This window comes from Phascolarctos cinereus, unplaced genomic scaffold (assembly GCF_003287225.1).
Source record: "Phascolarctos cinereus isolate Bilbo 61053 unplaced genomic scaffold, phaCin_HiC Scaffold_5;HRSCAF=322, whole genome shotgun sequence".
Classification (NCBI taxonomy): domain Eukaryota; kingdom Metazoa; phylum Chordata; class Mammalia; order Diprotodontia; family Phascolarctidae; genus Phascolarctos; species Phascolarctos cinereus.
In genome coordinates this window covers 376,895,393-377,027,032 of record NW_027555958.1, presented here as the reverse complement: position 1 = coordinate 377,027,032, position 131,640 = coordinate 376,895,393, and the positions used below count along the sequence as shown (strand labels likewise).

The following is a 131,640-nucleotide window of genomic DNA, read 5'->3' as shown; positions in this document are numbered from 1 at the left end:
TTTTTAAAATCTCTTTGGGCTACAGACCTAAGAATCAGTTGGATGGGAAATGAGGAAACCAAGGGAAGAGTAGGGAAGGGATGGGGGTGGAGGGAGATAGTTTATTCTTGAAGGCCCAGAAGTGTGCTAAAATCTTTCTTCCCCATCCCTGGGAATTCAGAGAAGGAGAATCTGTTAATGCCAAAATTGGTAGAAATCAGGGGTAGGGTAAAAATCTCCTTCACAATCCCTGGAAGTCAATTGACTCTACTTCAACTCCATAGAGCTACTCTAAGGTGGCCAGGTTAGTGCTGTCTTTCTGAACTATCTCTTGGGTTTGAGGTTTCATCTAGTATAGATCCTAGAGTCCACTTTCTGTGAATTCCCAAGGATGAACTGGGCCCTAGATGGACTTAATTATGCTTCAAACTCTGGACAAGATAAGCCAAGGTACCTATGTCCAGGCTGAGGTAACATCCCCTGAACAGGTAGGGCAAACATTTTAAGCCTACCAGTTTGAGTTTCCTAAGGCTCTGGCCCTTACTATCACCTTAAGGAGAAACTAATTCAAAAAGGACAGATTCTTCCTGAGAATCTGCGTACATGTCCCACTGCCCTCCGGAGGAACAATTCTTCAACTTCCTTGTTGAATTAGAATCCATATTGGGGTTCTAGAAAGCTGGGAAGCATCAGATGAGACTTTCTAAACAAACACCTCTTCCCCTTCGCCACCCTAGTTCTGAGTTTTCCCAGGACAAAGGGGCAGGTTACCAATCTAACTCCCCACAAAGACACCTGGCTTAGTCTGACCCAGAAAGCTAACAGAGTCACTGAATTCTTTAGGGAAAGGGAAGGCCAAGAGACTCCATCAAGGGGTATAAAGGCAGGCAAAGAGAGACTCAGAAAAAGGAAAAGATGGAAGGCAGAGACCAAGGGATTCTGTCCAGCTCAGGCTACTCTAGTCCTGCACTTGTTTGTTATTTCTCTCTTAACCTGTTTGTCTAGAATGGTAGTGGGAGTGATTCTGTCAGTGGTTTCTTGCCTCCCTCCAGAATTCTTCCCAAGACAGTTCTATTACCCAGAAATTCCAAGCTATTGCCCCCCAAAATGGTATTTGACTTTTGCATATCTTTATCATTCATTTGGGTAAAAGTAATTAAAATACTCACAATTTCTGCTCTTTCATCTCTGCACCCCTCTCCTCAGATTCTCCCCTTCTTTCCCAGCTTCTTTTCCTTTTTTCCTAATGCCCCCACATCCAGACACATTAAGATGCCACCTCCTCCCCCCCAAAATCAAATAGTTGGATTGTTGAATGGTTCTCATCCTCACTTGAATACCTGGAAGTCTTCCCATAGGGTTCTTTTGAAGAGTGGGTGATAAATAGAGGTAGGTTACGGAAGAGTCATTAAAAAGAAAACTGTCTTGGGAAAAGGAAAAAGGTAAAGGTGGGTTGGGGAAGCTGGGAAGAGATCTCCTAAGGATCTTTGCTGTCTCCCACTTGTTGTCATCATTCTGCCTTATCTGGAATTGACCACCTTTCCCCTGGGAGTATGACTTCTTCCTTTTTGGGATTGCTGACTGGAGGACCTTCTCCAGAAAAAAGGGGACCCAGAGTTGACTTCCCAAGAAACTTGAAGTTCTAAGCTCTAAGGAACAAGCTCTAGGTGGCTTCATGCTTCAGAGAATTCATTCATTCTAAGAGAATATGGCCTGATGGATAAAAGGCCATAGAATAGGAAAACAGGTTCAAAGATTCAAGTCCAGCCTCAGGACCACATTCTGATTGTATGACCCTGGGCAAGTCACTGAATGTCTCAATGGTACCACACAACTCTCTAAGACTGTAATATATAGATGACTTGATGAACTGCATCTATGAGAGGCACTTCCATGCTGGGTGCTCCCCCACACTAATGAAATCTCAGTTCTGGGTGGATTGATAGGAAGTTAGAATTGACCTAAGGAACTATTCTAAGGAGACAGAGTGGCCCTGCCCCCTATGATTGGGGATTTTGTCTTTCCTCCCCCTCTCCCAGGATGAGCTAGAGAGATGGGGCCAGGGTTTCTACACTTTAGTGCCCTCTGCCCTTGCTTTTTGTGATGCATGACCCATAGGAATGAGTCAGAGACAGAGAGAGCAGGAAGGATTCATATTAGATATAAGAAAGAACTTCCTGATGGGGGGAGGGGCAGGCAGAGGAGTCAGAAAATAAGAGTGGATGAACAAGGACTACGGAAGCTTTTTCTCTGGAGAGTTTACCATCTCTCCTCCAAATCTGAATTAGTCTTTCCTGGGTGAGGAAGATGATGGTCACACCCTCAGAGAAACTGCAAAGAACAAAGCCCCTTCTTTTAGTTCCCAGCTTCTGAGGGGCCCAGAGCAAAAAAATCAATAGCAAAACAGAAATCCAGGTCTAGGAGGGGAGTAAAATTTTCTTCCTTCTGGGCTCCAGAGCACCTCCTTCAGGTAATCTTGCTAAAAGCGAAGAGCTGATGACCCGCCAGTTTTTGCCTAACAGTGCTTATCACTAGGTATTGAACTCTCATTCTCTGGAAGGGGGTTAGGCCCTCCCCATCTCACATTTCCCTTCCTAAATCCCAGACTTTCACATACAAGTATTCTTGCTTCTTTTTCTTTTGGGGAAGTCCCCAAACTCCAGTCTCTAAAACCTTCCTTTAGGAATACTGAAATGGGGAGTACCCTGAAATGTCAGGGATCTACTGAAGCATGTGGGGGTGGGATGTGGAGCTAGAGAAGTGGCCTGGGGTGCTCATAGCCAGGCTAAGATCATTAGGATAAGGCAACAAGAGGAACATTTGTGGCAGCCCTTTCTCCTCCCCCGATGACATTGCTGCCTGCTATGTAGCCCTCATTAATTTTGTAACTGGGAATAGATATAAAATTGTTTTCTCTCAATATCCCTGGAGACCACCTGACTGACTGTCCCTAGGGGACATCTCTACTTTTTCCTTTCCTGACACAAGCATATATGCAAGTATGTCAAAAAGTCTTGCCCACAGCCCCATTACCACCTGACAGCAAGTCCATATACCTTGTCCAACACCAACACCACCCACCTCCCTAAGCAGCACAGGTAGAAAACAGCTGAGCACCGGCATCCTGAAACATGGCTACTTGCCTCACCAGGGGGGAGATTCAGTTACCCCTCTTTCACACTGCCCTCTGAATCCCACTAGCTAAGAAATCTTAAAGGGGAACAAAGACAACGTGAAAGGAGCAGGATTCCTGGCTCCCATTGGCAAACTGAAGAGAAATTCGGGCTAGCACTAGGGGCTAATCAACAGCCTCAGAGCATTTCATCCCCAATTCCCCCTTACCCTTCTCAAGACTCTCCCCCTTCCTCAGTCAAGCCCCAACGGCAAAGAGTCATTTCCAACCTCCCCCCACCCCCCACCCCGCCCCAATCCCAGCTGGTAAGTCCCTGACTGTCAGCACTTTCTGTTTGTTTTCTCTTGGTACTCACAGTTTCTGATGCTAAGTCGTCTCTCTTCTCTCTTGCACTCACTCCCTTTGTCTCTTCTCTTCTCCTCCTCTCTCTCTCTCTCTCTCTCTCTCTCTCTCTCTCTCTCTCTCTCTCTCTCTCTCTCTCTCTCTCTCTCTCTCTCTCTCTCTCCCTTTCCCTCTCCCTCCCTCTCTCTCTCCCTTGTCTGATTCTCTGTTGTAGCTTCCAGTCGAGAAAAATAATTATTCTTCTCAATGGGTTAGCACGGGGCACACACACACGCGAGCACACGCGCACACGCAGCAGTGGTACCCAATCAATGCACAAATCTTTGGGGTCCCTTTAACCTCTGCGGATGACTCCGGGAGTTAATTATGAAACCTATTTCAGCGCAAACATAAATATGTATTAAGGTATGAAATGACAACCAATGCGCTGAACTTCAGGGAATTGGCATTTAGACAGATTCAGTCTCTCTCCTTCCCCCATCCTTCTCGCCTCCCCCCACCCCTAACCACCCCAAGTTACCCTGCTGGTAAAAAGGACTCTACACCACATCCCCCTCCGATTTCCATCTCTGTATTTGATAATTACTGCTGGAAACCCTACACAACCTCTCTAGTTTCACACTATACAGCAGCTCCTGAGCTGGGGAGCAAGCTTCCCCCAGGTGTTTTCGATCCACACACCGCGCCCCCACCCCAGTCCCCACAAATCTCCCCCAATGCAAGACCCACCCTGCATCTTCTCCCAGAGCCAACTCATAACCCGATCCTCTCAGGACCCAGACAACAGTGGGATCGCAACCCGCCCGCAATTCCGAAGTCTCAATCAATTAGAGAAAGAACAAAAATCCAATTCAACTCGAATTCAGCCAAACCCACATCACCTCCTCATCATATACCACCTCCCTCCCTCATTATATACCACCCCTTCCTCCCCTCCTGAGCTCACTCCACACATTTTTTAAAAAGACTGGATTATAACAAAGGAAGAGGGGGAAAAAACTGCCTTACTTTTCTTCTTCTTCTTCTCTTTTTCATCCCCTCCCCCAGTGTATCACCTCTGTCACCCCGACCCTTCTAGCCCCTTTCTCATCCCTCGTCTCTCCCTTCCGCCCTCCCTCCCTCCCCTCTCTGGCTCCCGGCGGCCGTGTTAATTTCGAGACTTCAGCCAAGCCGGCATTCCTAAAGAGAGCTTCTCCAAAGCAACTTAACACAGCCCAGCCTTAGCCCTCGGACCAACCCAGGCAGCAGACAAAAGCTGCGCGGCTGAGGGCGGTGTTGGCTAGGTGTGCTCCCTAATTGTCAGGAAATGTGTGTGTGTTCATGTGTGTGTGTGCTTGTGTGTGTGTGTGTGTGTGTGTGTGTGTGTGTGTGTGTGTGTGTGCGTGCGCGCGCCTGCGAGAGAAGGGGCGGGGTATGGTGGGTGGGGGTGGGGAGTGGGAAAAACGAAGGGTGGACGGCCCTCAGGGTTGGAAAAGGGGTGGGGGCGGGGCAGATAGAGGACGAGAAGCCTCTCTCCCACATCGCCGGTGCTGTGGAGCCCGGAATCTGAATGCGGGATTAGAGAATAAATTATCTCCTCTCTCCTCATTGGGCTGTGGCCGAGGAAACCTTCAGCTGCGCTGGGGATGGAAAGCGCGAACCATCAACACACGTTGTTTGCATTCACTGCACAGCTCTGAGCTCTTGTCTCTTCCGTGGGACCCGGAGCCCTGGGCCTCTGTTCCAAACAGGATATACAATCTGGCTTCTAAATGATCTTCTCCCCTGTCCCTCGACCTCCACACGCATTCACTCCTATCCTCGTCTACCCCATCTCGCCCACTTTCTTCGCAGCCAGGCCCCCGACCTCCCTTCTCCCATTCTAACTGGTGTCCTTGGGATTAAGAAGAAAGGAAGAAGAGAGAGGTCTAGGGGCTCAGGATCTCATATTTCCCAATAAAGACGGAACGACCAGTCACTACGAACAGGGACTAGTCGCTTTGCACAGACCCAAGTTGGCAAAGCCTCGGCATTAATAGGCATCACTAGAAATCAGTCACAATCCCCCCACCCACTGACCATCCCTCCTCACTGTCTGCCTCCACCATTCAATATAGACAGCAAAACAAAGAGATGCACAACAAACAGATCCCCTCTCTCCAGGGCTCCAGCCCCATCTTCGCCAACCTTCTCATCTCCCGAGAAATCCGCAGTGACTCCAAACTAGGGGACACTCACTGGCTCTCATCACCCCTGGTCTTAGTTTGGGAACAGGCAGGAATTGACTGGAGATATACCTTCTCCTTCCCACTCCCTCCTTATTCAACTTGATCTCCCTCCAACCAAGGCTCTTTGTTGAAGAATCACACTATTCTTCATTTTTTTAAAGGTGCCCCAACTGTTCCAAAGGGAAGAGTAGTCATTTACATAGCCTTCCAAGAAAACCTTGTCTACCCCTCTCCCAGCACCCCTAATTAGCTCTGAGCCACTGTCAGGCGGAGGAAGATTGGCTGTCCAAGTTTAACGGTGGGGCAACCTCCAAATGAGGGAGATACAACTTCATGGACTGGGAAATCTCTGGTTCTACCTTTCCCTTTCTGCCTGCCACACACGATGATAAACCTAGTTAGTCTGCTCTATGGTCCTAAGTACTCCAATATATCACCTTACCGACATCTGTCTGATGTCATGTGCTTTTCAGATAACTCTTACAATTATTTTTGATTCTTCACATGGATGCAGAGCAGGTAGAGTTGGGCCGAACTCAGAAGATGGAGGTTTGCTTCCCCCCATCTCCACCCCGCACACAGCCCTCTACACAGACTAGCTAATCCAATCTTTTTACACTTTTCTTTCCTCTACACACTTTACAATTCATCCACACTAGCCTCCTTGCTGTTCCTAGCACATGACTTTCCATCTCCTGTCTGTGCCTTTGCCCTGGCTGTCTCCTATGCCTAAAATTCTCTCTCCCCTCACCTTCATCTCTCAGTTTCCCTTCCTTTCTTCAAGACTCAGTTCAAATCCCACCTTCTTCAGGAGACCTTTCCTGGTCTTCAGCTGCTAGTGCCTTCCCTCAGAGATTTACCTTCCATCCGGTCTGTATATGTCGTGCATGTATCTAGTTATGTACGTGATATCTACTGGAATGTTAGCTCCTGGAAGGCAGGGATCATTCTATTTTTTGCCTTTCTTTGTGTCCACAGGGCTTAGCATAGTGCCTGGAACTTAGCGCTTTCTGTTGTTCAGGTGTTTCAGTCACATCAGACTCTCTGTGACCCCATTTGGGGTTTTCTTGGCAGAGATACTGGAGTGGTTTTCCATTCCTTCTCCAGCTCATTTTACAGATGAGGAAACTGAGGCAAACAAGGTTAAGTGACTTGTCCAGGATCACTAGTGTCTGAGGCCACATTTGAACTCAGGAAGATGTCTTCCTGATTCCAAGCCAGCATGCTCTATTCACTGCGCCACCTAGCTGTAAGCACTTAATAAATGCTCATTGACTGGCTAAGAGCCTGCCTGCCAGAGCCTCGATTTCCTCATGGGCCAAATGGGGCTAATAATATTTGCATTGCCTACCTGAGGCGAATTATTGTTAGGAAAGCCTTTTGCAAATAGAAAAAGTATGTCAGTGTAGGAAATTCTTTTCCTCCAAATTGTCTGTGATTAGTGGATAAATCCTAGGGCATTGCCTGAGGCACATAGAAGTTGAGTAACTTCTGCAGGATAACATAGCCAGGAACTGTCAGAGATAGGATTTGAACCTCATTCCAAGCCCAGAACTCTGTCCATTTTGGCAGGCAGTCTCTATATACTAAAGCTTTAAGGCAACATAGATATGTGTGTATATATATATATATATATATATATATATATATATATATATATATGTATATATGTGTATTTGTACACACATCCATACATATGTATGCACCCAAATGGTCCTGTGATTGGCAAAGATGCTGATGGACACTCATTTGTGCCTGGCCATCCTGTTAGGCTCTTATTCTCATTCTCCAATCATTTCACCACAGTGGGGTGCTGGGGCCCTTTCTCCATTTCTCTTGACCTTGTGAAGATGCCAACATAACACAATGGTTAACCTTCATTTTTTTTTGCCATGATTTTAGTCAGTGTGATCACCCCATTATTTTGGTCACACACTTCTTTAATGTCTTCCTCAAACATGCAAACACACATACGGGCTATGGGATTCTACTAAACTCTTGATCCCCAGTGATCCACTGAGGCAATTCTCTCAAGAGACTTTAAGTGGTTGAGAAGGGGCTGACCTATATTGATTGTTGGAGTTTCCTATCGCAGGTCCAATACTTGTCTCTATGTTTAGGGTGGCATTCTTTACTCTTTTTCTCCTTAATTCCTTATTCATTCCTTGTTGCAGCTAGCTCACACCCATCACATGTCTCTCCATTGTCCTTTGGGTGATTTTTATTTCAGTCCTTCAAAGACTATAATTTTCTATGACCTATAGGTATACAGTAACACTAGGGGGATATTGATATTTTTAAGTGGGCCTTTGTTCTAGGAGAAGCTTGAGGTCATTAAAAAAAGTCATCCATTTCTCAAAGGCAGTTCAGGTATCTTTTCTCTTCCTGTTCAATTCTGGGCCCAGTTCATTGTCCATTTTCAGTATTTGTGTAAGACATATACACTGACTAAAGAGCTCGATCGCTCGTCCCTACAAACTGCATGTCTGGATAATATACATTCTTCATCCACTTGATTTTTCCTGTGTGAATAGTTAAGCAAAATTCTTTCAAGTGATTATTGATTTCATTCAGGGGGCTCTGCAATGTATGGGGACTTTATTCATTCAGAACAATGTCATCTGTAAACAGAAGCATGTGGAGTCCTCTACTATCTGGAATAAGGGTTTATAACTCTGTGTGTATGTGTTCACAGAATAATGTTAATTGCCTACATGCATAGTTGAAGGACATATTAAATTTCAATTAAAGATCAATGACAATAAAGATGTAATTTTTTCCCCCATCCAAGTTTATAAACCACTTGAAACTATCTGTGGACCCTGAAGACTTCAGGTTAAGAGCCTCTGATCTAGAGGGAATCTCTTTGGCTTGCACTGGCCATCTGCTGGGACAGTGGCAAACCATATTGTCAAGCATATCTTCCTGTTTTATGCATATATGTATAATATACAGAGCCACACATATATGCACACATACATATTATGTATGTATATTTATATGCTATTAATAATGCTAAAGGGCACAGTGGAAAGAGCTCTGGACCTGGAGTTAGTAAGATCTGAATTCAGATCCTGCCTCAGACATTTTGTGTGACTCTGAGCAAATCACTTAACCTCTCTCAATCTGCTTCCTTATCTATAAAATAGAGATAATAATAACATCTACCTCCCAGGGTTGTTGTGAGGACAAAATTAGAAAATACTTATAATATACTTTGCAAATCTTAAAACATCTGTTTTCTATTTATTATTTTTTATTATTGATTCCATAGGTTCACTGATAGATTTCAAGGGATTTATAAACTTGGATGGGAAAAATTAATCTTTATTGTCATTGACTTTTAACTGAAATTTATCATATCCTTCTTATAGCTCTATATGATTAGCCCCCATTTAACATATGTGGAAACTGAGGGTTGGAGAAACTAAGTAACTAGCCCAAAGGTCATAGATTTTAGTCAGTGGCAGAAACAGCTCCAGAACCTTGGCCTCCCAACTCCTAGTGAAGTTCCCCAACCTTGGCAAGAAGCCTCTGGGTATTTCAGCTATGATTTTTGACTCTTCTCATAGACTGTCACAGATCTCTGCACACAGTGAGGCACTCAGCAAACAGTGCTTACTGCCATGAGCACTGTAGCAAAAAAGGAATGAGGTCTGAAATGAAAAAAGAAAAGAAAAAAGGAAGGAAGGCCAGAAGAAAGAAAGAAAGAAAGAAAGAAAGAAAGAAAGAAAGAAAGAAAGAAAGAAAGAAAGAAAGAAGAAGAAAGAAGAAGAAGGAAGAAGAAGGAAGAAGGAAGAAGGAAGAAGGAAGGAAGGAAGGAAGGAAGGAAGGAGGAAGGAAGGAAGGAAGGAAGGAAGGAAGGAAGGGAAGAGAAAGGAAGGGAAGGGAAGGGAAGGGAAGGGAAGGGAAGGGAAGGGAAGGGAAGGGAAGGGAAGGGAAGGGAAGGGAAGGGAAGGGAAGGGAAGGAAGGAAGGAAGGAAGGAAGGAAGGAAGGAAGGAAGGAAGGAAGGAAGGAAGGAAGGAAGGAAGGAAGGAAGGAAGGAAAGAGGGAAGAGGGGAAAAAGCCCTCTGAGGCTGCCATGGTTTTGGGAGAGTGGAATGCCTTATTGAGGAAGATAGTGGTGCCTCCTTTGGAGATTTCTAAGAAAAAGGATTTGAACACCAGTTTTCCAATTTGCTTGTAGTCATGGATGGGGACCAGAGGGTGTCTGGAGGTATCTTTCAGCCACAAGATTCCAAGGTTATAACCCTTCATCACACATCAGGGAACCATATTTCTAGCTGAGATGGCAGGGAGAGGGTCATGGAAATGGGAACAAGGTCAAAGGATCTGGACTGGACCCCAAGTATTTTCTAACGAAACCAGAGGAGTGTTTTGAGAGCCAAGGACTCCCGGCTTTGCTTCCTTAGTATTCTTCTAGGGGCTAACTATGTCCCCAGACATCCAGAGGCCTCCAAGGAAAAATGAGAACAGATGGGGCCGAGCAGGTGCAGGCCTGCAGAGGGGAGCAGACTCTCTCTTGTTACTTTCCAGGTATTCAAGGCTCGGGTTGGGACAGTAAGACCATTCATCTTATAGCACAATGGGAGACTCTCTGAGCTGCACAAAGGCCAGGCTAGGCCTCTTTAGACACGCCCCATGGCCAGAGAGACAGCCCTGACAGTGGGTGGGAAATGTAAAAAAGGGTCAGGGATTTGGGTTCCCTTTCCCAGTGGGAGGCTGGAAAGGCACATCTTTTATGGGAGAAACTTGAGGGGCTTAGAGTTCAGAGGTGGATGGAGAGGTAAGCTCTAAGCCTGGTGCATGAAGAAGAGGGCAGTTGGGGTCAATCACATGCTGAGAGAGGAGCAAGAGGAGGCATAAAAACCCAGAAAGAATGTTCAGGTGGAGGAGTTGGGGGAGGAAGGAGGCAAAGAGGGACCAGAAATCAGCTATGAAGAAAAGGTCAAGGGATGGGGATGATTGTTCCTGGGAAATAAAACGCCACAGGTGATAAGGACAAAAGAACCAGGGTCTGGGGCCAGAATGTCAATCATCTAAGAGTCTAAAAAGTTACTACTTGGAGATCACTGACCATCTGTTTTGCTTCACTCAGGATAAAAAAGAGGGACTGGGCTGGGCATGGATGGAGAAGACAAGGTGGGCCTGCTGACGTCTGACAGAGAGTGGGGAAGGGGGACTCCTCTACAGCTGTGTATGGCCCCTGGAGTATTCCCTCTCTCCTCCCCTAACTCCATCTCCCCTCACCCAAGTTCACACCACAGAACAATAATAAATCAATTAACAAACATTTATTAAGCATCTACCGTAGGCCGGGCACTGTGCTAGACAAAAGTGAAACAGTCCCTGCTCTCAAGAAGCCCCCACCCTATTGGGGGAGACATGTGCATGTTGTATTGTGTGTGAGAAGGCTGGTTTGTTTGGACTCTAAAGGGACAATGACATTTAAGGAGGCAGGCAGACTGGAGCCAAGTTGTGAAGGCTTTAAAGGCCACACAAAGGTACTTGTGCTTGATCCGCAAGGCAATAGGGAGTCAGCGGAAATGACTGAGCAGGGGAGTGACTTGGTCAGACTTCTACTTTAGGAACATCATTTTGGCAGCTGTGTAGAGAATGGACTGGGGAGGGGAGAGACTTGAGGCAGGGACAAGGAGGCAGTTAGGTAGCTCAGTGGGTAGAGCACTGGGTCTGGAGTCAGGAAGACCTGAGTTCAAATCTGTCTTCAGACACTTGGTAGCTGTGTGACCCTGGACAAGTCACTTCACCCTGTTTGCCTCAGTTTCCTCATCTGTAAAATGAGCTGAAGAAGGAAATGGCAAACCACTCTAGTATCTTCGCCAAGAAAACCCCACGTAGGATCGGGAAGAGTCGGACGTGACTGAAAACGTGGGACATCTGGTTCAGAATGTTCAGTAGTCAGTTGGCGATCTATGCCTAGAGCTCAGGGGAAGGACTAGGGGCGGATCTAGAGCATAGAGATGAAGCCGTGGAACCTGATGAGATCACCAACATGGAGAGAATAGAGAAAGAAGAGGAGAGCGTCCTGTTGTTTTCTATCAGAGAAGAAATAATTTGACTATGGAAAGCAGGGCTGGGATATAGAGGCCAAATCTAGTGGAAAGAGCCCTGACTTTGGGGTCTGAGGACCAAGATTTAAACCCCAGCTCTGCTATTACTTTTGTGATCTTGGGCAAATCATTCTGCAGCTCTGTGCCTCAGTTTCCTCATTTATAAAATTCAGGATTTGGACTTAGATGGTCTCTTTCAACTCCGAATTGTATGCATGACTCTATAAGAGAGATGCAAATTATTTACTGGTTAGACAACCATTGTTACATGAATATGTGACCTCTCTCAGCCTCAGGTTCTCATCTATAAAGTGTGGATAATAATTTTGTTGTTCAGTCATTCCATACTCTTCATGACCTCTTTGCCATATTCTTGGCAAAGATACTAGAGTGGTTTGCCATTTCCTTCTCTATCTTTCACAGATGAGGAAACTGAGGGGAATAGAGGTGAAGTGACTTGCCCAGGGTCACATAGCTAGTAAGTGTCTGAGGTAGGATTTGAACTCAGGTCTTCCTGACTTCAAGGCCACTGTGTCACCTAGCTGCCTCATTCAGAATAGGGAGCTGTATTCCCAGTGGGCAGTGGGGAGGGAGGGGACATGGAAAAGGAAGAAGGGCCACAGGCTCCTAGGAGGTCACCCCCATTGCTACTGGAGAACATAGACATCCTAGCTTTGCTTCTTGAGCTCTGTTCTTTTGGTATTGCCTCACTCCTGCATCTCGAGGGGCCCCCAAGGAAAACTGAGACTAGCGCATGCAAGGTAGACACAAGCCTTCAGAAGATGCTCTCTCCTGTTACCCTCTGGGCACTGAGGTTTCAGGATAGGACAGTAAGCCCATTCATCCTCCCTCTCAGCTAGAAAATTCTAGTACCTGTTACTCATTAGAATCTCTAATGGCCTGGGTCAGTCTTTTCCTGCCCCCTGCCAAGCAAAAAGAACTCTTTACACACACATACTGAATTTCTATCTCCCTCTTCTCCAGAGCTTCTCTGGAGGTCAGTGTGTTCCTTTACCCTGCTAGGAACACATGGTGACTGGAAGTGGCAAGTGAAAAGATTCCTGGACCCAGAGTCAAATGCAAATTTGGTTCCAATTCTGTCCAACCATGACAAGTCATTTAGCCTTTCTGAGCCTCAGTTTCCTTGTCTGTAAAATGGGGGCATTAATACCCCCAGCACCTACCTCACAGAGTTGTTCTGAGGAGCCAATGAAGCTACGTTTGTGAAGTGCTTTGTAAACCTTAAAGCATCATGTAAACATCAGCTATTATTGACAAAACCGGGAAGCTCCTCTGTTCCCCTTCAGGGAATAGCCAACTCTATTTATAGGCCTTCTTATTAGCACAGAAATAAATTAAGTGTGTTCCTATCATCTTGCCCCACTCAGAGTCTTAGGTGGGGAGGGGGTGGACCAGCCCATGCCCTTGTGAGCGCTTACCCTTACCTGGTCAGCAGATCCTCAAATGGCTTCTCCTTTCCTCATCTGCACAGCTCCCAGCCTTGCCCAAGGGAGGGCTTTGGATTTAAGTGGGAAGCAAAAAATGTCGTTTTCAGATTTGCTCTGATATTTTATTTCTCTTTTTTAAAAAAAATGCAATTGGCCCCAGGAGGTTTACAAGTGGGGCCGAGTGCAGGGAAATCAGTGTTGCTGCTCTCTTGCTGATCATTTCCCAGCTATGCCGACACCCTCGGGCCCTGAAAATCTGATGAGTTGGAAGTTGGGAGCCCGCTGGCTGAGCAGGGGAAACAGAAACCGGGTCTTATTTTTCACTAGGACTGAGAGAGAAGGTGGCAGCTTGAACACTGAAAAATACAGATCAACCTAGCTAAAAGAGAGGGCAGGACCTCAGTTTCCTCCTCTGTAAAATGACTTGATGAGCTCTAAGGGCCCTTTCAGCTGTAGTAGAGTAATAAGACAGACATATAAATAACTACAAGGCAAATTAGAATTTGATAAGTGCAGAGGATAAATCTAAAGTGTTGGGAGAGCTTGGAGGAGGAGGAGGAGGAGATGGAGGAGGAGAGGAGATGGAGAAGGAGAACGAGAGGAGGAGATAGAGGAAGAGGAGGAGATTGAAGAGGAGAGGAGGAGTTAGAGGAGGAGAGGAGGAGATGGAGGAGGAGGAGATGGAAGAGGAGAGGAGGAGATGGAGAAGGAGGAGGAGATGGAGCAGGAGGAAGGGATGGAGGAGAAAGAGATGGAGGAGGAGAGGAGGAAATGGGGGAGGAGAGGAGGAAATGGGGGAGGAGAGGAAGAGGAGATGGAAGAGGAGAGGAGGAGATGGAGGAGAAAGAGATGAAAGAGGAGAGGAGGAGTTGGAGCAGGAGAGGAGGAGATGGAGAAGGAAGAGGAGTTGGAGGAGGAGAGGAGAGATGGAGAAGGAGGAGGAGATGGAGAAGGAGGAGAAGATGGAGGAGGAGATGGAGGAGATGGAGAAGGAGGAGGAGATGGAGAAGGAGGAGAAGATGGAGGAGATGAAGGAGGAGGAGGAGACAGAGGAGGTAGAAGGGGAGAAGGAGGAAGAAGAGAAGGAATTTCAGTTGGGGAGAGTAGAGAGAAAGAGATTTATGAAAGAGGTGCCATTGGAATTTAAAAGGAGGAGAGCTGGATTTGAGATTAGGTCACAATCCCTGCTAGGTGTGAAAGAAGCCCAGAATCCTGGAAAGGCTGGAGATCAGGGAATAATAATAATGACTAGCATTCATATAGCCCCTTAAGCTTTGCAAAACACTCTACTGTTCAATCCTCACAACAGCCCTGAGAGGTAGGCATTGTTATTATCCCCATTTTACAGATAAGGAATCTGAGGCAGACAGAGTTAAGTGACTTGCCCAAAGTCCCACAGCTAGTAAGTGTCTGAGGCAGGACTTGAGCTCAACTCTTCCTGATTTCGTCTATCTACTGAACCTACCTGCTTCAGGAAAAGAAAACCATCTAGTTTGGTTATAGCATAGAGCTCATAGTGGGGAGGCAATGCTGGAAGGCAGGCTGGTACCTTAGAATAGCAGACCAAAGAAATTATCTCTATTTTGTAGGCAATGGTGAGCCACTAAATGAATGAATGAAAAAATATATTTATTATGAAGATGGTGATGAGTATGATTATGATGTGCAAAGTATTGAAGACCAAAGGAGAAGGGGCTAGCAAAGGATGAGATAGTGTCATGGAAGTGATGAGTGTGAGCTGGGACAGACTTCCAGAGTTAGTGGGCATAGAAGGGCCTGGCGTGCTGTGGTCCACGGGGACACAACTGAACAACAACTGTTGTTGAAGAACTGGGAATAAAAACAGAATAATAAGACAGTTCCTACTCTCAAGGAACTTACGTTCTAATGGGGACAGGCAATACAGATGGGATGCTTCAGTTGTAAGGCAGAAGGGCAGGTGACCATGGTCTTTAGACTGCAGCAGCAAAAGTAGATGATGATGTATCTTCTTAATGTCATTTCTGCCGGTAAAAATAATTTCAGTTTCTGATTTGACAATGCCAGTAGCTTTGGTGGAAAGAACTTTCTTTTTTTGTGGATCTTCAGAAACTGTTTTTGACTCTTTGTATCCCCAGCACTTGGCATTGTGCCTGGCACATAGTTGTTGCTGTTGTTGAATCGTTTTCAGTTGTGTCTGACTCTTCGTGACCCCATTTGGAGCTTTGTTGGCAGAGATACTGGAGTAGTTGGTCATTTCCTTCTCTGGCTTATTTTACAGATGAGGTAACTGAGGCAAACAGTGTTAAGTGATTTGTCCAGGGTCACATAGTTAGTAAGTGTCTGAGGCCAGATTTGAACTTAGGTCTTCCTGACTCCAAGCCCAGAGCTCTATCTGCTGTGCCATCTAGCTGCCCCACTGGCACATAGTAGGTGCTTACTAAATGTTTATTGACTGACAGTAGCAGCTTCAGGAGTGATTGTCAGGTTGCATCTCCCCTGGAATTGCTTCCCAGGATGATGGGTGAGGACACTGGGCTGGAAGCATTGCTATTCCCAAGATTTTGGTGTTGAGGTCCTGAGTTATCTTCACTGGATTCTGAGGGGAGATGGTTGACAGGGTGCTGGTGGTTTGACTTGGTTGGTTGATGCTGCTTCCTGCCTCTCTCCCAGAGGGTCTTGCAGCTTCAGCTAGGCTGGCTTGCCTGCCCTGTGGGTGACAGCTGGTGGAAATGGCTGGACCCTTCCCCACAGGAAGTTGGGCTGGAAACAGGAATGGCATCTATAGGGAGATGGCTACTGCCAAGGTCCTTGTGCTCATCTACCTGTTGAGGGCAATTGGTCCAAAGTTGTTGCTACCTTTTCTACCATGATTTCTCTCCCCTGGGGGTGGGGAGCTGGGTTGGAAGCATGTCTGGTGGTTTGTGGGAACCACTTTTCCTAAGGCCCTTGTGTTTATGGTCCTGAGCTGTCCCCATCAAGGTCTGGGGGAGATAGAAGCCAAGGTGATGGTGGTCATTTGACTTGGCTGGCACATTTTGCCTCCTGGCTCAGGGTGTTTTGCTGCTTCAGGTTCTTGTACTTCAGGGAAGTGCATGATAACCACAAAAAGAAAGCTACTACAACTACTACTAATATCAACAGAGAGGGATGATGCAGTGACATCAAACTTGAACAGAAAAATGGGGACCACTAATCCATACATAAGCATCCCTGTGGGCTGCACACCTACTGGGTTTTAAACTGTAATATTATCCATGTTTTATTGTATTTGTATTTTATTTTGTTAAGTATTTCCCAATCCCATTTTAATCTGGTTCAGGCTATACTTGGGATTGTTGTGGCCAAAATTCTGCCTGGATCTTGTTTTATGCACCTCTAATGTCATGGATAGAGAGCTGATCTCCAAGCCAGGAGCACCCAGGTTTCAGTTCTGTCTCCACATATACCGGCTGTGTGGCCCAGGACAAGTCACTTAACCCCTGAGTGCTATATTTGCAGAGAAGGTATCAACCTGCATTGGTAGGGGGAATTTCCTCATCTGGGAGTTTTTATACCAATGAACTCACAGGTCCCAATTCTATCTTAGAGGCAGCTGGGTGTCTCAGTGGATAGAATCCTGGGCTTGGAGTCAGGAAGTCCTGTGTTCAAATCCCGCCTCAGACATTTACCTGTGTGACCTGGACAAGTCACTTAACTTCTGCCTGCCTCAGTTTCCTGAACTATAAAATGAGGATAATCATAGCAGCTATCTCTTAGGGTTGTTGTGAAGCTCAAATGAGATAGTATTTGTAAAGTGCTTAGTACAGTACCTGACACATGATAAGCTGAGCATAAATGCTTCCTTCCCTTTCCTTCCCTTTCCTGTCCCTACTTATTGACTTTGGTGAAGTGAATCGAAAGCTACTCTCAGAGTCAGGAAATCCTAGTTACAAGTCCCATCTCTAATCAAGTCCTTTAACCCTTCAGTACCCCCAGGCACCTTTCTAAAATTAAAAGTGTCAATGCCCATGAAATCATAATTCTGACCCCCAATCCCAAATCAACATATATAGCATTTTAAGGTTTTCAGAGCTCTTTTCTCAAAACGAAACTGAGTATATCACCCCATTTTACAGATGAGGAAACTGAGACCCAGGGAGGTTAAATGACTTGCCCAAAGATACATAGATAGGAAGTGTCAGAGGTAAGATTTGATCCCAGGTCCCTGTGACTCTACAGTAACATGCAGTAGAGGGCACAGTGACATTTCAGAGGCTGGTAATGAGAAGTAATAATGGCCTACATTTTTATAGTGTGTATCAGTTCTAAAGTAATTTCACTTTTTTTTTTTTTGGTGGGAAGGAGACACTAAAAAATATGCTTGCTTTACAGAGAAGGAAATCGAAGTTTAGAAAGATTAAGTGAAGCCCAAAGACCTGGGTTTAAACTCTAGTTCCTTAAACTGCGTGGCCATGGGCAAGTCACTTCCCACCTTTGGGATTCAGTTTTCTAATTTGTAAAATGAATTAGTTGCATTAGATAGGTCTATAGGTTGGTCCCTTCCGATACTGACATCCTGTGACTTGATCAAGGATACATAACCTCAAGAAGTGACAAAGCTAGAATCCAAATTCAGCTTTTGGCACTCCATTTTGGTGCTCTTTGGATTAGCCCACGATGGCAGGAGAGGTTATGGGTCTGGACTGCCCTGCCTAGGACCTCCCAGCGTACAACATGGGGTGAAGGTAGAAGTTGGGGGCAGTGGTTCTGGAGCAGGGGATCTTGACCTGTCTTCGCTTGTTACTCCAGACATAAAAAGTACAAGAATCATAAGATGCCTGAGCTAAAAAGAGATCATCATCATTTTTTTGGGTGCAATGGCACTCCTTCTGGTGAAATCTATGGCCCCCTTCTCAGAATAATGCTTTTAATGCATAACATAAAATCCAAAGGAAACTATTACTTTGAAATACAATTGGCAAAAAATGTTGGGGGCTTAAACTTCTGATCTCCTCTAAGTTACTTTTATCACATTCTCACTAGCAGAGTATTTATGATGTACTTCTGAGGTTCCCATTGTAGACACTATGAGAAATACGGAAGTCAAGGACATGATTCTTGCCTTTCATAGACTTACAATATAGCTAGGATGTCAAAACTGATGAAATGGAGCAATCAGACAAAAATAGAAGAAACCATGTGGTACTTACTTTAAATACTAAAGGAATTCAGAGAAGAGGGAGCTCAGTGTGGGCTGGAGCAATTCTGGAATTCTTCATGAAGATGAGCCTTGAGTTGGACCCTGAAGGAACAATAGAATTCAATTAGATTCAGAATTATATAGGGGATGATGTATTGGACTTGGAGTCAGAAAGGCCTGGGTTCAAATCCTACCTCAGGCACTGCAGGCAATTGACTTAACCTCTCTGCTGATTTCCAGTCTCCCATCTTCAGTTGTCTATTGAATATTTTGAATTAGGTGGCCTAGAAACATCTTAAACTTAACATGTCAAAGCTGAACTCATTATCTTTCCCCTAAATCTATAGCCTCTTTCTAACTTCCCTGCTACTATTGAAGGTACCACCATCCTCCCAATCACTCAGTCCTGAAGTCTAGGTATCACCCATGACTTCTCACTGTCTCACCCCTCCCATTTCTAATTTATTGGCAAGTCCTATTGATTTACCTTTATGACATTTCTCTACATATGCCCTCTTCTCTCCTCTGACCATGTCACCTCCCTTACTCAAAACTCCAGTGGTTCCTTGTCACTTCCAGTATAAAATTAAAAAAAAATCCTCAGTTTGGGATCCAAAGTCCTTCATAACCTATCCCCTTTTCCCAGTCTTCTTATACTTTATACCCTGGCACGTAGTCGTAACCCAGTGACAACGTTGCTGCTTCTTTCACAAGACACTCACCTCTGAGCTCCAGGCATTTCCGCTGGCTATCCCCCTGCCCCAACCCTCCCTGGGCCTGGAATACTCTCCCTCCTCATCTCTGCAGCCTGCTTTCCCCGGCTTCCTTTAAGTCCCAGCTGAAATCCCACCTATTGCAGGAAGCCTTTCCTCATGTTAATTCTAGTGTCTTCCCTCTGTTGATTATCTCCAGTTTGTCCTGTTTATATCTTGTTTGTACGTAGTGGTTTGCCTACTGTCTCCTCCACTAGATTCTGAGCTGTCGAGGGCAAGGAATGTCTTTCACCTTTCCTTGGATCTCTAGAGCTTAGCAGAGCCTGGCACATAGTAGGTGCATGATAAATGTTTATTGCTGGAGCTCATTGCTCACTCTCTCCGCTCACACATTTCACATTTCAGCTACATTGGCCAAATTGCCCCTTCTCAGACTCTAATTCATCTCTGGCCTCTGTACCTTTGCTCTTCCCCATGCCTGAAATGTTCTTTCATCTCATTTCTGCCTCTTGGAAGCTCTGGTTCCTTTCAAGTGTCACCTTCTTCAAGAGGCCATTTCTAACTCCCTCAGTTGTGTGTACTCTCCTCCCTCCCTATCATTGTGCTTTTATTTTGTATGTGTCGTATATTTGCTTTTCTGTGAGCATGCTAGTCTGTTTTGAGGAAGGACTCCAGGCCAGCCATCCCTCCTACCTCTCCCAGCTATGTTTTGGGTTTTCTGGACATGATTGTACCTTTCCTCCCCCTCTCCCTTTTCAGTTCCATTTTATATATAGTCTTCCCACTCTTAGAGTGTAAGCTTCTTGAGGGCAGGGACTGTTTTTTGTTTCTATTTGTATCCCTAGTGCTTAGCACAGTGCCTTAGCATATATTAGGGGCTTAAATGCTTATTGACTTAAAAGCAGAGAATGTCTGCTTCTATCCCCAGCACCTAGCACAGTGGCTAATGCTGTCCTAGTGGATTCTTAATAAATACTTTGTTGATTGTTGAATGAAATGAATAATCATTTCCAACTTATTACTATGTTTCAGACACTGCCCTGGGCATTGAGAATACAAGAACAAAAATGAAACGATTCTTCCTTTCAAGGAGTTTACATTCAATTGTATCTGTCTTCTAAAGAAACTTTCCTTCTTGTCGTGGATGTACACTGGGGATTCCTTTCATTACTAGGGTGGATTAAATGGCCACTGACATCTCTTCCTATTCTCAAATGCTGTGATTCTGATTCTTACTTAAGGTTTCTAATTAACCAAGCTCATGAATTCTGCATGTTTAACTGATTTCATCCATTTCCCAGCCTTTCTCCAATGAAACTCTCCCCTCCTTTAGAGATAATTACAGTATCTGGTCCTTCAGCAGTGTTCTGTTTTGATGCACACACAAATATTCATTATTTGTATGTGGCTCCTCACCCTCACCCTCACCCCCAGTCGCTTTTCAGAACCAGATCAGTGCATGGGTCCAGGCTCTTGGCTTTCCAGTATTAGCTGTTTACTCAGTACTTCTTGACTGATTCATGGGAGCTGGCTGCTGTTCAGGCTTGTTCCAGGGCAGTCTCCCTCCCAGGCCTGTCTCCCCCACAGGCAAGGAAACCCCCCAGGGAAGAGCAGCATGCTGAACTGGGGAAATCACCATGCTAGGATAACAAAACAGAAAATAGAGGGAGAGAGGGTGTGAGGAAAACAAACAAGGGAAAAATAAGGAATCAAAAGCTTGGGGAGAGAAAGAGGGAGGAAGAGAAACAGACTAAGGTTGGGGTGGGCATGAGAGTGATAGAGAGAAGAAAAGGAGGGGGAGGAGAGGGGGTGAGGAGGGGCAAAGTGAGAAGCAATAGAAAGAGAAGGAGAAGTATAATGAGAGGTGGGAAAGAGAGGGGAGAAAGAGCTTAGCTCTTAGTCACAGAGCTAAGCACTGCCCGGGGAGAGGGTGAGGCTGCTGCTCCGCGGGGTGGTGCCTGGGTTATGAGTCTTCCTCCTCCTGCACGAAGATCAGAGCTGAGCATAGGATCATCTGTCTTCATTACAACATCCCCACAAGCTCTGTCACTTCTCAACAGAAGTCTCATCAATATCCCCCTGTGGCCTGGCAGGGCCCAGCCCATACCCTTTGGAGACCTGCTGCCCCAACCCCCATCCCTGTGCCCACACATGCTAGTCAGCATTCCTCCTGAAATCTTCCCCCAATCCAACGGCTCCCCGCTCTGCTCTTCCTCATTTTCTCCCTCTCCCTCCCATTTAAGGTGAATCTTTTGCTCCTACCCAGCACCTCTGAACTTGCCCCACTACCCACTCCAGTCTCCCCACCAGCTCTTGGCCTGTTCTGCTCCTGGGCCCTTGCTTGGGAAGTAACGGAAGATGATGGCTCTGGGGAATATTGATCTCTTACAAAGGGTTCAGATGCCCCACAGTCAGGGTCCTTCTCTTGGCCTGTTATGCTCATATGATACTGGATTTGGGACTTTTGCTGTCACTTGCAAAGCTAGTGGGATGCAATAGTGGAGACACAATTGTGAATCTAATCATGTCCACAGACATCAATGACACACACTCAATGGTAACTTCAAGCATAGCCACGCCCAAAGCTGCAGCTATCACTGCAACCACAGCTACCAACCATGGCCACATCCACAACCCCAGCCATAGCCACCATTACACTCACAAACATGACCATGGTCACAGCTGAGATCATAATAAAAAATACCCACAGTCACATGTACAGCCGGCTCAAGTGAACAAACGTTCAGTAAGTGCCTGCTTCATGTAAGGTACTGTCCCAGGTTCAGGGTATACAAAGTCAAAACCCAAACAACTATCCTTGCCCTCAAGGACATTACATCTTATGAGGGGTCACATCACATTCACAAATAACATGGGGAACTAAACTTTCTGGCCACCATTGACAAATCGTGCTGCCTGTACTCTGGCCATTGTCCTTGTCCCCCTCACTCCTGGGACCCTTGGACTCTGCCCCTGCAATCACCCTGGGCTCTCATAGGTCACTCCCATTTATCTTGCCCAGAACTATGCCCCAGGTAACTTCCTGGCCACCATTTCTAAACCATACTTCTATGCGTGCTCCCTACCTCCCAATTTCCAGCTCTTCTCTGTGTGCTGCCTTCTCCCCATTAGAATGCAAGGACTGTCTTCATTTCTTCTATTTGTATCCCTAGCATTTAACAGCTAGAGCCAACTAGGTGACTTAGTGGATAGAGCTCAGGCCTGGAGTCAGGAGGACCTGGGTTCAAATCCTGCCTTAGACACTTACTGGCTGTGTGACACTGAGCGAGTCACTCTGCCTATCTCGGTTTCATCATCTGTAAAATGGGGATAATAAACAACAGCTATTTCACATAGTTGTTGTGAGAATGAAATGATTATAAAAAGTGCTTAGTGAAGTCCCTGGCACATAGCAGGTGCTATATAAATACTCTTCCCATTTTCCCTTAACACAGTTCTTGGAACATAGCAAACACAATAAATGCTTGTTTATTCATTTGTTCAGATAAATAAATAAGGACCCTCTGATACTGAGGATCATAGGATCATATATTTATATCTAGAAGGGACCTTTAGAGACTATCTCGTATAACCTCCTCCCCCATTTTACTGATGAGGAAACTAAGGCCCATCAAGGTTGAATGACTTGCCTAAGGTTACTCAGTAAAGTACAAAGGCAAGATTTGAATCCATGTTCTCCTACTCTAAAGTCACTGATCCTTTGACCCTACCATGGAGGTGAAGACAACTAAAACCTGAGAAAAACACGGAAGGCGTGAAGAGGTGCCCCTGACCTCCAGCTTGAAGGAAGACAAAGATTCTGAAAAAGCGAAGATGAGGAGGGAGTGTATTTCAGGCCTGGGGGACAGTCATGTCAATATACAAGAGATGGGAGTTTGGGAAATACTTAGTGATCTAATTTGGCTAGAACATAGAGAGCTGAAAGGGGAGTAGCATGAAACACATCTGGGGAGGCAGTCTAGAGCCAGATGTGGAGGGTCTCGGGTGCCAGTCTAAAGGTTTTGTCCTATAGGCAAAAGGGGCAAACTAGTAAAGGTTTTTTGAATTGAGGAGTGACTTGGTAGGGCTATTGTGGCAGCCATGTGAAGGATGGCTTGGTGAGAAGAGCAACTGGAAGCAGGGAGACCAGATGAGAGACTTTTGAAATAGCCCAGGTGAGAGGTAATGAGAGCTTAAGCCAGGCAGAGAAAATTCGAATGGAAAGATGGTAAGTGAGGGAGTCAATAATCGGTTTTAATAAGTGCCTACTATATGCCAGGCACTGTGCTAAGCCCCAAGGATACAAAGAAAGGCAAAAAGATAGTCCCTGTTCTGAAGGAGCTCGCAATCTAATGGAGGAGACTAAATGCAAACTACGTATGAACAAGACACAGGCTTAATGGGAAATTATCAATAAAAGGAAGATCCCCAAATCAAGAGGGATCATGTAGGATTTTAACTGGGACTTGAAGCCAGGAGGTAGAAATGAGGAAGGATAACATCCCACACATGGGGGACAGGCAGTGAAAGTGCCCCAAATTGGGAGATGAGGGACAGCAAGGAGGCCAATGTCACTGGATCAAAGACTATGTGGAAGGGGGGTGGGGGGGTAGAGTTTAAGGTGGAAGAAGACTGGAAAGGCGTATGTGAGGGGGAAGGGTGGCACTAGGTTATGAAGGGCCCCAAACAGAAGATTTTGTATATAGACCTGGGGGTGATAGGAGCCACTGGAGTTTACTGAGGAGGGGGATGGATGACATGGTCAGGCCTGTGCTTTAGGAAAATCACTTTGGTGGCCGAGTAAGAGGATAGACTGGAGAGACACTTGTGGTAAGCAGACCAATCAGCAGGCTATTAAATAATCCAGGTGTGAGAAGATGAGGGCTTGTACCAAGAGAAGAGAGGTTATGCTACATGTGAGCGATGTTAAGAAGGTAGAAATGTGCAGAGATTCTATGAAGGTAAAGTCAACATGCCTTGACAATAGATTAGGGAGGTGGTGAGAGAGAGTGAGGAGGTGGGGATGACACTGAGGTCGTGAGCCCGAATGACTCAGAGAATAGTGTTGCTCTAGTTAGTAAGGGGAAGTCTGAAAGCAGGGAGGGTCTGGGGGGAAAGATGATGAGTTCGGTTTTGGACCTTCTGAGTTTAAGAGGTCTACAGGACCTGAAAGTCAGCAGAGAGGTTAGGGCTGAATAAGTAGGTTTGAGAATCTACTATATAGAAATGATCATTGAATCCATGAGTGATGATAAGATCATCAAGTGAAAGAGTATTTTATTTAAAAATTTTACATCAATATTAATTAGGGAAATTGGTCTATAGTTTTCTTTTTCTAGTTTAGGCATCAGCACCCTATATTTGTGTTGTAAAAGGAAATTTGGTAGAACCCATTCTTTGACTATTTCCCAAATAGTTCATATAGTATTGAAACTAATTTTTCTTTAAATGTTTGGTAGAATTCACTTGTGAATCCATCTGGCTCTGTGTATTTCTTCTTAGGAAGTTCACTGATGGCTTGTTCAATTTCTTTTTCTAAGACGGGGCTATTTAAGTATTCTATTTCCTCTTCTATCAATCTAGATAATTTATATTTTTGTAAATATTCACCCATTTCACTCAGATTGTCAGATTTATTGGCATTAATTGGGCAAAATAGCTCCTAATAATTGCTTTAATTTCCTCTTCATTGGTGGTGAATTCATCCTCTTCATTTTTGATACTATTAATGTTTTTCATCTTTCTTTTTTAAAAATCTAATTAACCAATGCTTTGTCTATTTTATTGTTGTTGTTGTTGTTCACAAAACTAGTGCCTACTTTTATTTAGTGGTTCTATAGTGTCCTTACTTTCAATTTTATTAATCTGTCCTTTGATTTTTCAGGCTTTACAAATGGTGCTTAATTGGGATTTTTAATTTGTTCTTTTTTTCTAGTTTTTTTTTAGTTGCATGCCCAATTCATTGATCTGTTCTTTCTCTAGTTTATTGATGTAGGCATTTAGAGATGTAAATTTCTCCCTAAATACTGCTTTGGCTGCATCCCATAAATTTCAGTATGTTGTCTCCTTGTCGTCATTCTCTTTAATGAAATTATTGATTGTTTCTGTGGTTTGTTCTTTGACCTACTCATTCTTTAAGATTAGATTATTTAGTTTCTAATCAATTTTTAATCTATCTTTCCATGGCTGTTTACTAAATATAATTTTTATTGCATTATGATTTGAAAAGGATGCATTTAATATTTCTTCTTTTCTGCAATTGATTGTGCGGTTTTTATGCCCTAATATATGGTTAATGTTTGTATAGGTGCCATATACTGCTGAGAAAAAGATATATTCCTTTCTGTTCTCTCTCAGTTTTCTCCAGAGGTCTACCATATCTAGCTTTTCTAAAATTCTACTCACCTCCTTAACTTTTTTCTCATTTGTTTTTTGGTTAGATTTATCTAGTTCTAAGAAGGGAATATTGAGGCCCCCAATAGTATAGTTTTACTCTCTATTTCCTCCTATAATTCATTTAATGTCTTTAAAATTTTGGATGTTATGCCATTTGGTGCATATATGTTTAGTATTGATATTACTTATGGTCTATGGTACCTTTTAGCAAGATGTAGTTTTCTTCCTTATCTCTTTTAGATTGATTTTTTGCTTTTGCTTTATCTGAGATCATGATTACTACTCCTGCTTTCTTTACTTCAGCTGAAGCATAATAGATTCTGCTCTAGCCCCTTACCTTTACCCATACCTTTGTGTATGGCTCTCTCCTTCAAATGTGTTTCTTCTGAACAATATATCATAGGATTCTGGTTTTTAATTCATTCTGCTGTTCATTTCTATTTTATGGGTAAATTCATCCCCTTCACATTCACAGTTATGATTACTGTGTATTTTCTTCCATTCTGTTCTTCACTTCATCTTCTCTCTTCTCTCTCTCTCTCTCTCTCTCTCTCTCTCTCTCTCTCTCTCCTCTCTCTCTCTCTTTCTCCCTTCACGCCCTCCTTGAAAGTGTTTTGCTTTTGACCACAGCCTTCTCCAATCCAACCGCTCTTCTATCAGTCCCCCCCTTCTTTTTTTCTCCTCCTTTCCTACTTTTCTATAGGGTAAGATAAGTTTCTATACCCAATTAAGTGTGTATGTTACTCCCTCTTTGAGCCAATTATGATGAGTAAGGTTCAAGTGGTCCCCCCCCCATCTTTCACTCCACTGTAATAGGTCTTTCACACCTCTTTGTGTGATGTAACCTCTCCCTTCCCTCTTCTCCCAGTGCATTCCTCTTTCTTACCCCTTAATTTGATTTTTTGGGATATAATTCTATCAAAGTCAACTTACACCTGAACTCTCTAGGTATGCTCCTTTTAACTGCCCTAACAGTGATAAAGTTCTTAAGAGTCACAAGTATCATCTTTCCATGTAGGAATGTTAACAGTTTAACCTTATTGAATCCCTTATGTTTTCTCTTTCCTGTTTACCTTTTTTATACTTCTCTTTGCATTTGAAAGTAAAATTTTCTATTCAGCTCTGGTCTTTTCCTCAGGAATGCTGAAAGCCCTCTATTTCATTGAATATCTACTTTTTCCCCTGAAGGATTATGCTTAGCTTTGCTGGATAGGTTATTCTTGGTTATAATTCTACCTCCTTTGGCTTCTGGAGTATCATATTCCAAACCCTCTCTGATCCTTTAATATTTAATGGTGCTAAAGCCTATATATTCTTGATTGTGGCTCCATGATATTTAAATTGTTTCTTTCTGGCTGCTTGCAATATTTTCTTCTTGATCTAGGAGCTCTAGAATTTGCCTATAATATTTCTGGAAGTTTTCATTTTGGGATCTCTTTCAGGAGGTAATTGGTAGATTATTTAGATTTCTATTTTACCCTCTAGTTCTAGGATATCAGGGCAGTTTTCCTTAATAATTTCTTAAAATATAATGTCCAGGATATTTTTTTTATCATGGCTTTCAGGTAGTCCAATAATTCTTAAATCATCTCTCCTTGATCTATTTTCTAGTTCAGGTGTTCTTCCGATGAGATATTTTACATTTTCTTCATTTTTTCATTTCAGTTTTGTTTTATTGTTTCTCAAAGTCTCATGGAGTTACATTACCTTCCACTTGCCCAATTCTAATTTTTAAAGAGTTTTTTTCTCCAGTGAATTTTTGTACATCTTTTTCCATTTTTTGTGCTTCCTTTACCAAGGTGTTGACTCTTTTTTTTACATGATTCTCTTGCATCACTCTCATTTCTTTTCCCAATTTTTCTTCTACCTCTTTTATTTGGTCTTTAAAATCCCTTTTTGAGCTCTTCCAGGAGTTCTTTTTGGGTCTGAGACCAATTCACATTTTTCTTTGAGGCTTTGCATGTAGTCATTTTGACATTGTTGTTCTCTTCTGAGTTTGTGTTTTGCTCTTTCCTGTCACTAAAGTAACCTTCTATGCTCAGGTTCTTTTTGTTGTTGTTGTTGTTGTTGTTGTTGTTGTTGTTTGCTCATTTTCCCAGCCTATTCGGTGAGTTAGGCTCTGCTCCAGCAGTGAAGGGAACACTATCCCAAGTTTCTTGTTCCTGGGGTGTGGGGCCTTGTTGCTGACCTGCCCTGGGGCTTAGAGCCTCACTGCCGGCTTACTGGGGTGCAGCCTACTGCTGGTTTGCCTGGACACCACCTGCAATGGACTGTACTATCCTTTTACCCCAGTGAGACAGACCTTTCCTGCTGACCTTCTAAGTTTTCTTAGACTGGGAAATTGTTTCCCTCCATCCCTTTATTGGCTCTGCTGCTCCAGAATTCATTTTAAGTCATGATTTTATAGTTGTTTGGAGATTAATTTTGGAGAATTCAGGTGAGTTCCTGCCTTACTCTACCATCTTGGTTCTGCCCTCCTCACCAAGTGAAATAGCGTAGAGGAAGAAGAGAAGAGGGCACAGGACAGAGTTCCATGGGACGCCTCCCTTAGCAGGTATGACCTGGATGAAGATCCACCAAAGATGAATAAGAAGGAGCAGTCAGGTGAAAGGAGAACCCTCAGGGGTGAGCAGGAAGTAGTAAAGGAGAAATAAGAATCGAGTATGATTCTGAGTTTACCCACCTGGGTGGTGCTCTCAAGGGAAAGAGGGTTGAGTTTGAAGGAGGGATGAATTTAGGGGAGGAGTTAATGAGTTCCATTTTGGATATGTTGAGTGGGAGAAGCCAATTGGACATCCAGGAAAAGATCACAAAATCACTCATCTAGAACTGGAAGAGACCTTAGATTGTGCATATGAGAAAACTTTGACCAAATGAGGGTAAATCATGTTCAAGGTCATACAGTTAGTAAGTAGCAGACCCAGAATTTGAGCTCAGGTCCTCAGACTCCAATGAACCACTTTGACTCCAAGAAGGTAGGCACAGGGAACAAACATTCATTAAGCCCCTACTATGTGCCAATCACTATTGATTAGTGCTTTATAAATACTACAGCATGTGATCCTCACAACAACCCTGGGAGGTAGGTGCTACTATGATCCCCATTTTACAGTTGAAGAAACTGAAGGAGAGACTAAGTGACTTGCCCAGGGTCACACAGCTAAGTATCTGAGGCTGGATTCTGAAATCAGGTCTTCCTGACTTTAAGAAGTTTACCCACTATACCACCTAGCTGCCAGGAAAGGAGACCGAGAAGGTCCCTTTGAGAAACAATTTAGGATCATATTTTCTTGGTGGATTTGTGATAGGTAGGAAGTGTGTGTGTGTGTGTAATATGATATTACAACCGTCAATAATCTGAGCTAATTCCTGGCAGCCCATAATGTGATGATATGAGTCTGAACAACAAATAACCTCCCTACATCATAGAACTATGCACCGTGGCCTCAGCCCTCCACTTCCTCAGAAATCCCTCCATGCACCTTCCCCAGCTCCTCCCTTACCTCCACCTTGGCACTCTCTGACTGGTACCACCATCTGGAGGTTTTCTACAGTTAGTTCCCAGGGTGGGTATTAAGGAGGGAGAAGGGGAGAGAGGAATGATTGGCCCTTGGCTGTGAGTGGGGGCCCAGAGACTGAGGACCCCAATAGGCTCTAGAAAGGGAAGTTGTGGGAAGAACATGGATTCATTATTTCCAACTCCTACATTCTCTCTCCAACTGGAGCAGTTCTCTGTATATTGCAGCCTGCTCCATTTGTAAATAATAATAAATAATAATAATAATTTACATTTATTTAACACTTTAAGGTTTACAAAGTAATTTCTCCACAACAATCTATGAAGTAGGAGGTATAAGTATTCTTAACCTTCTTTTGCAAATGAGAAAACTGAGGTTCAGTGGGCTTAAATAATTTGCTCACAGTCTTGGTAAGAGTCGGGATTTGAACTCAGATCTCCTGATTCCAAGTCCAGTGGAGGTTTCCCTAAACAAAATTCCCTTCCCAATTCAGCAAACAGTGACTGGCTACAAGATGGCTGATACCCAGCCTTTCCAGTGGGCCCTCATTCCATGGGGCCATGTGATCTCTCCAACAAGCTGTCCTGTGTCCAGGAGCCCAGTGGCAGAAGGCTAAATCCTCAGGGCTGGCTCCAGTCTCTCCCTGCGCATTTGCCTCAAAGCTCAAACCTCTCCTTTCCGGCTTAGGCAGATGGCAGAGACCCCTGTGGGAGCTGGGAGCAGGAAGGAATGTGGGCAGAGGGCCCTACCTGGTTTTCCCCTGGCCTCAGACCTCCTGAGGCACTGAGCACCTATCTTGAGTTCCCTTCTCCAGAGGGAACGCCCTCCTCTCACCTGTGTCCTGGCCCGCCTTTGACACAGGGATAAGTAGTTTGTCTTTAGCTTTGTCCAGTGCTTGCCAGTGATGTCTGCCTGTCTCTGTTTTGTGTCCTGGCATTTTCAGCTAATTTAGACAGACTCAGAGAATGTTAGAGCTGGGAGTGACCTTAGAGATCATTTATCTCATTTTTTTTAATAGCTGCAGAGCCAGAGGCCCGAAATGACGTACCAAATGTCATATCGCTGCTTAGTGGTTGAGCCTGTGTTAGACCCAAGGCCTTGAGACTCCTATGCCAGTGTTCCTGGTAAAACCAGATTAGGGGCAGGAAACCTAAGAGCATAGCATTTGGAGCCAAATGGAACCTTTAAAATAATCTAATCCAACCCCTTTATATTAAAGACTAGGGGGCTGAGCCCCGGAAATGGGAAATTACTCAGCCAAAGTCACACAGGGAATAAGTAGCAAAACTGAGACGTAGACCCCTGGCTTCTGAGGCCTAATCCTGTGTCGTTACACTATTACCAAGCTGCCTGGTGCCACAGAGAGGCACTGCAGCATGGTTGGGGACAGAATACCCCTCCATACCATAAGTATCTTTATCCTCCTTGTTCTTACTCTGAGAGGCAGCATGGATTTTGCAGCTGGAGGATCTGGGCTCAAACCCCAGTTCTGACACTTATTCCTTATGTGACCTTGGGCCTATGTGACACAGGCTTTCTGGGCCTCAGTTTCCTTAACTGTAAAATGAGTAGATAAGTGACCTTTCAGTTCACTGACAGCTCGGAATCAATGATTGTCTGAGCCTTCTCTTCTCTGCCTAGCTTCATGGTAGAGTAGAAAGACCACTAGCTTTGGAGCCAGAGATTCTATACCTACAACCTTACAAACTAACAACCTACATGACCTTGGACAAGTCACTTCAGGGATGACGATGCTATGACCCATGTTGGTGAAGCTTGGAATGGAAGGGGTGGTTGATTCTTGAGCCTCCGTCTCTTCCCCAGCTTTGAAGGTCCCAGAAGCCGTCAGCCTGACACAATTTCCATTAGCCTCCTTCACATTTTACAGTACTCTCCCCCACAGCCTCCTGCTACTCACTGCCCTTGGGTGTGGGACCTTGGGCAAGGGAACTCAGCCGCAGAGTCACAAATGTTGTCAAATGAGTCACAAAAATTGCATATTTCTGTGTTTCAAAAAATAGGAGCTTTCCTTGCAATAACCCTATAAGCTAGGCATTATTATTCCCATTTTACAGATGAGAAAGCTGTGGCTCACAGATTTTTGAACGACTTGCTCATGGTCATACAGTTAGTTAGTATCCAAGGCAGGACTTGAACCCATATTTAGAAATTATAGCATAGGGGCAGGTAGGTGGCACAGTGGATAGAGCTCCAGCCTTGGAAGTCAGGAGGACCTGACTTCAAATCGGCCTCAGACACTTAACACTTCCTAACTGTGTGACCCTGGGCAAGTCACTTAACCCCAATTGCCTCACCAAAAGCAAAAAAAATTAGAGCATTGTGCATCTCCAAGAGGCATTCATGTACTCTGCCACTGGGGCAAGTCCGGCACAGAACACACTTCCCTGCTCCCAATCTCCATCTACCTCTTCCTTCATAAACTATGTTTTACAAGGTATCTATTTAGTATCTGCTAGGCAGTGCAGTGGATACAGCCCTGCATCTGGAGTCAGGAAGACCTGAGTGCAAACCTGGCCTCGGCCACTTAGCAGCTGTGTGACCCTGAGCAGTCACTTAACCTCTGTGTGCTTCAGTTTCCTCATCTGTAAGTGGTGATCATAAGTAGCACTTGTCTCTCAGGGGTTCTTATGAGGATCAAATAAGATGATAGTTGTAAAAAGTACTTCGCACAGAGCCTGGCTCATAGGAGGCATGTACCAAATGCTTATTCCCTTCTCCTTCCCTATCAAAGAATTTAATTGTCTGCCTATGTATTTCCTTAGTGGCTTCCCATGTTTTTGCTCTTTTTTTCTCCCATCCGCTTCTTTTGCAGATTGTGCTGGCTTGGCCTGACATAACAACTGGTTGGGGTTGGCCTGAGTGCATGGAGCCCCAGACAGAGCCCTGCTGCCTGCCAGTCCTCTCTGCTCCTCCCTGGTCATGTATCCTCGGTTCCATCCTCCGATCTTAGCTCAGCTCTCTCCAAACCATGTGGGGACATCTTCCTTTTGCCTCCCACTCTGTCCAACTCAAAATAGCAGCTGACATCATCAGGAGCGGCTGCCACCAACAACCCGTCTGGGCAAGAAGGGGCTGAGGCTGGAGCTGGGGCTAAAGGGAACTAAGGCTTAGACATCGGCTGGGCAGGGAAGAGCAAGCCATCCAGAGGGAGAGGAGCAGGGCCCCTGGGGTTTTACAGATGGTCGTCAGCACAAACCTGTCTTGTTCCTGTTGGCATGTGTGTTTACACGTGTGGGACCTGTGAGCACACAGCATATGTTTCTGGGAGCGCTCGTGCCTACATGGGCGCTTCCATAGCTATGTATTAATAGGTTAATATGTGGGTATGGTTATGTCCGTATGAGCACACGAGTCATGAATCTGGGCTATGTTGTAGCAGGAAGCAATAGCTATGCTCTTTCCCAAACTTGCTTAGCAATGGAAGGTTAACTCCTGGAAAGGCAGCTGTGATACAGTGGAATAAGCCTTGTACAGGGAGCACAGACAGCGTGGGTTCGAGGTGCTGCCACCCAGCCACCCCTCCCCCATGACATCCCATCTCCCATCTCCTATCTTGGGCTTTTGCCCTGGCAGTCCTTCATGGACTCCCATCTCAGTTCCACCTCTCAGAATCCTTTGTTTTCTTCAGTACTCTGCTCCAGCAACATCTTCTACATTCCTGATTTCTCCCTGCCCCCAAGTGACAGTGTCGCTCCACCTTTAAACTTACCTTATACTAATTGTGTATATGGGCAGCTGAGTGTATATACTAATTTAAATTTATACTAATCGTGTACATGGGCAGCTGGGTGTATATACTAATTTAAATTTATACTAATCGTGTATATGGGCAGCTGGGTGTATATACTAATTTAAATTTATACTAATCGTGTATATGGGCAGCTGGGTGTATATACTAATTTAAATTTATACTAATCGTGTATATGGGCAGCTGAGTGTATATACTAATTTAAATTTATACTAATCGTATATATGGGCAGCTGTGTGTATATACTAATTTAAATTTATACTAATCGTGTATGTGGGCAGCTGGTTGGCTCAGTGGATAGAGCACAAGGCCTAGAGTCAAGAAGACATCTCCCTGAGTTCAAATCTCGCTTCAGATACTTACTAGCTATTCGACTCTTGGCAAGTCACTTCACCCTCTTTGCCTCAGTTTCCTCATCTGTAAAATTAGCAAAAATGAAAGAAATGGCAAACCAGTCCAGTATCTTTGCCAAGAAAACCCTAAAAGGGGTCATGAAGAGTTGGATGTGACTAAAAAAATAACTAAATGATTGTACATATATTTATATGTACTTATTTATGTATATTTTGTCTTCTCAAATAGACTATAAGTTCCTTGAGGTCAAGGGCTGTTTTCTTTTTGGTCTTTGGATCCCTAGTGCCCAACAGTGCCTAAAACATAGCAAGTATATAATCAATGCTTGTTGACTGACTGACTGATTGATTATATGACCTCATACAAGTCAAAGTCATTTCATCTCTTAGTGGCCTCAAATCAACAAACTCAGTTTCCCAATTTGTAAAAGTATAAGGTTGGATTAGATGATCTCTAAAGTGATCTCTTCCAGCTCTGGCACTATATGATTCTCTGAAGTTGTCAGCTGCCAGATCATTTGTCATAGAGTCACTTATCCTACTGGAAACGTGCAGGGTTGGGCATAGGAAACAACAATAACAATAATTATGGGGGGAGGAGTTAACCAACCAGCGGTCAGAAATGAGGAGTCTAATGTGCTCACCATCATTGATGTGGGGTTCTGCCTCAGTTTATCCCTGTGTTTGGTAGGAAGTCTACAAAGGTGCTGATTGATCATGAGAGGCCCATGGGGATCAACCCCACTGCTCTCTCCCACCTTTCTCTAGTCTGGCCACTTTGTACAACCCTCCCTCACTGAAATCCGATTCACTTGCAAATCATGGCATCACCTTCCTGCTGTCATGGTGCTTTTCAGGAAGGAAAGACAAACATCCCCTTTGGGCCACCAATTTCTTATAAACTTTCATCATCCAGTCCTGGATTTCTGAAGCCTGTGCATGCTTCTTTAGTCAGCTTCCAGGCCCTTTTGCCCCACTCACATGACCTTTGCTCCTCTCTCCCAGCAGCTGTTTCTTGTCCCTGTTGGTTCCCAGCTCCTGACAACCCCAACCATCCATTTCCTGTAAGCCTGAAAAGCCCCTCATTAGGAGGTGGATGTGGTGTTGGAAGGAGGCAGGGAGATGACCCTTTCTGTTTTGTAGTCTGCTATCACCTGCAGGGTGAGGATCTCCCTGTGCCCTGCCTCACCCTGTCCCTTATCCGTCCCTAGGAGAGGAGGCAGTTGGGGGAGGGAAGTGTTGGGAGGCTAACAAACAGATAAAAGACCTCTCGAAACCAATGCAAATGGTGGTGTAAACATCACCCCCATCCAGTTTCCTGGAGAGGGTCACACATTTCTTCCCCCAGGGGAAAGAAGGCTTGATTGTATGTGCTAAGGATGGGTAAGTGGTAACATTAAGCAACACTGGTAAGGAGCAGGGTGGTATAAAAAGAATATTGAGGTTGAGGGGCACAGAGAATCTGCTCTTGTCACTTAAATTTTTTTCTTAATATCTTTAGCTTTTACATCACCTTAATTTCTCCTGGTGCATCTTCCCTTTCCCCCTTTCATTGGGTCATCCCATAAAACAAAGAATATTTTGCTTCCTTACTTCATCTTCTCCCTGACTACTGTCTCCCCATACCAAGACTCAGAGGATTGTAGATTAGGTCTGTGAGGGGTTTGGCAGAGAAATCAAAAAGGTATTTAGCAGGAAGCAGGACAATAGAAAGGCTTAAGAACTGGGTGTTAATTCTGCTTGCTCTCCTGTTTTTGTGTTGGGACACTTCAGGGTTGGGTGTCTACATTTCTATAAGCCTCTTGCAACGATGACATTCCCAGCAGCTTCAGTCACTTTTACCCAGAGTGATAATCCTCTCCAGAAGACCTGGGTCCCTTGCAGAAGCTGGAGGACTATGGCTCAGGCAAGTGTCTCCTCTCCTCTGATGTTACTCACTCCTCTTTGGCACCCCTTACCTCTCTCTCCCCCACTTTAGATTCCTTAGTTGACAAAAAAAGCCAATCGACCATCTAGTAGCAAGAAGGATTAAGGCTAGACACCAAGAAGCACTTCACAATGCTGAAAAACACATGTTGGGATGAGTGACCAAGGGAGATTGTGGCATTTCTTTTCCCCAAAAAAGCTTTAAGATCAAGAAACTTCCTTGATGGGTGAGGGGGAAGGGGCAGAGCTTTGTCTGAAGGTTGAGAGATGTGGCCTCTAGAAAGCTCTGACCACTGGGAGTATATGGAACTTTGCAAACAACAACCACCTAGCTGTATGACTGGAGGAGAATCATTTAACCCCTCTGTCCTTCAGTTTCCTCAAGTGTCCAATGGATCATAGGACATTTTTAGAACTAGAAGAGATCTTAAAGGCCATTTAGATGACCAAAGACTTGATTTTACAGATAAAGAAACTGTAGCCTAGAGAGTGTACGTGACCTACCCACTGTCACACAGTTTATGAGTGGGGATCAAAACATCTGCCTTATTTCCTTGGAAGGCTATTGTGAGAAAAAATTTGCTTTAATCCTTTGACAACATTTGGCACAATTGACAAACTTTTCATTTTAAAAACTCTCTCCTCCCTTGGACCTATTGACATGATATGACCATTTCTGCTACGTCTTCTGTATGGTTCCTCCTTTTCTTCCCACCCCCAAGTGTGTGTTTCCCTAAAACTCTGTCCTCAGCTTTTCTCTTTCTCCTCACTCTCTTTCACAGCTTCAACTATCACTTCTATGATGATGGATACCAAGCCTATGCCAGCATCCCTGTCCTCTCTTCCTTGTTCCAGTCGTACATTTCCAATTGCCTTCTAGGCATTTTCACTTGGAGGTCTTGCTTAAATTCACCTTGTCTAAGACCCCATCCACCTACCATCTTTCCCCCTAAAGCCAGCTCCCTCTCCTGAATTTCCTATTCTTTCAGAGTAACTATCCTTCTCCCACTTTGGGCTCCTTCTTCACTCCCCACCCATCCTACTAATGAGTCAACACATTCTGACAAGTCTTCCTTCCAAATATGTCTCACCCAAGTCCACAAAACTGTTCACAAAAGTACTAATCTGTTATCTCCTCCTGGTGTAGAGGGAATCCTGGATTCTCAAAAGCTAGAATGGTAGAATACAAGCTCTACCATCATGGAAAGGCTGTGAATATGGCCCTAGCCTCATTCTAGGCCTGCTTTCTGAGAACTAACTTAAGAACATATTTAAAGGCTCATTGTTAGTAGGTTTGGCCACCAGGTGATGTTTTATTTGGCAGCCCAGGAAACAAACTACAGCGATAGTGGTAGGGATATAGAAAAATGGGCGGAGGATGCTAAGAATTACAGTTTGAGACCAGATGGTAGATGATGATGATGACGATGATGATGTTAACCATTAATTTATCTGTTGCTGTTCTAAATGTGAGGTTCTTATCCAAAGACAATGAGTTAACATAATATTGGAGGAACTGAATCATACCAATCCTAATGTAGCTAACAATAAATGATAGTAGAAAACAAAAAAGAAATTGAAGTTAAATGGAGAGATTGCTCATAGGTCCTCCCTAGAGAAGAAAATAAAGGCATTATCATTTTGATTTCACTGTGTGCCCAAAGGCAACAAAAAACATAATTTCATAGGATGTTTTGTAGGGCTCTTGACAAGTAAAAGCAAACAGACCTTTGAGAAGATAATTACAATGTATTGCCGAGATCTGTGGCACAGGATGAATGGGAAGGAGCAGGGGAATAAGCATTTATTAAGCACCTACAATGTGCTAAGCAGTGTTGCTAAGTGCTTTACAAATATTATATGATGAAGGGGTAAAGAAATACTATGAAGAAATTGACAAGATACACTAAACAAATAGATACATTGATTTTTGGTGACTTCAATGCAAGCATGAGCATAGGAGAGAATGGCAAAAACATAACTTGGAAAATATGGTCCAGCTGATCCAACCATTCTGGAGAGCAATTTGGAACTATGCCCAAAGGGCTATAAAACTATGCATACCCTTTGATCCAGCAATACCACTTCTAGGTCTATATCCCAAAGAGATCATAGGGGAAAGGGACCCACATGTACAAAAGTATTTATAGAAGCTCTTTTTGTGGTGGCAAAGAATTGGAAATTGAGGGGATGCCCATCAGTTTGGGGGGGTAGCTAAACAAGTTGTGGTATATGAATGAATTACTGTTGTTCCATAAGAAATGGTGAGCAAATGGATTTCAGAAAAACCTGGGAAGACTTGCATGAACTGATGCTGAGTGAAGTGAGCAGAACCAGGAGAATGTCGCACACAGTAATAGCAACATTGTGCGATGACTATCTTTGGTAGACTTAGCTCTTCTCAGCAATGCAATGATCTAAGACAATTCCAAAAGACTCATGATGGAAAATGCTATCCACATCCACAGAAAGAACTATGGAGTCTGAATGCAGATCGAAGGATATTATTTTCTCTCTTTTTTTGTTTTTTGTTCTGATTTTTCTTTTACAACATGACTAATGTAGAAATATGTTTAATATGATTATACATGTATAGACTATATCAGATTGCATGCTGTCTTAAGGAGGAGAAAGGGGAGGGGGAGAATTTAGAACCCAAAGTCTTGTAAAAGTGAATGTTGAAAACTAATAATAAATATATTTTAAAAATAAAGAAAAAGAAAATATGGTTCAGAATTAAGAAATAAAAAAGCCCAAGGTCTAATAGATTATTCAAAAGTCTTATGTGTGTAAATTGTGAGACACAGTATGATATAGTGCACTTGAGGTCAGGAGAGATCTGGGCTTAAATACCACCTTAAACACTTACTAGCCTCATGTACAAAAAATGGGGATAATGATACCTGAAATATTTCCCTCACAGGATTGTTGTGCAACTTAAAATGAAATAAAGGATATTAAAGCACTTTGAAAACTTTAAGGCACTAGAGTTAATTACCATCTCCATGCAGATGATTACCAAGTCTATATATATCCAACCCCAGTCTTTCTTATGAACTCCATTTTCAAATCACCAATGGCCTATTGGATATTTCAAACTGGACATTCCATAAGCATCTCAAATTTGATTTCTTCACATTAGAACTCACTATCATTCTGCCAAAACTCAACCCTCTCCCAAGCTCCCCTATTTCAGTTGAAGGCATCACCACCATAACCAACAAGGGTCACTTCTTGTCTTCACTATGTCCTCCCCCCAGGACTCCAGGCCTCTCAGACTCCATCCAGAACATCCTGATGGGAAGAGAGACATGGCTGCTCATACCACTTGGATGAGCTTCCTAGTGAGATAGAGGACAACCAAGCCTTACCATCTACCTTGCCACTTCATTATAAAATCTTCTGGGCTTTACTCTCAACTGTACAACTCTGCCCATTAAGCACTGTCATTTGACCTGATAGATTAAGACTCCTGGTCCTTGCCATCTGCCCCACCACTGAACCTTGACAACTTGTGGACCTTCCCATCCTTTCACAACTGGATTGTGATGTCTCCTCCAATTAGCATGTGAATTCCTTGAGTGTAGGAAATATGTATATGTGTGTATGTGTATGTATATATATGTGTGTGTGTATACATATATACATACATACATATATATTTCTATTTCTATTTGTATCCCCAGAGCTTAGCACATTCTGGCTTGGCATATAGTAGGTCCTTAATAAACACTTTTTAATTCATTGATTCATTCTTCCAGTCACCAAGGTACATAATCTTTGAGCCATTCTTAACTCCATAAAGATGTCTCTTCCTCACCCTACTTACTGATACTTACTGATAATGTGACCTTGGCCAAGTCACTAATCTGCCTGGGTCTAAGTTTCCTTATTTATTGAAAGGGGGTGGGGAGCTGGATAAGGTGGTCTCTAAGGTCCTTCCAATTATAGTTTTATGATCCCATGCTCCTAAAGTATGTCCAATCAATTGAGAAGCCTTATCTAATGTAATTTCACAGTGTCTCTCACATCCATCCCCTTTTCTCTGCTTACATGGCCACCACCCTAGTCCAAGTCCTCTTATGTTAAATTATCACAATAGCCTCCTAATTGGTCTCCCTGATTTAAGACTCTCCCCTCCTCAGTCTATCCTCCATATAGCTTTTTCCAAAGTGATTTTCCTAAAATCTTATCGTTGCTGTTTTCCAGTCCTGTCTGACCCCGTGACCCCATTGGGGATTTTCTTGGCAAAGATGCTGGAGTGGTTTGCCATTTCCTTCTCCAGTTCATCTTACAGATGAGGAAACTGAGGCCCACAAGGTTAAGTGACTTGTCCAGGATCACACAGTTAGTGTCTGAGGCCAGAAGATGAGTCTTCCTGACTCCAGGCCTGGCACTGTATCCACTATGCCACCTAGATGCCCAAGCCTAAAGCCTAGGTTTGACCATCACTTCCTTACTCAATAGACTCTTTTTAGCTCCTTATTATGACTAGAATCAAACACAAATTCTGTTTAGTACTTAAAGCCCATTGAAACCTGGTTCTTAACTTACCTTTCCCACTTCACTGCCCTTCACATATTCCATGATCCAGTCAAACTGGCCTTTTCACTGACTGGCCCCCATACCTGGAATGCTCTCTGTCCTTATCTCTGACTCTTAGAATCCTTGGTTTCCTTCAAAGCTTGGCTCAACCACTACCTTCTATGGGAAGCCTTTGCTGAACCCCCAAGATGAGAGTGCCTTAGTTCTTTGAATGTGTGTATATATATATATATATATATATATATATATATGTATATATATATATGTATATGTATATGTATATATGTATGTATATGTATATATGTATGTATATGTATATATGTATGTATATGTATATATGTAAGTGTGTATATACTGTATATTTATGGTGTATATATATACATACATACACTATATATCTATGGCATATATATACATACACACACTGTATATCTATGATATATATAGTCTATTTATGGTGTACATATATATATACACACACTATATTTATTATATATACTGCATATCTATGATATGTCTTTTTTTCAGCATTGTACATATATATAAAGCATGTTGTATATACTCTATATATTATAGTTAAGGGCAGCTAGGTGGTACAGTAGACAGAGCACAGGACCTGAGTTCAAATCCAGACTCAGATACTTATTACCTATATGACCTTAGGCAAGTCACTTAACCCTGATTGACTAAAAAAAAACCAAGGTAATTATATTTACTCATATATATTATATGGTGTATAACACACATCTGTTTATCTTGGAGACATTTACCTTTATTGCATAAGATTGTCTTTCCCTCTCACAACTGAAACGACTCAAACAACAACAGCATGTACCAGGCACTGTGCTAAGCCCTAGACAGAAATCCCACACAATGATAAATCATAGAGAGACTGAATGCATATCATGGAGGGGAATACCTACGTGAATAAGATAACAGATCAAGAAGATTATATTCAAGAAGCATTTAAGTAGGATGTTTCTCATCTTCATCTTTGCTTTTCCAGTGCCTCAGTTACTATCCTAATTCAAGTCCTCGTTACCTCGTTAGCCTCCAAAGAGGCTTCATCCCTGCCTCTAGTCCTCCTCCTGGCAGCCATCCTGCCCCCCCCTCCTCCAAATTAATCTTCTCAAAGGTCTTTAAGCCATAGTCAAAGATTGAGAGGTGGAGACGACCTTAGACATTATCTACTTCCTCACATGGGGCAGCTAGGTGGCACAGTGATGGGCTTGGAGTCAGGACAACTCATCCCTAAGTTCAAATCTGGCATCAGACATTCACTAGCTGTATGACCCTGGGCAAGTCCCTCAACCCTGTTCGCCTGATTCCTCATCTGTAAAATGAGCTGAAGAAGGAAACAGCAAACCACTTCAGTGTCTTTGCCAAGAAAACCCTAAATGGGGTCATGCAGAGTCAAACACGACTGAAACACCCAAACAACAACACTTCTTCATATGACTCCAATTTTGTCCATCAGAGTGACTTCTGCTGCCTAAAGGATACAGTTAAAACTCCTTTGCCTGATAATCAAGCCTCTTTGCAGTCTGGTCCCTTTTATTCAACAAATGTTTACCGAGCCCTTCCCCACGTGTAGGTCATCTCTACTCCTCAACATGAACTTCCTACAAGTACAGGTCAACTCCATTCAAACTAATTCAATTCAATTCAGCAGGTATTTATTAAGTGCCCACCATGTGCAAGGCACTGGGACGGTACCTAGCAGACATACAAATGAAATAGCCCCTCTAGGTCCTGTGCCTGTGAAATTTGCCCTGATGTTGCAGCTACTCTTTATCAGTTCTGGAAGGCTCTTCCCAATGCCATCTGTACAAATCCTATCCATCCTTCGAAACATAACTCAAGTATTCTCCTCTCTATAAAGCCTTCTCAGACCACTGCATCCCGTTAACTTCTTGTAGAACTCTTCCTATAGAATGAATAGTTTGTAATAGGGGCAGCTAAGTGGCACAGTAGAGAGAGCACTGGGCTTGGAGGCAGGAACACCTGAGCTTAAATCCAACTTCAGACATTTAGGGCAGCTAGGTAGTGTGGTGGATAGAGTACCCAGCCTGCAATTAGGAAGACTTTTATCTTCCTGAGTTCAAATCTGGCCTCAGACATGTACTAGCTATGTGACCCTGGGCAAGTCACTTAATCCTCTTGGCCTCAGTTTTCTCATCTGTAAAATGAGCTGAAGAAGGAAATGGCAAACCACTCCAGCATCTTTGCCAAGAAAGCCCCAAATGAGGTCAAGAAGAGTCAGACGTGACTGAACAATCAGACAAACTTAGTACCTGTGTGACCCTAAGCAAGTCACTTAATGTGTCTGCCACAGTTTCCTAATCTGTAAAATGGTGATTGTAATAGAACTTACTTCTCAGGGTTTTTGTAAGGATCAAATTAAAGTAATTTTTGTTTCCTTTTTCTATTTTTAACATGTGTTTTTAAAACTTTGGGTTACCAATTTTCCCCTTCTTCCCTCTCCACCCACCTCATTGAAAAGACAAGCATCTCAATACAAATTAAAGTACTTGCAAAGTGATTTGCAAACCTTGAAAAACTACATAAATGTTAGCTATTACTATTATTACTACTGCTCGCCTGGTACCTTGTATATACTGTCCTACATGCTTAATTAACTATATATGTATATAAAGTCTATATGTACATATAATATATGTGTATACCAGGTGACCCCAAAAGTCTTAGTATAGGTTTAAGTTTTTAAACATGGACAGTCAATCAATTAGCATTTATTTAGGGCCTCCTCTGTGCCAGGCACTGTGGTAAGCACTAGGGATACAAAGAAAGGCAAAAAAGCAGTCCCTTCTCTCAAGGAGCTCTCAGTGTAATGAGAGACAGAGAGAGGAGAGAGAGAGAGAAACAAGAGGGGGGAAGAGAGAGACAGAGAGACAGAAACAGAGAGAGAGAGAGAGAGAGAGAGAGAGAGAGAGAGAGAGAGAGAGAGAGAGAGAGAGAGAGAGAGAGAATATCTTCCCCATCTACAAAGGCAGCATGGGACAGCGGACAAACAGCTGGCCTCTGAAACAGGATGATTTGTTCAAGTCTTACTTCTGACACATACTGGCTTGGGCCAGTATGACCTTGGGCAAATTACAATCTCGCAGTGCTCTACGTAACTCTCTAAGATTACAACATGCTAGGTAGGTGCTGATCTACTTTATTAGAAGGAGTTTCCTCATTTGGGAATTCCTGCACCAATGGAATCACAGTCCAGTCCCTATCTCCCCAACTAGATGAGGGAGACAGCAAGAACTGGTGTCACAGGTCTTTTATTCAAATCCTGGCTTTGTTATCTACTACTTGTGTGACATGGGACAAATCTTTTCACCTTTCTGAACCTCAGTGCACTGTGCGGAACTAACTAGGGAAGAAAGGCACAGGTGTTGCCTCTTTTGCAGAAAGACTTTTTCTGCCACCATTACGTGGGAGCTGAAGTGATTGACATTCAGAGAGGGATTTTTAGGAGCTTCAGGAAATAGCCTGCAGGCTGGTGTTTGAAGTTTGGAGGTTGGCACCAGTGCCATAAAGAAGCATGGAAAGAGAGGCAGTGGATAAGATGAGAGTATGTTCACGTGAAAATAGAGGGCTCAAATGGGAAAAGCATGTGTTTCATGTAGTATGTAAATGCAACATGTATTTCAAGGGTGACCTAACAGAGGGATTGAATGTGGAGGCTGGAAGCGCTGAAAGCCTTGGGGCTTGGCATGGAGTCTCTTCCCTTGCTGGGACATCATGGTCTACGTATAGCAATAGATCATCAGGCTTGGTTGCCAGTAAAGCAATACCCCTTCCCCTATTTCCCACCCAGCCTATACCAATGTGGCATAAGCGATCATGAAAAAACCGAATGATCAGATTTTGTTTAATATAAATTTATTTATATTAGTGTAATTTATGACTCCAAATATTTTCACTATCTGTCCCCATTTCTGGATTTCTCTCCCTCCTCATCTCCTGGCTTCCATTAAGTCAGAAATAAAAGCCTATATTCTACAAGAAGCCTTTCCCAATCTCCCTAAATGCTAGTGATTATGAAATTACCTCAATTTATCTTGTATATATCATTTGTACATAGTTGTTTGCATGTTATCTCCTCCAACAGACTGTGAGCTCCTTCAGACACAGACTATTTTTTGCCTTTCTTTGTGTTCCCATGGCTTACCACAGTGCCTGGCACATAGCAGGCACTTAATAAAGGCTTGTTGATAACTTGATTATTTGAACCACAGCTGACCTTGCCCCTCCAGGTTTCTGTTAAAAAGATTGCCCTATCACTCAGTTTCTTCATCTATGAAAAACGAGAGCATTAACTCTAAATCACCCCAGAGATGATCCCAGGAGCTTTGTAAGCTCACTGTGGACAAGGACTGTTTCTCACACTGCCACGTATGAACCTCAAAAGCCCATAGCACACACTGCTGAGCCCAGAGTAGACACAATAAATATTCATTGAATGATAAAATTTGACAGCGTATGTGAAAGTCACCAGATCCTTCATCCATGACCTGAATAATCTTCCTAATGCATAACGCATTGCTTTGGTCAAGTTATTCTGCTCAGAAACTTCTAGTGATTCCCCACTGCCTACTGAAGGAAGCTTAAACTCTTGACCTCAGCATCCAGGTTTCTGGGCAGGCTCTGTCAGATTTGGGAAGGTTATGCAAGCCCCGTTGAGTGGTCGTAGCAGACAAAAGAGGGTAGGTGTATGATGGGAGATAAAAGACCCAAGCTGTGCATAGTCTAGGGTCAAGGAGGACACGTCCCTCCATCTGCTAAGGGAAAATCAGGATGCTGGATCCTCTGCCAGTGGGGCCCTCCTGCCCTCTAGTGGCCACATAGAGAGTACGCATCTGCACTCTGGCCAAGAGACTGCCAGGTGTGAGCAGGGAGGTCCTTGCCCAGCCCTTCCCTGTGCCCTTAGGTGGGTGGTCCACTCTAGGTCACTAGATATTTGGCAAAGAAATAGGTACCTCTAGTCTCAAGGGAGCGTCTCTTCTTTTAGACTGTAACTACCTGAATTCTACTGGTTTCCTCAGCATGTCTTCTCTCCAACCCCAGTGGGCAGCCTGATTCCTTCCTATGGCTTTCTCCTTATCTTAATTGGGCCTGAGTGTCCCTGGTTCAAATCTGGTCCCAAGCAGTTTCTAGCTGTGTGTTCCTGGGCAAGTCACTTAATCCCTGTTTGCCTCAGTTTCCTCAACTATGAAAGGGGGATAATAATAACACCTACCTCTTAAGATAGTTGCTAGGATCAAATGAGATAATATTTACAAAGCACTTAGTATGGTGTCTGGCACATAGCAGGAGTTTAATAAATGCTTGTTTCCTTTCCTTCTTATTTTTATAGGACACCCAAAATATTCATGCCTCAATAGTTATGCTTCAAGTGCTTGCTATGTGTTGGGGTAGCCTGAGAAGCATCTCAGGCTACCCCAACACATAGCAAGCACTTAAATGCTTTTTAATTCATCCTTCATTCATCCATCCCTTCTTTGCTCCTTTCCTGATTCTCCTCTGCTTTCTGAATGTAGAAATAACCATGTTTATAGTTTAGTCATTAGACCCTTGATCTTCTTTGGAGAACTTTCCCACACTCAACTATTATCTCTATGTGATTGAATCCCAATCTATCACCACTTCTGCCCTCTATCAATCAACATGTATTAAGCACCTACTACGTACCAGGCACTGTGCTAAGCCATGGGGATACAAAAAGAGGCAAAAACACAGTCCCTGCTTTCAAAGAGCTTACAATCTAATGGGAGAAATAACATGCAAACAAATATATACAAAGCCAGCTAGATGCAGTATAAACAGGAAATAATTAACAAAGGGAAGGCAGTGGAATTAAGAGCTACCTGCTCTAACTGCCAAATGATTGTTTTTTACTTGTATGTTCCAGCAGTTCCTCAAACTGAAGAAGGGAGAACTGAATTCCTTGGCTTTTCCCTAGACTGGGCTACCCTATCCCTTAGCTAAGCCCCACCCAACCTTCTGGCTCAAGCCTAGCCCATCTCCTCTGTGAAGCTTCCCTGACCTCTCTACCCTGAGCATCTCCCATTCCTCAGCTGCAGTATTTCCTCTCCGTTTTGTTCTTTGCCACATCACACGCTTCCTAGAATTGTCATCTAGCTTTATGTATGTAAGAGGCAGCTGGAGCTTTGTGGAAGAGCTGTATCAGAAACATTTTTTGTAATGCCACTTATTTCACAGATCTCAACTTTTTCAGATATAAAATGAAGAGTGTAAACGAAATGATCTCTGAGGCTCCTTTCAAGCTCTAAAATTCTGATTCTGTGAAATTCCTTCAATTATAAAATGGGTATGATATATATTTACCTCATAGTCTTGTGGTAAGGAAGGTGCTTTGTAGATTGGTAAAATGCCATACAGATTTTTAACTGTTTTAAAATTTTTCATAGTATTTTATTTCTTCCAATTACACGTAAAGACAAATGTTAACATTCATGTTTTAAAAAATTCTGAGTTCTGAATTTTCTCCCTCTCTCTCATCCCTTCAAAACAATAGCAATTTAATTTAGGCTATACATATGCAATATGTAAAACATATTTCCATATTAGTTATGTTGTGAAAGAAGAAGCAGGCCCAAAGTAAAAAACCACAAAAAAAATAAAGAAAGTGAAAATAGCATGCTTTGATCTGCATTCAGGCCCTAACAGTTCTTTCTCTGGATGTGAACAGCATAAAATGCCATAATGTTCGAAATCCTATTTCCCCAACTAGATCGTAAGGTCCTTGAGGCCAAGGCCTATTTGCATGTATGTGTGTATGCATATATATACATGTGTGCATATATGCACATATATGTTGCATATGTACACATCGATGTACACGTCTGAATCCCTAGAGCCTACTACTAGGCACATAGCAGATGCCCAATAAATATTTGCCAGTGATGTTTGCCAATGATGCCAATGACTTCTGTCCATGGGGTTTTCTTGGCAAAGATACTGGAGTGATTTGCCATTTCCTTCTCCAGTGGCAAACAGGGTTAAGTGACTTATCCAAGGTCACACAGCCAGGCCATTTCTGAGGCTGGATTTGAACTCAGGCCTTCCTGACTCCAAGCCCAATGGTCTATCCACTTCACCACCTAGCTGCCTACCACATTGTCTTGCACATAGCAGATGCTCAATAAATATTTATCAGTGATGAGGCTAGTCAAAAATAGTCTAATCAAAGGGCCAGTTCCAAGAGTCTTGACTCTCTATGGCCAGTAGGTGGCAGTATGTACACACCTGCCTGCAAATGGAAAAACAGAATGAGGCTGGTGGAGGAAGACCAGGGAATCCAGCCATGTTTTCTCAAGGTCACTCACCAAAGGAAGCAATTCTCAGATGGTTTGAGTGCTATCGCTAACTCCAGGCATGACTTGTGTCCAGAGTCTTAGAAAGGTTCACTAGAATGCTGGTAGATGGGCCGCTAGGGTCATGAATTCTTTGGCCATGTCAACTCTTAATGGAGGCAAACAGGGGGTGGGGGTGGGGGAGGATCTAAATACCTGAAAGAGCATTGAGGAGAGAAGAATTATCAGTGGAGGGAGGAAAGTACTCATACTCATGCATTGCCATGCCCATAAGTACTAAATCTGGAGTTAGAAGATTTGAGTTAAAATCTCACCTTAGCTATGTTCTAGATGTATGACCTTGGACATGTCACTTTGCCACTCGAGGCCTAAATTTCCTCATTTGTAAAACAGGGACAATAATCCTAGGACTACACACTTCCCAGTGCTCTTAGCATCAAATAACATATTAAAAGCGTTCCTTCAAGGCAGCTAGATGGTGCAGTGGTTAGAGTACTGGGCCTGAAATCAGGAAGACCTGAGTTCAAATCCAGTCTCAGATACTTACTTGCAGTGTGACCCCCAGTGAGGTACATAGTAAGTACTACGTAAATGTTAGGTATAATAATAATATATATTATACTACTAATAATATTAAGAATAATAATTCTCAAATGAGATATTTTTAAAGTACTTAGCATAGTGCCTAGCACAAAGTAGGCATTTAATAAATTTCATAGATGCTTGCTTCTCCACCCTCCCACCTTTGTAAATTATAAAGTGTTATAGAAATATAAACCATTAGTATTTTTATACTTCCTCCATTGATACAGTCCAGGAAATATGATCAAAGAATGTATGATTTTAATCAAGTAATCCACTTGTGCCAAGCACTGTGCTAAGTACTGGAGATAAGAAGATAATAATGAGACATTCTAGCCAAGGGAAACAACACCAACAGATATAGGTAAAGATGAAATAAATCCAAGACATTAGCAGCTGGGAGGACCACGGAGAAAGTGATGCTTGAACTGAACCTTGAAGGAAACTGGGTTAGTTCCAGAATGAGAGATAGGAACTGGAGAGGCTGAGTCACTGGTAATTTTATTGTTGTGGGAACTCCCCTCCTGTCTATGAGTTTGAATTTGTTTCAGTTGTGTCCCACTCTTCATGACTTTTTTTTTTTTTGGTAGAAGTGGTGGGGGTGAGGGGTTTCTTGGCAGAGATACTGCAGTGGTTTGCCATTTCCTTCTCCAGCTCATTTTACAGATGAGGAAACTGAGGCAAACAGGGTAAAGTGACTTACCTAGGGTCACACAACTAGTAAGTGTGTGAGGCCAGATTTGAACTCAGGAAGATGAAGCTTTCTGACTCTAGGTCTGGTGCCACCTAGCTGCCCATGACTTTGAATGCTAAGTTATATATATAGTTTAGACTTACAGTCTTAAGTTGCCCAAGGCTCAGAGGTTTACCTATGGTCAAACAACTCTTAAGTATGTTAGGCAGGATTTGAACCAAGATCTTCCAGACTCCAAAGCTAGCACACTGTCCACTGTCATGCTGTCTCTTGCGCTACTATCCATGGAAGGCAAAAAGACACAGCTCAGGGGTCCTTAACTTATTTTTTTTTAATGTCACAGACCACTTTGGCAGGCCAGTGTGTTTCATGTTTTTAATGCATAAAATACATGTAACTACAGAAGAAACCAATTTTGTTGAAATACAGTTATCAGAGTATAATTTAAAATATAATAAAGTAATAATAGCTACCATTTATATAGTGCCTTAAAGTTTATAAAATGCCTTACAAATATGATATCATTTTATGCTTACTACAACCCAAGGAGGTGGGTGATATTATTATCCCCATTTTACAGATGAAGAAACGGAGGTAGACAGAAATAGAAATGACTGGCCCAGGGTCACAGAGCTCATTAACATCTAAGGCTGGCTTTGAACTCAGGTGTTCTTGACTTCAGGTCCAGCACTCTATATACTGCACCAGAGAGCTGTTTTTTAATTTAAAAAAAAAAGTTCACAGACCCAGGTTAAGAATCTGACTTAAAGCAAGTCTTCTAATGTATTGGTAGAACCTCTATGAAGTGCTTATTTATAGGAGGACTTGGACTAGGTGTCACCAAATAAGCAGACGTAGACAGGTTGGGATCTACACCATTGGTAGCAGGACCCACATCAATAAAGTCCTTTGAAGTATACCACTGATACTTTTTTGTTTTTCAGTCATGTCGACTCTTCATGACCCCTTTTGGGATTTTCTTAGCAAAGATTACTGGAGTGGTCTGCCATTTCCTTCTCCAGATCATTTGATAGATAAAGGAAACTGAGGCCAACAGGGTTAAGTGACTTGCCCAGGGTCACAATACTAGTAAGTGTCTGAGGCTAGATTTGAACTCAGGAAGATGAGTCTTCCTGATTTCAGGGCCCGTCCTCTAAGCACTGCGCCATCTTGCTGCCCCTACATACTGATGGAGGATGTCCCTAAGTCTTAGTGCATTTCTAAGGGTATAAGTTAATTCAGATTTTTGGGACACCCTGTATGCCTATAAACCCCATCCTTCTCTGGAATTCATTCTAAAATATCTCACCCCACCCTGTACATTTATTGGCACACCTACCTAAATACAAACTAGCATCCTCACAGGCTCATTCACAGACACACTAGCCTTCATAGACAGGTGCATTCAGGCACATTTTGATGTGCACAGAATCTCCCATATGCACACAAAGTACGTCTCACGTTTGTCCCCGTGTTTGTGTTTCCATAGGATTGTTAGGTTCATCCTCCTCCATCTGCCTTCAGACACACAGAGAAGATCCCACAGCTCAGTTTAATCTTATTAATGAGAGGAGACAGGGCAAGTATCAGCTCTGTAGAATGGGAAAGGTTAGGCCAGAAGTCCCTTCAACATCCTAAGTATTCGTTACTTCATTTTACAAGGATACTCTTTCCCCTAGTAAAGGCAGCAAGCCCTCTGAGAGTTCTGTTGCAGATGTTTGAATGAGTTCCTGTTGTCTGGTAGTCAAACCACTGGTAATGAGCCTCTGGGAACTTGGGTGGGACAGTCCTGAATCTGCAGAAGCATAGACCAGAGCTGGGGACCCTTCGGCCTCGAGGCCACATGTGGCCCTCTAGGTCCTCGGGTGTGGCCTTTTGACTGAGTCCAAGTTTTACAGAACCAATCCTTTTATTAAGGGGATTTGTTCTGTGAAGTTTGGATTCAGTCAAAGGGCCGCACTTGAGGACCCAGAGGGCCACATGTGGCCTCGAGGCCAAAGGGTCCCCAGCTCTGGTATAGACCATGGCCTGGGCAGTCATCAAGACCTTTCAACCTTGGGGAAACCTCCCAGACCTTATGCTTCTGTGGAACGGTCTTCAAGAATATACCACAATGGAGAAGGGCAGTGCTTTAGAGGAGGCTCACTAGGTATTGGGTGCTTAATGATGTTTGTTAAATGAATAAATGAATGGGAGGAAGGAAACAAGTGCTTGATAAGCACCTATTATGTGTCAGGAACTTTACAAACACCACATTTGAATGAATGTATTATATATGACATCCTCTCCAAAAGATAAAGTCCCAGACCATGCTCCTTGACTGTCTTGCCACTCCCTGCCCCACATCCCTCCTCCTCCTCCTCCTCATCTAACCCCCTCCCCCATCCCCACCTCCAGTGTTCTGGTGAAGTGTCCCAGAGAATATAGAGGAATAAAAGGGAGGGGGGTTGGGTTGTTGTTGTTTGTTTGGGGCTGGGGTCAGGGGAATGGCAGAGGAGATCATTGAGAGTGGCAAGGTTTCCATTTTTATCCATGTTTTGTTTCACCTGCCTGCTGATTTCCATCAGCCTCTGGGGCTGGATCACTGTGTTTGGCTGGCTTAATAAACACAACGAATTATTGGAAGCCAGGGCCTTTGGGGACAGGGAATACAAAAACAGCTAATAAGTAGAGAATGTGGAGGTCAGCTCCTTTACATCAGTCCTAATGAGAGGGTGGGCAAGAGTTGTTCAGATTTCTTTTTCCATCTCCTGTCCTCAGTAACTACATTGACTAGTAGCCCCAGGAGGTCTTGGCAGCTTCTTTTAATTTTCTGACTCATTTGGAGCCCTTTCCCCATCCCCTCTATCTCATCTCACCCCACTTCTCCTAGGAAGGCAGCCAGCTATAGGTGGGGGTGGTGAAGCCTAGAGTCCTTGCCAGAGCAGGGCCATCTTGGCTAACAGAGGAGATGTCACTTGGAAAGCCTGAGAAAGTGAATCAGCCGAGGAAGGAGGGGGTACTGAGGGAAGAGGTTCAAAGGCTTCCAATTATGTGATGAATTTAATAACTTACTTTTGGCTGGTGGCATCAGGGAAACCAACTCCCCAGGGGTGTCACGAGGGCCAGAGAGGTCCAACGTTCTCCATGAGTTAGCCCCATGAGATGCTTTTCTCATCAGCTCAAAGAGGGGGAAGGACTCTTCCAACCCACCTCTACCTCTGGACACCCGTCAGGAAAGCTGAGATGTAAAGAAGAGACATGGCTATGACTGATGTCTTCCCTTTCCTGCCTCTGCTGCACCCCAAGCTACAGCTGGAGGAATAGGAGATAACCATTGAGAAGAACTTCCTGACCATGAGTCAGTAGGAGGATAGAGCATTTGATGGAGAGGTTGGTCTTCAAGTAAGGGATAAAATCCCATACATCTGGGATATAGTAATTCTTTCTGGAGAACTGGACTAGCTGCCCCTTTGGCCTGAGTAGCACTGTGTTTGGGAAGCCTATCAGGAATGAATGAATGAATGAATGAATGAATGAATGAATGAATGAATGAAAAAACATTTAAGTTCTTACTGTGGACAAAACCCTGGAATACAAATAGAGAGGCCAAGCAGTCCCTGTTCTCAAGGAGCTTACATTCTTATAGGAGGAGACAACACACACAAGAACAAGATAACACACACAGTCAAGTAAGATGGAAAGTTCTCATAGTCCTAAGGGTACATGTTATTTCCACTGATAAGATAGTATCCATTTTGATGCTGAGCCAATTGACAGTGCCAAGGACTTGGAAGGATAGAACTTCCTCTTTGGGTCTTCAATGGCCATGGCTGCTGAAGGGTCAGGGGCCAGAACCCATGCCTATTGGTGGCAGTTGGTTGGGAGCTACAAGTGGAGCTTCAGGGGATGGAAGAACGGTCATCCGGCTTGGGAGGCTGAGAGCTAGCCCCTGACCCCATCACTCTAGGCCATCTTGTAGAGAAGCAATCTGGCCCAGTGGATAAAATGTTGAACTTAGGATGAGAGGTTTGGAGATAAAAGAGAAATTAGAAGTCATCTAGCCCAACCCCTGATTTTACAAATGAGGAACTGAGGTCCAGAGAGGTGAAGGGATTTGCCCAAAATCACATAGGAAGTTGCAGAAACAAGATTTGAACCTAGATCTTCTGACTCCAAATTGATTATTCTTTCCACTATACCATTCTGTCTCCCTTAGGGAACATAGGATCATAGATAATAGGGCTGGAAAAGACCTCAGAAGTCATCTAGTAAAACTCCCTCATTTTACAGAAGAGGAAACAGAGGCCCAGGTTAAGTGACTTGCCCAAGGTCATATAAGTAGTAGAGGAAGGATTTGAACTCAGCTCCTCTGACTCCAGGGTCAATCTTTCCATGTTGCTTCCTTTGGAGTCAGGAACACCTGGGTTCAAATCTTACTTCAGACATTTACTGAGTGACCTTTGGAATCTCACTTACTCTCTCTGAGCCTCAGTCTCCTTACCTGTAAACTGGGATAATTAATAGCAAGTACTTCATAGGGTTCTTGTTAGGATGAAATGCAACTCTTTGTAACTCTTAAAAGTGCGACATGAATACAAATTATTATTATTGTTGTTATTAACTTGTTCCCATTCCTTTTGGTGAAAACCTGGAAGGAAGTCAAGGCTGTTCTTCATCCTGTTCCTTTCCATTAATGTGTCTTCCATATCTCTCCTTTCCTCTTGCCCACCAATGGCCCTCCCACAGGCTGGTGGAGATATATCAACAGAAAATATGTCAGCAGAAAAAAGAAGGTATTCTAGAATTCCCCTCCCCCATGACACCTGATTCCCTGAAGAAGATGGAGGAAAGGAGAGAGGTCTATCTGCCCCACCTAAAGGAGAAAGGAAGGAAACAAGCATTTATTAAGTGCCTGCTACATGCCAGACATTGTGTTAAGCCTTTACAAATATTATTTTATTTGATCCTCAAAATAACCCTCGGAGGTAGGTTTTATTATGAGATTATTATCTCATTTTACAGTTGAGGAAACTGAGGCAAATAGAGGTTAAATGACTTGCCCAGGGTCACAAAGCTAGTAAGTGCCTGAGGCTGGATTTGAACTCAGGTCTTTCTGGTTCATGGCCCAGAATTCTATCTACTATACCACCCAGATGTCTCTAGAGGGACACAGGGATGCTCACGCTAACACTGAGCCTGAGTGATAAAGGGCCCTTTGTTTCCCTTTCTGAAGTTAATATTAGAATCAGTTCCCTCACCAAATAGTGAGCTGCTCTAAGGCTTATAAAACTCAGGAAAGAGTCTAGTTAAGATGATTCCCAGCCTGAGGGCATCCACTAACAGATCCTTGCTCCCCCAGCCAAGAAAACAGGAATGTGTAAGGCGAAGCAACACCCTTCCATTCACCCATCTATAGCTTCAGGTAGTTGCCCCACCTTGGAAGAGGAGGCCTGTCACTTAGGAGTGACCAATACGTGACCAGCTCAGGTCTTTTTCTGTGGACATGGCTCCCATTGCTAAGCAGAGAGTCCTCATGTGGGTCAGCCTGGGGCATTCAGGTATTTCTCCTCATCGCACCACATCTCCTGGATACATCTGACCTCCACTTACCTACTCCTTCAGTTTGTCCTTTTTACCTCATTCTACCTGCTGTGCTTGGGTCTGTTTTCACTGGACCTGCCTGCTCATTCAGGTGGAGTCTTTCTGTATTGAGCTGCTCATTCAGGTGTGCTAGAGCCATGTAGAGCTGGTACCTGCCCTCCCACTGCCATCTTGAGCGCTTATCCTCAGGTCAGGATACCTAGTTCACTCCACCAGCTAAAGGGGAAATGAGAGGAAATGGAGATCCTCCTCCCTTGTCCTCCCCTCAATGCCCTTGGTGTCTCATCCACAGACTGAGCCCCAGGGAATGATGAAATGCCTGTGGCTTTGCTGTTGGTGGTCATTGTCTACATAAATTATTTGTGATACTGGAAAACAGTGAGGTACCTTTCTAGTAAAGGGGCCAAACACCAGGGTGGAGATAAGATACCAAAGAAAATAGGGAAGTGAGCAGAGTTTTGGGCCTAAATTGAATGGAATGAGCATGTGTCTATTATCTACATTCTGACAATATTGAGGAAAGAAGTATGAACTTTGATAGAAGGTGACAAAGGGGACGGAAGTTTGGATGCTAAAAAAGAAAAGTGGTGGTTTTGTGAATTGGGAAGAGAGAACTTTTAAATGGGTGCAGCCATTTAGAACTATGTGACCAGAACCAGAACTAGGGTGGGGCAACTAGAGCTTTGTCCCAAGGTACTTAAATTTATAAGATGTCAACAATACGTCCCAGAGCACACTGCTAAGGGTCATAGGCTGTTAGATCTAGGGCTGGAAGTGACCAACTAGTCCAAGGAGCTCTTACCTTTGAGTCTACGAACCTTTTAAAAATATAGTGATATATTTTTAAAATATTTTGATAACTTTCAATGTAATTGGCTTCCTTTGAAATCCAATGAATTTCATTTTATCCTAAAAAGGGGTCCATCAAAGCAGTCAATCACACAACAGAGTTAAGAAGCTCTGAGCTAGTCCAACCCCTTTGTTTTACAGATGAAGAAATTGAAGGGGGGAGGAGGGAGGGAGGGTTGGTTCAATGACTTGCCCAAGGTCACATGGATAGTGAATACCAGGATTAGAACACAGTTTCTCTGACACTAACCAGTGTGCTTCCCTCTGCCCTGCAGTTCTTCAAGTTGTTGTTTTATTTTAGTTATAAAATCATAGACTCTTGGAATTAGAAGATACTTCAGAGATAACCTAGTCCAACCTGAATCAAGAAAGCTCCCTACAACCTTTTAGACGAAGGTTCCGTTTCTCCTAAAATACCTCTATTGATGGGGGACTCACTGCCCCACAAAGCATCAGTAAATGAAGTTTTCTTTTTCCCTTTAAATTCCTTAGTTTTTAAAAAAAGTGCTTTTAAAGCCTGTCCTGTTGAATCAAGGTTTTATTAACACCCAACCCAGAGAGTAAGGGGAACGTGACAAATTCCCTTGGGGGTCTGGGGGTCTAGGGTAAAGGGTTCAGCTGTGGAAGGCATTTCCCTGCCCTAACGTCCTTCCTCCTACCTCCCCACCTTCCTCCCTCCAGCCCCAGCCCCTCTCTGTCCCAATCATGCCATCTTTCTCCCTCTCTTTCTCCCAGGTCTCAGGCCATTTCCTCAGGCTACACCTGGCTGGCCTCCAGGTCCCAGAGCAGGCCCAGCCCATTTCAAGCAACAGAAAAAAGGGAAGCTTGTCAGGGAGGGGCCCCTGGGGAAATTAACTGAGACTCCAGAGATCAGCTTGTCTCTAGAGGGATTGATTCACACGACGTGCAAAGGGCAAGGTCCCATAGGGCCACATTCCTGCGGAGTCCTCTGGGGAGGCTGGGACAGGCTCCACAGCTGGTTTTCACTCAGAGAAGGGAAGTGGTCTTAGGTCCTTCGCAGCCTGGATGGGCCCAGCTGTCTGTACCTACCCCAAGAAAAGAAGTCTCCTCTGGCCCCTGCTTTTCCCCCTTCCCCACAGTTAACCAGGCTTCTTTAAGGCAGAGATTTCCCTGATCAGATGCTCTAAGCGGGGGAGGGTCTCAACCTGGGGTCTGACAATTTGTGCATTATTTTGATAAGTGTACTTCAGTATAATTGGTTTCCTTTGCAATCTTCTGTGGTTCATCTTATGCATTTAAAGTTTCACATCTGATGCTGAGAAGTGGATCCATAGACGGCCCAAGTCTATAGGCTTCACACAGAAAAGGTTAAGAACCTTTGCTTTCAGGGAAGGGAGGATGCCTGCAGAGCTGAGATTGAGCCTGCAGGAGGGGGAGTATAAGGAGATCGGTCCAGCCCGAGCTAGCCTCATACTGAGTCACCACTAGAATGTCTCTCCTCCTCAAATCAAATGAGGCTGCGGTTGGGGACTCATGAAGAAGGAGGGAAAGGCTGGCACTGGAGAGGAGAATCAGGAGATGTGAGGGCACCCCTGGGGAGAGGAACCTGATTAACTGCAGGGGAGGAAGAAGAGCAGAAGCCAGAGGAGACTTCTTTTCCTGGCAGGTTGTCAGCATTGTTTATTGCAAACCCCCTGCGTACTGACCACTGAACTCCATGTGGCATTTTAACATGAAATATCATGTAAAATATATGCAAACAGCATGTAAATCTGTCTCCGTCCTGGCACCCAGAGTCCTGTCGGCTGGGCCATGCTTTCCTGGGCTGTTCTCTTGTTCATCTCTGCTCTGAAGTGCTTTTGCTTCTGGCTGTGTCCTTCCCCATAAGCTCAGGCTGTCAGAACTGCCAGGCAGCTCTCTGTCTCCCACCGCAGCCACAGATGCCCTGGGCGGGAGGGGGAAAGGAGCCCAGGAAATCTAGCTACCTTTCTCCAAATGGGGGGCCACTCTATGCAATGATACCACCATGTTCAGGATCCTTCCTGGCAGCTTCCAGATTGGCCCCAACAGAGAATGAAGATGGCCTTGGCCCCCCAATCAGAGATTGGCACTATGGCAACGATGCTTTGATGAGATATTTGTGTAGGTCACTGCCGACAGAAATCGGCATCCTTCAGCAGTCAGGGCTCACCGATGTTCACCATCCAAGCCAAATGGTACCTCCTTCCCCTGCATCTCGGGTTGGTGTGGAGAAGCAAGAGTTCCTCATTCTCTATACAGATATCTGTGCAAGATGGCACAACCTCTCCCCAACCCTTCTGGCTTCCTCCCCAGGGGCCAGCTCTTCCTGGTGTCCAAACTTCAGCCCTCCCTGAGGCAGCCTGAGCCAGTTTCCTCTTCTTTGGTGGAAAGGGAGATGACATAAGCCCCCTCTTCTCAATTCATGTTTTTCTACTTCCCCTCCCAGAGGTCCTCCAAATTTTAATTTTAAGATCAGAGTAGAGAAATTATAGGATCATAGCTTTAGATCCAGAAGGGTCATCAGTCCAAACCTCTTGTTTTACGGAAGAAGAAACTGAGGCCCAGAGGGGGTACAGTGACTTACCCAAGGTCACAAAGGCAGTAAATGGCAGAGCTAGGATTTGAACTCAGGGCACCTGACTCCAAATCTTGAACTACTTCCATTGCACTATGCTGTCTCTCAATTCCCATTGATGGAGCCATAGTACTAAAACCCTCAGCACACATTCTTCTTCAGCCTCAAGCATCAAAAAAGGCATGTTTACAGTGGAAAGGACACAGGTTTTTGAGTCAGTGGACATGAATTCAAAACCTGACTGCCACATATAAAATATGCCTTATTGGGCAGGTCACTTAATGTTTCTGGGCTTCCATTTCCTCAACTATAGAAGGAGGGAGTTGGACTAGATCCCCTTCCAGCTGTGATGTTCTAGAGTTCCATGATTCCCAGTCCTCCAATTCATCAATCAATAAGCATTTTAAAGCACTTACTACATGCCACTAGGAAGCAGAGCCTACCCTTAAGGAGTTTACCATCTAGCAGAGGAGACCACATACATACATACATACATGCATGCATGCATACATATATGAGGAAAGAGATAGAGACACAGAGAGACAGACAGACTGACAGAGAAGAGACAGAGGGAGAGAGAGAGAGAGAGAGAGGGAGAGGGAGAGAGAGAGAGAGAGAGACAGAGACAGAGAGACAGAGAGAGAGAGGGAGGGAGGGAGAAAGAGAGACAGAGACAGAGACAGAGAGAGAGGGAGGGAGGGAGAAAGAGAGACAGAGACAGAGACACAGAGAGAGAGAGACAGAAAAGAGACAGAGGGAGAGAGAGAGAGAGAGGGAGGGAGGGAGAGACAGAGACAGAGAAAGAGAGACAGACAGAGACAGAGAGAGAGATGCACAGAGACAGAGAAGAGACAGAGAGAGAGAGAGACAGAAAAGAGACAGAGAGGGAGAGAAGGGGGGGAGAGAGAGGGGGGGAGAGAGAGAGAGAGGGAGAAAGGGGGGGAGAGAGGGAGACAGACAGAGAAAGAGAGAGACAGAGAGAAAGAGAAAGAGACCGAGAGAGAGAGAGAGAGAGAGAGAGAGAGAGAGAGAGAGAGAGAGAGGAGAGAGAGAGAAAGAAGAGAGAGAGGGAGAGGGAAAGAGAGACAGAGACAGAGACACACAGAAAGAGACAGAGAAGAGACAGAGAGAGGGAGGGAGGGAGGGAGAAAGAGAGACAGAGACAGAGAGAGACAGAGACAGAGAGAGACAGAGAGAGAGAGAGAGAGAGAGAGAGAGAGAGAGAGAGAGAGAGAGAGAGAGAGAGAGAGAGAGGTAATTGCAAAGTATATAGAAGATAGTTTTTCATGGAAGGCACTAGTTGCTGAGAGAGAAGGGAGATGAGAGGAGCCTTCATGTAGAGGACAGTGCTTGAGATGATTCTTGAAAGGAACTATGGATTTTAAGAGGCAGATGTAAGGAGAAAGTGCATTCCTGGAATGGAGAAAGCCAGTTAAAAGGTACAGGGATGGAAAATGGACATCTCTATATAAGGAACAATAAAAAGGCAATATATATGTGAAGGGGAATACTGTATAACAAGGGTGGAAAGGTAGGTTGAGACCAAGTTGTGAAGGGCTTTAAATGTCAAGAATTTGTATTCAAGCCTAGAGGTAATAGGGAGCCAATGGAAATTATTGTGTAGGAGACCCAACCCATCTTTCCAGTCTCACTAGAAGGCATACATATAGACACTCTCCTTCCCACACAATCAATCTAGCCAAACTGGACCCCTCACTGTTTCTCAACACACCACGCTCCATTTCTTGTCTCCATCTTTCCCCACTGACTCTCTGTCTCCCTACCCAGGATGCACTCCTGCTTCACCTCTACCTCAAAGAATCTCTTCATGCTTTTGAGACACGTTTTCAGACCAAAGCTTTAGGAGAATCTGCCAAAGTGTCCTTGTTGTTAAAACTCCCCTGGCAACAACATTATTTAGACAGGAGGGGCAGGAGGTTTCACTGAAGAAGTGAGTTTTCAGGGTCTAGGTTTTTTGGAGGACACAATTACAGATCATCATTTTGGCCCTGAAACATCTCCAGGCAGGGGATGTGTGTAGCCTTTCAGCACCCTGGCTAATGAATGAGACGACAGAGAAAATGCTAACACACTCCGCCTCTGTAATTTACAGTTGCCTAATTGCTGTGGAAGCTATTGCTCTTAATGCAACCTAAAACCAGGATAGTTTGAGGGGCTGGGAGGGGATGGTTGTTAAAAACTTTTCTTACTGGGAAAATGGAATGCAGCCCTGCTTCTTTTGCACTGAGCCACCCCTAACTAAAGCTCTCCGGAAATCTTTTCAGGTCAAATCAAATGAAATCAAACCACAAGGTTCAAATCCCAGCTCTACCACTGCTGCCCTGTGTGAACTTGGATATCAATGTCCTTCTTTATAAAATGGGAAGGTTGAACTAGCTAACCTCAAAGATCTCACCAAGCTTTAAATCCTATGATCTTAAGAAGAAGATGAACCCCATGGTGTGGTAGAAGGGTCACCAGACTCAATGTCTTAGGAGATCTAGGTTTGAAGGGAAAGTTACTTAACCTCTATGGCTTGGTTTTTTCATCTAAAAAGTAAGAATCAGAAAAGTTCCTATTTCATTCCTAGACTCATGGTCAGATCATGCATAGATTCAAGCTTGTATCCATCAAGCATTCCCCCCCTTTCCTAGTGTTTGGGCCAATGGTTCCACCAACTTCCCTGTTTTCTGTTATCTCATCCCCACCCTGATGTTATGGCCCTTTATTAAATAACAGATACCGCATGGCTCTTTCCGGCTCTAAGTTCTATGGTCCTTGCTGAGACTCAGCCTCCTATTTTGAAAAATTAGGATAATAATACTTACATTACCTCTCTCACTTTGTCAGCTTTCAAGCGCCATAAAATGTGTGTTATTATTGTGGTCACTCCACAATCCTTCTAGCCTCCCAGATTCAGAATCTCAGCATTTTCTTCCTCTACCCATCCTCAACAACAGTAGCCACTATCTATGTAGCAGTTTGAGATTTGTAAAATGCTTTACAAATAACATCTCCTTTGATCCTCACAACCCTGAAAGGATCAGATCTATTGCTATTATCATCCCCTATTATAATCAAATAAAATGCTACTATTAGCCCCATTTTACAGATGAAGAAACTGAGGCAAAAGAAATTGGAGGTTAAGTGACTTGCTCAGGATCACATAGCTGGTAAGTGTCTGAGGCAAGATTTGAACTTGGATCTTCCTGACTCTAGGTCTAGGCCTCTATCCACTGTGTAAATCTTTCCATGTCTACCTCCACAACATTTTGCACCCATCACACAACTTGTACAGCCGACACCTTAGTTCAGACCCTCATCACCTCTTCCCTGTACCATTATAATGGCCCCCTAATTGGTGTCCCCACCTTATGTCTCCATCCTCCAAACAGCTGCCAAAATGATTTTTTTTAAGTGTAGGGTTGACCAAGTCACTCCCCTCATCAATAAACTCCAGTGGTTCCCTGTTGTCTCTAAGATAAACTAAAACGCCTATAAGGCTTCCAAAGTCCTTCACAATCTGAACCCAACCCACTTTTTCAGTCTCACTAGAAAGACGCTCTCCTTCCCACACTCAGTAGCCAAACTGACCCTGATGCCGTTCCTCAACACACTGCACTCCCTCTCATCTCCGTGTTTTCCCACTGGCTATCTCCTTGTCTGGTGTGACTTAGTTTCTGAGTAATTAATCATTTTGTTAATCATGCTAGCAATAATTAATAAAAGGGGTCAGTGACACTCTCGAGTGCCAAAGACCCCTCGTGGAACCTACTCAATGCTTCTATGCCCTTGGAAGAGTGGGTGTTCCTGAGGGTGGCAGTCGACTCTGATTGGTCAACAATGAATGAGGATGAATATTATAATGAGAGGTGGACCTATTCCAGAGAGTGGCTGGGAGATGTGACTGTGATCACTCACTCTTGGTCAAAGAGACTTATCTATACCCATATCATCCCATATAGGACAATCTAGTCAAAAGGATCTACACCCCCTGCCCTCTGCCTAAACCTGCCAGAGAAGAACACAATGGCCCGTAGTTCACTTTCGATTAAATTCTTTGTAAGGGGGCAACAGCTCCCAGCCAGGACCAAAATGCTTATACCCCAGGAACCTGAGCAATCTCATCCTTCAACAATGTCCTTCAGATGCTAATTTGGCCTAGCAGAGAATGAGGATCTAGGAAGGAAAAAAATCTTGGGTCTCTCCAATTAGTTATTTAAATTAGTTTTAATTTAATTTAATTTAAATTAAATTAGTTATTTAATAATCATTTTTCTCACTGGGATGCTCTCCCACTTCACCTCCACCTTATAGAATCTCCCACTTCTTTTGAGCCACAGTTTAAGTACCACATTTTATATGAAGCCTTTCCTTATCCCCACAGCTGTTAACGCCTTCTATCCCTAAACTAATTGTATTTATTTCTGTTAATTCTGAACATTTGTGTGTACATGTTATCTCCCCTAACATCATGTAAGTTCTTTGAAGGCAGACACTTTCATTTCTGTCTTTGTGTCTCCAGGGTCTAGCATCCGGCTTGCTAATTATCATTATTACTATTCGTGTATTAAAGGGATTGAAAAGAGAATACTATTTATGTATTAAAGTGGATAGAGCCCTGGGCTTGGAGGCAGGAAGACTCATCTTCCTGAGTTCAAATCCAGCGTCAGACATTTACTAGCTGTGTGATCCTGGACAAGTCACTTGGCCACGTTTGCCTCAGTTTCCTCACCTGGAAAAGGAAACAGCAAACCACTCCAGTACCTTTGCCAAGAAAAAATGGGGTCACAAAGACTCAGACAAGACTAACAACAACAAAAACAAAAGGTCAAATGTTTCTCTACTCCAGAATACATTCCATTCATCTAAGTGATTTCCCCAAAGCACATATCATTACCCCTGGTCTATAAACTTCAGTGGCTCCCTATTACCCCCCAAATCAAATATAAAATCCTCTGTTTGGCTTTTAAAGTTCTTCATAATGTGGCCCCCTTCTACCTTTTCAGTGTTCTTATCAACTCCCTTCCACCAACTTTAGGACCCAAGGACGCCGGCCTCTTTGTTGTATCTTGAACCAGACACTCCACTGGTGTCTTTTCTCTGGCTGCGCTTGGAATGCCCTCCCTCCTCATCTCTGTCTCCCTATTTCCCTGTTGTTTTTTTTTAAAATCTCAACTAAAATCCCACCTTGTACAGGAAGTCTTCCCCAAGGCCCCTTAATTCCTGTACCTCCCCTCTGAGATTATCTCCAACTTACCCTGTATGTGGCTTCTTTATACAAGTTGTTTGCTCCCACTAGACTGCGAGCTCATTGAAGACAGACAGAGAGCTAGCGTTTTGATCTTTCTTTGTACCCTCTGTGCTTAGCATAACGCCTGGCACACAGTAGGCACTTAATAAATGCAAGTTGACTTGACATGACTAGATTCCCCTTACTATGGCCCAAAAGCAGCTCTGTTTGCTCTTGGGTTTGGTGTGCAGGGAAGGTAGTCTCTGCTGGTACATCTCATATATGCCAGAATCTACCTGTACTCAGGAGCTGGGAGTCATTCAGGATACTCTCTCTGTCTAGTTTAATCACTGCTTCCTCCTCCAGGGATCCCAAAGCCCCTTGAACTATTTCTGCCTTCAAGTATTGAGCATTCCTTGAGCATTCAAATATCTATCGAGTGTATATACATATATATTATCTATCTATATCTATATGTATCTATCTATATGGGGGGGAGAAAGAGAGAGAGAGAGAGAGAGAGAGAGAGAGAGAGAGAGAGAGAGAGAGTGAGGTGTATTCTATATGCAGTATGCATTGTTTGTTCCAGTTCTACAGAAGGGGAATACTGAAGCCCAGGGCTTTGACATGGACTCAAAGTGACCCACTTCCCTCATTTTCCTGGCTTCAAAACCCTCTTTGTACCCTATAGATCCCTAGTCCTTTCCCTAGTATTTGGCCCTGTTGCTAAGGACAAATTTCCCATTTGCCAGGCCTCTGAGTGGTAGCTCTGTTGTCATGGAGAAGCAAAAAATCAAGGTGAGTATAGGAGAGTACTACTAAAGAGGGGCATGTGGGGGAGGGGGAAGGTCCAATTGTCCTGCTGGCTGCCAGGGTCAATGGGTCTGTAGCTGTGTTTATATGCCCAACCTACCCCTCTGGCAAGTAGCTCTCAGGCCATGTGAAGTGGCCTCAAGGTGTATACACTGAGGATGGAAAGAAGGAGGAAGCTCAGAAGTGGAATCAGTATCTCTCATGCGCCTTATTTTGAACAGCCTTGCCTTGCAGGTAAATACATGTTAGCTGTGCCTGCAGATATTCGTCCCCCTCACCTGGAGAACTAAGGCTGTAACACCAATTCAAAGTGTCTTAGCATCATTCATCAACTCTTATATAACACGGACCAAGGAAATGGCAGAATCGTCTGACTCCAGCCAGGGTGAGATGACCCTAGTTGACCAGACACAGCACTACGTGCACAGGATTTTGAACTGGAAGGCACCTTAGAGATCATCTGGTCTAAAGCCGTCATTGTACAGAGGAGACTGAGGCCTTGGAAAGGGAAGTGTTTCCAAGGTCACACAAGTAGTAAGCAGCAGAGTTAAGGTTTGAACCCCTGGTCTCCAACTCCAGATTCACGGCTGCTTCCAGTACATCACACAGGCCCCATGGTGGCCTTAAGCCCCAGCCCCAGCTGCTCTCTGTAAGCACTGGGGGCATGTGGTAATAGGCTGAAAGGGGAAACCCCCTCAGATTTGGCTGGAGGTCCCCTTGGTTTATATCTTGGACCATCTGCAGGGGCAGGGGAAAGGAATGTGGCTGGCTTGAGCTTTGCTTGGTTTTTTAAGGCACTACTCTCCTCTGCTGCCCACACAGCCAGGGAGGGAGAACTGTTTCCAGCTCCCCCACAGATCCCGCCGGGGGCCAGGGATGCCTGTCCAATTTGCAGAACAGCAGACATGTTATTGGGAGCCGAGCGGGGGAGAAGTTGAATGGGGGAGGAGAGAAGGTCTGCGCTGCTGTTGAGGAGAGCATCCCCAGCTAGTCCCTGGGGCTCCCAGGCTGGGATTGTCATGCTGCTCAGATCTCTTTCTATCTCAGCATTGGGGATGGAGAATTACAAGAGCCTCTATCTCCCTAGAGTTGGATGGGGAGAGGAAGGAAAGGCTGCAGAAGCTCTGTGGGTCTCCCCCCACCTCCATGCCCAACCTCTGCCCAGAGCCCTCTCTGTGAATGGGATACAGGGGACTGAGCTGGAGGTCCTACTCCCCCAGCTCTCTACCCTTGTTTCAGAGTTGTAGGGTAATGAGCCAGGCTTCCTGGCTGGTGGGAAACATCTGCAGAGAGGAGGGAAATGGGTTGTAAGGAATCCAGCTCTCCTTCAGGGAAGAGGTTCCTTTGTGTCTGGAGAGGAAGTATGGAGCTAGGCTGGGGCAATAGTATATGTAGAGGTATACACACACACACACACACACACACACACACACACACACACACACACACACACACATGCAGAGAGTGTATTGGGTACCCTGTGAAATGGGTGCCCAAAGCTCAGAGATATGGGCATGTGGAGGCATTGCAAGTCCATTGTATAAACATACATACACCTGTCTCCCAGAGCACCCAACACTCTAGCCCCCATTTGGTCCATCTGTCCCTTTGCAGCCTTCTCATTCCTAAGCCCTAGAATGAAAAGGAATTCCCAAAGTTGAGATCCAGAGCATCCAGAGCCCTCTTCCATCAACTAGGAGCTTTGGCCCAACCTGCGGTCTTCCAACCCTACCTATAAGAGAGAAGTAGCCAGCAGCTCATAAGAAGGCAGCTCTTTTCCCATTAGTAATGGGCTTGCTGTCTTCACTGTCCTATGAACGGAGTCCTAAGAGCCAATGGATTAGATCTGGATTCCTTGACTCCCATGCTGGCTCCCACACTAATTGTATGAGTTTGGGTAAGTTGATTAACCTTTCTGAACCTCAGCTTCCTCATGGGCAAAATGGAATAATAATATCTATATTACCTACCTTTCAAGGCTAATGTGAGAAAAGGAACATATTATAGAGGTGAATTATTATTATTATTATTTAACTTCATATTCTCCATACAGTGGAGCTGAATAAATGTTTAGCTTCAGGTTTATTAGATACCACTTGCATTATATACTCTTAGATTAGCCAAATCAGATTTCTTGCTGGACATGGACAAATATCCCCTCTCCAATTCCACGCTTTTTTCCCTCCCATTCCTTTTCAAAGGCTGTCCCCTATGCCTCAATGTCCCCTCCCCTCACCTCTGCCTCTTAGAATCTCTAGTTTCCTTGAAAGCTCAGCTTGGGTGCCACCCAGAACATTAGGCCTTTCCTGACCTTCCCTGGCCTTCCTCTGCCTTTGTGCACAATTACTTGAATACTTGGGCTCAAATTTATGGGCAACCTGAGCTCTGTCCTCCTTCCCCTTGCCATGGATTAAGTTCTGCCCCTACCTAGCTCCCTCCTCGGACTCTCCAGTAGTAGGCAGGATTTATTGGTCTCAGAGCTGACCTCATCTCTTCTCAAAAGGGGCTCTCCCCACTAAATATAACCTTATACTCCTATCGCCTTTCTCAGCTATCTGCATAAGAATTACCCAGGCAGAGCCAGGGCCCAGGCCCCTCCTCTCTGGGAACCTGCTGGAGTCATTAGCATCCTGACACTTCAGCTTTGCTTATCGGTTTTATTTTTATATAAAGTGTCTATGTCGGGGAAATCTGCATGCTCTAGCTAAATATATAGACTCAAATCGAAAGTAGAGTGGAGAGGCCCTTCTTTGGATATTCCCCAGGCTTCCCTCCTCCCCCTATACACACATCTTTCTCCATCTTCCTGCTATTCTTTCACTAGCTTCTGTTGGGTCTGGGTATATACCTTTCTTTGATGTTAGGAGGTCTGATGACAGAGAATGAGAAGATGGGAGTTTCCAGTCCTTGTAATGTATCTCAAGCTCATACCTTCCTGGAGAGAAAATAAATCCATTCTCAACATCCTTTCCAAACCAGCCCCTTCCTCCCCCTTTCCAAGTCCCTTTCACCCCCCCAGTCACCTACTGGCTGTATGACCTTGGGTGAATGCCTTAACTTCTAGGATCCCCAGTGAGGAGCAAATGAGGCAATGTATGTAAAGGACAAAATATGTACACTTTGATTAGACCTGCAATTTTATTGGGGTAGGGAATGCCAGGTAAGGAACTTACTCTATCTATAAAGATCAGCACCTGTTACTCCAATGTATGGTCTTAGAGTCTCCTGGGGGTACTGAGAGGTTAAGTTGCTTGTCCTGGGTCACACAAGCCAGTATGTGTTAAAGCTAGAATTAGAACCCAGGTCTTCCTAGCTCCAAGGTCAGACACATTGCCTTTATATATATGTACATGTCAGCTGTGATCATAATTCATTTATATACAAGTTATTGTACCACAGATATTACATCTATTTTTTCATTTTTAAAAATTATCAGGCACTTCTTTTTTTTCCTTTCCACCTCCCTCTTACCCCAAAAAGAAAAATGGAAAATGAGCCCCTTGTAACAGATAAACATAATTAAGCAAAACAAATACACTGAAAAAGTCCAAAAATGTATCTCATTCTAAATGTTTAGTCCATCACCTCTTTGTCAGGAATCAAGCAGCATTTTTCATCATCAGTCCTCCGGAATCATAGGTGATCACTGAGTTCTCAAGTATTTTTAAATTGTGCTTTTTTTAAAACAATGGTTATATTATAGTATAAATTGCTCTCATGGTTCTGCTCACTTTACCCTGCATCAGTCCATACAAGTCTTTCCAGGTTTCTCTGAAACTGATTCCATTTCTACCAACACAATAGTATTCCATTACATTCATATACTGTAATTTGCAGAGTTATTTCCCCAATTGTTAGGCACTCCTCCTTGGTTTCCAGTTTTTTACCACCACAAAAAGAACTGATATCCTTGGGGTATAGATCTAGTAGTGGTATTTCTAGGTCAAGGACCATGCACAGGTTAGTGACTTTGTGGGCATGGTTCCCAAATGATCTTTCCAGAATGAAATCCACAGCTCCACCAACAGTGCATCAATGTGCCTGTTTTCCCACAGCTCTGCCAACATTGGTTATTTTCCTTTTTTTGTGTTATCATATCTATTTTAGAAATAAAGAAACCAAGACTCAGCAATAGTGAATACTTAACCTGACACAGTGGGTCAAAATACTGGCTTTAAAAGATTTAGGCTGGAATCCCACTCTGACCTCAACTAGCTTTTCGACTGACTATGGGCAAGTCACTCCTCTAATCCTCAATTTCCTCATCTATAAAATGGGATAAAAATAGCATTTACACAGGGTTGTTTTAAAAGCCGAGTGAGATAACATATGTAAAATGCTTGGCAAACCTCACAGCACTATGTAAATGTCAGCTGTTATTATTATTAAGTGACTTAGCTAGGTTTTCACTTACTGGTCTTACTAGGTAAGCTTAGCTCACTTGGTAAGTGCTTAATAAATGTTTTTTTCCTTCCTTCTTTCCTCCTTACTGTGTCAGAACCAGAATTTAGATGTAGGTTCCTGTCTGAGTCTAGCATTTTTTTCCTACACTACGTTGCCTCTAAGAACCACAGAATCTCAGAGCAGGTTGGGGTTTCGATGGCTATCTAGTCCAATTCATATCTGAAAAGAAATTCCTTCTCTAACATACCCAATAAAGGATCATCCAGCCTTTGCTTGAAGACGTCCAGGTGAGGACCAAGCCATCCTACATTTAGAGAATTCTAATTATATTTCCTTAAATCAGACTAGTCAGTCAACAAACATTTATTAGGCACCTACCATGTTAGGCACTGTACTAAGTGCTGGGGATACAAAGGAAGGCAAAAGATGGTAGCTGCCTCAAGGAGTTTACACTCTACTGGGGGAGACAAGTAAACAAATCTGTACAAACAAGCTATATATAGTCTGAATTTGCTTTGCAGTGTCTACCCACTATTGCAAGTTCTGCTGTCTAGGGTCAAACAGAGTAAGGCTAGTCCCTTGAAGACAATTATCATCTGTCCCCTGAATCTTCTCTTTTCCAAGCAAACACCCCAAGTTCCTTCAGATCCTCAGATGGCATGATGGTAAAGCCCTTTACCATTCAGGTTATCCTCCTCTGCCCAATCTTTAGCTGATCCATGTCCTGAAAGTGTGGTACCCAGAGGTAAACGAAATATCTGAGACGTGGTCTGACAGGGGTAGAGTACATACAACAGGACCATTGCTTCTTCTTCTTATTATTATTATTACTATTATTATGGATTGCCAAAGGGAAAACTGGGGCTCAGCAAATGTTGGACAAAGTGTGTTGGCAGGAACAGCCCCCACATTGTAGACCCCTCTGGAAGAGATCCCTTCTAGTCACAGCCCCAAGGTTACAAGGAGCCCTCCCCCACTGGGGCAGAGGGCACAGGACACCTAGTCCTAGGTGCCAACTTTCATTTGACCAGGTCACTATAACTTCCTCCTTTCACCAGGTTAAAAGAGGAACCAGTACTAAAATATGACCAGATTTATGCTGTAACTTCATCTTTCCACATTAGTCCATTTGTTCTGCTGTTCCTAACCTGAGCTGGTTTTCTCTTCATTAATAATCACTCAAATTATATATTCCTTTAAGGTTTGCAGAATATGTTGCTCACTTGGGACAGCTAAGTGGTGCATGGATAGAGGACCAGCCTTGGAGTTAGGAAGACCTGAATTCAAATCCAGCCTCAGACACTTACTAGCTGTGTGACTCTGGGCAAGTCACTTAACCCTGTTTGCCTTAGTTTCCTCATCTGTAAAATGAGCTGGAAAAAGAAATGGCAAACCACTACAGTATCTTTGCCAAGAAAATCCCAGGGAATGGGGTCACCACATGACTGAACACAATAAACTACTGATTTTCAGGTTTATAATTTTTCTAGTTGACAGCTAGGCGGCAGTGGATAGAAGGCTGGACCTGGAATCAAGATCTCAGCTCAAATCCTGCCTCAGCCTCTTACTAGCTATAGTAAGTGGACAAGTCATCCCCGCCGCCCCCCCCCCTTCTGCCTCAGCTTCCTCATCTGTAAAGTGGGGATAATAATAGCACTTACCTCCCAGGGTTATTGTGAGGATAAATGAGGTGACTTTTGTAAAGCTCTGCAAACCTAAAAGCACTCTATAAATGCTAGCTATTATAATGGTGAATATTCTTTACTTTTCGAATACAGCAGAGCAGAAGCCCGCCTCTAAACTAAAGTGGTTTGCTCAGTTGGGCTTGGGAAGGACCGAGGGATGGGAGAACAGGACATGCCAGGAGGTCATGGTGATACACCTCTAGCTGGGGTGGATTGGGCTGACCAACATCACAGGGAGAAGGGAACCAGTAGAATATTGGTGGGGACACAACAGAAACTACCTATTTCAGAAGTACCTTGAGGGACAGCAGCATGGTGTAGGCAGGACCCTGGATTCGAGTCCTAACTCTGCTTTCAACTGTGTGACCTTGGGTAAATCACTTTCCTTTTCTGGGGCTCTCGGTAAAATGAGGAGGATGGACCACGTGATCTTTCAGGCTAGCTGCGGTCTCTGAGTTCTCAGAGCTAGAAGGAGGGGGGTGGGCACCTGGGCAGAGCTAGTCCTGGGGATTGGCAGCGGCAGAGGGCAGGGCCGGCAGGAGGTTGGGTAGGGGGAGGAGTCAACTTGGACAAGTGAAAAACTCCGGCCGGGGGCTGGGCTTTTCCCTTTCCTCCTCCCCTTCCCGACCGTCCCCTTCCCCTCCCTCTTTCCTTCCCTCCTCCCCCTCCGGCTCAGGTTGCAGCTTCTCTTGGGAGCTGCTCACCTTTCCTGAGCAGGGGAAGCAGCCGCCGTGCCAGGGTGGGGAGAGCAGCAGGGCGCAGGGCACTGAGTTCCTCGGACCTCCTCCCGTCTTCCACACAGCCCAGGCAGGGAGCCGGAGCCGGGGCGCGGAGCGGTAAGTCCTGCCCTGCGAGCTGCGCGTTCGGTCCGGCTAGCCCGCCCGGGGTGCACTGGGGGTGGGGTAGGGGAATGTTTGCAGGGGAAGGAGGGGGTACTGCCCGCGGTGTAAACGGAGCAAGGTACAGCGGAGGAACTCTTAAAGGGGCCGCGCTGCTCTCTGCCTTGGGGCGTGGGGTGGAAGGAGAGGCAGAGAAGACGCACACTGTGAGTGGCATGGGGCGGGGGGAGCGCCGCCGGAGAGCGCAGCCGCCCCAAATTCCAGGAGGTCAGGAGTAAGAGCAAGGGCATTTTCTCACGTTTAGATACCCCCTCTCCCCACTCCATTGCTCTTACCCTCCTCAATTCAAGGATTCTGCAAATCGAACTCAGGTGTCCGGGCCGCTTTAGTAGCCCTTGGACTCCCATCACCATCCTCAAAGCAAAGTTTGTTGTTGCTTTTTAAAACTCCCCTCAACAGGCTTTACGTGTCCTTCTTCTGGAGAAGGACTTCGGGTCAGGGATCCCTTTATGAACCCAGGGGACCCAGGCATCTGGACTAGAGAGCCACATAGAAGGGAGCCCAAGGCCTGAGCTCTGTCTGGCCAAATGCTCTGTCTGAGCCTTGAGGAGCTGAGGATATGTGTTGGGGGCAATGAGGTACTGCTTGGGGGGGGGGGGTCAAGGGCTTTGGGGATTGCCTTGCTGCCCTTTGTAACTAAACTTAGTTTAGAGCGCAAGGGGGAGACTTCCGAGCCTGGTTGGCCTATTCTTCCTCAGGGAATGTCTGCTGGTAATGTGGAAAAGGGATGAATGCCCCACCTCTCACCTCCAGCCAGCAGGCAAAGGGTTAGTGTTAGGGGCTGGAAGGGTGTGAGGGGTAGTTGGTTCTGGAGGAAATGTGTGGTTTGGGAATTCTAAGTCGACATGGTTTAAGGACTGAATGTGTGGGAAGTGGAGTGGGGAGAGGCAGGTTAGGAATCAGAGTTGCATGTCTCCAATTGGAGTCTCCTTTGAGAGGAGAGCTTTCTCTTCTGTCAAGGGGTGGGAGAAAAGTCTTCCTTGTCCCAGGAGATGATCTGGTGGCAGGGGATGATTAGAGAGGGGGGATGTTATAACTAAAAACCCACATTGGAGGGAGAACGCTGTTACATAGCCTCTTTCTGGTTTCCTCTATTCCATCTCCGGACACCCAGGCCTCAGTATGAGAACTATGCAGATTGATGAGAAGGGGAAATGGGAAATGGGTCTGCATAGCTAGGATTCATGAGTTTAGGGATCGATCATATCTGATTTGTGCAATTAATTGTTGTGTAGGAGGGCTCCAAGAGCAGGTATTGGGTGGAGGGGAGGTCAGCCCCCAACAGCAAAGGTCCACTGGGGCCACTTCTCAAGGACTGCCCCTCTCCTCTGCCTCCAGTTCCTCCGGCCCTCAGTGGTTCCTTGACAATGGGGCCTGGCTCTGTGACTCACTGACACCTTGCCCTGTCCATCCTGTGTCAGCTCCACGTGAGATTTCCCGTGCCTTCCCCTCCCCCTCCAAGCACTCTGAGTATTTGCACATTCCATTATAGTGCCCTGAGTGAGCAGAACCAAGAGCCAGTAACAGAGATAGGACAACTGGGGCTGAGATGGAGATTTTGAGAGAGGGGAATTAGGCAATTCTCCTCGCCTCTTCAGGCTTCAGTGTGTTCATCTGTAAGAGGAGGGGGTTGCACTGGATGACTTTTGAGGTCCCTTGCAGCTCTAAATCTGTGATCGAAGGAAGGAATTACACAATTATTCCATTTCGCCTATAGGATAGGGCTGAGAAGATGTCCTTAGGGTTTGAGACAGGGAAAGGCTCACAATACCACATTGCTTGTGTGTTTGGGGTGGGAAAATAATGTCTGAGTCCCATTGTGATCCCTAAAACTTTTTCCCATTGCCTAGAAAGAGGGTTACTTTCCAGCATCAAAGATATATGGCCATTCAGTTCAGTCCTTGCCCTGGTTTCTTCAGGCTGGCTTTGTTGCTTCTCTGAGTAGTTGTGATTAAGGGGTTTGGCATACAAAGCCCTCTCATCACAGTCCTCCAAAGCCTCAGTCTAGGTAGGGGCCTCTGTATTCCCTGGATGTCTGGATTCCTAGACATCCCTCTCCCCTGGCCTATTTATTGTAATTCTGATTCATCCCAGTCCTATCTGGGTTTTCAGAAAACAAATTGGACTTGGATAAATCACTTCATCTTTCTCAGCCCCTTGTTTCCTTATCTATAAAATAAGGGTAGGGGGCTACAGGGTCTCTATGGTTCCATCCAGTTTTAATACTGTAGGATTCTGAGATTCCCTACTGATCTTTGGATTAGGACCCCCAGGGAAGGGAGGAGTGGGGTTAGGGAAGGGAACAGAAGGATGAAGTTCCTATCCTTTGGCAGTGATCCTGTACCTGAGAAAGGGGGGCTTAGGAAGCAAATAGGTCCTTGGAGCCAGTCCCCTCCCAGGGTCAGGTTTCTTGCCTGGGAGTCTCCCACTCTGGCTGGGATGAGACGGAGCTGCCTTTTAAGGTTGCATTTATTTCCTCTATAGTTCTAGGGACTCTGTTCTCTGCTGCCCTCTGCACCCTCTTCAGGAAAAGGTTTTCCAAACTCCTGTTAAAAAAAAAAAGCCCCTACCATTGCCCCAGCCCCCCTCCCTTTCTTAGGACTTACAGTCTTATTAGGGATACATGCAGCACCCACTCTTCTCCCTGGTTCTCCTGATCCGTGCTTGGGCCCTCCAGGGCAGAGGAAAGACCTTGGACATTGAATGCCTTTGTTTGGAAGGCAAGCTTCTTCCTGATTGGTGGGCAGGGGTCTGCTCTGTGCCTGGCCAGGCAGAGGAAGGCAGGAACAGGCTCGCCCTCGAGGTGAACCACTAGGTGACTATCTTTCTTGTTATGCCAAGGGAAAGAAGGGGGTGCAGCCCAGAGAAGAACAGATGGAGAAACAAGGCCTGGAGTCAGGAAGGGATGCTAACTAACTTGTTAGCCAGAGACTAAGTCCTGTTGATGTGATGGGGGTGAAAGTGGATGGTGGGGATCTGACAGCCCCCGGATCCTGTGATTTCCTTTTTTTCTAGTACTCTCCTTGCAAGGCAAAGTGCCTTCTCCAGTTCTTAATTAATTACAGCTACTGTTCTGTTCTGGACTGCTCTGGAGTAGGCTCTGCTTCAGACTCGGGTGGTTAGCTTTGGCCCTATAGGAGATGGTTGTGCCAGACTCTCTCTCCCCACAACCCCCCCCCATATACATAGTGTGCCTCATACACAATGTCCTGCCATGACCTTTTCTCTCCTTCCCCCTGCCCTCTGCCTGACTCCCCCAAACCTGGACCCTGTGCCCTTCTGACAGTACCTGCTGAGTGAGCACTTTCTCATCTCCAAGGGGAGGGAACAGAGAGAGGCCAGCTTTTCTCCTTCCTTCCCTCCCTCATGCCTCCCTACCTTCTAAGCTTAAGCCTAGATCTCAAATCAAGCCATGCAGAAAGGGTAGGTCTCATAAAATATTAGAAGGGACTGTAGAGATCATCTAAGTAAGGCAGTCTGATACAGGAGATAGCATGTTAGACTGGGAGTCAGGAATTCCTGGGTTCAAATTCTGCTCCTGACACTGACTGATCACAGTCTAGGCACATCACCGTTCTGAGCCTCAATTTCCTCATCTGTCAATGGAACACCTATGGTACTAGACTCATAGGGTTATTATGAGGGTCAAATGAGATAATAGACAAAGTATTTTGCAAACTTTAAAACATTATTCAAGCAGTAATTATTGTCTAGATACAAGGTCATGGATTTAGAGCCAAAAGGGACCTCTGAGGGTATCTAGTCTACTAATCACTTCATTTTTGCAAATGTGGAAACCAAGGCCCAGAGAAGTGATATAGGTTACTTGAGGTCAAATCTTAGGTCTGCAATCTGAACCAGGGCCAGAATTAGGAGCAAGGTCTTCTGCTTCCAAATCCCATATCTTTTCCACAGTGCTACATCAACCCTACCATTTTATAGCTGGGGAAACAGAAGTCACTAGACTATGATAACTCCCCGAAGATAGCCGCAGAGCTCATTGCTGGGTTAGGCAGGGAGGTGGTGCATTAGAGCCGGGCACCACTCTGGGAACACGGGAAACAGTTGAACCTCCTGACTGAAAGAAAATCCATATGTTCCCAAAGTCTCCTCTGCTCAGGGTCAGAAGAGAAGGAGAGGAACAAAGCAGTAATATAGCTGTGGACAAAAATAGACCCCAGTACTCCCTGCGCCGAAGGAGACATTGAGGGGACATGAGAGAAAACATTTCCTGGGTATCACAGTCATGGTACATGCTCAAGCATTTATGAATATTTTGTGTATATGGTATATGTGCTTATTTATATACATGTTGTTTCAAAAGAATTCAAGCTCTTTGAAGGCAGGGGTGGTTTCATTTTTGTTTTTATATCTCTTGTGGTTGGCATATTAAATACGTGTTGATCGACTGATGATAGGATAAACTTAATGAAAGCTGGGCCTAGTTTTGTTATCTTTATAGACCCCTAGTACTCATCACAGTGCTTTGTACACATTAGGTGCTTAATAAAGAATTGAATTAATGAACGAGTGAATGAGGGAGTAGAAATATCCTTTCTCTGAGATCTTTCTGAGTAGGTAATGTTCCCATAAGCACTCTGAACTAGGAGAGGAAGAATTCTCCCCAGAAGCAGGAAGATAGATAACCCCTGCAGGGTCATTGTCTGTGCTCTTCCGATCAGCTGTGATAATGGAGATGGACGGTCTCTCCAGAGAATCAGGTATGATCTGTCTTCCAGGCACCTTGTTCAGTTTGCCCTAAATGAAGGTTCCTGTGTGGTATCACATCTTTACTCCAGTTATGAATTTTGATTTCATCAGTTTCCCTCCCACAACCCCAGGTTTTACCAGAGCTATTGAAAGGGCTTGGCAGAGGGGAAGGGGCAGTGGACTTATACCCAGAAGAGCTCTAGGTCATCCCAGCCAAGTCACCCTAGGCAACTGACTTATCCTTTAAACCTAATTTTCCTCATCTGTACAATAGGCATCATTGAAACTTAAAATAACTTGGTCAGGTCATTGGCATTGAAGACCACATGTGTATTGTAAAGAGCTTTGCAAGGGCCAAATCTTATTACTACTGTGATTATAAGTCCAGGGCAGTTAGTTCCCCTTCCTTAGTCCTGGCCTTGTTTCTCCATCTGTTCTCCCCTGGCCTATGTCCCCTTCTTTCCCTTGGCATAGGGGAAAATAGTCACCCAGTGGTTTCCCTCGAGATGGTGGGCAAGCCTGTTCCTGCCTTCCTCTGCCTGGCCAGGCACAGAGCAGACCCCTGCTGGCCAATCAGGAAGAAGCTTGCCTTCCAAACAAAAGCCCTCAATGTCCAAGTTAGACAGGGTCAGGAGAGAGCATTCCTTAGAGAAGTTTGAATTTGGTTGGCATAGGTAATAGGGAGAAATTGCAGGCTGTAGGGGAGAGACTTGATGAAGTCAAGTCAAGTCAATAAGCATTTATTGAGTACTTGCTCTGTGCACTGTGCTAAATTCTGGGGATACTAAGAAAGGCAAAAACATCCTGCTCTCAAGAAGCCTAGAATCTAATATGACAGGTAACATGTAAATAGCCAGGTAGATAATAGCTAACATTTATATGGTGGCTTTGTAGTGTTTTTCCTACGTTATCTCATTTAATCTGCACAACAGCACTGTGAGATATGTCAACAGGCAATCACAATTTCACATAGATGCTGTTATTCCCATTTTACAGATGTTGGACCTGAGGCTGAATAAGGGGTGATATGGGGAGCTGCCTTCTTCCCCTTTTTGCCTTGCTCATGGAGAGATGTGCCTAGGTGTCAGGTGCCAGGATCTCCCTACTTGGGAGGGGAAAGGATCAGGACAGGAGGTCGTGTGCCTAAGGGCACCAGTGACATGAGAGCTACTTCTGGGCAAATATGAAGAAAACATGACAAAGTCAGGATTCGGGAATCAAAGAACCCCTGCCCGCTCTTGGCACTAGAGATTGTATTGGGTGCCGTGTTCTAAGCTGCTGGCAAACCTTAGCATAGCTCCTTCCCTGGAAAGTGCAAGTATTTGGATGAGTTGTTGACTATCTTTACATTAATATCCATAGAGAGGGGCACCAACAGCTAGATAGGTTCCCCTAGTCCCACCCAAAGCTGGTCTATAGTGCCAATACTCATGAACTGAGAGTCTGAACCTTGGGTTTGAATCCCAGCTCTGGCCCTGCCCAATTAGTTGTATGACCTTGGACAGCTCACTGGTGATCTACTGAGAGGATAAAACATAATTGGATCACTATCCATTGCTGCCCCTCTCAACTCCTCTACAACTGAGTAGGTGGTCTTTAAGAATTACTGTGGTTGAAAAGTGCATCCCAGACCCCTCAGCAACTAACCTAGTAATGAGCTTCTCTGAACCCAACCCGGCTGGTCTTCAGATACCAGATCAGCCTTTCTTGCTTGGTTAGGACCTGTCAGAGTTAGATGTCCACTGACAGAGCCTTCAAAAGCCCAGAGTCATTCCTGGACCATAATGACGCACTAGAGTAGTGTCCACTAGGGTGGAGGCATTCTCTGAGATGGGAGGGGGCAATGTGGTCCAATGGAAAGAGTGCTGCATTTGGACTCAAAGAACTTGAATTGGAATTTCAGCCCTGCTACTAATTACCTATGTGACCTTGGTTTAGACACTCACACTCTCTGGGCCGTTCCTCATCTGTAAAAAGAGGAGATTGACTAGATGCCTTCAAAGTCCCTTCGGAAGGAATTGTGGGAATTGAGTGAACCACACCGACTCCATCTTGTGACTCAATTCTGGATCTAGCTCAGTTCCTTTTTTTTTTTATTGAATTATGGGTCTAGTTCAATTTCTGTCTTATGAGAAAACTTTACTGCATTGTTTGAACCTAGTCCTGAGTAGCTGGGACACTGGACCACCTCTACCTGCTGCTTAGAAACCCTTAACCAAGGACCTCGGTTATGTTGACCAGAAACCCTGTCAGATCCAAAGATCAATGCAAGGAGTTTTCTCCCAGTTGCACATCTCAGGCAGCCCATGGCTCTTATCTGAAAGCTGGCCCCATACTGGTCATTTGGTTATTGTTTCCATGTTCCTTTGATTGTGCACAGACACTTTGGGGAGTGGGACACCTCCTTTTCTGAATTCAGGGAATTGCACCTGTTTGTTCTCCCCTTCCCAATTTGGAAAGTACCTAATCTTTCCTCTAATTAGAAACCAGATTACCTAATTTTGTATCCTGATTAATTGTTTTCTTTTAATTAATTGGCTTTATTTGATTAATGGTGCAGCTAGGTGGTGAGGTGGACCGAGAACTGGCCCTGGAGTCAGGAGGACCTGAGTTTGTTCAAATCTGGCCTCAGACACTTACTAGCTGTGTCACTCTGGGCAAGTCACTTAACCCTCTTTGCCTCAGTTTCCTCATCTGTCAAATGAGCTGGAGAAGGAAATGGCAAGCTACACCAGTATCTCTGCCAAGAAAACCCCAAATAGGGTCACAAAAAGTCAAACGCAACTAAGCTACCCAAAAAAACTTTGAGTTATTGTTTTTAGTACATAAAAATCTGCCTCACTCTGTATTTCAGGGTCTTTGGACTGACTAGGGAATCCATTGACCCATTTATTATGCCTGTTTTGCTAATAAATCGTATAGCTCAGATTATTTCCTCAGTTGTTATTAATTATCCACACACTTCTAGTTCAAAATCTATGGTCCTATGACCCAAGTTTAACTGGGGCACTGCTCCTTGGCCAGCTGGCACCTGTGTGACCTTGGAGTAAGTCTCCTTTCACCTCTCTGTAACGTGAAGGTGTTGAGCTAGCTGGCCCCTAAGGTGCCTTTCATCTCTAAGCGGATGGTTGTGATAAGTTCTGCATGATAGCAGACAGCAAAAGGGCACTTTAAAGTTCATACCCGCTGTTTCTCAGTTGATCCTTATAAATGCCCTGTGAGTTGGGTACTGCAGATATCATGATTCCCATTTAACAGAAAGTGAAGTGACTAGCCCAGGGTCACACAGCTAATACATATGGAGGCAGAGCTCTCTCCATGAGACCAATGTGTCTCTTACAGATGATAGACTGGTAAGTGTGTAAGAAGAGGATTAAGTCACAGGGGGTAAGATGAAGGAGAGTTCACTTCCATCTGTGGAGGCCGGGAAAAGCTTTGTGGAGGAGGTAGTATAAAACCTCAAGGGTTCACACCAGCCCCTCCCCCAGGACTAGGGGTATAGCTGAGGCTCCAGCCCAGAGAAGGAGCCCTCCACTCTAAAAAGCTTCCCCCAACATCAGACAGAACAAGGCCAAGTGCAGTCAGACAATCGGAGCCCAGACATTCCCCTCCCTGACTGAGGCTTCCTTTCTCATTACCTCACAGCTCCCTTCCCAGTGCCTCGGCTGAGATGATCCTGCAATATTAATCAAGTAATTATCTAGCTTCTGATGGGAGTCCAGCACCAGGCTGGGTGCAGTGGGGAATGACAAAGAAGGGTTACAAGCAGACCCTGTCTTCAGGGAGCACAGGCTCTTGGGGGAGACAAAACTAACCTACAGGAGCATGGAGGGGACAAAAAAAACCTGCTCAGCTGAGATACTGCTGATATGAAAGAAGGTCAAAGACGATCTGAGGCAATTGTGCAGGAGTTGGGCCTCTGAAAGGATGGGTAGGAGTTGGAGAAGTGGATAGGGGTGAAGGGGGGATAGGTCTTCCAGTCATAGGGAAGCAGCAAAAGCAAAGCTAAGGAGATGGGGATGGTGAGGAGTCTTGCCTAGAGAAGGACACGGTGATGGAGATTCTGGAGGTGAGATGGGCCATCCATAGGGAATCATCAAACAGTAGCTGGAGACCACTCGTCACGAATGTTGTAGAAGGGATGCCTGCATTCCATGGGAAGTTAGACTCAGTGACGTCTAACATTCCTTCTGATTCTGAGATCTTTTGGGAAGGGGAGGATGAAGGTGGGGGGAAGGTTATGCAGGATCGAGGGAGAGAAATCTGAGTGTGATAGGAAGAGGTGGTAGGGAGCAGTTGCAGGCTGTTGGGGAGAGATGTTGAAGGCAGTGTTCTGGGAAGTTCCGTTTGACATTGTGTGAAAGACTGATGGGAGAAAAACTATCTGTCAGCCAGGAAGCTATTATAGGAATCCAAGATTGACGTGCAAGAGACCCGTGGACTGAGGGGAGGAGGGGGAAGAGGAAGGGGAGGAAGGGAGTATAAATAGGAATGTGACAAAAGGTGCTGCAGAATCCTGGGATCATGAGCCAGAGCTGGAAGAGACATCAGAGGTCATCTCGTTCTGTCATTGTTCATTCATTTCAGTCATGTCTGACTCTTCATGGCACATTTGGGTTTCTTTTGGCAGAGATACCAGAGTGGTTTGCCGTTTCCTTCTCCAGCTCATTTGACAGATGAGAAAATTGAGGCAAACAGGATGAAGTGACTTGCCCAGGGTCACACGTCTAGTAAGTGTCTGAGGCCAGATTTGAACTCAGGAAGATGAGTCTTCCCAACCCCAGGTCCAGCTCTCTGTCTACCGGGTCACCTGGCTGCCCCATCTTTTTCAATCCCCTTGTTTTGTAGATAAGAAAACAAAGACATAGGGATGTTAAGTGATTTGTCAAGGTCGCATATCTAGGTGGCACCATAGTGCACAGAGCCTGGAGTCAGAAAGATCTGAATTCAAATCTGAAATCACATATGTGACCCTGGGTAAGTCACTGTACCTCTGTCTGCCTCAGTTTTCTCATCTGTAAGATGGGGATGATAATAATAACACCTACCTCCCAGGACTGCTGTGAGGATTAGATGAGATAATATTTGCAAAGGTTTAGTGTGGTGCCTGGTTGTTTCTAGTCGTTTCTTTACTTCCTCCCTCTCTTCCTACCTTCCTTCTTTCCCTCCTTCTTCCCTCTCATCTTTCCTTCTTTTTTTCTTGCTTCCTCTCTCCCTTCTTTCCCTTTTTTCCTTCCTTTTCTTTCTTGCTCCTTTCCTTCCTTCCCTTTCTTCTTTCCTTCCTTCTTTTCTTCCTTCCTCTTTTCCTTCTTTCCTCTCTCACTTCTTTCCCTCCTCCTTTTCTTTCTTCTTTTCCTCCCTTCCTTCCTCTCTCCCTTCTTCTCCTCCTTTTCTTTTTTCTTCTTTTCCTTCCTTCCTCTCTCTCTTCTTTCCCTCCTTATTTTCTTTCCTCTTGTTTTGCTTCCTTTCTTTCTTCTTTCCCACAATTAATAATCATCAGAACCCAGGTGCTCTGACTGCAAAACCTCTTGATTCTATACCTAATTATCTCCCCTTTTTTCAGTCTCCACCCCAATACTATTCCCCAAGACAGGAACTATTCTGAGCGACAGCTGAAGGTGACTGTGGGGAAGAGAGATTTGGGGATGGAGAAATTGACCTGGCATAGAAAGACAAATAGAACTGGAATTCTAACTTGGAAAGAGAAAGCCATGGTTGTCACTCCATCTTTTACTAGACAAAGGGTGACAAGTAACTTTGCTTTCATCTTTCATTACCCAGCGAGTAGCCCGGTGCCTGGCACATAGTAGGCTCTTACTAATGCTAGTTGATAGAACCTGTCTATTAGGGGTAAAGCAATGGGGAAATGGGCATAAGTTGATACTAAAGGGATGTAAGAATAGAACAGCCTGAATTTATATAGTACTTTAAGTTTGGAAAACATTTCACATACACTAAATGCTTTACATGCAGTATAGTATCTCATCCGATCATCACAATGCCTCTGGGAGCTAGGTGTTATTGTTGTTTATTATTATTATTATTATTATTATCATTCCCATTTTATAGAGACTCAGGTTAAGTGACTTACTTCAGGGTTGTACTGCTAAAAATGTTTAAGAAGGAATTCAAATTAGACCCGAAAAGAACTTCCTTCCATGGATGTGAGACTAAGACAGGAAGCAGTAGAATCTCTGAGTGTATAGGAGGCAGATGGATCTGCCCGGGATAGTCCAGTCCAGCCCTGCCTCCATCGGGGTGACCAGCAGAGGTGAATGGCATATATGGACTGTCCTGGCACGCATCTCGGCCTCTCTGGCAGAGGGGAGAGATAAGCAGCATTGAGTGGCTACCCTATAATTCTGAATTCATCTCTTGGGCATCCTTTGGGCTGGTTTCCCAAAGAACATCGCAGTCAATTATTTAATCAATAAATATTTGTTAAGCACCTAACATGTGCCAGACAGCAGGCAAAGCACTGGGGCACAGACAAAAACAAAACCATCCCTGCCTTCGGGGGACTTCTCGTGATCTCTCAGGGAGATGGCGTGTGTGTGTGTGTAAAAATCTCAGAGCAGTTTTAAGCTTTTAATAAGAGGAAACTGCACTAAGACTTTTGGGACACCCTGCATACAAAATAAACACAAAGCGGTTATTTTGGGGAAGTCATTAGCAGCTGGGAGGATCAGGAAAGATTTCATGGAGAAAAAAAGGGGGCCCTGGAACAGAACTTTAAAGGAAACTAGGGGGTCTTCAGGATGGAAGCAAGGAGAGACCAAATTCCAGGCCTGAGTGAAGGCATGAAGAAGGGAGAGTATCATGTATGTATTAACAATAATGTCAGCTTGGCTGGACTGTACAGTGCATGAAGGGAAGTATTGTAGTTGTCCAGTCGTGTCTGACTCTTAGGGACCCCATTTCAGGTTTTCTTGGCAAAGATATTGGGGTGGTTTGCTATTTCCTTCTTCAGCTCATTTTACAGAGGAGGAAACTGAGGCAAACAGGGTAAAGTGACTTGCCCAGGATCATACAGCTAGTAAGTATCTGAGGCTGGATTTGAATTCAAGAAGATGAGTCTTCTTGTCTCCAGGCCTAGCACTCGATCCACTGTACATCATCTAGTTGCCCATGAAGGGAAGTAATATATAGTAAAGTTGGAATAATAGATTGAAGGCAGGCTGTAAAGGGCTTTGAATGCCAAGCGGAGGAGTATATTTTTGATCCTAGAGGTAATTGGGAGCCATGGGAGTTTACTGAGGAGGGGAATGTGATGTGGTATGGTGGATAGACTTGGAGTCAAGAAGATCTGGATTCAAGTCCCGCCTTAGACATATACCTTCTGTGCAACCCTGCACAAAGCACAAGGCCTCTCTGGACTTCAGCATACCCATTTGTAAAATGAGGGGATTGAACTTAATGTCCTCTCAAGTCCCTTCCAGGTCTATGATGCTATGATTTTCTTGAGTGATATCTCAAGAAGAGTCTTATTACTTGAGCCTGAGGATGACAAATAAAGTGAAACTCACTCAGTAGAATGTGTACTTCTAAAGGTCAAGGATTGTTTCATCTTTGTCTCCATTGATAGGTGTCACTTAATTATTTTTTTTGCATTAGATTGGATCATAAAATAAACATAAATCCTATCAGTGGGATCCACAGTTGGAGAAGGGCAAATACTGGGCAGCTAGGTAGTTCAGGGTATTAGAGCACTGGGCCCAGAGTCAAGAAGACCTGAGTTCCAGTCTGGCATCAGGCACTTATTAGATGAGTGACCCTGGGCAAGTCACTTAACCCTGTTTACCTCAGTTTCCTCATCTGTAAAAAGAGCTGGAGAAGGAAATGGCAAACCGCTTAAGTAATTTTACCAAGAAAACCCCAAATTTGGTCGTTCATGAAGTCAGACATGACTAAAATGACTGAATAACAACAAAGATTGGGTAGAGAAGGTTAGGGGTAGTTAGTGATGGGAAGAGGCTTTACTTAGGGGTAGGGGCTAAAGATTTTCTGAACGTGTCTTGTAGGGATTTGGAAGGGAGTGTAAAGAGAGAGGATGGTCATTTAAGCTCCCAGATGCTCTAGAGTTCACAAAGATCATTCTTCAGGGAAATACTGCCTTGTGATGGGCCTGGGTTTAAAATAGGGATGGAGAAGAGATGACAGAGTTAGATAGCACAGTGAGCACCTGGAAATCTCCCCCTTAAGAAGAGACAGAGAAGAAAGCTTTTACTCTACCCTACTGACCCAGCCCCACTAATGTCAGGTTTGAACCCCCCCGTAGGATTCCCCCCATTCCTTAATGAGCCCCTGATCCCTGCTGTGTCCCAGGGCCCTGCGTTTGGTTCCTCCCTGGTCATGAGCCATCCCACAGATGCCTTAGGAGATGCTGGGCTGAGTTGGGGGAACAGGGGAGAATGATTCCTTGTCCATCGTCTTCCTTCCACATCCAAGGGCTCCAGTTGCGTCCAAGAGACTCAGAAGTGTTTCTCCCCACCCCTCCCAGACCCCGTTCAGTTCACCAGACATGACCCGGCCTTGTCACTGAGCCAATCTATTGTATTATTTTGTATTTTGGTTGTCTGCATATGTGTCTTAGCCTGAGAACTCCTTGAAAGCAACAACTGGTATGTCTAAACTTTGCATCTCCCCCAGGGCCCGCTCTGTTTGTTGTTGTTGTCAGTCTGTGACAAAGCTCTAAGGAATTTTCAGATTCTTTGGCTGCAAGTCACTTTGTCCATTTCGCCCCCCCACCCCACCCCCGACTGCCTCTCGGTAGCACTGCTCCTCTCTAACCTAAGGATAGGAGGGTCTTCCACAAGTTTAAAGATCTCTAGGAAAGGTGATGGATTCTGCTCCCTCCCATCAATTTCTGAGCTGTAATTTCTATTCCTCCTTTTGAAATATGCCTATATTATTCCACCTTTCACTTTAAATCGTTGTTTAAAAATGTATTTGTTTTATTCCAAACTTAAGCAATAAAACCACCATTTCCATAACAAAGTGAAAGAGAAAAACAGGATTGCACCTGAAATTGCAGGTCCATTATGTACAACTTGCTATTTCTTTCAAACATACAACAAAGTTATCATGTAACTTTCTTTTTATTCTTCCCCTCCCCCCCAAACTTCGAGATGGTTACCATTAGACGCAATCTCTCTCTCTCACTTTCTCCTCTCTCATTCTCTCCCTCTCCTTTCTCTCCCCTTCCCCTTCCTTCTCTCTCTCTCTCTCTCTCTCTCTCTCTCTCTCTCTCTCTCTCTCTCTCCCCTCTCCCCACTCTCTCTCTCTCTTCTCTCTCTCTCTCCCTCTCACCTCTCTCTCTCCCTCTCCCTCTCTCCCCTCTCTCTCCTCTCTCTCTCTCCCTCTCTCTCCTCTCTCTCTCTCTCTCTCTCTCACTCTCTCTCTCTCTCTCTCTCCCTCTCACCTCTCTCTCTCCTCTCTCTCTCTCCCTCTCTCTCTCTCTCTCTCTCTCTCTCTCCCTCTCTCTCTCTCTCTCCCTCTCACCTCTCTCTCCCTCTCCCTCTCTCACCTCTCTCTCCTCTCCCTCTCTCTCTCTCTCTCTCTCTCTCTCCTCTCTCTCTTTCCCTCTCCCTCTCCCTCTCTCCTTCTCCCTCCCTCTCTCCCTCTCCTCTCCCTCTCTCTCTCTCTCTCTCTCTCTCTCTCTCTCTCTCTCTCTCTCTCTCTCCCTCTCCCCTCTCTCTCTCCCTCTCCCTCTCTCACCTCTCTCTCCTCTCCCTCTCTCTCTCTCTCTCTCTCTCTCTCTCTCTCTCTCTCTCTCTCTCTTCTCTCTCTCCCTCTCTCTCTCTCTCTCTCTCTCTCCCTCTCTCTCTTTCCCTCTCCCTCTCCCTCCCTCCCTCTCCCCCCCCCCGTGTGTTGCTTTGTGGATGCAGACAGCATCTTCCTTCATAGGATCTTTGCGGTTATCCTTTTTAAAAATAAAACAAAAGCTATCTGCACATGTCTATTACAGTACTTACCATATGCACTTACATATATTGGATGCTCAATACATGCTGATTAAATGAATGAATGAGTGGCCCAGGTAATCCTGTACCTGTTGAGAGGAGCATAGGAGGAAGACAAGAACTGGGTTAATTTGGGCTTCTTGGATCTTGCTAAAATCCCAAAACAAGATCAATGATTTTCCTTGGTAATGCAGGACATGGGCACTTCATCCCTATTATTAACTTGCTGTGTGACCTTGGGCATTAAGTAAGACATTAAACAAGCTGATTGATCTCTAAGGTCGATTCTGTCTCTGAAACTCTGGGGATTTAGGCTCATTGCTGGAAACCTTGAGTCAGTATAGTGCAGTGGAAAGAGTGCTGGCCTTTAAGTTAGAAGACCTGAGTTCAAATCCTGACTCTGCTGTTTACTACCTGTATGACCTTGAGAAAGTTGCTCAATCTCTCAGGATCTCAGTTTTCACATTGCTAAAATGAAGGAGTTAGACTAGATGACCTCTAAGGTCCCTTCCAGTTCAAAATCTATGGTCCTTTGACCTCTTATTGGAGCAAGGCTACCTCAGAGGGTGATGGGGCATTTGTCAATCGCATCCACTTTAGAGCAAGGGGATCTAAAAATTCTGCCGCCTAACCTGACATTCTGTGGGAACTGCCCGGTCTATCCAGGAAGGTTGTCCCACCCTGCCTCCTGCATTCCAAACAGAAGCTGTAAAAATCTGCTTTAAATTCTAATCATTGCCTCAAAAGCATCTGCTTGGTGGCAGGGGACCTGGGCAGGGCAGAGTTGAGTTAATCCCTTCTATCTTCCCCAGGGGTGATTACCTCTGGGGGTATGAAGTCTTGAGCCACTTCCCTTTCCCCAGCCCCTGCTACCAGCTAGCTCCCTCTGGAATCAAGCAGAACTAGGGGGCATAGCACCCCTGCCAGAACAAGGGTTTTGTTGGGGGAGCAATGGGGACCTTGTCTTCTTCATGAAGATATAGAGGCTTGAAATCCACTACAGGGAAACAAAGCCGCTTTGGGCAATCCATAACCTTTGTAGTAGAGAGGACGTCACCGTGATGGGGAGAAGAAATGTTATCAGCTCAATCAGCAGCCCTCCTGTTGGAACTGTGGCCAAGTTTCCTGATTCGGAAGGGAATGTCTCCAAAAAGACATTTAGACAAACGTCCAGAGATGGTTGTGATGTATGTAAAGCTCAGTCAACCACAGTCTTTTGCTCTTTTGAAACATTCCTAAAGCTGGCAGGGAGGTACAGGGTGATGGAACACATTTGCCTGGACCCAGGCCAGGCTTTCACTTTGACGTTTTCTTTGGGTGAGGGAACCAGCTGTTGGGCCCTCTTGTCTTCAAGAATTAACTCAAAGTCAACCCCTCCTTCCTTCTGGGTCTGAGCCAGCAATGTCTAGGATCTGAATGTCAAGGGACTAGAAAGGAGAGTGGGCCAGGTCACCATCCTCTAGACCAATTACCTACTTGATAGAGGTCAATAGATAAAGTTAGGGAATAAGAAAGGGAGGGGGAGGGGGTACAGGAAAGAGAGAGGACCACTGAGATCAAAAGATTCTCATCACTATTGTGTTAGTTTTGTAGTGTTTTAGGGTCGACAAAGCCCTTTTTAATATATTATATCACGTGAGCCTCACAACAACCTTATGAGGTGGCTACCACAGCTATTACCCTAGTTTTAATCTGTGTGGCGCCAGCATGGCCTAGTAGATAGAGATCTGGCCAGGAAGACCTGAGTTCAAGTCCTGCCCTGACACATACCAGCTGTATGACTCTGTGCAAGTCATTTAACCTCTCAGTGGCTCAGGCAACTCTCTTAGACGATGAGTTACAGAAAAGCTGCCAACTTGCATTGGTAAAGAGAGTTTCCTCACCTGGGAGTCCCCAATACCAGACATGCCACGCTCAAGGGGGCTGCTTTCAAAACTCCCAAGTGCTACCCAAATTACATTAAAATATAATTAGGAAATGTTTAGCAAAATTTTAAAAAATACGATACAATGTAGCTAATGTTAATTTGTGATTTTTCAGGTCAATATGCAGCTATTTCTATTTGAGGTTGACATCAGTACCCTGCACCAATGAAATCACAGCTCCATTCCCTATCCCTTTGGGGCCTCTCTCAGTTTAAAAATCAGTTTTGCACTTGTTCTTTCATTTGATAGTGAACGACGACCCTGTGGACAGTGTAGGGATGGACAACTGGGATTATTATCCCCATTTGCCAGATGAGCAAACTGAGGCACAGGGAAGTTTAGTGACTTTCCAAATGTCACACCACCCATTATTGTCAAAGTGAGAATTAGAACTTGGGTCTCTGGCCTAGAGTGCTTTTCCTGTTGTAATATGCTTTGGCTGTTCTTCTAGCTTACAGAGTGGAAGTAGCTTGCCATGCGGCAGCCTTTCCATGCGGCAGCCTTCCCCTGCTCCTGCCAGTCTAACACTGAGCTTGTTTTTGGGTCCATCCTTTTCTGACTTAGCTGCCCAGGCAGCTTGTTTGTTGCCCTCTCAGCCATCCCCTCCCAAAGCCATAGAGTTAATCTTTGTGGTCTTGGGTGGGGGTGGGGCAACCTCTGCTTTTTTGGAGGAAGGGGGGAGAGCAGGGCGGAGAAAAGGCAAGAGAACCAGAGACCAGCGGCCTGGCCTGTTCTGGCCTGCTGGGGCTGGGGGAAGGGGTGGTTCCTGCCATATCGACTCATGCCTTTCTGAATCCTCGAGCAGCATGGTATAAGGGAAAGATTCCCTCTGGTTTGGGAGTCATGAGACTTAGGGCTTTGTCACTAAATTGCTTCGTGACCTTGGGTTAATCACTTCCCTTCCCCAACCCTAAGTCTACTTAGTGAGCAGCTGTGCTCCAAGGTTTCTTGTTGGTCAGCATTCTTGATGGGGAGGGGGGGCTGGGGGTAGGGTTTTATTCCCGGGCCCAGCGCTGTCTGACCATTGTGAATGGTTAGCTCATCCCCAGGAGTGTTAACAGGATGGTAATGATTGGTTCTCTTGCCTTCTTCTTCCTTCATCTTCTCTCTTATTCACTCTCATTCAGTTCTTTACCCCATGGCTGACCATGCTCTGTATTTCCGTTCCTCCACCTAGATCTTTCAAGATCTCAAAGCATTTTATTGATGCCAGGGAAGCATCCTCTTGCCAACCTGGCTGAGCCTACCTTTACATGGAGAAAACCAGGAAAGTAGGACTGGCATTCAGGGCTATAAAGGGTAGGAAAAAGGGGCCTGTGTCCAGAAACTCTTCCTGGAATTCTTTTCTTGGGTACCTTTATTGCTTGGCAGGTTTGACTGGGCTCGGGTGGGGCAGAATAGAAGCTAGTGATGGCAAAGGGGTTGGCAGGAAAAAAATAACATTTAAAATTTGGGGGAGAGGGAGGGGGAGGTACCGCCTAGAGGAGAAGAATATCATGGTGTGGGCATCTGGCTCTGCCATTAACTCACCGTGTAAACTCAGGCAAGCTACGTCCACTCTGGAAGTCTCAGTTTCTTCATCTGGAAAATGGGGCATTGGACTCGATGATTTCCAAGGTCTCTTGTAGCTGTCAACATTTTGTGATTCTCCCCCTTATCAAACTAGAAGGAAAGCAAAAGTGAGTTTTTGTGTCTAGGTTTTTGTGTATACATGAGCCCTTGGCTTGCTCCCAGGCCTTCTCCCTCAAGCTCCTCCCTCCTCTACCCTCCTCCTCCACACCATCCCAGCAGGAAGTGCCTGGGTAACCTAGCGTCAGCTCAGGAAGAAGCAGACAGGAGAGTGGGGCTGAAAACTTTCCAGACTGACCTGGATGGGGGAAGGAAGATGGTTCTCTAAGGAGGGGCCCATGACCCAAAGCAGGTATACTCTAGCCTGCTCTAAGCTGATGGACTTGGGGCAAGTCAGGAGAGTGTCCATCAAGCCTGGGCTTCCCATGACAAATTAAGTCCCCTTTATTCTGTTTCCCTCTCACCCCCTCCCCAACTACTTGCACTCGGGCCCTAAACAGGGTCAGTGCAGTCTTCTTCCCTTTCCTCCTCCCCACCCCCAACAGACCCTTTAACTCCTTTATGACCCAGGCAAAACTCCTCCCCAACACTAGCATCTCCTTCCTTACCCTGGCACCAATCATTCAGTGACAGTCCCGGCTGGCTCCTCAGCCCCAGGGACAAAGGCCACACTGTGCCACTGTGCCCTGCCCTGGTCCAGCTATAAACTGGGTCACACTGAGACCTTCTGTCCCCAGCTTAGGGCTGGGAAGAAGACGGCCCCAAGGTGACAGGCCTCTTTTCCTGACTCTCTTCCTCCCCTCACCCCACAAATCCAGGGAGCTGATTCTCCCCAGGGAAACTTGACAGAAGGCAGCTTGTGTTTCGACCTAAGGAACAATAATTCATTCACTGCCTAGGCTGACCAGTCATACCAGGGACTATGCTGGGTTCAATACCCTGATTGTCCCTAGCAGAAAGCGGGCGTCCACTCTCCAGCTGTGGTCATCTCCTCCCCAGTTGCCTGTTCCCCATCATCTTCAGTAAGTCATTCCCTGTGTCTTCCCATCATTCCTTCTGCTCCAGGGCTAGCCCCTTTCCTCTTCTTCCCTGTTGCAGAGCAAGAGGTTCTTCTCTTTTAATACACGTGCAGTCATGTAAAACATTTCCATATTAGTCATTTTGTGCAAGAAAACTCAAGCAAGAATGAAAGAGAAAGACGGAAGAAAAAGAAAGAAAGAAAGCAGGCTTTTGTTTATATTTAGAAGACATCAGTTCTTTCTCCGGATGGCATTTTCCATCCTGAGTCCTTTGGGATCGTCTTGGATCGTGGCTTTGCTGAGAATAGCTAAGTCATTCACAGTTCGTCATTGTACAATGTTGCTGTTACTGTGTACAATGTTTTCCTGGTTCTGCCCACTTCACTTCATATCAGTTCATGTAAGTCTTTCCAGGTTTTTCTGAACTCATCCTGCTCATCATTTCTTATAGCACAATAATATCCTATTACAAGCATATGCCACAACTTCTTCAGCCATTCCCCAACTAATGGGCATCCCTAGGGCAGGGGTTCTTAACCTGAAGTCCATGGATCCTCCAAGGGGTTTTCAGGGATTTCAGGGAGTCTGTGAACTTGGATGGGAGGAAAAAACTGCATCTTTATTTTTCACTAACCTGTATCTAAAATTTAGCTTTTCCTCCAATTATGAACATTCTCAGAAGGGGTCCATAGGTTTTATCAGACTGCCAGAGAAGTCCGTGACACAGAAAAGGTTAAGAACCCATGTTCCAGGAAACAGCTGATTCTTATGTCCTCTCATCACCCTTGACTTCTCACCAGCCAGCCAGGCCCAAATGATTTGTCTACTCCAATCTCCCCCTCCCTCCCCCACCCCACTTCCCTACTGCTGAAACTCCCAGAGAGAATAGGCCCTACCAGAGGAGAATCTTATCATCTCTCCCCTGATCTTAGTGTCTCCGGAATGCAGAGCTGAAGTTCTCTATCCATGAATTTAGTCTGAAACGCTGAAGAGAGTAGCTGTGACTTTGAGGCAGGTTCCCTTTTGTTTTAGGAAGTTGGCTGCTTTCCTCCCAGAAAGTTTTAAACCAATTCCCCACCTCCCCCAGTGGGAAAGCTGGGTGGAGATTTATAGTGGCTAGTGGTAGATTCCTGAACCACAGACTGAACATGCCACACCATAAATCCCTGGTCATAGGATGGCTTTATGGAGATGCCCTGTTTTCAGAGGGTGGAAGGGCTGGCCACTCCTGGGTGGGGCAAAGATGGAGATCACGCTAAGCCCAGGGCCTCTGAGCTGATCCCCAAATGAAGCCATGGCCTTAGTCATATTTAGAGAAGAACTACCACTGAATCCCGTGACTCCCCTCCCTTCACATCCCTGTAGGCCATGGGAGGTGATAGTGATCAGAGAGATCCTTAACACATTAGGATGTAGATATCAGGAGAGAGAGCATGGGATAGTGGGGAGAGTGTTTAGACTTGGAATCAAAAGAGTCTTGCATTTGCATCCTACCTACACCCTTATTAGCTATGTGACCTTGGCTGGGCAGGTCATTTAACTTTAAAGGTTCCCTTTCTCAGTTTCTCTTTCTGTAAAAGGAAGATAAAAATATTCACACTACTTCTTTTATTAGGCATTTGAAGTCTTTCACAATCTGGCTCCAACCTACCTTTCCAGCCTTATTATACACAGTTTCCCTTCGTGTACTCCACACTTCAGCCAAACTGGCTTTCTCACGTATCTCACAGATGCCTTTGCATACACGAGCTGTCCTCCCGTGCCTGAAATGTACTCCCTCCTCAACCTCTGACTCTTAAAATTCCTTGTTTTCCTCAAGATTTGGCTAAATGAGGATAGAGCACCAGCTCTGCAGAGTCAGGAGGACCTGAGTTCAAATTTGGCCTCAGGCTCTTACTAGCTGTGTGACCTTGGGCAAGTCTCTTAACCCCTAATGCCTCAAAAAAAAAAGACTTAGCTAAATGGGGCCTTTCCTGATCCCCCAATTGCTAGTGCCTTCTTCCCCAGTTGCCTCGTATTTATTTTGTGTAGAGAGTCAGCATAGCATATTGGATAGAGACCTGGCCTTGAAACCAGGAAGACCTGGGTTCAAGTCCTATCCCTAATACAAACTGACAGTGTGACTGTGGGCAATTCACTTGATTTCTCCATGCCCTAGTTGTAAAGAAGATGTGAATTGCATTAGTAGAAGGAATTTCCTCTCTTGGGAGTTCTCTATGCTAATGGAAACAGAGGTCTAATCTCTCCTTCCTATATTTTGTGTATATTGTTTTCCTTGTTGGAACATGAACCCCTAGAGGGCAGGGACTTTTTAGATTTTGTCATCCATAACCTCAGCCCTAAGGTGCTTAATTAATGCTTGATGGATGGATTGATTACCCACCTCACCAAACTGTCATAAGGAAAGTGCTTTACAACCTTAAAAGCACTAGACAGAGATGAGTTATTATTACCCTTATTGTACTAGGGCAAAGATATTTCCCATTCCTAAGTGAGGAGTCTCCCTTTTCCTCCTTTCTCCCTCAGGCTTCCCCCACCTAGTCTAGTGGTCTCCATCCCAGACACCTCCCCCTTCATCCTAGTACACAAACAACTGATTTGTGACTCGGGACAGCTGGGTCCTGTTCTTGGTCAGCCCCAGTGGAGAGCCCCAGCTCTGTCCTCACTGGCTTGGAGGAAGACCCCTCTGTTCTCATAATGCATACATAAGGCATTCTTTCTATTGTCCAGCTGTAGGGAAGGGGTGTTCTAGGAAGCCAGAAGCCTAGAGATGGGTGGGGGGGAGGGAAGCTGAGGATGACTCATCAGTCTGAAAGCTTAGGAGCTGAGGAGGGAAAAAAAACAAACAAAAAACCATGCATTTTCCTCTCTTGAGGGCCCAGCTGGATGGTGAAGGATCCAGGACTGCTAGAGAAATGTTCACAATAAGAAATCAGTGGGAGGCGCTCCAAAGCCTAGTCCCAAGAGTTTGCTGGTAGAAAAAAAGTAAGAGCTTCTGGGTACTGGGGTGATACCTGTAGCCCCACCCCTATATTGATTATACCTGAATTATTTCCCATATCTTTTCTGACTCTTAGTTTTACCATCTAGACAATGGATATTTTGCCATATGGGCCAAGGCTGTCTCAACATGGTAGGAGGAATTATGTGTGTACAGGGGTAGAAGTTGTCCCCATTTGTCCCCAGTCATCTTATGAGCATTTGCCCCTGATGTTCATTATCATTTTTTGTTTAAGTTTTTAATATCTGAAGCTCTATTCTGGCCACTGTGGAGAAATAGTTCAGACATAGCTTCTGCCCTCTAGAAACGTCTAGTCCAGGGGTGGGGAACCTACAGCCTCGAGGCCACAGGTGGCCTTCTAGGTCCTTGGGTGCGGCCCTTTGAGTCCAGGTTTTACAGAACAAATCCTTTTATTAAGGGGATTTGTTCTGTGAGGTTTGGGGTCAGTCAAAGGGCTATAATTGAGGACCTAGAGGGCCACATGTAGCCTCAAGGCCACACATTCCCCACCCCTGCTCTAGTCTAAAACAATTTAGAGTAGAATACAGAATACATATTAGAATTTGTAGTCTAATACTGATGGAATGCACATGGTCAGCATAATGACATGAAGAACGAATGCATTTCATGTACCTCCCTCCCAAGCGCCCTGCCTCTGATGTACAGTTAGGAATGAGGTAGGTTTTATCAAGCAAAGCCTGTCATCTACCTGTCACAGATGCTGGGAAAAGGATTACTGCATTGTCACTTACAGCTTTAACATTTTGTGATTTTTTAAAAAATAAATATGATTTTATTGGTTTTACATTATATCCATTTCCAAATGTCTTCTCCTCACTCCACCCCACCCCCACCCCAATCAAGCCACCCCTTTTTAAATTTCAAAAAAGAGAAGTTAAGGCAATTCAGCAAAACTAACCAACAGTTGACCAGATCTGATAGGATATGCAGTATTCCATACCCATAGGCCCTCCCATCTCTTCGAGGAAGGGAGTAAGGTAATTTTTTTTCTCAACTCATCTCTGGGGTCAGGCTTGGTCATTATAATTATACAACGTTTGATTTTGCCTGTTCCTTCTGTTTAATATTCTGGGAGTCTTCCCGGGGTCAGATTTCTCTAACATAATAGAATTCGAATAAGCAATTTTTAAAAGTTCTTTCCAGCTCTGACATTCCAGGAAGTGGGATTTTAGGACTTATTGAAATGATGAGAGAGGAATCCTTTGGCAGGAAAGAGCTGTCAAGGCAGAGAGTCTTAGCATCGAAAGGGCTCTAGGAAATCATTTAGACCAACTTCTTGCCAAATACAGGAATGACCTCGAAAGCATCTCTGCCAGGTAGCCTGTCACTAGGGAGATAATGGCTGGTAAGTGCTTTGCAAAGTTTAAGGCTCTCTATAGAAGCGTGCATTGTTATTCCAGATCTGCTTGAATACTTCACTTCTTGGGAAACTCATTCTATCGTTGCAAAGTTCTGATCATTCAGTAATTTTCTGGTCTTGAGCCAACATTTGTCTCTCTGGCACTTATACACATTGCTCCTAGCCCTGCTGTCTGGAGATGGGACCCAAAGAAATGCACCGATTTCCTGTGCCACCCCACAGCCCTGTACATGCTGGAAGGAAGCTGTCATCCAAGCTCTGGCCGAGTTATCTCCTCTGTAGAGCAAATGTCCCTGAGTTCCTTCCTCAGACAAGATGGCTCCCTCACTTTCCTAATCCCCCTCTAATTTACCACAGTCTTTTTTAAAAACGTGACATGTTTTGATCACACATATGTGTGGTTAATCAGGCCAGCAGTTACCAAAATGCTTTGGCTGTTCTGAGAAGAGGAACAATGCCTTTAAAAGGTAGTTAGGCTCTTTCATAAACCTTCTCAAGTGGATCAGAAAGGAAACTCAGCTGTGCCTTCCCCTTCAACTCACAGAGACTCCCCTGGCCAATCTCCTCTCCCTAATCTCCCACTCAGTTCTTTACCCTACACCCTCAAAAGCCCTAATCTTTGACTTGTATGTGATGTCCGTTAACTCACAGCCCATCTGCGTATATCAATTAGCATAATGTTTTTTTATTTTACTCTGTGAAACGATTATAAAGTAACAAGGGGATTTTTTTTTAAACGAGAACTTCAACAGTTAAGGAAGAGGTATGTTTCTAAAATTTTTACAACCGGCTCTCAAAAAAAAATCCCAAAAACCATGTGTTCCACACTTTGAAGTTTAATCTTCATCAACAAAAGAATAAAGCAAGCCCTGATTTGTAATGGTAGCCAATTTCTGAGGTGTTAATGCCCACACCAAAAATTTATCTGGAGAGCCATTGTGACCTGGCTCCAGCACATTCCTGAAGATCAATTCAATTTAGCCAATATTTATTAAATGCCTACCATGCACTAGAAACTGTGTTAGATGTAGAGGATACAAAGGCAACAATGAAACATTCCCTGGCCTCAAGGCCTAGTAAGAGGAATACAGCTGGTACACAGAGAAGTAAATATAAAGTATACAGTATACAAAGTAATTATTTTCTTTTTTGGAGGCAATTGGGGTTAAGTGACTCACCCATGGTCGCACAGCTAGTTAAGTGGCTGAAGCTAGATATGAACTCAGGTCCTCCTGACTCCAGGGTGGGCACCCTATGCACTGTGGCGCCACCTAGCAGCCCTTATGCAAAGTTATTCTAAGAGGGAGATAGCACCAAGGACTGGGTGCCTATGAATATGGGATGGGGTGGGGGGGAGAGAGGAAATCAGGTCTTGTGCGAGAGGACTTGCGCAAGCTTGAGGACTGCTGTGAAGGCAGCTAGGGAGTCTGTTTAGCAGAGGTGAAGGCAGGCTGCACTTCAGACACTCTGGTGCCCCTGGGCCTTTAGAAATGGAGTGTCAGAGGGAGAATGACAGTAGGCCAGTTTGAAACAGAAAATACCTGAAATAAAATTCATGGGAAAAACTGAGCATATGAAATAAGGCTGGGAAAATAAGTGGGAGCTAGATTATAGAGTGCTTCCTTTCATCTCTAAATTCCTATCATTGAAATGAGTGTTGTTTCCTTCCGGCAATCAGACACTCCCTTTGGGGATGCTGTCATTGCTCTGCAGCTTCCTCAATGGTGGCAGATAATCATCCTCCGAGGGTCATTCTGAGTATCGAGGCAAAGGGACAATGAAAATAACACCAGATTTCGGGTGCAAGGACCTGGTTCTGCCATTTGCATGCCCTTAGCCAAGTCAGTCCTCTTCTTTGGCGTTTCAAATTTCCCCTTTTGTAAAATGAGGCAGTTATATTTTGATTATTTTTTTTTACTCCTTTTTTTTAGGCAATTGGGGCTAAGTGACTTACTCAGGGTCACACAGCTAGTAAGTGTCAAGTGTTTGGTCTAAGGCTGGATTTGAACTCAGATCGTCCTGATTTCAGGGCCAGTGCTCTATCCACTGCACCACCTAGCTGTCCCAATTTTGATAATTTCTTTGGGTCCCTTCAAGTTCTTACTGACTTCATCTAACAAGGGTCAATCTGGAAGGACCCAGGAGCCCCTTCTCACTCCCTGAGGATCTCCTAGGTGTTTGTTCTTGAAGACTCCAAACCAAGCTGATTCTTTCTCCCTTGCTTATTGTGTGGTATTCAATTGTTTTCAATTGTGTCTGACTTCGGGACCCCATTTGGGATTTTCTCGGCAAAGATACTGGAGTGGTTTGTCATTTCCTTCTCCAGCTCATGTTACAGATGAGGAAACTGAGGCAAAGAGGGTTAAGTGACTTGCCCAGGGTCACACAGCTAGAACGTGAATGAAGCTGGATTTGAACTCAGGAAGGTGAGTCTTCCTGACCCCAGGCTGGGTGCTCTATCCACTGTGACACCTAGCTGCCCTCCCTTGCATATACTATCGGACAAAGTCCAGAGGAGGATGTCAGGTGATTACTTCCCATTAGGGGATCCTACCTCATAATTTGGAGAAAGGCTTTGGGAAGATGAAAATTCTTTCATCCTTTCTTGTAGAACTTCAGCAATCCTGGGTTTGAGGTCTTTTCCCAGTGATTGGCAGGAAACAACTCTTGTAGGCCAGGCGAATGGAGCCTCCCCAGGTTGGCTGAGGACAGAGGGATGTGATCACTGAGCAAAGCAAACGTGGTACTGACCCATAATCCCTTAAGCCAAGAGGATCCAGGAGGGGCCTGGTTGCCATGGCAATGATGCGTTGGCCAGTGGTAGGGATGAGAGTATCAAGTCTGGAATTGGCCCTGACTGCCATGTAGATAAAAGCCCAGAGGGAATGTGAGGTTGAGTATCCCCTATTAGGGGCCCCATCTCAGTTTAGGGGAGGGCTCTGGAGAGATCAAGGAGGTGGATGTTGAAGGCATTTTTTTCTTCCCCAGACCCTATCTGAGCCATGGTTATAGGCAGACTACAGGGCAGCTTTCCAGGGCTAGAGTGGAGAAGGAAACAGTCTGGAATGGAGATGGTCGTGAGAGTGGCAGGGGAGGGGAAAGGGAGAAGGAAGAACCTTGGACAGGGACAACAGCCAGTGTCCCCAAGGAGTTAGGGCAGCATCCACAGGAACTTGCCCAAACCCCCTTCTCTGAAGGGTTTATTAGATTGATAGATTTTTAAGATTTGGAAGAGACCTTAAAGATTGCCTTATTCAAGTTCCTCAGTTGAGAGACAAGAAGGTTTAAGGCCAAACGGACTGAGTGATTTGTCCAAGGTCGCACAGCTAGTTGATGGCACTGCTAGATTGTGCCCTCTCCCACTGAGGATTCCTAATTCAGCTCTGAAGTCTTCAGCTAGGAATGACACCCATTAGCTTCTCTGCTTTCTCCCTACAGCACCGTCTCTGGGTTCTTCACTGCCCTTGAAACATTTCTCTTCCTTAGCATTTATTTTCACTACTCCTCAATCTGTAGCTGTAGCAGAGACGGAGGCGAGAACCTGCCAGTTCAGGTCCGTATTCTCCCATCCCACCACTCACTCTATTTGCCTCTGCTCTCTGGGGGCCCCAAGAAACGCTGGAGAGAGAGATGGAGGATAGAGAAATGAAGTTGTATCGACTAAGATAGATCAGAAGGCCTGCCTGCATCTTGTGTTGATGTGGGTCCCTTGGATATAGAGAGCCCTAGACTGGATATTAGGGAAGATATTATAGAATTCAAGGGGAGCAGGAGACACAGTCTGTGTCCTCAAGGAGCTGCCAGTCTGATGGGGGAGATAGCACATGCACACAGAGGTCATGAGCAGAGAAACAAGGGCCCATTATTCACATATAATAATAATAGCTATCATAGGAGATACAATGTGGTGTAGGTTAGTGATATCAAAGTCAAATAGAAACTGATCCCTGTGTATTGACTTAGAAAAACCACAAATTAACATTTATGTTGTGCTGTATTTTATTTATTTTGTTAAACTTTTCCCAATTAGATTTTAAGCCTATTTTACAGCATCAGGGAGTTTTTCAGGGCAGTGAATTTGACACCTCTGGTATGATGATCAGAGGGGTTAGCCTTGGAGTAACATCCGGGGGTCCAGCCTTGTCTCTGATACACACTGGCTTTGTGACTAGTAAGAGGTCATGTGACCTCCCTGTACTCAATGCGACTCAACACTATAATCTGCAGAGAAGCTTTTGATTTGAATTGAAAGAACTTACATGGGACTGGACCAAACAACAAATATGTGTGTGTAGACACACACACACACACACACACATGCATATATACATACACACATACACATACATATATGTATGTGTATATATGTGTGTGTGTATGTGTATACATACAGACATATACACACACTTTTAGATACATACACACACATAGATTCATGTATATGTATGTATAGTATCTGAGGCAGCCGTAGTGCAGTGGATAGAGTGCCAGGCCTGGAGTCAGGAACTCATCTTCCTGAGTCCAAATCCAGCCTCAGACACTTACTAGCTGTGTGACCCTGGGCAAGTCACCTCACCCTATTTGCCTCAGTTTCCTCATCTGTAAAATGAACTGGAGAAGGAAATGGCAAAACATTCTGGTATCTCTGCCAAGAAAATCCCAAATGGGGTCACGAAGAGTCGGACACATCTGAAACGAATGAACAACAAAACAATATTTCATATATACACACAGATATGTATATGTATACTATTATACGATGTATATCTACATAGCTTTGGGTATATGTATTTATGGCACATACACATGGATATATTCATATATATACACACATGTTTTACGTTTTGCAAAGAACTTTGCACACATTATCTCATCTGATCCTTATAACAATTCCAAGTAGATACTATTATTAGCTTCATTTGAAAGGCGAAGACACTGAGGTGTTCTGAGGGTTTGCCCCCAAGTCACATGTAAGTGTTGTAGGTGGGAGGACTCCAAGTCCTATGCTCTTTCCCCTGGATTTGTGTGCTTAGGTCTTCCCTGAGAGGAGGGGGGCAGATTGCCATTCTCTAGAGTAGAGCAAAGTAAGGATGGGAGGGTGAGGGTAGGAGTGAGTGTGGGGGCGGGGGCAGGGAAGGTCTTGGGTTCGACCTTGTCCCCAGCTGACCCAGTTTCTTCACTCCCGTCTGTCTGTCTGTCTGTCTGTCTGTCTGTCTCTCTCTCTCTCTCTCTCTCTCTCTCTCTCTCTCTCTCTCTCTCTCTCTCTCTCTCCCCCAGCTGCCAGGGGCCCCAGCTGACCATGAACAAGATGAAGAATTTCAAGCGCCGCTTCTCCCTGTCTGTGCCCCGAACAGAGACCATCGAGGAATCTCTGGCTGAATTCACTGAGCAGTTCAACCAACTGAACAGCCGACGGAATGAAGGTGAGGGTGCTGAGGTTCCCACTCCTGGGCTCCGATGCCGAGCATCATTTGCCCAGAGTATCCTGACCACAGATGTGTCTAGAGCTCGTGGACTCATCGATTTAGAGCTGGAAGGGACATTGGAAGCAATCCAGTCCAGCCTTCTCACTTTACAGATGAGGAAACTGAGGCACAGAAAGGTTCAATGATTTGCCCAAGGCACCACAGTTAGTAAGCATCTGAGACAGGATTTGAACCCAAGTCAGCCTGATACCTCTCTAGCATGCCCAAGTTTTTCAATCCCAACTCATTCATGTAGCCTCCCGTCCCAACCCTTGGCAGCATCTCTCCCATCCTGGCCTTGGTGGAGGAGGATGCCTGGGGCAAACTATCCTTCCCTTCTGCCCCTTCTGAGGATGGAGAGCAAGCTGCTAATTTTCCCCTCTCAGACCTGGCCCCAGGGCACCTGCAGCTCGGCTCTCTGGCAGGAGGAGAGTTCCAGCCAGACCCCAGCGCCATCTCCCCGACAGAGGAGGGTGGGGATGGCCACCACCAGTCCTCACCAGCGATACGCTATCGAAGACACAACCAGCGACGCTTCTCCATGGAGGTGAGAGATGGGCTCCCTGCCTGGTAGACACACATGCAAGGTAGGCTGCAGGCTCTGGAGGATCACAGAATGTGTGTACTTAGACCCTCATACCAACCACCATTCATCTAACACTGTAAACTTTGCAAAGCACTCTGCATGTATTATTTCAAGTGAGCCTCACTACCAACCAATGGGAGGTAGGTACTGTGTTATTATCCCCATTTTACAGATGAAGAAACCGAGGCTGCAAAGTTAAGTGATTTGCCCAGGGTCACAAAGCCACTAAGTGTTTGAGGGCATATTTGAACTCAGGTCCTCCTGACTTCAGGCCTGGCTCTATCCACTGTGCCACCTTACTCAGCACCAAGGAAGACCTGAGTTCAAATCTGGCCTCAGACACTTACCAGCTGTGTGACTCTTGACAAGTCATTTCACCCTGTTTGCTGCCTCACTTTCCTCATCTGTCAAATGAGCTGGAGAAGCAAATAGCAAACCACTCCAGTATCTTTACCAAGAATATCCCAAATAGGGTCACGAAGAGTTAGACACTCCTGAAAACAACTGAACAACAACAACAGTAAACAGCATGTATTCCTATATACACATAGCATTTGGGCATGTTTGTATATGTTTGCATTTACTAACCGTAATCATTGATTGTACTTCAAGGTTTACAGAAATTCCCCATTTGAGCCTCAAAACATCTGTGTGAGGTAGATAATGCAAATATGACTATCTCTGATTTGCTGGGGGTTTTTTTTTTCATTTTTGATTTAGACCTCTAAACTATCTGATATAAAGAATCCCAGAGGTAGAAACACCTTCCATCGACGCACAAGAGCAGTTCCTTGTAACTTGCAGTCCTAGAGAGTTGCCTGAGATGCTGAGAAATCATGTGACTTGTCTAGACTTACTGGGTCACCCAGCCAGTATGTGTCAGGGGTGGGACCTGAACCCAGATCTTCTTGACTCCAAAGCTAGCCCTTTCCCTGCTATTCTGTCTTGCCTTTCATCCTTATTTTATAGGTATGGAGATAGGCTCAGAAGAGTTAAGTGATTTGCCCCAAGGTCATACAACTAATCAATGTTCAGAGATGAGGACAGAGCTTGGGTCCTATGATGCCTGAGTCCAGGGCTTGTCGCTTCCCCCTCCCCTCACCCCGTATTCTGTGCCTCTGAGGATGTCTGTGTGTGGGTGGCCAGTGTGGGAAGCCCGCCTGGAGGGGGAGAGCTGAGGCTGCCGTCTCCCATGGCTCCCAGTTCCCTAAGAGTCTCATTTGAAACTCTCCTTTTGTTCCCCTCCAGGATGTCAGCAGACGGCTCTCCCTACCTATGGACATCCGCCTGCCACCAGAGTTCTTACAGAAGCTTCAGCTGGAGAGCCCAGAGCTACCCAAGCCCCTCAGCAGAATGTCCCGCCGGGCATCCCTAGTGAGTCCCTCCAGAGAGGGTGAGGAGGGGCGGAGCACCCCACGAGACCCCAGAGAAGGTCCTGCTTTCAGCCTTAATTGTGTCTGTGGGAGAAGGCAGGGGCCTCTGAGTCCCCACTTTCCAGACTGATAGCAAATTCTCTTTCAGGAGAAATCTGTCCTCTGGCTCCACCTGCTGGTCAAAGCAGAACGCAGGCAGATGGTTATCAAAACACCCTCTTGGGTTTGGAAAGGCTTTTAAAAGATCATTGAGTCCCAGCTTGTGCTGATAAATATGTAACACCAGGCTGTCAAGGAGGGGGGTTGGGTGGGGAGAGTGCATTATTAACATTTTCTCCATCACTTTCAAAGAATCAACAGAAACATTATAGAATTTGCCGATTTCTGAGGTGTAAATGCTCACACTGAAATTTAATAATCAGCTCTAGCCGGTTCAAACTGACTCCAGCTATTTGAGTCCAGTCTTCTCATTTGTCAGAGAAGAAAACTGAGGCCTAGGGACTTCAAGCGACTTGACCAAGATCACATATCTAGTTAATGATTGATTGGGGACTAGAAGCCACACATTGGGCTCATGCCCCTAACTGCATTCAGCCCTAAATCCATTGAACATTCCAGCTTAGGGGGAGGGGGCAGGGCTGGAGGATTGGGGTGAATTAGAGAGGCTCTCAGGATTCCTTGGCATTCAGAAGCCCTAGCTATTCGAAGACTCCCCTTCGGGGGATGTGGAAAGTTGCCATACTAACCTTGGGTTCCTCTCTCACTCTACTTCCAGGGCAAATGGGATAGCTCAGAGCATTTTGAGGGAGGTCCATAAACTGGCTCATAGAACATTAACCTAGGAGCCGGGTTTTCTGGAGGGTCCCTTCCTTGATTCAGAGCTAGAGTGGAAGGATGATCATGATGACAATGATTTAACAAACATACCAGAGTTTATAATGTTTTTGTTAAAATCTTTCCTTCCCCTCCTTAGCATCATTTGCTCCCACCATACAATTATAATGATCATAATAATAGGGAGCATTTATATGACACTTTAATGTTTACAAAGCTCTTTATACATCCTCATAACAACTGTGGGAAGTAGGTGCTATTATAATCCCCATTTTACAGATGAGGAAACTGAGGCTGAGAGAGAGTAAGTGACTTTCAGATGTTCCTGACTCCAAATCCAGCACTCTATCCCACGATACTATCTAGGGTGACTCATTCCCTCTCTTGTTCAAGAAAGAACATGAAGCTACGTAGTAGAGATGTTAGCGAGGGAGTGGAGTTTGTGTGAGGTTAGTGGGGGCAAGTTAACTGGAGAAAGTTAAGGATAGCCGGTGGGTAGGGCATACGTATAGGATGACATCTCTCTCTCTGTCTCTCTCTCTCTCTTCCCTCTTCAGTCAGATATCGGCTTTGGGAAACTGGAAACATATGTGAAACTGGACAAATTAGGTGAGGTAAGAGACTGATCCAGGCGTTGAGAGAGGTTTGATGGAGACCTTCCAAGACAGTGACTTGATTAACGCTGCCCTTGTCATTAAGAAGGGCATTGCTTATTAAGGGCTGAGCCTTCTCAAGTCTGGCAGGGCCTCCGACAGAATCTGAAATATATGAGATCCACCTTCCAGGTTCAGATCTAAGGGGTTTTTTTAAAAATTCATTTTAAAATTTGTATTAGTATTTTTCATTTTGATATTACCTTCACTGACAACCTACATCCTTCTCCCGGGTAACCACGCCCTACAGCAGGGGTTGTTATGTGTATAGTTTTCCTGTCTCTGCTTACTTCATTCTGCACTACTTCATATGTTTTCCCATACTTCTCTGTATTCAACATACCTATCATTTCTTACAGAACAATAATATTCCATGTACTATAATTTGTTTCCCCACTCCCCAGTCACTGGGTATTGACTTTGCTTCCAGTCTTCTGTTACTACAAAAAGTACTACTATAAAAATTTTGTTGTATAGAGAGTCTTTTTGTCTCTGCTTTCCTTGGGGTATATGTCTAGCAAAAGAGATCTTGATTTAAAAAACAAAAAACTTGCCCTATCTGATAATGCTTGACTTGGTGCCAGTGGCCCAGCTGGGACCAAACTCTTGTATCCTGTGGGTTTGTTTTCTATCATCCTGGAGGTAAAGCATGGAAAGAGGGGCTATGAATTCTAATCCGATGTCACAGCTGGCAGGAAGGGCAAGGACCTGAATTTGCCTTGGTTGTTTCCAGGGCACCTATGCCACCGTCTTCAAAGGGCGAAGCAAACTCACTGAGAACCTGGTGGCCCTGAAGGAGATCCGACTAGAGCACGAGGAGGGTGCTCCTTGCACCGCCATCCGGGAGGGTATAAGCACCTGGGGCTAGATGACTCACCTCATCGCCAGGGCCCCTACTGAGACCTCTCACCCCAGGGCATCATGCTATGTCACCTTGTGACATGGGAGGGACATCTGTGGTGGTAGGAGAGTAAGAGTTGGCATTGTGCCCCCAAGAGAAGGTGGGAGTGATGGGATGGCTGAGTCCTGAGACAGAGTAAGGATTCTCTAAGCCCAGGGAAGATCCCAGGGGGAAAAGAGTGGCATGGGACCTAGAGGACCCAAATGTGCTCATCTCCTTACAGTGTCACTGCTGAAAAACCTGAAACACGCCAACATTGTAACCCTGCACGACCTGATCCACACGGAACGATCCCTCACCCTTGTCTTTGAGTACTTGGTAAGACAGAACTGGGTCTTGTGGGAGGAGGGAAGGAAGGGAGAAAGGATGGGAGGGAGGGAGGGAGGAGGGAAGGAAGGAAGGAAGGAAAGAAGGGAGAGGAGAAGAAAGAAAGGAAAATAGGAAAAGAAGAAGGAAGGGAGGGAGGGAGGAGGGAAGGAAGGAAGGAAAGAAGGGAGAGGAGAAGAAAGAAAGGAAAACAGGAAGAGAAGAAGGGAGGGAGGAGGGAAGGAAGGAAGGAAAGAAAGAAGGAAGAAATTATCTTCCTTCATAGACCCCTACCCCTGTCTCTTTCCTCTTGGTTGACCTTGGCTGGGAGAGCCTTTAATCTTTAGCTCTACAGGGTCTCACATCTTCCAGGCTATAGAATGATATGATGGGATTGGAGATGAGGCAGGTCCAGGACCCAGTATTCCAGCCCCCTCCCCAACCAGGCTCTGCCTAGCCAAGGCCTTCCACCCTGGAGCTTGGGGTGCCAGGGTCCTTCTGACTGTTGTGGAGTGGGTACAAGCCAGGTGCTGTGTTCTAGGACAGCGACTTGAAGCACTACTTGGACCACTGTGGAAACCTCATGAGCATGCACAATGTCAAGGTGAGGACCCCAGCCTGACCCCAGGCCCAGACCTCACCAAAGCAGGCCCCTGGGGAAGGCAGGAAGAAGACTCTGCAGCAGCAGCCTCCAACCAGTACTTAGCCTGACACATACAAGAGATGCACCTACAGTCAAAGACTGGCTTTTAAAAGATTTGAAATATTTTGTTTCGATTTAGATGTCAAACCCAACAAACACCCCAACACTCCTTCCCCAGAGTACATTCTCTGCAAGCAGCTAAGGAATAGAGCAATTGCACCTGATTGAATTTGTCCCCTTCCACTTTTGTACTTTTACTATTAATAATCCCATTAATTTTCTTCTTTAACATCCACTGATGGCTTTTGTTTATCAGTCCTTTCCAGTCACGTCCAGTTACCCTTGTTTCGTACCCAGTTATCCTTGTAACAAAGAAAGGAAGTTAAGTACTGTCCATCCATTTTGCTTGACAGTATATGCAGCACTCTGTACCCATCGTCCCCCACCTCTTTACTGACAGGAAGGAGCTGCCTTTCTTCCTCTCTTCTCCAAGACTGGCCATTACAACGGCCTTTGGTTTCACTTCTATTATTGCCATCGCTGTGGATATGTTATGTGATCATCAGTTCCTTTAAGCCTTCCCTTAAAAGACAGACTTTTTTTTGGGGGGGGGTGGCAATTGGGGTTAAGTGACTTGCCCAGGGTCACACAGCTAATAAGTGTCAAGTGTTTGGTCTGAGGCCGGATTTGAACTCAGGTCCTCCTGACTTCAAGGCCGTGCTCTATCTACTGTGCCACCTAGCTGCCCTGAAAGACAGACTTTTGAAAACAAACTGATATAGTATGCCAGAGCTTATAAAGCCAAATAAGTGTTGTCCCCATCTGAGCCATCCCTTGGGGAAGCTCCACTCACATTCCAGCTTTGTGGTTGCTTCAGCTCTATGAGGAACAGCACTTAGAGCTGCTTACACGCCCTAGGATAATAGTTGCTGTTCAGTTGTTTCAGTCATGTCCAACTCTTTGGGACCCGCTTGGGGTTTTCTAGGCAAACACACTGGAGTGGTTTGCCATTTTTTTCCTCCAGTTCATTTTACAGATGACAAAACTGAGGCAAGCAGAATTAAGTGACTTGCCCAGGGTCACACAGCTAGTAAGTGCCTGAGGCCAGATTTGAACTCATTAAGATGAGTCTTCCTGATTCCCAGGCTCAGCACTCTGTGCACTATGGTGCAACTTAGCTGCCCTACTAATAATAGTAACTAACATTTATCTGCAAACATGTAAGGTTCCCAGAGCCCTTAGTATGCCTTCTTCTCCTCTAACCCTCTCAACAACCCTAGACGTAGGTAATACAGGGGTTAGGACACCACTTTTACACATGAGAAAATGGAAGTCAGCAGAAGCCCAGGCTCACAGCTAATAGTTGTCAGAAAGAGGATTTAGAACCCTGGTAGTCTTCCTGTCCCCATGCACTCTTCTCATTTGCCAGGCTGTCATGTGCACAAAACAAAACAGAACAGGAAAAAAATGGTCCTTTGCTTTGTAGTCTTAGCTCATTTTGGACACAAACTTTGGACACCCAGTAAGATTACTTACCTTATTCACAACACCCGAGTGTCTTGGGGAAGTTGGGTGGTGTGGTAGGTAGAATGCTAGGTCTGGCGTCAGGAATGTCCAAGTTCATATTAGACACTAGCTGTGTGACCTTGGGTAAGTCAGTTAACTTCTGCCTCAGTTTCCTTAACTGTAAAATAGAATGCCAATAACACCTAACTCCCTGGTTATTGTGAGGATCAAATGAAATAATATTTATAAAGCATTTAGCACAGTGCCTAGCATACAGTAGATGCTATATACATGCTTATTCTTATTGTTATTACTACCATCACCCAACCTGGAGCTGCATGATTTTTTACTTTTTTCTTTTTCTTTTTCCATAAAGAGAGAGAGGGAAAAAAACCCTCCTTCAGAGTAGAAAGATTTGCCACTACTGAATATATTCAAAAGAATATGCTGAGAAGGAGTCCCAAGGATTTTCCAAAGTGATTGCAGCAAGAACCAGAACTTTGAAATAAATTTGCAGCCTCCTAAGGGGACTCCTGTGAAAGAGACGTCCTTCACTTGGTAGATAGGGTTTTGTGTGTTTAGTTAGGGCTTTTTTTTTTTTTTAAAGCAGCGGGTCTCTTTCACTTGCGAGCAGCCTTGACTTGTACATTTCCACCCTGTGCTCTCAGACACTGGTCTGCCCCATCCTGGTCTCATGTGGAGAAGCAGCACAGCCTGAGAGTACTGTGTTTGCAGTCAGGAAGACCTGAGTTCTGCCTCAGAGGACCCCGGACAAGTCACGCAACTCTTCTCGTTCTGTTTCCTCATCTACAAAATGAGAATAATGATGACCGCAATGCTTAATTTACGGGGTTGTTGCCAGAATCAAACAATAAGAATCATGACAGCTAGCAATTAAAGGCACTTTAGGGCATGCGAAGCTTAGCATGTCTCCTGGCACATAGTAAGAACTTAATGGCTCATTGCTGGATGCCTCCCTGCCAAAGCCCTTTTCATGTGCTATCTCATTCAGTCCTCATAAACCTCCTGGGAGCTAGGCGCTATTATTATCATCCCCATTTCATAGATTAGGAAACTGAGGCTAGTCAAGGTGAAGTGACTTGTCCAGAGTCACACAGCTAGTGCCTGAGGCAGGATTCAAACTCGGGTCTTTCCGACTCTAGATTCAACACTCAATCTATCCACCCTTCCCCTGAGTGGCTCAAATCAGGTTATGTATAAATAGTGCTTTGCAAACCTTAAATCTCTGTATAAATGTCAGCAAGGAGGAGGAGGAGGGTGATATTGTGCCAGGAACTCTCCTCACCTCCACACATCCTGGAATCACCGCTGCTGGAGCTCCCAAAGATGGGCCCTCTTCCTGACCTTGACCGCTGCAGAAAACACCCAGGGCCAGGCAGAGGGTGGATGAGAGGCCAGCTGGTTTCTCCCAGGGCTCATGTTTTTTTCCTTCTCTTCACGCCCATCCATGGACACCGTATGACTCACTTTCCCCCAAGAGACTGCTGCGCTTGCCAGACTGGACTTTTATAATAATCACCTTCCACCCTCTCCACCCTCCTCAGGTCTTTATGTTCCAACTGCTCCGGGGTCTCTCCTATTGCCACCGACGGAAGATCCTCCACAGGGACCTGAAGCCCCAGAACTTGCTCATCAACGAGAAGGGAGAGCTAAAACTGGCAGACTTCGGTGAGGGCAAGGAGCCAGCCAGGGTGAGGGGACAGGTCCCCCGTGGCCTCGATCTGGGCCATGTGGCAGCATGGGGATGGGTTACTCAGGCACAGCAGAGGGTGTCTCTGTCAGACCATTTAGTTACACCTCTGTCCTCAGGCCTGGCCCGGGCCAAGTCAGTGCCCACCAAGACCTACTCCAATGAAGTAGTGACCCTTTGGTACCGGCCCCCTGATGTCCTGCTGGGCTCCACAGAGTATTCCACCCCCATCGATATGTGGTAAGTAAGAGTAGGAGGGGAGAAGGGGAAGGGGCCTTCAGGGGTCTGGGGAGGGGGAACCTCAATCTGTGCCATTATTATCTCCATTTTAAAGATGAGGAAACTGAGGCAGACAGCAGCTAAGTGACTTGCCTAGGGTCACACAGCTAGTAAGTGTCTGTTTTTGGTTTTTGGTTTTAGGCAATTGGGGTTAAGTGACTTGCCCAGGGTGACACAGCTAGTAAGTGTCAAGTATTTGGTCTGAGGCCGGATTTGAACTCGGGTCCTCCTGTCTTCAGGGCCGGCACACTATCCACTGCACCACCTAGCTGCCCCCTAGTAAATGTCTAAGGCTGGATTTGAACTCCTATCTTCCTGACTCCAGGCCCAGCGCTCTATCCATTGTTCCACTAACTTCCTCCGTTCTTAAAGAGCACTGGGGCATTTAGAAGATGTGACTTGGGCAGCTAGGTGGGGCAGTGGATAGAGCACTGGCCCTGAAGTCAGGAGGACCCAAGTTCAAATCCGGCCTCGGACCAAACACTTGACACTTACTAGCTGTGTGACCCTAGGCAAGTCACTTAACCCCAATTGCCTTAAAAAAAAAAAAGAAGAAGAAGATGTGACTTGCCCAGGGTCACACAGTCAGTACACGTCAGAACCCAGATTATAGAATCAACTGGAAGGGACAAACAAGGGTATCCCTATTCCCTTTGAACAGATGAAGAAACAGACTCAGAGAGGTTAAAAGATTTGCCCAGAGTTACACAGCTAATAAGAAGCAGTCAGGATTTGAATTCAAGGCCTTCCTGGTTTCAAGTCCAGCACTCTATCCACTAGGTCTTTTTGTCTCTCACCTAATTAATTTATTCACTCAATGAGTCTATCAGTAAGCGTCTTAAAAGCATTAACTATATGCTGGGCCTCATGCTAAGCACCGGGGATATAAAGCAGAGACAAAAACAGCCCCTGCCCTCAAGGAGCTTACATTCTAACAGAAGAGCCAACCTGCATGTGAATAAGCACATACAAGATACTTTCAGGGTAAATGGTGGGGAAGGCACTAACAGCTGGTACCAGGGAAGGCTTACGGCATAAGGTGGCATTTAATCTACGTCTTGAAGGAAACCCAGGAGTTTACAAGGCCGAGTGAGGAGGAAAAGCATTGCAGGCATGGGAGACAACCAGGGAAAAGACCTCGATGCGTGAGGAGCAGTTAATATGGCTGAATCATAGAGTGCATAGAGGGGAGACAAGGGTAAGAAGATGGGAAAGGGAGGGAGGGGCCAGGTTATGAACAGCTTTGCAAGCCAAACAGGGGGTTTTATATTTGATCTTGGAGGTAATAGGGAGCTACTGAAATTTATTTGGTAGGATGGTGAGGGAGGTGGGTAGAGAGAGGGTAGTGGGCTAAGACTTGTACCTTTTGGAAAATTATTTTGGCAGCTGTATAGACGATATATTGGAGTGGGAGAGACTTGAGGAAGGGATGCTAATTAGGAGACACTGGAGGAGAAAGGTGAGGAGGTCCACACCTAGGAGTGATGACTGTGTGAGGACATATGTGGAAGTATGTTATGGAGATGGAAATGATAAGATTTGGCAACTAATTTCATATATGGAGTGAGTAAGAATGAGGAGTCCAGGATAACTCTGAGGTTGTGAATCTGGGTGACTGGAAGATGGTGGTGCCTTCAACAGACATGGGAACATTAAAAAGAGGTATGGATTTGAGAAGAATGGTGATGATCTCTGTTTTGGACATGTCAAGTTGTAATTTCTGTTGGATAGCTACTTGGAAATATTCAGTTTTGTTGCTCAGTTATTTCAGTTCTGTCCGACTCTTTGTGACCCCATTTGAGTTGCTTTTTTGGCAAAGATACTGGAGTGGTTTGCCGTTTCTTTCTCCCGCTCATTTTATAGATGCTGAAACTGAGGCAAACAGGTTATGTGACTTGCCTGGGGTCACCCAGCTGGTAATGGTCAGTTGATAATTGATGACTGAAGCTCAGCAGGGAAACTAGGGCTAAATATGTAAGTCTACAGGAGGAATCATCAGCATAGAGGTCACGGTTGAATCCATGGGAGCTGATGGGATCACCAAATGAGAAAGCAGAGAAAGAAAGAAGGGAAGAGGACTTGGGACAGAGCCTTGAGGTATACTCAACAGTTAATGAGAATGACATGGATGAAGAGCCAGCAAAGGTAAAGGTAATTAACAAAGAGACTCAGACAGGCAAAAGGGAGAGAGAGAGAGAGAGAGAGAGAGAGAGGGAGGGAGGGAGGGAGGGAGAGAGAGAGAGAGAGAGAGAGAGACAGAGAGAGAGAGAGAGACAGAGAGAGAGAGAGAGAGAAACAGTGTCCTGAAACCTTAAAGAGGAGGGAAAGTCCAGAAAGAGTTGGTGGCCGACAGGGTTACATGCTGCAGAGAGGTCAAGCAGGATGAGGATTGAGAAGAGGCCTTTAGATTTGGCAATTATGTGTGACTTTCATCCAAAACAACCTCATTTGAATGATGAGGACTGAACCCAGGTTGCAGAGAGTCTAGAAGAAACTGGGAGACGAGAAGGTGGACATGCCAAAGGTAGATGACTTTTTGAAGGAGTTTAGATGAAAAAGAAAGAAGACATATAGGATGATAGCTGTAGGGGATGGTAGGATCTTGGAAGGGTTTAGGATAGGCCTAAGGATGGAAGATTAGAGAAAGAATGGGGCTGATGGTGGAGGCAGTTTGGTGGAAAAGATTGGAAGGGAGGAGACTGAGAGTGCGTGAAGAAGAGTTGACCTTAGCCAAAGGAAGGGACACCTCTTCATCAGAGACTGGAGTAAAGGAGGAGAAGGTGGAAGATGATGTCAGAGGGATGTGATATGAGGAGAAGAGGAGGAGTTGAACCTGTGGGAGAGTGGCCTGGATTTTTTCATTGAAGTATGAGGTGAGAAGGTGGAGTTAAGAGGACCCATGGGAAGCTTGAGGAGAGAATAGAAGATTTGGAACAGCCACTGTGATAAGAGGGCTGTAAAAAAATGATGTTGATGGCTTATCTTTACTATAGGCCAGATTTAGGAATGAGGATCCAAGATTTAGAGCCGGGAGGGATTTAAAGGCTGTCTAGTCCAATGGGTAAAGTAGGCAAAGAGTCATTAAATGTCCTGCCTAAAGTCACATAGGTAATTAACATCAGTAGACTGTAAGCCCCCTGAGGGTAGGAACTGTGTTTTAGCTAAACTCCCCATCTCCCGTCTCACTCCCATCCCTCCCTAAGCACTGAGCACGAGGGAAGAGGACTACACAGAATTGGTGCTTAATGGGATGACTGTTGAAGGAATTCATCTCTCTGCCCTGACTGCCGCACGTCCCCATCCCACAGGAATCACTTGGTTCAGTGTGGTTTATTGTAGAAAGGATGACCTCTGTGATGGCTCCCCTGCCCTCCCCAGGGAGAAAACTGGGCTCCTTCAGGCCCGGCTCCAGTGACTTGCCTCCCTAATTGTCCCTCACAGGGGTGTGGGCTGCATCCACTACGAGATGGCCACTGGAAGGCCCATCTTCCCTGGCTCCACTGTCAAGGAAGAATTGCACCTTATTTTCCGCCTGCTTGGTGAGTGCCCTGTCTACTATCTGCCTCTCACCACCAGAGGGCACCTCAGCCTAGGCCTTCAATGAAGGGCTCAGCTCCACCCCCAAGCAGAGACGAGGGTCGTCTTTGTGGGATCTCACCCCTCAGACCCGGGTCCCCTTCTCGGCACAATCTCTGAAGGATTGGGGGATTCCATAGAGTTTTCTGTATTCTACCTCCTGACCCTCTAGTCCTCTCTACTTGGGCCGCCTTGGCCCTGCCCTCTTCCTTGTAGCAACCAATCCCCATGCCTCTCTTTTCCCTGTCATGTCATCTCTTTAGGGACCCCCACGGAAGAGACCTGGCCAGGAGTGACATCCCTCCCCGAATTCCGAAACTACAACTTTCCCCGGTACAAACCCCAGCCGCTCATCAACCATGCTCCCAGGTACCCATACAACCCAAGCCCTGCCCTTCCTTCTGTGAGATGATAGATCAAGAGATAAATAGATAACGTATTTATTATGTGCTTCCTGTGCGCCAAGGACTGTGACAAGCATTGGGGATGGAAATACGAGAAAGCAACGCAGTCCTTGCCCTCAAAGAGCTTATATTCTAATGCAGGATGATGACACCAACCCTGTGATGTAGATAGATACAGAGTCCAGTTAAACTATCATGCTATAGCAGGAAATTAGACCCAAGTATCTTCATCCTTCCCCAGCATATATAATCTTTGTCATTGACCAATTGGTCAATGAGTAAGAGCTGCAGAGAGGCAGATATATGCTCAGCATAAGAAAGAACCTAACAATTAGAAGTCAGAAATCAGCTGTCTAAAAATTAAGGTGGTGAGCTTCCCATCATTGGAGGTCTTCAAACTGGATAACTATATGTTGTAGAGGGGATTCATCCCTCACCTGGGGATGGAACTCAATGACTTCCGAAATCCCCTCCAACTGAGTCGATGATTCTGGCACCTAGGTAGACACGGGTATAGTCTGAGCCTTAGGTCCTATATCCCTCTCCGCTGCCATAAGGCTATGTGGTGGGTGGACAGGGCCTCTGCCAGCTGACTCTTCCCCGCTTCCCCCCCCCAACTTCTGGACATTGTTGTGTTACAGGTTGGACACAGATGGCATTGACCTTCTTACCAGTCTCCTCCTGGTGAGTGGCCTCCTGACGTTGGGGTCCAAAAGTAGCAGGCAAGCCAAACCTGAAACTTCAGAGAGCTTGGTGGTGGTCCTGTGGCCTTAAACACTGACTCCTTTGGGTCTCATCCTTCTCATTCCATGGAATATCCTCCCTGTCCTCTTGGACCACCAGGGTTCAGTATATGGGTCTCTGATGGGAGGCAGTAGTGGAAAGAGCTCTAAATGTGGAGTCGAGAGACCTGATCCATTACTTGCTACCATAGATAGGTCTTTGTCCCCTCCGGGACTCAGCTTCCTTGTCTATAAAACAAGGGTATTGGACTAAATGACGTTGAAGGTCCCTTCATGCTTTGAATCCTGTGGTCCACAGCCTAGGGGTGGAATTCTTTCCCAGAAAATCTTTGATCCCATCTGTCTCCTTTCTCTGGGCACATTGAGACCTCTCCACCTTTGTCGCTGCTGCCCCCTGATTGCCATCCTTCCCAACATTCCAGCTCCTCTTATATCTCTGATCCTTTGCTTTTCAGTATGAAGCCAGGAGCCGGATATCAGCAGAGGAAGCCCTGAGACACCCTTATTTTGGTTCCCTGGGGGAGCGTGTGCATCAGCTCCCTGACAGTAAGTGGGTCTAGAGAAGTCTTCATGGCAGACTGGACAGGACACTGGACTTTGAGTCAGGAAGACTTGGGTTCAAATCCTGTCTCAGATACTTGCCAGCCATGTGACCATAAGCAAGTCATTTAACTGCTCTGTGCCTCAGTTTCCTCATCTATTTAAAAAGAAAAAGGTCGTCAGACTCGGTGGCCTTCTGGCTCTAAATTCATGATCCTATAAGGGCCTACAAGACTCTGTGTCAGGAGCCAGGATGTCATCGTGGAAAAAACGATGGACTGGAAGCCAAAACTTTAGTTCATTCTGTTACTAGTTATGGGACCTCCAGCAAGTCACTTTCCTTTTCTGGGCCTCAGTTTCTCTAATTGTAAAATGTAAGGAATGGACTCATTGTCTGACATCCTTTCACTTTAAAAAAAAATTGTCTCATTTCTAATGATCTGTTAATCAACACGTGTTTATTAAATACCTACTGTGTGCTGGACATGTCCTAAGCCCTGATGTTGATGCATTTTGTTTTTCACATTGCCTTCACTTCCAAAAAAATCCCTCCTCTCCTCCCCAGCAATCCATCCTTTGTAAAGGAAGATTTTTTAAGAAGAAAGAAAGGAAAAAATGCAATTCAGCCTAACCAAATGCATTTCAGTATATGCAAAATTCCCTACAAAGTTCTGAAGGGCATCCTTGGAGGACCACTGTGTTACAGAGGCGCCAGAGGGGTTGGCTGGGGGGAGGCAGGATACCAGGTGGCCAAGTGACTTACCCAGGGACCCACTGTGGACCAGAGGTCAAACCTAACCCTGGGTCTCCCTCTATCTGAGGTCAGCTCTCTCTAGTCCCTATTCTACACCTGCCCTCTTCTCTGTACTTCTTAATTTGTATTCATTATGAATTTAACTTCAAATAGTAATAAAAACAATTTTACTTACATTTGAAACTCTTTCAGGTTTAAAAAAATGACCATAATCATACAAATCTGTAACAAACTTCTCAGGTCCTTTTTTCCATCTGATCTCTTTCCATTGTCTCTTTCCTTTCCCCTAGAGTTTGTTTCTCTCTTTTCCTTTTCTATAGTTGGTGTATATGCTCACCAGTTTTGTGTCCTTCATTTACCATTTTTTCTACATAAATCTTTCCATATTTATTTTTTTTTGGGGGGGGCAATCAGGGTTAAGTAATTTGCCCAGGGTCACACAGCTAGTAAGTATCTGATACCACATTTGCACTCGGGTCCTTCTGACTTCAGGGCTGATGCTCTAGCCATGTGCCACCTAGCTTCCCCACCATATTTATTTATATTTTCCCAAGCAGTTATTCTTTGTTGTGTTTGAGTTCAGCCTTTACTTTCCAAGAGGAATCGTTCATAGCTCACATTCACATTCACTTTTCTCTCTCTCCATCCACAAAGTACTTTACGCTAAGACCTAGGACCGGCGCTGGATGTGGGCAGGGTCATCTCTGGCCTTTGTACCCTGCTCCTCTGTGCCCTGGCTCCTTGCCACCTTCTCTCCAGACCCTGGAGCTGTACCTCCCTGGTTGATAAAGATTACCTAAAGACGAATGCCCCTATTTCCAGCCTGGCCAACCAAGCTGGAAGATAAGGCAAGAGAGAATGTGCTGGGATACTTCCATCAGTGGGCACAGGCATCCCCTCGTCCCTTCCCCTCCCTCAACTTCACTGTGCTCATTTGCAAAATGAAAGAGTCAGACCAGACCTCTAAAGGCAATTCCAGCCCTAGATTTGTGCAATGAGCTATATACGTGGCATAAGCTCCCTGAAGGACAGGATTCTCACACTTAGGTGAGTATAAGCTGTAGCTTCCAGCACATTGTAGGTGCTTAGTAACCACTTGTTGATGAGGCCTAGAGGTAGAAACAGACTTAGGTGCCCACCGGAAGCAGAGCTAGGGATGTTTTCTGGTCTAGTCAGCTTTGTGAGACTGACTGCCTGTGCTCTAGGCAGCTAGGTAGCGCCATAGTGCACAAAGCTTTGGTCCTGGAGTCAGGAAGACCTGAGTTCAAATCCTGCTTCACACGCTTACTAGCTGTGTGTCCCTGGGCAAGTCACTTAATCTCTGTTTGCTTCAGTTTCCTCATTGGCAAAATGGGGATAATAATAACCTACCTACCAGGTTTCAAATCAGATAATATTTGCCAATTACTCAGTGTAATATCTGGCATACAGTAGGTGCTATATAAATGCTAATTGTCTTCCCTTCCCTCTCTTCTTGTTCCTTCCATCCTTCTTCTGTCTCTTGTCACCCCACAGCTGCCTCTATCTTCTCTCTGAAGGAGATTCAGCTCCAGAAGGATCCAGGTTACCGGGGCCTATCCTTCCAGCAGTCAGGTAATGTACCTTATTCCTCCCCCAGATCTGCTCCCCACCCAGGGGGCAATTGTGATCCATGATATGTTTCAGTCAATGCCTAGGGCTCTGGGAATACTCTGTCTGGAGGCAGAGTGGACCCTATGTAGCCTCCCCGTCCATCTAATGGGGAGTAGGGAGTGGGTTGGTTTCCCTCCTCTCATTTCCCAACTCTTTCCGCCTGCTCGTCCTTTCCTCAGTTTCTCTTTGTGCTGGCTCCAAAACAAGCTCTCCTCCCCTGACAGAGCGAACCCCACCCTGTAGGGCTCCTGATCTGATACTGTCTAACAAGGATACAGTGAGACGCCCCTGCCAGTAGACACGCCAGAGCCCCTCTGGATTGCCGGGTTGGGAAACTACCTTTGGAGGAGATCGCTTGATCTTGAGATATTCTTGTTAGTTTGATCCCCGAAGCCCTCTAGAGAGGTCAGTGCCCTTGGATAGTTCCTGGAGCACATTATCTTCCCTTCTTCTCCTTCACTAACAGAGATCCAATTGGCTGCCCATACCCCCTCGTCCCAGGGTCTGGGTTCTCATTTTGAGAAGTAAGTTTTCATTTTCCTGAATCCGGGTTCTTTGCTGACTTTACCCTCTGTTTCTCTCCCCTACTCTGTCTTTCAGGCCGTGGGAAGAGCCGAAGGCAAAGCATCTTCTGAGCTAGATGTCCCTATCCCCACACCAAAAGCCATGAAAGTGATGAGACACGCCCAGCACAACTGTCCGGGGCTGGGGTTGGGGACCTAGAGTTGTCTTGAGAGGACCGGGGGCCCCAGCGGCATGGGAGAGAAGTCCATTAGCCCTGTTGGCTGCTGGTGTGGCCCCTCCCCTTCCTTTCAGAAAACCTCTCCGGGGGGGCTCTGAGTCCTGGCTCCACCCCCAGCTCCTTCTCCCCAGCCCCTGGGGCTTGAGCACTGTGGTTTGCAAGGCTATCTTAAAGGTGGGTAACCCAAGCTCCAGCCTGGCAGGCAAGAAAGGATGTGCCAGGATTCTTCCATCTGCTCAGGCTGGGGGAAGATGGAATATCCCAGATGGAGCACTGGCTGGCCCATATCCCACACCTCTCCTGGGTTGGAGGCTGCTTTGCACAAAGCCTCTCTGACCAGGCAGATTTTGGCTGGTGCCCCTGACGCAAGCAGGGCCAACTGTGTGCACACCCCTGCTGGCTCATTGGCATCTTCCTCGCCAGCCTCTGTGGGAGGCACGGAATAGCTTCCCTTAATCCCTGATAGTTCTGTTTCTTTTATCCTCCTACAGTTAAAGAAAGGGATGTTCTAACCTCCCCAGGACCCTAAAATCCTGGGCACTTGTCTCTGTGCCAAAGGTCCTTGTTTCCTAACCCCCACCAGCTTCTCTCTCCAGCCTGGGGGGAGCTGATACCCCTAGCCATGACAGCAGGGTTTCAGTGCCTGGGCACCCCTAAATCCCTTGTCCTTCCTGCCCCATCCCCCCCTGCACTGGGCTCTGGTAACTCTGCCTCCAAGTTTGTTTGCTTCCCCCTTTCTGGTAGCCCTATTACCCTGACAGGGTATAGTGCCCAGCGGCCTCCACTGGATGGCACCTCCCTCTAATACCAAATATAGCAAGGCCTGCCCTGGTGGTGCCTGTTTCTTCCTGCCCACTCCACCCCAGCACCACTGAGTTTGAATGAAACTTCCTCAAAATGAAAGGTGGGAGAGAACTCATTCCCAGGAAGTTTTCTCCTTCCATTGGCCTTGTCCCCTGTGGGCCATCTTTTACTTCCTTTCTCAACAGCCCTATGTATATTCAGCATCAGAATATGAGTATCTGATCCTACCTGCTCCCTACCCCCGTCTGCTGACAGGGGACTGAGCAGGAATAAACCAGGTTAATCCTGCTCTCTGTGTCCATTAGAGCCAGGGTCCCTTCTGGGCCATCACCCCTTATTAGCTTATTCTATCCTGCAATATCCAGTCTTACTCTACCTGGTCATAGCACCAAGTCATCTCTGGGTGCTGTGCTATCTTTAAGCCCCTGACCATCTTCAATGTACAAGTCTGCCCCAGCGGATGGTCATGGACAGGGAGCAGTCATGGGGCCAATACAAAAGCCAAGGTCATGGGAAGAAGAAAGATTTTCCTAACCTGGGAGTATTCTCTATGAAAGGGTCCTGCCTATTCCTTCTAACACCTCCCTGCCACTGAGGCCAATTATTTCCCCCCAAGAGCCACCTAAACTTGGAACACTTTTCTAGAAGGGGTAAATAGACCTTGTGCCAGGGATGCACTATCCTCCTCTCCCCCTTCCCATTTCCCCAGTCCATTCTTTCTCTTTCTCTTTCATTCTCTGCACCTCTAATTCCAGGGACATACTTTATATCATCCCACCTCTGTGCCACATGAGGTATTGAGAACCACACTCCTTATCCCTGAATTCCCATCACCAACCCCCTGCTCCACCAAAGGACCAACCCTTTTGAGCCATGTTTCTCCTGCCTTGCTTCTCCCCAGAAAGAGGACCTGGGGGCTACTCCTTCCCCCCTCCCTCCCTGAACTGTACTGTGAACGTCCTGTCTCCTGTCCTGTGACTCAGTGCAAAGACAGATAATCTATTTAACACATATTGTACAAAAAGAAGCCAATGATCCCTTGAAGACAAGGTGATTCTTTTTAGCAGGTTGATTCCAAAGAAAGGGGAAAGGTATATGAGTGTGTGAAGAGCATGGGTGGGTGTCAGGGTCTATGCAGGCATTGTTATCTTTTTTATTTTAATGAAGAGAGAGTTTGATTTTTGTATATCCCAAGGCCTCTTCTACAAAGAGGGTTCCCTGACACCTTGACCTTGTATTGTGAATGCAACCAAGCAAAGGGCCAGAAATAAATCATCAAGTCTGAAGTGGGTGTGATGGCTTGGGAAACTGGAAAGCAAGAAGCAGCAGGTTCTGGGTCACTGTTCATTGTATGAAGGCCATTAATTCAGTAGCAATGATGAGTAAGGGTTGGGTTAGGATAGGCCCTGGACCTACAGTGAACTTACAGTCTAATAGGGGAGGGTAGACAGCACAAATGGCTTATGATATTAGGGGGGATGGGTCATAGAAGACCTAAGAGGTCATTTAAGCCAACTGCTTCATTTTACAGCTGAGGAAAATTGGACCCAGGAGAGGTTAAGTGATTTACCCAAGGGCATACAGGTCATAAGTGTCAGAGCTGGGATTTGAACCCGGGTCCTGAAGACACCAGAACCCAGTGCTTCTTACATTATACCATGACACCTCTCTTTCCTCCAGCTACCTGGTATTCATTTCTCTCTTTCCACATAGTCTATGAACAAATATTTATTAAGTTTCTACTATGTACAGGGCTGTCTACCAAGTATTGGGGATAGAAAAACAAAAATTAAATAGTCCCTGCCTTCAAGGAGCTTACATTCTACTCATGAAAAAAGAACATAGATAAATACAGGGGAATGTGAGATGAGAGAGCATGAACAACTGAAGAGATGTGACACTCCCACTGAACTTTGAAGGATCAGAGCTGGAAGGTACCTTAGACACCTAGCCCAACCCCTTCATCTTATAGATTGGGAAATTTTGGCCTAAAGAGTAACTTGCCTGAGGTCATGAAGATATTAAATAGCAGAACTGGAATTTGAACTAAAAGTCCCTGGCTCCAAACCCAGTACTCTTTCCACTGCCCTAATGCTCTCTCATTGGTAGATGAGAATTCTGAGAGGAGTTGGGGGAGGAGGGAGGAAGTGTGTTTGATTAAGCAAAAGCCCAGAGGTGGTAAATGGAATGTCGAATTTGGGAAATGAGTCCAGTTTGGCTGGAACATCACCTGAGAAGGAAGTGGGGGTGATGTGAAATGAAGCTAGAAATGGAAGTTAAAGCCAGATTATGGAGCCTCATAAGCCAAGCAAAAAAAAACATTGTAGCTTATACAAGGGGTGATAGAGCCACCGAATGTTTTTAAGCCGAGGTTGCTGAGGTGGTCAGACCTTAGGAAAGTCATTGTGGCAGATGTATGTTGTATAGATAGAAGAAGGAAGAGCTTGGAAGCAAAGAAGATATTACATAGTCATAGAGGCTCAGAGGTCATCCAGTCCAACCCTTACCTGACTAAAGATCCCCTCTCCAAGGGGTCTTCCAGCTTTGGTGTGAAGACCTTTAGTGAAGGGGAAATACCCCACTTCCTGAGGCAGCCCATTCCATCTTTGGATGATTCTATAATTATTCACAAGTAGATTAGGTTTTTTTTCCCCTTTGCAAAAAATCTAAATTTGCCTCTTTGTGGTTTCCACCCATTGTTACTAATTATTCCCTCTGGGGCTAAGCAGAACAATATTAATCTCTCTTCCAGGTTTTATGGCTTATTCAAATATTTGGAAATAGTTATGAAGTTCTTGCTGGTTCTTCTCAGTTAGAAATGTCCCCAATCAGAAGAATTGTAATGAAACAAGAAATAGAGAGGTTCACGGGAGGTAAAAGGGACAATTTTGATTATATGAAATTTTAAAAATTGCACAAACAAAATCAGTGCAGGTAAATTAAAGAGAAGCAGGAAATTGGGTGGAAAATCTTTGCAGCAAGTTTCTCTGATAAAGGTCTCATTTCTAAGATATGTATGTATGTGTGTGTATATATATATATACACACACACATACATACATATATATATATATAGAGAGAGAGAGAGAGAGAACTGAGTCAGATTTACAAGAATAAGAGCCATTCCTCAATTGATAAATGGTTTTCAGAGGAAGAAATTAGCTATTGATGTCCACATGGGGAAAAAAATGCTCTAAATCACTAATTAGAGAAATGCGAATTAAAATAATTCTGAGGTACCACCTCATATCTAGTAGATTGGCTGTTGTTAAAAAAGGAAAATGGCAAATGCCTTCCTGCAATCTTCAAATGTCATGAACTTGAGGCCCTTCCCAGTCTTCATTGCCCTCTGTATACACTCTAGTTTATCCAAGACTCTTTCCTAAAACATGAAAACCAGAACTGAACACAATATAGATATGGTTATGACCAAGGAAGTGTATAGACTATTATCTCCCTCGTCCTGGAAACTACATCTCAATGCAGACCAACACCAAATCAGCTTTCTTCGCTACCATTACATACCACTGAGTCATACTGAGTGTGCAATCCATTAAAAAAAAATCTTTTTCTTTTTCAGCTGAATTGTGATGTCTAGCTATGCCTCTACAATATTGTATTTGAGAAACTGATTTTTTTTAAACTTAAAAGCAAGATTTTAAAATTCCCGTTTGTTAGATTTAGCCTAATGTCAATATCATTTTGAATTGTGATCCTGTTATTGAGTATTGGCTATCCTTTCCAGTTATGTGTCAACTGCAAATCTGAAAGGACTGCTGTCTATGCCCTCATCTAAGTTATTGATAAAAATATTAAACAACGCAGGACCAAGCAAAAACCCCCGGAGTCAAATCATTCAACCATTAAGCCAATAAGCATTTATTAAGCACCTACTATGTCCCAAGCATTCTGGGGATACAAAGAAAAGGGGGGGAAAGTATCTGTCCTCAAGTAGCTCACAGTCTAATGAAGAGCTTCAGAAAGCCCAGAAAGAAGATAGTATCAAGGAGAAGAATAGATATTCAACAGTGTCAAAGGCTGCAGAGAGATCAAGAAGGATGAGAATCAAAAGACTTGGCAACTAAGAAATCATTGGTACCTGGAGACAGCAGTTTCGCTTGAATGATGAGGTTGGAAGCAGACTGCAGAGAGTTAAAGAGAGTGAGAGGAAAGGAAGTGAATGGATTGTAGACACCCTTCACAAGGAGTTTAGCCACTGAAGAGAGAAGAAACAGAGGATGATAGCAAAGATGGATGGGTGGATCAAGTGAGGGGTTTTTGAGGATGAGGGAGACATGGGGATGTTTGTAGGCATTAGGGAAGCAGCCAGTAGATAAGGAGAGACTGAAGATAAGTGGGAGAATGAGGATGATAAAGGAGGCAATCTCCGGGAGAAGACAGTCTTTTCTGCAAGAATGAAATATTCCAGAGGAGAATTAATGAAGGTCTGATGTAGGGTGAGCCATGTAAGTAGGGTGAATGGAACATAGTTGAGAAATGTGAAAGAAATCAACAGGACTTGGCAGTGAAAGGGAATAGTCACAGGTGACTTTGACTTGGGTTATGAATCTCAGTGACTAAGGGGATCATGGTGCCCTCAACAGCAATAAAAGAAGGGTGACGTACAAGCTTCTTGAGTAATGGAGGGCTTTTTTTCCCTTTCATATCACCAATGCCTTGAATACAGTAGGTGCTTAATAAATGCTTGTTAATTTGAAAAAAAATTAAGAGATAAGACAAGGATAAGTCCAAGCAAAGTACTAGAAGATACTCAAGGAGAGAAGGAAATCACTTTCACATAGGGGAGGGGAAACGAGGAAACTTTTAAGAAAGTAGCATCTCAGGTGAATCTCAAAGAAAGGGAGAGACTTTGTTCCTTTTTTTAAGGGGGCTGAAGAATGGGAAGTTGGGAAGGAGTGTGATCCATTCCATAAATAGATGATGCTGTGAGTAAATGCATAGATGGGAGTAATAGTAATGGTGGTGGTGATGGTAGTAGTAGTAGTAGTAGTAGTAGTAGTAGTAGTAGTAGTAGAAGAAGAACTAGTAGTGGTGGTGTTGGTGGTGATGGTAGTAGTAGAAGAACTAATGGTGGTAGTGGTGGTAGTAGTAGTGATAGTGGTAGTGATTGATGGTAGTAGTGGTGGTGATGGTATTACTAGTAATAGAAGAACTAGTAGTGGTGATGGTGGTGGTAGTAATGATGACATGATGGTCAGAACTAGCATTTTATATGGTGCTTTAACATTTGCAAAGCACTTTCCACTATTATTTTATCCTCAAACAACCCTAGGAGGTAGATATGCTTATTATTCCCATTGGATGAGGAATCTGATGAAGAAGCAGAAGACAGAAGCCAACTTCCTCACCCAGTGTCACACAATTAAGTATCTGAGGCCAAATTTGACCTCAGGTCCTCCAGACTCCAAGGCTAGCACTCAGTCCAATGGGCAGGAATATAGCATGTATGAGGTAAGGAGGAATAGGAAAAGGCTGGAAGAGCAGGCTGGATGTCCGGCTAAGGAGTTTGTGTTTCATCCTACGAACAATTAGAGACTACCCTATCTTTTCTTTTTTTTTTTAAGGCAATTGGGGTTAAGTGACTTGCCCAGGGTCACACAGCTAGTAAGTGTCAAGTGTTTGGTCTGAGGCCGGATTTGAACTCAGGTCCTCCTGACTTCAGGGCCGGTGCTATATCCACTGCACCACCTAGCTGCCCCCGACCCTATCTTTTCTAGAGTTAAAAAGTGACAGTGATATTCAGACATTTGTGGAGCCTGGATTGGAGGGAAGAGAGATTTGATGCAGTCGATTTCAATTTCTATGTTGAGAATAGCCTCAAAAAGGGCATTGGGTATTAAGTGATGGGGGGAAGGGGTAACAGCCTCATTCAAACAAGGCTAGGGACTGGACCTATGACTTCATTGATACTGTAACTCCCAAAGGAGGAAATTCCTCTACCTACAAAAGACAGCTCCTTTAGTCTCTGAGAATTGCCTAGAACACTGAGGACCTGAACCCAGGTCTTCTTGGCCCTCTATCTCCTACATCATCTTACCTTTCACTGACACTGGGCAGGGATGGGGTATGCTTGTAAATGTTTAACAACCGGGTCTCCAGGAAAAAATGTATATCAGACACACTTTTCCATTTAGTCTGCATTGTTAATATTTTCTTCATCACTTTCTTGAGCATAGATAATCAGTAAAACAATGAATTAAGCCCTGATTTGAAGAGTTCAACAGTTGGCTCTCTCACGGGGGTTAGAGCTGGCTTCAGCACACCCCTAGTAGAGGGTACTATCAGACAATGTGTCTTAGGCCTCAGACTCCTGCTTATGACCCTAGAAAAGTGTCTACACCACTGTGCCCTGGGGAGTCCCTTGCAAGGCCGTAGGTGCTAGAGTCTAGCACTGCTGTGTTACTCTATCAAGGAAGCTTGTACCAGCCGGAGAAAGGGCAAAGCTAGCAATTCAAGGTACCTGGGTTCAAGTCTCAGGATATTCCTGGCCCAGCTCCATAGTCATTTCCTAAGACTAATGTCCCATCCCACCCTGGAATCTCTTCCACACTTAATCATCCATCCTCTTATTGCCATAATCTAAGGCTGTGCAAATCCACCTAAGAGAACATACTATAACAACAACAATAATATAATAGCTAACTTTGTATAATGCTAACTTTGTAATTATTTTATAATTATTATTTTGTTTGATCCTCACAACAACCCAACTGAGTGCTATTATTGTCTCCATTTTTCAGGTGAGGAAACTGAGGCAAACAGAGGTTAAATGACTTGCCCAGGGTCACACAACTAGTAAGTGTGGCTGGATTTAAAGCTAGATTTGAGCTTGGATTTTCCTGACTCCAGGCCTGGTGCTCTATCTGCAGCACTACATATGAAAGCTCATAAATGATAAGGGGTAAGGTCAGTGATGTGACTGCCCAGATGGCAATGTCAGAAGAGAAAAGAGGGTATATGTGAAAGATGTTACAAAGATAAAATCAACAGGACTTGGCAACAGATTGCATATATGAGGTAAGAGAGTAGAGAGTTGAGGATATTAAAAGGCCTAGGTTTCAAGCCTTAGTGACTGGAAGGGTGGTGGTACCCTTGACAGTAATTGGGACATTATTAAGAGAGAAGGTTTTAGGTGGAAAAATGAGTTTAGTTTGGCACATGCTGAATTAAAGATGTCTATAAGACATCCAGTTTAAGATGTTTAATAGGCAGTTGGAGATGCAAGAGTAGAGATCAAGAGAGAGGGCTTAACAAATGAAACTAAAAATCATCTTCCAATAATGATAATTAAGTACTTGGGAGCTGATGAGATCTGTATATACTGATAAGATCTGCCATCTGTTGTTTGTCTTTCATTCTTGAATCACTCTAGCTTTCATAAAATGGTGACAACTGACATGAGCTTTGAAGAAAAACAAACATTCCGAAAGTTGGAAATGATGAGGAAAAGTATTCTAGACATGTGAGAGGATCTATGCAAATACATGGAGGTAGGAGACAAAATATAGCCACCACTTCTTCAATGAAACCATAAAGGACATGCTTGTCAAATCTGCAGATGATGCAAAGCTGGAAAGAATAGCTAACGTTGAATGATAGAGTAAGGATCTAAAAAGATTTCAACAGTTTAGAAAGATGAGAAAAATCCAATAAAATGACATTTAACAAAGATGAATGTAAACTTTTACACTTAGGTTCAAAAAATCAATTTCAGCAGTTGATTTACATCTAATTTGTCATTGTCTTATTGTCAGTTCATAACAGACTGAAAGCTCAACATGAATCAATGGGGTGACATGAAGCCAAGAAAGGAATCTATTTATCCCGTGCTGCACTAAGAAAGGCAGCGTGTCTAGAATATGGAAGTTGATAGTTCCACTGGACCTCTACCTTGGTCAAGTGACATCTGCAGTAGTGTTCATTTGGAGGCACTGCAATATGGGAAGACAAGCTAGGAGGCAACCAAAAGTGGGTGACCAAGATTGGGAGAATATCTGATAACATGCATTCGTGGGAGAAACTAAAGATGTTAAGCCTTTCATAACTTGGCCCCTTCTTACCTTCCAAATTTTGCTTTTTACCTGTCTCTACCTACTTAATGAGGCATCTAGGTAGCACAGTGGATAGAGTGTAGAACCTGAAGTCAGGAAGACTCATCTTCATGAGTTCAAATCTGGCCTCAGACACTTCCTAGCTATGTGATGCTAGGCAAGTCACTTAACCCTGTTTGCCTCAATTTCCTCATCTGTAAAATGAGCTGGAGAAGGAAATGGCAAATTGATCTAGTATCTCTGCCAAGAAAACCCCAATGGGGTGATGAAGGGTTGGCTACAACTGAACAACAAAACATACTTAGTGATTCAGCAACACTGCCCTTCTTGCCGCTTCTCAGACATAATACTCCAACTCTCCACCTTTTCACTGTCTGTTTCCCCCCTATCTGGAGTGCTCTCCCTTCTTACCTCCTAGCTTCCTTGCAGACTCAGGTCAAATCCCATCTTCTGCAGGAGTGCTTTCCCCATCCTCCCCCACTACTAATGACTTCTATTACTTTTTACTCATACTTTATTTTGTACATACAATTTTTTTTGTATGATGTCTCTTCCATTAACACATGAGTTCCTTCAGGCCCTTATTTGTATCTTAAGCACTCAGCACAGGTGCCTGACAAATAGGAAGCACTTAATAAATGCTTGTTGACTGACTGTTTGAAGAAGAGAAGACTTAGATGAGCCATCTTCAAGTATTTGAAGGGCTGTCTTACAAAAGATGGATTAGCCTGATTATGCTTGGCCCCAGAGGGAAAAACTAATGGTCCATGAGGAGAAGTGACAGAGAACCAGATTTGGGCTCATTGAATCAAAAGCAAAATACACAGACAGAACCAGATTTGGGCTCATTGGATCAAAAGCAAAATAAACAGACAGATAAAACAAACAGACGAAATAAATAGATGAATGAATGGATAGATAGACAGACAGACAGACCCCCAACCTTAATAACAAAGCCAATCAAAAGTTGAACAGGCTGTCTTGGTGGTAGTGGGTTCCCCTGACTAGAGGTCTTCAAGCAAGAGACCAAATAACAACGTATTGGTAATGATGTGGAGGGGATTCTTGGTCAGGTATGGGATGGAACATCAGTGTTGTGCTGAAGCCAACTCAAAGTGGTTTGCAAAAGCCAATTGTTACGTTTTCAGTGTGAGCATTTACACCTCAGAAATCAGTGAACAATACAAATCAGGGCTCAATGTATTGTTTTCTCATTTGTCTAGATTTAAGAAAGTGATGGAGAAAATGTAGATTCAACTTAAAAGTGAGTTATAGGTGCATTTTCCCTCAAAGAGCTGGTTCTAAAACATTTACCCCTGGACCAGATGATCACTGAGGTTGCAACCATCCCTGAGACTCTGTGAATCTCTGGTTATCAAGTACCTACTATCAAGTACTGGATAATCAGGCACTATTTCATTCAAAGATGAAACAAGATTATCTCTGACCTCTAAGGGTTTCCAATCTAACAGGATTTGTGGAGATGAGACAAATACACAATGAATTCTAATACAAATTATAGGAAGAGTAGCTGGGTGGCACAGTGGATAGAGCACAGGACCTGGGGCCAGGAAGACTCATCTTCCTGAGTTCAAATCTGGCCTCAGACTCTTACTAGCTGTGTGATCCTGGGCAAGTCACTTCACCCTGTTTGCCTCAGTTTCCTCATCTGTAAAATGAGCTGGACAAGGAAATGGCAAACAACTCCGGTACCTTTGCCAAGAAAACCCCAAATGGGGTCGTGCAGAGTCATTCAATAAAGACAGATGTCCAATCAGTGATAAGATAAGAGAGATTGGAGAAGGGAGTAGTTACTCATAGCTTGGTGACTGAGGAGTTAAGTGAGGAATTATAGCAGACTTGGTAGGAGGTTGAACATATAAAGCCTGGTGGGGGTGGGGGAGAGGGTGCTGTTCTGTGAGAAAGTAGCAGTTAGGGCAAGAATAAGCTAACACACACACACATACTCTCTGTCTCTCTCCTCCCTCTCTCTCTCTCTCTCTCTCTCTCTCTCTCTCTCTCTCTCTCTCTCTCTCTCTCTCTCTCTCTCTCTCTCTCTCTCTCTCTCTCTCTCTGTCTCTCCCTCCCATCCTGGATAGGACCCAGGACCTAGGACTGTCTGTTCCCTGCCTTTCTTCCCCTTCCAGTAAAAACCAGATGGGCTTCCAGCGATTCCTGACCCCACCAGCCAAGGCAGCTGGCAGCGCAGCAGGAATGACACCTCACTACCAGGCTGGCTCCGTTTCTCTCCTCACTTGGGCAAAGATGCCACGGGCGGATGGAGTGCCAGGCTCGGCTTCTACAACCTGCTACTTTTTCTCCTCTGCTCCCACCAACCACAGCATCCCTTGCACTTGGTTACGTCTCTCTCCCAGCCCCCGCTTCTGGCTCTGATGCTTTTCTCTCCCCCCAAAGTCCTCTCCAAGGATGAGGAAGGCTAGCTGTGCAGAGATGGAAGGGTGCAAGCCAGACCCTCCCTGTCTCTCTATAGGCTGGTTACATCCAACTAAGAGGTCATGCCGCCCGGAGTCCCTTCCTTCATTTGTAGAATAAGGTAAAGATATTAGGCTTCTGCTATGTCAATTTATGAAGTATAGAACTAGGAAAGCCCTTTTGACCAGCTTGTCATTTTACAGAGAAGGAACCTGAAAAGTGAAGTCTCTTCCCCAGGGACACAAAGCCAGCAGGTGACCACACTGGGATTCACATCCAGAATTTTGGACTCTAATTTCAATGCTGTCTAATCTATTCTTCAAGATGTCACTGGAGGAAAGTTTCACAACATCTCTCGGTCATCCATTCCAATCAGTCCAAAAGCATTTATTAAGCACCTACTGTGTGTCCGATACAAAGACAAAAGAGAAATAGTATCTCCCCTTAAGGAGCTTACACCTGAGGGAGACAACAGGTGCATAGGAATAAGGGTAAGGACTCAACCTGTGATTTCATTGGTATAGGGAACTCCCAGGGGAGGAACTCCTTCTACCAGTGCAAGTTGGTACCTTCTCTGTAACTTGCAGTCTTAAAGAGTTGCCTAGAGCACTGGAGCAGCTAGATGGCTCAGTGGGTAGAGCTTGGAGCCAGGAAGATCTGAGTTCAAATCCAGCCCTATACACATCCTAGCTGTGTGACCCTGGGCAAGTCACTTAACTTCTGTTTGCCTTAATCCACTGGAGAAGACAATGTCAAACCACTCCAGTAACTCCTTATCTTTGCCAAGAAAACCCCACAGATAGTATGGTCCACAGGGTCACAAAGAGACTGAAAAACAACAGCAAAAAGAACAAGTTAAATAACTTGCCCAGGGTCACACAGCTATTCTGTGTCAGTAGCAGGACTTTGTACACATGCCTTCCCAGTTCTGCAGCTAGGTCTTCATCCATTATGCCACACTGCCTTTCTAATACGTACAGATACATAATTATATAGACACACAGAGACACACTCACATCACAAAGGAATTTGGGGGGAGCACTTCCCTTGGTTTATTGAAAAGGATCATAAGTCCTTAGGATATTAGATCTGGAAGAAATATTAGAAATCATCTAGTCTGATTCTCTTTTTTTTTTTTAGGCAATTGGGGTTAAGTGACTTGCCCAGGGTCACACAGCTAGGAAGTGTCAAGTGTTTGGTCTGAGGTCCTCCTGACTTCAGGGCCGGTGCTCTATCTACTGCACCACCTCACTGCCCCTGATTCCCTCATTTCTACAGAGGAACTGTATCTCTCTGAGCTTGTTTCCTCCTTGCTACAATGAGGATAATAATCCTAAGAATGCAGATGTAGAGCTGGAAAACTAACCCAATCTCCAAAAACATACAGATGAGGAAATTGAGATTCCAAGAGGTTAAATGACTTGTCCCAGGTCACATAGACAGTAAGCATCAGAGGCAGCATCTGAACCCAGGTCTTCTGACTCCTTGTGCTACTGACCTGACAAAAGCTGTTGTAAACCTTGAAGCCACTTAGAAATATGTGTTGGCATCCATTCTATCCGTGGTTCACCTCATTGTTGGGATCTTTTTTTTTTGTATATCTAACATCAACCCCTCCTGCTGCACATCCTGCTAGCTTCCTAGTAAATGCAAATAAGGCTCTGTTTCTGGCTCACAGTAGATGCTTAATAAATGTTTATTGGAAGGCAATTCAAATGATGTGGTGGCACGGACATACAGGAACTGGATTCAGAATGTCTTGAAAGATATGACAGAAATAACCTTAAACAAGGAGACATATCCTTGCTAAAGGTATTCGCTATTGTTGTGAAGGTCTAACACAGAGTCAAAGTTAATAATAGATTCTTTATAGATGATGAGGTTCTCCAGATGCTGTTGTTGGGACACAGATTCTGTTGTTTCATTCAAACCCTAGAACATGACAGAGCCTTCTAAATGCAATCCATAATTTCTCAAAGGAATCAGAAAACTTGGGTTCAAATTCTGGCTCTGTCATTTATTATCTTTGTGACTTTGGACAAGTCACTTAACTTCACTGGCCTCAGTTTCCTCATCTGTAAAATGAGGCAGTTAAACTAAATGCCTTCTAAGATCCCTTCAAGCTTTAATTCTATAGTCCTCTGTTCCCAGATACTCCACGAAACAAACACTTATCTTTTTAACAATATTCCTCCAATGACATTGTATGGCTATGAATAATGGAACACCACAGTCAAAGAAGAACTGAAATTGAGGAGGACCCAAGAGTTAGTCCTGTCCAGTCAAACAACAGCAGTGTGGGACAGTGTAAAGAGCACTGGCTTTGGAGTCAGAGGACCTGGGTTCAAATCTTGCCTCTGGTGTGGAGAGTAGGACTTGTGGGTTTTGGGTGTGTGCCTTCACAATGTCTCTCTCAAGCAGTGCTCTGCATACAGTGCCCCAGCAGTATTCATCTCAGACTCTGGCTTATTTGTCATTTCCCTTAGGGCTAAATATATTTAAAGCAGTAGTTGAGTGTGTGCAGGTGGGAGGTAGGGAGAACAGAGTAACTCCAGCAAGCTCAGTGAGTCAACACTGGACTGGGCTATTGCAGCCAAAAAACTAAATCTGATCTTAGCTTGCATTAAAAGACCAATTTCTACAACAACAAAAAATATTCTGTGTTCAGAAAACTAAAGGGGGAATAGGAAGGAGTATGCCTTTTCTCAGCTGTACGTGACACCTTCACAAAAATTGACCGTGTATTAGGACATTAAAAACCTCACAACAAAATGCAGAAAAGCAGAAATGTTAGATGCAGCCTTTTCAGATCATAATGCAATAAAAATTACATTTAATAAAGGGTCATGGAAGCATAGATTAAAAGTTAATTGTAAACTAAATAATCTAATCTTAAAGAATGAGTAGGTCAAAGAACAAATCATAGAAACAACCAGTTATTTCATTAAAGACTATGACAACAATGGGACAAATTCCAAAATCTGTGGGATGCAGCCATAGCAGTACTTAGGGGAAAATCTACATCTCTTAATGCATGCATCAGTAAAAGAGAGAAAGAGCAGATTAATGAAATGTAAACCTTAAAGTTTTACCTAAATGTGAAATTAGCCAATTATTAAGAAGAATATTGATGCTAGCCTCAATGGGGAGTGGGGGTGGGATGGAAGGAGGGAAAGAATTTGGAACTCAAAATTGTTTGGATTCTGATGGCTGAGTGTAAGCAGCAATTGTTTCTGTTTTGGCTAGAAACCCTGAAGACTTCCCTTCCCTCCTCCCCCCATTGATTTTTTTTTTTTTACTATGTAAAAGAGGCCGTTCTTTGCCTCATTTTTACCTAGCATTAATCACTAAAGGAGCGTTGCCCCCACACAAACTGAGATCTGGGAAAGACCTTAGCTCAAAAAGGCCAAGGTCTCCCGCTGTATCTGAGGCCATCTCCATTCTGGAGGAGAAAGTGAGACTGGGACTTTGCACAGCCCTCCCTCACTTAAATCCAATTCACTTGCAAGTCCATGACATCTCCTTCCTGGTGCCATGGTCCTCTTTGAGAAAGAAGGACAAACAACAACAAAAACAATACACACTTACTAGCTTGTGTTCCTGGGCAAGTCACTTGACTCTCTCTGTGTCTCAGTTCCCTGGAGATACATGGAGAAAACAATAGCACTTGCCTCATATGGTGGTTGTGAGAATAAAATGAGTTGATGTTTGCAAACTATGATATAAATGCTTGTTGTTCAGTCATTTCAGCCTTATCCAACTCTACATGATCCCATTTGGGGCTTTCTTGGCAGAGATACTGGAGTGATTTGCCATTTCCTTCTCCAGCTCATTTTACAGATGAGGAAACTGAGGCAAACAGGGTGAAGTGACTTGCCCAAAGTAACACAGCTATTAAGCTTT

The 131,640-nt window shown here is 44.8% G+C and overlaps 1 protein-coding gene across 2 annotated transcripts; it reads left to right on the top strand.

Annotated features, from left to right (window-relative positions):
• Positions 1-69,919: 69,919 nt before the first annotated feature.
• CDK18 (cyclin dependent kinase 18) lies at positions 69,920-118,518 on the top strand. Of its 2 annotated transcripts, XM_021003105.2 has the most exons (17): positions 69,920-70,150; positions 97,219-97,333; positions 99,058-99,203; positions 99,632-99,792; positions 101,080-101,205; positions 102,596-102,652; positions 103,425-103,539; positions 103,816-103,910; positions 104,440-104,502; positions 107,613-107,736; positions 107,878-107,998; positions 111,479-111,576; positions 111,877-111,982; positions 112,659-112,701; positions 113,216-113,306; positions 115,570-115,647; positions 116,287-118,518. In XM_021003105.2, exons 3-17 carry the CDS (start codon positions 99,080-99,082, stop codon positions 116,319-116,321), a joined length of 1,437 nt encoding a protein of 478 aa, XP_020858764.1. In that variant the 5' UTR covers positions 69,920-70,150; positions 97,219-97,333; positions 99,058-99,079; the 3' UTR covers positions 116,322-118,518. The 2 variants fall into 2 exon arrangements, with proteins under 2 accessions (XP_020858764.1, XP_020858765.1); XM_021003106.2 differs by lacking the exon at positions 97,219-97,333 and having other exon boundaries at positions 70,066-70,150.
• The last annotated feature ends 13,122 nt before the right edge of the window (positions 118,519-131,640 follow it).

What these genes read in the sequence shown, in the direction of transcription:
- CDK18 (XM_021003105.2), top strand. Translation starts at nt 99,080, where the DNA reads ATGAACAAGATGAAGAATTTCAAGCGCCGCTTCTCCCTGTCTGTGCCC. An exon ending in GAACAGCCGACGGAATGAAG is followed by an intron (nt 99,204 to 99,631) that starts GTGAGGGTGCTG and finishes TTCCCCTCTCAG; the next exon opens with ACCTGGCCCCAGGGCACCTG. An exon ending in TCCACCCCCATCGATATGTG is followed by an intron (nt 107,999 to 111,478) that starts GTAAGTAAGAGT and finishes TGTCCCTCACAG; the next exon opens with GGGTGTGGGCTGCATCCACT.